General features: G+C 63.3%; 16 protein-coding genes across 26 annotated transcripts; 5 read left to right on the forward strand and 11 right to left on the reverse strand.

Moving 5' to 3' along the window:
• Positions 1–1,032: 1,032 nt before the first annotated feature.
• On the forward strand, positions 1,033–21,964 carry BAHCC1 (BAH domain and coiled-coil containing 1). 4 transcript variants are annotated; one of them, XM_050981379.1, is made up of 27 exons: positions 1,033–1,222; positions 7,829–8,008; positions 8,766–8,888; positions 9,168–9,742; positions 9,848–10,781; positions 10,859–10,964; positions 11,136–11,344; positions 11,427–11,585; positions 11,876–12,090; positions 12,319–12,676; positions 12,761–13,486; positions 13,983–14,167; positions 14,280–14,416; positions 14,530–14,631; positions 14,911–15,025; positions 15,129–15,300; positions 15,689–15,850; positions 16,017–16,342; positions 16,662–16,769; positions 16,847–17,100; positions 17,204–17,279; positions 17,371–17,479; positions 17,614–17,736; positions 17,817–17,984; positions 18,378–19,528; positions 20,195–20,431; positions 20,936–21,964. In XM_050981379.1, exons 1-27 carry the CDS (start codon positions 1,048–1,050, stop codon positions 21,140–21,142), a joined length of 7,392 nt encoding a protein of 2,463 aa, XP_050837336.1. In that variant the 5' UTR covers positions 1,033–1,047; the 3' UTR covers positions 21,143–21,964. The 4 variants fall into 4 exon arrangements, with proteins under 4 accessions (XP_050837336.1, XP_050837333.1, XP_050837335.1 ...); XM_050981376.1 differs by having other exon boundaries at positions 9,168–10,781; XM_050981378.1 differs by having other exon boundaries at positions 9,168–10,781; positions 11,876–12,078.
• A 1,931-nt stretch (positions 21,965–23,895) lies between these two features.
• On the reverse strand, positions 23,896–26,953 carry ACTG1 (actin gamma 1). The gene is made up of 6 exons (XM_050981253.1): positions 26,809–26,953; positions 26,270–26,400; positions 25,944–26,183; positions 25,203–25,641; positions 24,877–25,058; positions 23,896–24,790 (listed from the first exon to the last, which is right to left on the reverse strand). Exons 2-6 carry the CDS (start codon positions 26,390–26,392, stop codon positions 24,647–24,649), a joined length of 1,128 nt encoding a protein of 375 aa, XP_050837210.1. The 5' UTR covers positions 26,393–26,400; positions 26,809–26,953; the 3' UTR covers positions 23,896–24,646.
• A 3,694-nt stretch (positions 26,954–30,647) lies between these two features.
• FSCN2 (fascin actin-bundling protein 2, retinal) lies at positions 30,648–33,603 on the forward strand. The gene is made up of 5 exons (XM_009094550.4): positions 30,648–31,470; positions 32,705–32,861; positions 32,945–33,066; positions 33,134–33,301; positions 33,385–33,603. Exons 1-5 carry the CDS (start codon positions 30,648–30,650, stop codon positions 33,588–33,590), a joined length of 1,476 nt encoding a protein of 491 aa, XP_009092798.2. The 3' UTR covers positions 33,591–33,603.
• A 420-nt stretch (positions 33,604–34,023) lies between these two features.
• Positions 34,024–41,333, reverse strand: FAAP100 (FA core complex associated protein 100). 2 transcript variants are annotated; one of them, XM_050981546.1, is made up of 10 exons: positions 41,273–41,333; positions 40,476–40,649; positions 39,722–39,840; positions 38,552–39,519; positions 37,904–38,054; positions 36,292–37,046; positions 35,880–36,016; positions 35,208–35,324; positions 34,773–34,859; positions 34,024–34,699 (listed from the first exon to the last, which is right to left on the reverse strand). In XM_050981546.1, the coding sequence occupies exons 2-10, from the start codon at positions 40,638–40,640 to the stop codon at positions 34,565–34,567; spliced, it is 2,634 nt and encodes an 877-aa protein (XP_050837503.1). In that variant the 5' UTR covers positions 40,641–40,649; positions 41,273–41,333; the 3' UTR covers positions 34,024–34,564. The 2 variants fall into 2 exon arrangements, with proteins under 2 accessions (XP_050837503.1, XP_050837504.1); XM_050981547.1 differs by lacking the exons at positions 34,024–34,699; positions 34,773–34,859 and having other exon boundaries at positions 35,819–36,016.
• Positions 41,334–41,663: 330 nt separating this feature from the next.
• On the reverse strand, positions 41,664–43,113 carry LOC115484539 (uncharacterized). The gene is made up of 3 exons (XM_050981356.1): positions 42,529–43,113; positions 42,250–42,379; positions 41,664–42,183 (listed from the first exon to the last, which is right to left on the reverse strand). Exons 1-3 carry the CDS (start codon positions 43,052–43,054, stop codon positions 41,982–41,984), a joined length of 858 nt encoding a protein of 285 aa, XP_050837313.1. The 5' UTR covers positions 43,055–43,113; the 3' UTR covers positions 41,664–41,981.
• Positions 43,114–43,248: 135 nt separating this feature from the next.
• Positions 43,249–68,598, reverse strand: NPLOC4 (NPL4 homolog, ubiquitin recognition factor). The gene is made up of 17 exons (XM_050981355.1): positions 68,441–68,598; positions 67,382–67,462; positions 65,034–65,146; positions 64,209–64,388; positions 62,286–62,334; positions 61,250–61,344; positions 60,431–60,554; positions 59,695–59,874; positions 58,753–58,839; positions 57,211–57,282; positions 56,203–56,329; positions 53,929–54,089; positions 47,705–47,776; positions 46,545–46,640; positions 45,764–45,880; positions 44,850–44,952; positions 43,249–44,523 (listed from the first exon to the last, which is right to left on the reverse strand). The coding sequence occupies exons 1-17, from the start codon at positions 68,453–68,455 to the stop codon at positions 44,366–44,368; spliced, it is 1,830 nt and encodes a 609-aa protein (XP_050837312.1). The 5' UTR covers positions 68,456–68,598; the 3' UTR covers positions 43,249–44,365.
• A 382-nt stretch (positions 68,599–68,980) lies between these two features.
• Positions 68,981–70,703, forward strand: TSPAN10 (tetraspanin 10). The gene is made up of 3 exons (XM_050981375.1): positions 68,981–69,077; positions 69,348–69,925; positions 70,357–70,703. The coding sequence occupies exons 1-3, from the start codon at positions 69,015–69,017 to the stop codon at positions 70,661–70,663; spliced, it is 948 nt and encodes a 315-aa protein (XP_050837332.1). The 5' UTR covers positions 68,981–69,014; the 3' UTR covers positions 70,664–70,703.
• Positions 70,704–71,209: 506 nt separating this feature from the next.
• On the reverse strand, positions 71,210–72,693 carry PDE6G (phosphodiesterase 6G). 2 transcript variants are annotated; one of them, XM_050981508.1, is made up of 4 exons: positions 72,539–72,693; positions 71,528–71,760; positions 71,411–71,451; positions 71,210–71,324 (listed from the first exon to the last, which is right to left on the reverse strand). In XM_050981508.1, the coding sequence occupies exons 2-4, from the start codon at positions 71,671–71,673 to the stop codon at positions 71,248–71,250; spliced, it is 264 nt and encodes an 87-aa protein (XP_050837465.1). In that variant the 5' UTR covers positions 71,674–71,760; positions 72,539–72,693; the 3' UTR covers positions 71,210–71,247. The 2 variants fall into 2 exon arrangements, with proteins under 2 accessions (XP_050837465.1, XP_050837466.1); XM_050981509.1 differs by lacking the exon at positions 72,539–72,693 and having other exon boundaries at positions 71,528–72,280.
• Positions 72,694–73,013: 320 nt separating this feature from the next.
• On the reverse strand, positions 73,014–74,910 carry OXLD1 (oxidoreductase like domain containing 1). The gene is made up of 2 exons (XM_030230123.2): positions 74,854–74,910; positions 73,014–74,193 (listed from the first exon to the last, which is right to left on the reverse strand). Exons 1-2 carry the CDS (start codon positions 74,887–74,889, stop codon positions 73,828–73,830), a joined length of 402 nt encoding a protein of 133 aa, XP_030085983.2. The 5' UTR covers positions 74,890–74,910; the 3' UTR covers positions 73,014–73,827.
• Positions 74,911–75,016: 106 nt separating this feature from the next.
• Positions 75,017–77,053, forward strand: CCDC137 (coiled-coil domain containing 137). The gene is made up of 6 exons (XM_009094304.4): positions 75,017–75,316; positions 75,536–75,663; positions 75,839–76,049; positions 76,302–76,384; positions 76,502–76,581; positions 76,722–77,053. Exons 1-6 carry the CDS (start codon positions 75,066–75,068, stop codon positions 76,908–76,910), a joined length of 942 nt encoding a protein of 313 aa, XP_009092552.1. The 5' UTR covers positions 75,017–75,065; the 3' UTR covers positions 76,911–77,053.
• Positions 77,054–78,520: 1,467 nt separating this feature from the next.
• Positions 78,521–85,170, reverse strand: GPRC5C (G protein-coupled receptor class C group 5 member C). 5 transcript variants are annotated; one of them, XM_050981489.1, is made up of 5 exons: positions 84,815–85,170; positions 80,441–81,461; positions 79,765–79,862; positions 79,416–79,559; positions 78,521–79,255 (listed from the first exon to the last, which is right to left on the reverse strand). In XM_050981489.1, the coding sequence occupies exons 2-5, from the start codon at positions 81,450–81,452 to the stop codon at positions 79,223–79,225; spliced, it is 1,287 nt and encodes a 428-aa protein (XP_050837446.1). In that variant the 5' UTR covers positions 81,453–81,461; positions 84,815–85,170; the 3' UTR covers positions 78,521–79,222. The 5 variants fall into 5 exon arrangements, with proteins under 5 accessions (XP_050837446.1, XP_050837442.1, XP_050837444.1 ...); XM_050981485.1 differs by lacking the exon at positions 84,815–85,170 and adding an exon at positions 82,769–82,838; XM_050981487.1 differs by lacking the exon at positions 84,815–85,170 and adding an exon at positions 82,755–82,827.
• On the reverse strand, positions 85,170–91,058 carry GPR142 (G protein-coupled receptor 142). Of its 2 annotated transcripts, XM_018918861.3 has the most exons (3): positions 89,432–91,058; positions 87,659–87,808; positions 85,170–87,339 (listed from the first exon to the last, which is right to left on the reverse strand). In XM_018918861.3, exons 2-3 carry the CDS (start codon positions 87,789–87,791, stop codon positions 86,486–86,488), a joined length of 987 nt encoding a protein of 328 aa, XP_018774406.3. In that variant the 5' UTR covers positions 87,792–87,808; positions 89,432–91,058; the 3' UTR covers positions 85,170–86,485. The 2 variants fall into 2 exon arrangements, with proteins under 2 accessions (XP_018774406.3, XP_009092803.4); XM_009094555.4 differs by having other exon boundaries at positions 87,659–91,058.
• Positions 91,059–91,362: 304 nt separating this feature from the next.
• BTBD17 (BTB domain containing 17) lies at positions 91,363–94,427 on the forward strand. Its single transcript, XM_018918860.3, has 3 exons — positions 91,363–91,456; positions 92,476–92,752; positions 93,265–94,427. Exons 1-3 carry the CDS (start codon positions 91,363–91,365, stop codon positions 94,343–94,345), a joined length of 1,452 nt encoding a protein of 483 aa, XP_018774405.3. The 3' UTR covers positions 94,346–94,427.
• Positions 94,428–95,455: 1,028 nt separating this feature from the next.
• DNAI2 (dynein axonemal intermediate chain 2) lies at positions 95,456–100,855 on the reverse strand. The gene is made up of 12 exons (XM_050981340.1): positions 100,042–100,855; positions 99,420–99,581; positions 99,209–99,330; positions 98,586–98,728; positions 97,967–98,080; positions 97,355–97,494; positions 97,046–97,168; positions 96,624–96,850; positions 96,342–96,477; positions 96,118–96,264; positions 95,827–96,024; positions 95,456–95,744 (listed from the first exon to the last, which is right to left on the reverse strand). Exons 1-12 carry the CDS (start codon positions 100,222–100,224, stop codon positions 95,694–95,696), a joined length of 1,746 nt encoding a protein of 581 aa, XP_050837297.1. The 5' UTR covers positions 100,225–100,855; the 3' UTR covers positions 95,456–95,693.
• Positions 100,856–101,172: 317 nt separating this feature from the next.
• On the reverse strand, positions 101,173–108,035 carry TTYH2 (tweety family member 2). Its single transcript, XM_050981543.1, has 14 exons — positions 107,904–108,035; positions 107,208–107,380; positions 105,949–106,060; positions 105,149–105,369; positions 104,975–105,070; positions 104,820–104,892; positions 104,657–104,726; positions 104,480–104,535; positions 104,310–104,402; positions 104,143–104,235; positions 103,922–104,064; positions 103,643–103,828; positions 103,483–103,561; positions 101,173–102,247 (listed from the first exon to the last, which is right to left on the reverse strand). The coding sequence occupies exons 1-14, from the start codon at positions 108,030–108,032 to the stop codon at positions 102,170–102,172; spliced, it is 1,602 nt and encodes a 533-aa protein (XP_050837500.1). The 5' UTR covers positions 108,033–108,035; the 3' UTR covers positions 101,173–102,169.
• A 457-nt stretch (positions 108,036–108,492) lies between these two features.
• On the reverse strand, positions 108,493–110,195 carry RPL38 (ribosomal protein L38). Its single transcript, XM_050981311.1, has 5 exons — positions 110,067–110,195; positions 109,843–109,881; positions 109,542–109,602; positions 108,785–108,907; positions 108,493–108,590 (listed from the first exon to the last, which is right to left on the reverse strand). The coding sequence occupies exons 2-5, from the start codon at positions 109,843–109,845 to the stop codon at positions 108,565–108,567; spliced, it is 213 nt and encodes a 70-aa protein (XP_050837268.1). The 5' UTR covers positions 109,846–109,881; positions 110,067–110,195; the 3' UTR covers positions 108,493–108,564.
• Positions 110,196–129,411: the final 19,216 nt, after the last annotated feature.

The following is a 129,411-nucleotide window of genomic DNA, read 5'->3' on the forward strand; positions in this document are numbered from 1 at the left end:
CTTCCCCCCGGTCCCCGCGGTCCCGGCCGGGCCCCCCGCGCCCCCCGGCCGCGCTCGCCGCCCCGCGCCCCTTTGTTCGCCGCCGCCCGGCCCGTGCCCGGCTCCCCCCGCCGGATCGGGCCCCCCGGCCCCGGCGCTGCCAGAACAATGACCCGGCGGGCGGGAGCCGCGGCCGGGCACCGGCAGGGACCAGGAACGGCGGCCGGGAGACCGGGGAAATACCGGGAAACCGGGGCAGGGCGCCGGGGACGGACCGGGGAACCGGGGAGAGGAGGGTCGGGGCAGCGGGTATTATGGGGGAAGCGGGGCTAGGGGAACCGGGCTGGAGGGAAGACGGGGAAACACCGAGGAACCGGGGCTGGGGAAGGAAGGAAACCGGGGAACCGCGGCGAGGGAGGCGCCAAGCACCGGGGAGACAACGGGAAGCGGGGAAGCCGGGGGCGAGCGGGGCCGAGCCCCAGGGAGATACGGTCGGTGAACCGGGAGAGATGAAAGAACCGAGCTCCGGCAAACCGGAGCCTGAGCAGCGGCCAGAAAGGGTCGGAGCAGCGGGAACCGGGCCCGCGCTCCGGGCGACCGGGGTTGGGAACCGGGAGCACTGGATAGAGGGGGAGCTGCGTTCCGGGAGCACCGGGAACGTGGAGTGGGGGGGAAGCTGTGCGCTGATGAAACTGGGGATCATGAACCGGGAGTACAGGGAAAAGGGGAGCCGTGCTCCGGGGACGGCAGAGAGCGGGGACCGTGCGCCGGGGGTACCAGGGACCGCGGGGCCCTGCGAACCGCGGAGAAAGCGGGCAGCGTACCGGAGAAACGGGGAGCGGAGCGCCGGGGCGCGGGGGCTCTGGGGTGCAGTGATGGCCGTACCCCCACCCCGGCCGTGCTCTCACTCTCTCCTTTCTCTCCCCGTGCCAGGAGTGGAGGATGAGCCGACAGCCCCGGCGCGGAGAGCGGCACGACGCCCGCCGAGCCGGCCCGGCGCGGCGCTGAGCATCGCCCACGAGCCGCGTCGGGGTCCCGCCGAGCCCCCCGCGGGTGGGTGCCCCCGGCATGGACGGCCGTGACTTCGCGCCCCCGCCGCGGCTGCTGTCGGAGCGGGGCAGCCTGGGCCACCGGCACGGCACGGGGCGCGTGGCGGGGTCGGCGCACGGGGCCGTGCAGCCCCCCGGACACTTCCAGCCCACCAAGTACTTCCCGGCGCCCATCTCCATGGCCACGCACACAGGTCAGAGGGGTCGGGGCGCCCGCGGTGTGGGGGGGCCGGGAAGGGCTGGGTGGCTCGGCACGGCCCCGGGAGCTCGGCACGGCCCCGGGAGCTCGGCCTCCCTTTGTGCCGACCTCGCTGTCACCGCGCCCGGGGGTTTTGGGGTGAAGGCTCACGCACACGGGGGACATCCCCCCACCCAGCCGCTCCGCCGGCGCGGGAGGAGCGTGACCCCGGGCTGCGCCGGCGAGATCCCGGTGCCGGGACGAGGAGGCGCGTTCGGGGCGAACAAGGAGGCCGTTATGCGCGGGGCCGTGGGGCGGCGGTGGAAGGTCACCGAGCCCGGGCTCGATATTCGGCGCCGAAGTGTCAGGGAGCGAAGGGGTTCGCGGCGCGTGTTCGCCGCGGCAGCTGCCGGAGCTGGACAAAGCGCGGCACACTGGCCGAGCTCGGCACGGCCAGCCAGCACCGGCGCGGGGTCACCGGAGCCGGCGGCCGCGGCGAGCTGCCCGCGCGGCTTTGTCTGCGGCATGTGCTCGCCTGCGGCCGGGCAGGGCTGAACCGGGGTGCGCAGCGCCGGTACCGGGGTTCGCTGCAAGGGGGGCTTTGAGGGCGCAGCCTGCGGGGAGCCCCCTGCGCTGCCGAGCTCCGGGATGGAGCCGGAGCGGGAGCGGGGCCGGGGCGGGAGCCGTGTGCCGGCTCGGCGCGGCGCAGCGCCGGGCCCCCCGCTTCCCGCCGGCGCAGGCGGTTGTCTGGCCGCGGCACGGCGGCAGCGCCGGTTATTGTCGCCGCCTTGATGAGCTGTGAATACTAATAAAATTATATCTGCTTTAATGGGATTACAATTAGTGCGTGGATTAGGGCGGGGGGCACGGCCGGGCCGGCGCGGGGGGGGTGGCAGCCGTGGGGGTTCTTGGAAGGAGGTGGAAAGCGGGGGGCACCGGGGGGTACCGGGGAGGCGGCGCCGGATCGGGCCCGCGGCCGGGGCGGTTTCGCTTTGTGCCGGCGGCCCCGCTGCCGGGACCACCGCCGGGCTCGGGGGGCCACCCCGGCTTCCCCCAGCTTTGTTGGGCGAGGAGTGCGGATGGGGGCTTGGAGCCGGGCCTCGGGATGGGGGATAGGGGTTCGGCTGCTCTCCGGCTCGCGGTGACCGTGGGGGGGATCCCGGAGGGCCTCCAGCGCCGGGGTGCTGCCGGCTTCCCTCCGGCTTCCCGCCGCGGCCGCGTCCCCGTGCAGGACCCTCACACCCGCCGGGGCCTGGGCGACACATGGGAGCCCGAACGCACCGGAGGTTGTTAAAATAACATGGATCCGGCTAAAAATACCCCGGCAGAAACGCGCCGAAAAAAAACATTAAAAAAAAAAACAACCAGAAAAAAAAAAACAAAAAAAAAAACAGAGAAGCCAAACCCAACAACAGAACGAGCTAAAAATATTCCGGCTTTGGCAGGGCCGGCGCAGCCGGAGCGCTTCCCAGCGCGCTGCGCTCCGAGGCTCCGCGCGGCCGGAACGCTGCTGGGGCGGATAAACCGGATAATTTAGTGGCCGCACGGTGCCGGCAGCAGGGGGGTCCCCATCCCCTGCACCCCGTGTCCTCCCGGCACGGCCCGGCCGCGGTGCCGGCAGCCGTGCTAGCATGGCGCGGTAATTAAGGCCGATGATTGATAATTACCCCACCCTGCGCACGGAGCCAGCCCGCGGTTGGCCGTGGCGGGGCGATGCCGGTGCGGCACGCGGCATCCGGGGGACACGGCGGGGCTGGGGGGGCTCCGGCCGCGCTCCCCCAAATGGCTCCCGGCGTGGGGCCGGACTACACCTCCCAGGAGCCTTTGCCGGGTCCGGCGGCCGCCCTGGGAACGGGAGATAAAACTGTTTTCTTTGGTTTTATTAAAGCTGTAACTCGGGGCCGCGCGTTCGTGCAACCGAACGCTCCGGCTGGCGTCGGGTTTGGCACCGTCACCGCCCGGGGAGAGGGGGATGGAGACCCCCGGAGCCCATCCGGGCGGGGTGCAGCCCCTGCACCCCAGTTGTAGCGGTCCCACTGCCAGGGCACAGCCCGTGCTGAGCAGAGCCGGGGGTCCCAGTGCCTCCGCCACAAAAGGAGGGTGGGAAACTCTGGCAGAGGCCTGTCCGAGCCACGCTGGGGCCTGGCTGCAATTTTTGCTTTTCGGGTGTTTTTGTGGACTAGTGGAGAGTTATGACTGTGCTGGACTGTGTCACCGTGGCCGAGCACTTGGCCAGGAGCAGTGTGGCTGTGCTGGTGTGTGGCTTGACCCTGGGGGTGTGTGTGCATCCCGGTGTGAATCCTGGTATTCATCCCACTGTGAATCCCAATGTGAATCCCAGTGTTCATCCTGGTGTGCATCCCAGTATGAATCCCGGTGTGAGTCCCGGTGTGTGTCCCGGTGTCAATCCCGGTGTGAGTCCCGGTGTGTGTCCCAGTACTGCCCCGCAGCCTGGCAGTGGCAGTGTTGGTGTTCGTCCTGGCGCTGGCACACAGCCTGGCCATGACAGTGCAGGTCCCGATGCATCCAGGGTGCATCCCAGCAGTTGGATGTGCTCCCACACCTGTCCCTTCCCTGGATTGCGCCGCAGGCTGGGAGCTGGGTGGTTCCTGGCACGGCTCTGAGGGGGGATTTGGGTGCTGACGGTGGGACACAGGTGGGGATGGTGCCCCTGGCTGGGTGGTGACACAGGGCTGGGTGCCAGCGCTGCAGCCGCTCTGCATCGCTGCTTCCCTGGAGACAGGATCTGCCCAGGGGCTGGAGGCCACGGCGCAGCTCCAGCGCAGGGACTCCCTGCTCCCCCCAGCCCCCCATGCAGCGCGTTGCCAAAGTAAGTGTCAAAGTTAAACCAGATCTGGGGATTAACTGGGCTGCTTCTTGCTAGCCACGAGGCGCCGGGGCCGAGCGTGGCCGGTGGGAGCAGCGGGATGTGCAGAACCCTGGAATTACCCCGGCTCTCGCAGAGTCATCCCCGAGTGCTCCCACTGTTCCTTAGTCATGAGCTGGAGACAGGCACAGATGTTGCTGCGTGCCAGGCGCTGGGGGACGGGCAGCTGCCACCAGCCCCCAGTACTGCCCTGGGAACAATGGGGGCTGGATGGGCTCCGCGGGGAATTTTGGGGCCACTCTGGGTGCCCCAGGCTTCTTGGCTGCCCCACAGCATCACCCCAGGGCAGGCTCTGACCCTGCCTCCTGCTGGGGTCCCCCAGCCCTGGGGGAAGACAAGTCCTCCCCCCGCCAGGACCCACATGTGTGATGTTCACAGAAACTGCACAGGGTGCCCATGGACCCACATTTTGGAGGGTTCCTGGGAAGGGTCCATGTGCATGGCATCCATGTGACATCAGGAGTGTGGTGGGACATCAGGAGCCCCGGGACTGGACGCTCCCTGGCTTTCCTGTGCTCCAGCAGTGGTCTTCCAAGGCACATGTGTGTCAGGTTGTGCTCTGGGTGTGCAAATTGTGCTCTGGGTGTGAAGGTCATGCGTGCAAGGAGTGTGCACTGAGCACACGTGTGTGCCAGCTGTGCCAGTGGTGTGAGCCAGCAGTGCCAGGAGTGTCCACCACTCTCGTGAGCCCTTAGCACACGTGGCCCCAGTGAATGTGCAAGTGCTGAGTGCGCAGTGGCTGTGGCCAGCGCAGCTGCCAGTGGCATTCCAAAGGGGATAACCCCTCTCACAACACTGGGATCACCCTCCTGGCCCCTCGGGCACGTTCCGGCAGCATTTCACCATTGCAGCGTTCATTGAGTGCCATAACAATATGGATTCAGTTGGAATTACAGCACTGAGGGAGACAGACCCCGTTTATTCCCTGTTTGCCAAATTTTTAAAGGGGCCGTGTGGGTTGTGGAGCACATGGGGGGCTGCCCACCACCCCCTGCCTGGTTTGGGGAGGGCCGGGTTGCCCCTGCCAGGGTTGCTGCCAGCTCCTGGCCCTTGCCCACGGCCCCAGCTCCATTAGGAATGTTCCAGCCCCAAAATAGCCGAGGGAGAAACCCAACCCTGCGCACGTCCCCCCCCGACACCGCCGCCATCCTGGGTCTGTCACCGCCTTGGGGATCCCAGAGCAGCCGTGGGCTGAAACCCCCAGGACCAGGCCCCCCTCTACACGCTGGCCCTGAAACTTTCTGCCTTCCAACACATTCCCATCTGTGCTGCACTTGGAGTGGGGGCGAGGAGCAGCTGGAGGGAAGGGAGCACCTCTTGTTGTCCCCTCCTGAGTCTCCCCAATGCCCCCCACCCCTCTCAGCGCTGTCGGTGTGGCCGTGCTGAGACCTGGCACACTCGTCACATGTGTGACCCTCTGCGGATTTGGGGCCAAGGGAAATTTCGTGCCGGAGCCGGGAGCGATGCCGGCGGGGCTGAGTCACAGCACCGGCCTCGGGGAGCCCAGCCAGGGAGTTCCCAGGGTGACGCTGTCGGGGGGAGGCGGGGGGAAGGGCCGGGCTGGGACCCCGCAGCCATCTGTCCTGTGTTGGCAGCCTGCCCCACGGTTCTGTGCCCGTCCTGGCACTGCCAGCTCATCGGTGACACGAGTTGTGCCCGGTCCCAGGGACTGGCATCATGGGCTGCTCCAACACGGGTGGTTTATCAGTGACATGAGTTGTGTGCGTCCTCAGTGACCCATCCCTGTCCTGTGCTCGTCCCTGTCCTGTGCTCGCCATCACCGTGGCTGGAGAGGCAGAACCAGGGGGCTGCTCCCTGCCCCTGCTCAGTGCATGAGTGTGCAGGGGGTTGTGGCAAGTGGGAACGTGAGATCGGCAGTGCTGGCCACGGAGCCAATGGGAATGTGGGATCGGCAGCGCTGGCCACGGGGCCAATGGGAATGTGGGATCAACAGCGCTGGCCACGGGGCCAATGGGAACGTGGGATCGACAGCACTGGCCACGGGGCCAATGGGAATGTGGGATCAACAGCACTGGCCACGGGGCCAATGGGAACGTGGGATCGGCAGCGCTGGCCACGGGGCCAATGGGAACGTGGGATCGGCAGTGCTGGCCATGGGGCCAATGGGAACGTGGGATCGGCAGTGCTGGCCATGGGGCCATTGCATGCTGGGGGACCCGTGAGTCAGCGGGTGGGCGGTGGGGAGCGGCAGCCCCCACGGGACACCCCAGCCTCACCACCATCGGGGTGGGGTGAGGGGTTATTTTTTTCCAGCCAGTTTCACAGCTTCCAGAAAAGTCTCATTCTGGAAAGCTCGGCTTCCCGCCCGGCACAGCCGCTCTGCACGCTGCCGGCTCCACGCCCGCACGGGGTCCCCCGGCACAGCTGGGGCTGTGGCGCACAGGGTGGGTTTGTGCCGGCAGCTCCGGGCAGGGATCCCCGGGGATGCACTGGCACAGCGGGGTGTGCCCACCCGTCTCGGTGCGTGTCCGGTTCCCAGGGCTGTGGGTGGGATGCGGCTGTGCCCCCGGCCCACGCGGCCCTGCCCCGCTCGGCCTCGCCACGGAGGAAGGAGCGAAGCTGCCTGAAACCACATCCCGACACTCATCCCAGAGGCATCCCGGTGGGATTAGCCGGGGAGCGTGGGCCGGCTTAGAGAGCAAAGCATCGCTTCCTGCCCCGGCCGGGCGGGCAGCCAGCCCGCGCTCCGCGCCACGCCACGCGTGCCGAGCCGTGCTGAGTCGTGCCACGGCTGCTCTGGCACACACGGACATGGGGAGCGGGCCCACACAGTGAGGGGCAGCTGCTCCCCCATTCTGGCTCCCCCCATCCCGGCTCCCCCCGTTCCAGCTCCCCCGGCCCTGCCGCTGGCCACCGGCTCCGAAGTTTCCACCATGATCTCACGGCTTGGCCGGGATGGGAGCGGGATGGGGGGCGGGATGGGGAGCGCCGGCCATGGCCTCCCCAAGGGCGCTGGGGCCCCCCCGGCCTGCGGGGGAGGCAGCAGGGTCAGGGCCAGGGCTGTCCCCCCTCCTTGTGCTCACACACATGTGTGCACACACACGCAGCACACATGTGCACCCACATGGCCCGGCACAGCCCATGTCCCTGGAGCTTGGGATTGCCCCAGCACTGGGAGCAGCCCATGTCCCCTGGGGGGAGCAGCAGCATGGGAGCCAACATGTGTGCAGAGCCTCCCACGTGCTGGCACACCTGTGTGAGTGCTTAGGGCACACACAGGGCAGGGCTCTGGTGCCCCTTGCACAGCTCTGCTGTGCCTTGCACACTCTGGGGCACGTCTGAGCCCCGTGGGGCTGGGGGTGTCAGGGACACGGGTGCATCAGGGGTGTGACCGCACGGGACGTGGGGGCTCACAGGGGACATGTGCAGGCAGCGTGTGCTCAAGGGACAGGGTGACACGAGGGACGTGGTAACGTGAGGGCCGTGAGCATGAGGGATGTGTGTGCACGGGGGCTGGGTGTGCACAAGGGACACAGTCCCACGAGGGACACGTGTGGCATGAGGGCTGGGTGTGCCCAGGGAATGCACTGGTGCAGTGTGGGCTGCACAGCCCTGTGGCAGCCGTGCACACGCGCGTGTGCACAAGGGAGTGTGGTGTACTGGATTGTGTGAGCAGGGCCTGCACAGCCCCCCCTGACTGCCCTCAGCCCCCCCAGAATGTTCTCAGCACCCCTGACTGCCCTCAGCCCCCCTGACTGTGCCCTCTCCCCGCAGCCGGCAGCAGCCTGATGGGGAGTGCCCCCCCCTCCTCCTTCATGGGGGGCTTCCTGAGTGGCAGCCTGGGCTCGGGGGGACCCAGCCACCCTGCCGGCCCCACCGCCTCCCCCCCAGAACCGGCCTTCTGCGGGCCCCACTCCGGCACCTCCCAGATCTGGTTCTCCCATTCCCACGAAGGTGAGCGGGCACTGGGGTGGGATGGGCTGTGGGTTGGGGGTGGCTGGAGGCAGTCGTGGCTCTGCCCAGTGCCGGTGGTCATGTCCTACCAGTCCCCACATATATGGGATGCAGGGTCAGTGGCTTCTGGGTGATGAGGGTGGGTTTGGTCACCGCTGTGCCCCAAAATACCCTGGGCATTCACAGCAACTGGGCTTAGACCCCACAGTTCGGGTTTGGGGTGGCTGGAGAGGCTCGTGCTGAGCTGCAGAGCTCCAGCTGAGGCCGGGCCACCTCGTGTCACTGGTGATGATGAACCCGGACAGGGACGCCTGTGCTGGGTCAGGTGACAGCGTGGGGACCCCGGGGGCAGCCCTGGTTAAGCCGAGTCCCTGTGCCCCCCCACACTCTGGCGTGTCCGTCCTGCCGGAGGAGCGGGAGTGGGGCGGCGGTGCTGGCGCGGGGCCCTGGCAGCCTGCCCGGCTGGTAGTTTGACCGGCTGCCAGCTGGCTCCCGGCGTTCCAGGGGGGCACGGGGGGACGGGGACGGGCAGCGCACGCGGCTGACGGACAGCCTGCCCGAGCCGTGCTGAGCCGAGACAAGCACGGCCACTGCTGACACCCGGCTGGGGGGGGTCGTCTCAACTCCCCCCACAGTTCCCAGAGGGTGGGACGGGTCTCAGCTTGGAGGGGATCACGGGCTCTGCAGAGAGTTCCCTGCTGGAGCTGTGCAGCCGTCCAGGACTGCCACCCCAGTCCTGCTGACTCGATGTCCCCAGCCCCGGGGTACCCCCGCTTCTCCGGGAGCTTGGCCTCCACCTTCCTGCCCATGGGCCACCTGGACCACCACGGCAATAGCAACGTGCTCTATGGCCAGCACCGTTTCTACGAGAGCCAGAAAGGCAGGTACCGGGGCCACCAGGGACCCCCATGGGGGTGTATGTCCCCCGGCAGGGCAGGGGTGGGGGGCTCAGTGCTGGAGCAGGTGGTACTGGGGCAGCAGGTGGGGTGGTGGGTGCCAATCCCGGCCCTGCTCCTGCTTTTCACGGGGTTGTGGCGGGCATTAACGGGGCCATTGTTTGGGTGGGACACAGACCTATCGAGCCTGACCCTTCATCCCAGGCCGGCCGCAGGTTGGGTGGGGGGTGTGCGGGGGTCTCACCCATCGCCCTCCCCTCCAGATAACTTCTACCTGCGGAACCTTCCGGCGCAGCCCCCCCTGCTCCCCGCCAGCCACGGTTTCCCCAGCATCGCCCGCGCCGCCCCCGGGCCCCCCACCAGCTCCTGCAGCCGGGAGCGGGACGCCGGCCCCCTCCCCAAGACCCCCAAGGACTACGAGCGCTTCCTGGCGGGCAAGGACAAGGGGGGCAAGGGGGACCCCAAGGAGCGGCTGCCCGAGGAGGACCCCAAGGAGCGGCACAAGGCGGTGCTGCCGGTGCCACCCGAGGGGCACTGCAAGGAGGGGGTGCCACTGCGGGGGTCTGGCGACGGGCGCCCCAAACCCCTGGCCTCGTGCCTGCTGGGGGCCAAGGGGCTGGACGGGGATGGTGCCCGCGCCGCTCTGCCCAGCTGTGCTGGGAGCGCCCTGCCCCGTGCCACCCGCTGCGCCCCCAAGGAGCGGGAGCCAGGGGTCCCCGAGGCCCCCCAGCCCTATGGCGAGGCCGTTGAGCGGCGGCAGATGCTGCACCACGCCGTGTCCTACGCTGTGCCTGCCGCCGGCTCCTTCCCCTGCCTCCCACTCCACGCTGGCCCCGAGGTGCTGTGCCCGCTGCCCGAGCCCCCCGCCCGCGAGCTGAAGCTCAGCGGGGCTACCTTGGTGCCCTCGGTGGGGCCCCCGACGGACAAGAGCCGCTCCTTCCAGGCGGAATCCGGCGGGATGGAGCGCGGGGACATCAAGGAGCGGCACGCCGAGGCGGGCGCTGAGTCCTACGGTGCCCCCTTCCACCACCCGCTGAAGGCCGAGGGGCCGGCGGAGCGGCGGCTGGAGTGGGGGACTCCGAGCACCCGGCTGAAGGGGCTGGAGTACCTGGGGGGGGGCACGGCCGAAGGACCCCCCTTCTCCGGCCGGTGCCCCGCGCCCAAGGCGGGTCTGGAGAAGGGCTACTTTGAGGTGCCGCCCGCCCCCGACTGCTCCCGCGCCCCCCGGCCCGACCCTCTGGGCGTTCGCGTCGGCCCCTCCTGCTGCACTTTAGAGAAGGGTCCCCCCAAGGAGCCCCCGGCCCAGAAGGTGGCTCGGATCCGGCACCAGCAGCACCCCGAGGCAGAGGCGGCTGAGGGCAAGCGCAAGCCCCTGGAGTTGGGTGGCCTGGGCTACGGCGGGCACCCCCTGCCCCCCTGGGGAGTGCAGGGCCAGGGGCCACCCCTGGCTGTGGCGGAGGAGCGGAAGGGGGGGCCCTACCTGGACCCCTTTGGCGCGGGGCTGGTGCGGGCACAGGAGGTGCCCAACGCCCCCGACGAGGTGTCGGCCATGAAGAACCTGCTCAAGTACAGCAACGGGGCGCTGCTGGGGGGGCAGAAGGGACCCCCCTTCGTGGGGCTGGCCAGCACCAAGGGCAGCTGCGCCCACCAGGACGCCAAATTCCCGTCGGGAAAGGGTCAGCCGGAGCTGGAGCGGCCGGACTGCGCCCGCGGCCGGGAGCACGAGGCGCTGGGCCCCAGCGGCACTGAGGGCGAGGTGCGGCAGCCGCCCGTGGGCATCGCGGTGGCCGTGGCGCGGCAGAAGGACACGCTGGGCCGCCACGAGCCCTACGGCACCGGTGGCACCGGGCGGCAGCGGGCAGCGGCTGGAGTCAAAGGTAAGGGCTGGGGAAGGGGCCGGGGCAGAGGGGGCCGGCAGTGCCAGGCTGATGCCACCGCGGTGTCCCCGTGGCAGCAGGCACCGCGCGCCCCGTGCACCTGATGGAGCTGGAGGCGGAGGAGGAGCGGGGCCGGCTTTGCGAGGAGCGCCTGGGGCTGCCCGGCAGGGACATCCTGCTCCAGTGAGTGCTGGGGGAGCCTGGGTGTGAGGGCTGGAAAATGTGCTGTGTGTGTGTGTGCTTTTTTTGGGGCGCGGGGGTGGAAGATGGGGGTCCCCGGAGGTGCTGCTGGGGGTGCAGGGAAGGGTGATGCCAGTGCTGCCCCCACACTCTGTGTGTCCCCTCTTCTTGCAGGGACAACAAGGACCTGGTGGAGTTTGCCCGGATGCACCCATCGGGGGGGTGTCCCGGGGAGCTGACCCCCCACCTGATGATGACGGGGGGCTCGTCGCTGCCGGCGGGGCAGCTCGGGGGGGACCCCGCCGCCCATGCCCACCCTGCCCACACGCACTGGCTGCCCCGCACCCGCAGCCCCTCCATCTGGATGGGGGGACACTCCTACGGTCGGTGCCGGGTTTGGGGGAAGTTGGGTGGGTGCTGAAGTCCAGCAGTGGGGTGCTGACAGACTCCCCCCTGTCTCCACAGGCATTGGGCACCCTGCCCTGCACCAGAACCTGCCCCCTGCCTTCCCTCCCTCCATGCCCAGCGCCATGCAGCCCGTGTTCCCCCTCGCCCAGGACCCCCCTGCCCAGCTCGTCATCCTCCCCACGGAGCCCCCCACCCACGGCACCCCCCACACGCTGGGTGAGCCTGAGACCCCCACCTTGTGCTGGGGAGGGGGGTCCTGGAGGCTGGGGGGGATTGAGAGAGAGGAGAGGAGGTCCTTGGGGGTGCACGGTGGGAGAAGGGGGGTCACAGGGGGTACTTTTGGAGGTGCAAGGGTATGGGGTCCTTGCAAGTGTTTTTGGGGTTCAGGGGAGGGAGATGCAGGTCTCTGGGGGTGCTGCTAGGGTCACAGGACTGGGGTTGGGCACTGCTGGGGTTTGTGTGGTGACCCTGAACAGGGTCTCCAATTGCCCCCCTTCTGCTGGCAGCTGATGTGATGGACCAGGCGTCGTTGTGGCCCCCCATGTACCCGGGCCGGGGTCCCGGTGCCCACCTGCAGCACACGGGGCAACTCCCCGTGTACCCACGGTCGCAGTTCCTGCGGCAGCAGGAGCTCTATGCCCTGCAGCAGCAGCAGCAACAGCAACAGCAACAGCAACGGGCGGCCCAGGCACTCGAGATCCAGCGCCAGGTGCACGGCCAGGTGCCAGGGGGATAGCATGGCATGGGATGGCATGGGATGCGGGGCTGGCTGGAGGATGCAGGGTGGAGGGTGGGTTATGGGACTGACATGGCCGATGTGGGGAATGACTGAGGGACGGGCAGTGGGGCAGGGACTGGCCCATGGGGCTGGATGGGGATGTGGGATGCAGGGCTGAGACGTGGGGCAGGATCTGCCATCTGACACGTGTCGCCTCGTTGTACCCTGCAGCGGAAGCCAGAGGAGCAGCCCCTGGAGCTGGAGGAGAGAGGTCCCGAGAAGCCCCTCAAACCCTCCCACAAAGCAGTTGCCTTAAACCCCCCAGCCAAGGGCCTGACCTCGGCGGCCCCCGCGCCCCCCAAGCTGTCCCCGTGCTGCCACTCGCCGGCCCTGCGGCACCCGGCCAAGTGCCCCGTGACGCTGCCCACGGCCCCCTGCACTTTACCCGCCTGCCCCGCCGCCAGCCCTGCCGTGGCCCCCCGCTCGCCGGCCGCCAGCCCCCTGCCCGCCCCCAGCAAGGGCGGCGACGGCGAGGACGCGCGGGGCGAGGGGCAGCCCCCGCACCGCTACCCCAAACCCCTGGAGCCAGGTAGGACCGCGGGGACGGGGAACGGGAGGAGGGCGGCCGGGGAACACCGAGGCATCCCCGCTGATGGTGGCCCACTCCCCGCAGACCTGCCCCCCGGGTATGGCTACCCCGCCGCCGCCGTGGGCTACCCCGCGGCGCACTCGGTCGAGCCGGCCGACCCCGACCCCGTGCACGCCGGCTCCCCGCCCGCCGAGCCCGAGCAGTCCCGGACCTTCAGCCCCACGGCCGAGGCGCTGCGGGACCAGGCCCCCCCCCGGGACCCCCCGGCCGAGGGTCCCGCGGCGCTGCTGCACCGGCACCACCTGCTGCTCCCGCCGGGACCGGGAGCGCTCTGCGGGGAGCGGGGGGCAGCGCCGGCCGGGGGCGGCACCGAGGAGCCCTTCGGGGAGCACCGTGAGGTGGCTCAGGGAGCGCTGGAGCAGCCGGAGCAGCAGCACCCCGTGCCCCAGGAGGGGGGCTCCCCGCTGCCCCCCACTGTGGAGGAGGAGGAGGAAGAAGAGGAGGAGGAAGAGGAGGAGGAGGAAGGCGACAGCGATGGCTCAGAGCCAGAGGGCAGCTGTGATGAGGAGGAGGAGGAAGAGGAGGATGGTGACGTCCCCGGTGGGCACCAGGGCTGCACGGGTGGGCTGGAGGCGCTGATCGCCGCCGGCATCGACCTGGGGGAGCTGCCGGCGCTGGAGGAACCCGAGGACCGCCCCCCGGCCCCCCCCTCGCCTGCCCCCCACCCCTCAGGGATCCCGGGCATCGCCCTGCTCAGCGAACTCGCCGACCTGGAGCTGCGCCGGCGCCGCTGTGACCTGGCCAGGGAAGGTGGGTGACGGCCGGTGCCCCAAAGCATCCCCAGCATGCCCTGGTGACTCCAGTACCCTCCAGTGCCCTTTGTTCTGGGGGGCTGCGTGCTCTGCCATGCCATGCCATGCCGTGCCCCACCCGCAGCCAGGGCTCAGCTCCAGCTCTGGCTCCAGTCAGGCGCTGCCGGGATTCCCTCCCAGCTCGGCTTCCCCAGGGAATCCCAGAGGCCCCAGCGGGAATGGCCGCACAGACTGGCACATCCCCAGCCCTGCGGGCGGGAGGGAGGGAGGGACAAAGGGACGGACCCAGTGCTGGGTTTAGGTGGGGACAGCGTGGGGCGAGGGGGTGGCTGTGGGGTCCCACTCCCCATGGATGGGGTGGTAGGGTGGGCACAGGGCCAGATGGGGCAAATCATCATGGCACTCCCAGCTGAGGGTCTGCTCCTGTGCCCCCAACCCCCAGGGGCTGGGGCTCTGGTGTGTCACTCCTTGCTGACCTCCTGCCATCCCCACAGGTGAGGATGAGGAGCTGCTGGCCTTCAACCTGCAGAACCTGGCCACGGTGGCGGCCGCCTGGTCGCTGGTGGAGGCGGCAGGACGGGAGGGCAGCCCCCCCGCACTCAGCCCCCTGCCCGTGTCCCCCCCGCCCCGAGCCCGCATCCCCCGGCGCAAGTACACCTGGACCCCCAAAACCAAGGCCGTGAGTGTCCCCTGGAGGGGGTGGCAAGGGGGGTGAGCCTTGCCGAGCCTCAGCCTTGGCTTTGAGGCGGCTGGCACTACCAGCTGTGCCCAAACCCCCCCTGGCCCCCCAGGTGTGCCCGCTGAAGGCAGCCATGGAGCAGCTGAACACGCAGGAGGTGGAGGTGCGGATGCGCCTGGCCGAGCTCCAGCGCCGCTACAAGGAGAAGCAGCGGGAGCTGGTGAGGCTGCAGCGGCGCCATGACCACGAGTACGTCCTGTCCCCATCCCCGTCCTCATCCTGAGCCTGGGGGCAGCAGTGATCTGTGCAGTCCTCGCCCCGGTGGCAGGGAGGGCTCTGCTGACGGTGTCCCTGTTGTCCAGGCGTGACGAGAGCTCCCGCAGCCCAGCACGGCGCGGACCGGGGCGGCCGAGGAAGAGGAAACACTCCAGCGCCCTGGGCAGGGCCGAGAGCCGCAAGGTCAAGTGAGTGACTGGTGCCACGAGTCCCCCCTCGGCCCAGGGGACAGAATTAATCGGCAGGTTTTATGTCACCAAACGTTATTGAGAGAGGGGAGGGAGGGGGAGGAGGGAGACGGCAGCTGGGGCGTGCAGGAGCCAGCCAGGGTCGGGTCTGGATCCCTCTGGAGGATGCGGGGTGAGGCTGAGAGGTGCAGATTCCATCCAGGGGTGCAGGATCCCCCCAAGGGGTGCAGGGTCCCCTGGGGGTCCTGAGGGCACCGTGCCAACACCGTGCCCCCCCAGGGCAGTGAAGACCAGCCTGTCCCTGCTGTGTGCCGAGCTGAGGGGGGACCCCGAGCCCCAGAAGAAGAGGAGCAAACTGTCCGGGGGGACCTTCAGCAGCCTCCAGGGCTCCCCGGTGAGTTCCACAGGGTCTGGGGGGTGTGCTCTACCCCCAACTCCCCTGAGTCCCCCTAGTGTGGGGTCCTCTGCCCTGTGTGGTGACTCGTGGGGTGTCACAGCTGAAACAGAAGGTGAAGGGCAAGGGGCTGCCTCCCGGGCTCAGCCCCTTCTGCCGGAGGGACCCCAACCCCAGTGCCCGCATCCAGAAGAAGCTGAACCGGTCCAAGAGCTCCAAGAGCTCCAAGTACCAGGGGCAGGACCCCGGTCCCCGGCAGCCCCCCCACTTCAGAGGCAAGGAGGGTACAGGGATGGGGTGTGGGATTGGGGTGGGGGTGAGGGCTCTGGGGTGGGGGTGCTGGGTGAGGTCCAGAATGGGGTACAGGGGTGGGATGGGGATCTGCTTGTGAGGTGGTGTGGGATGGAGGATGGGGGTGTGGGATCAGGCATGGGGATGGGGATGTGAGGTCGGGGTTGGGGTTCTGGGGTCTGGCACAGGACTGGGGGTTCAGGGTCGAAGCTGGGGGTGCAGGGTCCAGCCATGGGTCTGGGGGGCAGGACAGATGCGGGGGTGGCTGATGCCAGGGGGTCACGCATGGCCTCAACTCACCCCATTGTTCACTGGGGTGGCAGGGGCCACCCCGTGTGCAGGAGTCCCTCACCCTGTCCTCTCCCCTTGCAGATGAGCCCGAGGGTGACACGGACAGTGAGGACGGGGACGAGGAACCGGGGCTGTCACTGCCCGCAGGGCCGGTGGCTGTGCTGGGGCCCTCCCCGTCCTCCGTGGTGAAGATGGAGGCCAACGAGAAGGCCAAGAAGAAGAAGGAAAGGCAGGGGCTGCTAGGTAATGGGATTCACCCAGGGAATGCCACTGGGCACAGGGGTAAAGGACCCCGGGGGGCACCTGCTGGGACTGGGTGGGCAATTGTGAGGTGCTGCAAGCCTGGACCTCCATGGGGTGTCCCGAGCCCTGTCACCCCATGGGGTGCCCTGACCCCTCTCCCCCCCAGGTCCCTGCCAGCTGGGCAGCCCCGAGGGGGAGGTGAAGATCAAGCAGCGGCCGGTGAAGCCGGGGGGAGCTGGGAAGCTGGAGAAGGTGCCGGGCCGGCGGAAGGCAGGGGGCTGCCCCGAGGGCAGCAAGAAGAAGCTGAAAGCCAAGGCCAAGGAGAGCCTGAGGCCCCCAGTCCCCGGTGGCCCCAGTCCCCCGGGACCCCCCAGCAGCCTCTTTGGGGGCAGCGACCCCCGGCTGCTGGGGCCCAGGGACGAGGGGGCTCGGCTGGGAGAGAGGGGCAAGAAGGGCACCCGCAAGAGCAAAGGGCTGCAGGCAGCCCTCAGGGTGAGTGGGGCTGGGCTGGGGGCACCCCTGGGCTTGGGGGGAGGGAGATGTGGCATCTGCATGGGCTGGGACCTCCAGTGGGGAGTAGGGCATGCAGGGCTGGGGTTATTGGGGGGTTCCAGTGAGATGTGGGTGCAGGTTTTTGGGAGTGGTTGTGGTGCACTGAGGGAGCCATGGGGTGCAGAGGGATGGGGGCAGGTTTTGCACAGATTGTGGGTGCTGGTGGAGCTGAGGGGGCACCCCTCAGGGTGGCGGGAGGCCCTGGGGAGGCTGGGGTCACACAGAGGGGTCAATGGTGGGCCCTGACCTCCCCATGCAGCGCAAGAACGGAGCACTCTCGCTGGCCCTCTCCCCCCGGAGCGCCAAGACCATCCTGAGCAAGGGCAAGAAACTGGCCAAGGTCAAGAGCAAAGTGGCCACCAAACAGGTGAGACCCGTGGGGGTGCCCCCCTACCCTGGCACGGCCCCCTTTGCCCCCCACCCACCCCAAGCCTCCTCCTGCAGTGCAAGGGCCGGGCCGTCAGCAAACTCCTGGAGAGCTTCACCGTGGAGGACGACTTCGACTTCGACGACAACAGCAGCTTCTCGGAGGAGGAGGAGGAGCTGGGAGGCTGCCTGGCAGGGGGGGCCCGCGGGGGGGTGCCCCACGCCTGCGCCATCCAGAAGGAGGATCTGCGGGATGGGCTGCACATCCTGATTCCCAAGGAGGACAGCCTGCTCTACGCCGGCAGCGTGCGCACCATCCAGCCCCCCGACATGTGAGTGCAGGCTCCTGGGGGTGCTGGACATTTGGGGGGGGTCCCAGCTGTTTGAGGGGGGCACCAAGGTGGGTGCTGAACCCTTTCTGTGCCCCCTCCTCAGCTACAGCATCATCATCGAGGGTGAACGGGGGAACCGGCAGCACATCTACTCACAGGAGCAGCTGCTTCAGGAGGCGGTGAGTGGGGGGCGGCTGGGGTGGGGGTCAGGATGAAGGGTCAGAGAGGGGGTTCCAGACCCCACAAACCCTCACACGCTGCCTCCTACAGGTCCTTGACATTCGGCCGCAGTCACGGCGGAGCCTTCCGCCCGGCACCCGCGTCTGTGCCTACTGGAGCCAGAAATCCCGGTGCCTCTATCCCGGGAATGTGGTGCGAGGTGAGGCTGCCTGGGGTCAGTCAGGGTGGGGTGGGCACTGCTGGGGGTCTCCTGCCCGTCCCTGGGGTCAGCCAGGGTAGGGTGGGTGCTGCTGGGGGTCTCCTGCCCACCCCCACAGCCCCCCTGTGCCGCAGGCTCCTCCAGTGACGAGGAGGAGGAGGACGCCGAGGCGGTGCTGGTGGAGTTCGATGACGGGGACACGGGACACATCGCTGTGTCCAACATCCGCCTGCTGCCCCCCGACTTCAAGATCCAATGTGAGGGCCGGGCTGGGATCAGGGGATGTAGGGGGCTCTGGGGGGAGCACGGGGCCACCCTGACCCCCCACTCCCCACAGGCACCGAGCCCTCCCCGGCCCTGCTGGTGTCCAGCTCCTGCCGGCGGGCCAAGCGGGCGTGTGGTGACGTGGGCACCCCTGGGGCGCTGCCCCCCACGCTCTGCCCCGACCACGGACCCCAGCCCCCCCGGAATTCTGGCAGGAAGGTGGCCAGCAAGGAGAAAAGTGGTATGGAGGGGAAGGAGCAGGATCCCCTGCCGGGCTGGGATGAGGGGAATGGTGTTGGCATGGGGGAGAGGCACTGGGCTGCCAGAAAGAGTTTCTGGGATGGGGGAGGGATACTGGAATGCAGAGAAGTGTGCTGGGGTGTGGGGAAGGCCTTTGGGATGCAGGGAAAGGTGCTGGGGTGTAGGCAGGGAAACAGATTCATGGGAGGATGCAGGGAGGTATGGAAGGGTGCTGGGATGCAAAGATGGGGTTAAGGGGGCTGGGAATATTGAGGTGCAGAGAAAGGTGAGGAGCTGGGGTTGGAGGAAGGGGTGGCACGACAGGGGTGGAGATCAGCCCCAGAGCACCCCTCCCTCCCTGCTCTTGTGGCCTCCTGACCCCTGTGTTCCACAGGCAAGGCCATGGAGGGGCTGTCGGGGGGCCGGGGGCCGGCGCTGGGGGACTCGGCGGCCGGGCGGCGTGGAGGGTCCCTGCTCAGCTGGGCCGCCGTGGCACAGACCAAGCGGAAGGCGGCGAACAAGGGCTCGGCCGTGCTCCAGAACCTCTTCCAGGTCAACGGCAGCACCAAGAAGCTGCGGGCCAAGGAGACCCTCTTCCCTCTGCACCACCACCACCACCACCTCGCCGCCCCCGTCTTCGGCAACGCCTTCGGTGCCGACTCCTTTGGCCGCATCGCCAGCTCCTATGGCTCCTTCGGCGCCGGTGCTGGGCTGGTGCTGCCGGCGGCCCAGAAGCTCCTGCGCTCCAAGAAAGCCGAGCGGCTGGAGGCTGAGGTGGGCAGGAGCGGGCGCAGGAAGGCGGCAGGTGGCGAGTTCCTGGTCAAGCTGGACCACGAAGGGGTGACATCCCCCAAGAACAAGACGTGCAAGGCGCTGCTGTTGGCCGAGAAGGACTTCGGGGCCAGGCTGGAGCGGCCGCTGGGCAGCCACGGCTACGGCCACACCGGGCTGGGCGGCCGGGAGCGCCGGGGCCGCGGGGCCACGCACCCGCTGCCCGTGGGGCTGGCGCTGCGCAAGTACTCGGGGCACGGGGACTTCGCCCTGAACTGTGACAGCGACTGCCACAGCTCCTACTCGGACATGGACGAGGACGAGGACGCGGGCGGGCTCGGCGCCGACGTCCCCTCGCGCTTCATGACGCGCCTTTCCATGTCCTCCTCTTCCTCGGGCTCCTCCACCTCGTCCAGCTCCGGCTCCATCTCCACGTCCAGCCTGTGTTCCTCCGACAATGAGGACTCCTCCTATAGCTCGGAGGACGAGGACTCGGCGCTGCTGCTGCAGACCTGCCTGTCGCACCCAGTGCCGGCGCTGCTGGCGCAGCCGGACGCCCTGCGGCCCAAGGGTGCCGCGCCCCAGCGCTGCTTCCTGTCCAAGGCGGCCGCCGCCGGCCCCAAGGCCAAGCTCAAGCGCAAGGATCCCCTCAGCTTCGCCAAAGCCAAAGAGTTCTCCCGGCGGCAGCGCCTGCCCTCGGTGGAAAACCGGCCAAAGATCTCCGCCTTCCTGCCCGCGCGCCAGCTCTGGAGGTGGTCGGGGAACCCCACGCAGGTGAGGAGCCCCACGGGCACTGCTGTGGCACAGCTGGTGCCCACCGTGGGCACCCACCTGGGCACGGCTTGGGAGGGAAGGAGCAGGCACAGCTCGGGGCAGGGGCACAGGTGGGAGTCAGTGTGCAAGGGACAAGGTGCACACTGGGGCACACGTCAGGTGACACGTACTGCAGGCAGAGCCCTGGCTGCTCAGGGTGCTGGGGACACTGGCTTTGACAGGTGACATGTGTGATGTGTGGGTGCCCAGTGCGGGGTGCTGGGATGGGGGAAGGGGGAAGGTGCTGGTGGCACATGGGCAGCCAGTGTAGGGAGCTGGTGACACCGACTGCGAATGCCAGCACAGGGAGGTGGTGACACTAGCTGTGTCCCTTGAGCTGGCAATGCTGGTGACACCAGCTGTGTCCCTTGAGCTGGCAGTGCTGGCGACACCGACTGCGAATGCCAGCACAGGGAGGTGACGACACCAACTGTGTCCCTTGAGCTGGCAGTGCTGGTGACACCAGCCGTGCCCCTTGAGCCGGCAGTGCTGGTGACACCAGCCGTGTCCCTCATTCTGTGAGCCCCCCGCCATGGCTCTGCTCTCCACGTCCCCTGCGGCATCCCCACAGCAGCAGGGCAGGTTTGGGGTCCCCGTGCCAGCGCTGAGCCCGTGTCCCCTCCCCAGCGGCGCGGCATGAAGGGCAAGGCGCGGAAGCTCTTCTACAAGGCCATCGTGCGGGGCAAGGAGACGCTGCGCGTGGGCGACTGCGCCGTGTTCCTGTCGGCCGGGCGGCCCAACCTGCCCTACATCGGCCGCATCGAGAGCATGTGGGAGTCCTGGGCCAGCAACATGGTGGTCAAGGTCAAGTGGTTCTACCACCCCGAGGAGACCAAGCTGGGCAAGCGCCAGAGCGACGGCAAGGTGAGGGCAGGGCAGGGAGCCACGTGCCAGCTCGGGTAGCCACGTGCCAAGTCAGGCAGCCATGTGTGTGTCTTGTGGCCGCACACCATGTCAGGTAGCCATGTGCCATGTCTGCTACACCTGTGTGGTGTCAGGGAGCCACATGCCATGCCAGGTAGTTGTGTCCCGTGTCACATGTCATGTAACCACGCATGGCCATGCACCACGTCAGGTAGCCATGTATGGTGTCAAGTAGCCACATATCTACATTGGGTTGCCATGCACCATGCCAGGTGGCCGTGTCGCAGACCAGGTGGCCCTGTCCCACACCAGGCAGCCATGTCCCACAGCAGGTAGCCACATCACCCAGCAGGTAGCCATATCCCTAGCCAGGTAGCCACATCCCCAGCCAGGTAGCCATATCCCCAGCCAGGTAGCCACATACCCAGCCAGGTAGCCATATCCCCAGCCAGGTAGCCACATGCCAGCCCAGGCAGCGGCAGTGACGGCGCCTTGTCCCCGCAGAACGCACTGTACCAGTCGTGCCACGAGGACGAGAACGACGTGCAGACCATCTCGCACAAGTGCCAGGTGGTGGGGCGGGAGCACTACGAGCAGCTGACGCGCGGCCGCCGCTGCCAGGACCGCCAGGACCTCTATTACCTGGCGGGCACCTACGACCCCACCACGGGGCGCCTGGTGACCGCCGACGGGGTGCCCATCCTGTGCTGACCCCCGGGGTGCCCACCCTGTGCTGACCCTCGGGGTGCCCACCCTGTGCTGACCCCGCCCGGCTCTTACTCAAAGGGTGACGTGAGGACATTGGGGGCACATCAGGGGACGTGTGGGGGGGGCTCCCCTACAAGCCATAACTTTCCCTAGTACCTCTGACTGTTTGCCAGCAGGTGAAGCAGATATCAGGTGTGTTGTTCTATTTATTTTGCCTGTAAATATTGTATTTCTTCCGGGAAGTTTTATGGAAAAGCGAGAAAGGAAAAAAAAAAAAAAAACACAAATCCAACAACAGAAAAAAAAAAAAAAGACCAAAAAAAGACAAAAAATGATGAAAAAATAAATGAGAAAAAAATAATAATAATCCTCGGGGAAGGGGGTGTGGGGGGGGTTGTTTCAGTGCACTGTGTCCCCCAGCCTGGGGGGACGGGGACAGCGGGGAGCGCTGTACAGAGGGGGCCAGGGCGGGGGGCTCGGCCCCGGGCGGGGGGCCCAGCGCCGCCGTCCCCAGTGCAATAGTGGGGTGACCGCGGGGGGGGACACCCCGGGGGGACCACGGGGACCCCGCGGGGCCGGCGGACGCTGGCCCGTCCCGCCGCCGCTGCCTGAAAAATATGTACAGGGGCTTTTCCAGTGTAAACACTAAAAAACAAAAAAAAATCCCACAAAACAGGATTAAAAAAAAAATTATAACCCAAAAGGACAAAAAAAAAGGAGCAAAGGGTTAAACAAAGGTTTTATGAGCCGCCATTCCTGTAAAGGCCTTTTACTATGGAACTTTTTTATGGATAACTTGGCTTATGAATAAATATATGAACCGTTGCTGGCGCCGGCTCCGCTCTCGGCTCTGCCTCCGTTCCCTCGTGCTGCCACCAGCCCTGGAAACCCCGCTATGGATCGGGGATGGAGCAGGGAGGGATCAGGGATGGATCAGGGATACAGGATCGAGGATGGCTCAGGGATACAGGGATGGATCAGGCATGGATCAGGGCTTCAGGGATGGATCAGGTGTCAGGGGAGAAATGCCAGCTTCAGGGATGGATTGGGGATATAGGGATGGATCAGGGAAGGATCGGGGGTGGATCGGGGATAACAGGGATGGATCAGGGATTGATCAGGGTTACAGGGGTAGATCTAGGATGGATCAGGGATGGATCACTGGTGGATGGATCAGTGATGGATCAGGGATTGGTCACTGATGGATGGGGATGGATCAGTGATGGATCAGGGATTGATCAGGGATTGGTCACTGATGGATGGGGATGTATCAGTGATTGATCAGGAATACAGGGATGGATCAGTGATTGATCAGGGATTGGTCACTGATGGATGGGGATGGATCAGTGATTGATCAGGAATACAGGGATGGATCAGTGATTGATCAGGGATTGGTCACTGATGGATGGGGATGGATCAGTGATGGATCAGTGATTGATCAGGAATACAGGGATGGATCAGTGATTGATCAGGGATTGGTCACTCCGGGCCTGTTCTCCCTTCCCCACGTGTGCTCAGACGGACGGGCAGTGCTCCCTCGCCATTGGTCGAGCATCCGCCAATCAGCGGGGCCGAGACGGCAGCCGGGCTCCCATTGGCTGTCGGGGCCCGCTTTTGTTCTCGGCTGCGGCGCGCGCCGTCCAAGCCCGCCCCGGGCCGCCAGGGGGCGCTGTGGGCGGGGCCGAGCCCGCGCGCGGGGCCGTGCTGCCCCCTGGCGGCCGCGTCGCGACAGAGCAGGGGGGACAGAGGGACATTCTGGGGGACAGAGGGACACAGGGGCGGAGTATTTGGGGGACAGGAAAGGGATGGACAGACAAGCTCAGCAGAGCGAAAGGACATATGGGCAAGTGGAGGGGCAGAGTTGTGTGCTGGACAGATGGACAGACGGACAAGGACATGGCTGGAGGGAGGCCAGACAGGTTGTCAAAGGGACGGAAGGGTGGCTGGACAGATGGACGGACATGGAAAGGGACAGACGGACAGGCAGATGGGCAGCGAGAGCGATGGACAGATGCATAAAGGAGGGATGGACAGCTGGACGGACTGTGGCAGAGAGGGATGGATGATGAGCCAGGCAAGTGCAAGTTGGGTGGACAGACAGATGGACACAGGAAGGAATGGACAGCTGGATGGACAGATGGATGTAAGGAGGCCTGACAGACGGACGCAGGGGACAGATAAGAGGATGGAGGGATGGCTGGACAGACAGGTGCAGGGTGGGACAGACAGAGGGACAGCTGCAGCTGAGTGTGGGTGTCACAGGCTGGAGGGGTCCCAGGACACCCCACACCCACCCAGCACAGCCGGGGGGCCCAGGGACCCCCACCCACACCGGGCCTGGCCCTGCCCAGGGGGACCCTGTACCCCACGCTGTCTCTGGCACAGAGGGGACAGTGCCACCACAGGGCCACCGAGGGACCCCACGGCCCAGAGATCCCTGGGCTACCCTGTCCCCCTCAGTCCACTGTCACCTGCAGGCCTGGGGCACCCCCAGAGGGGTTTGGGGCATCCCTGAGGGGAACCCCAACCAGTGCCCAGAGGTACCTCGGGTAATCCAGGATGGAGGAAGGGTGGGGACAGAAGAGCTGGAGCACCCAAGGCAGGGCAGGGCTGGTGGGCAGCACCCCGAGAGAAAACCCAGCCCATGGCCATAGCTCTGGCCCCAAAATAGCTATTTTTAGCCCCAAAACCCCACCCCAGCTTCCTGGGGAAGCTCCCACCCAATACCCCCCCTCACCACACAAACCCAGCTGGAGTTACTGCAGCTTTTTACCATTTTATTTTCCTTACACAATGAAGTGTTGTTGGGCGTTACAATTTCTCAACTTTTCGGATGATTTTTAAACAAATTTTGGTTCTTTTGTTTGTTTTTCCTACCGTCACGTGAGAACATTAAGGCAACGTACAAAAAAAAAAAAAAAAGAAAACTAAAGAAAAAAATTATCTGACATAAATTAAAACAATGCAGAAATTTACAGGTGTAAATGCAGAGTTTCAGCAATTCGGGGTTGAGGAACTCGAGCCCCGTGGTGGATCAGGGGGAGGAGGAGGAAGATGAGGAGGGGTGTAAGGCTCGGATGCGATATGTTTTGTATTTTTTTTTCCCAACCTTGCTAGAAACGGTGAAAAAAATTCTCGATGGACTCCTACCAGCCTCTACAGGAAACCTGGAATATTCCACACGGGATGTACGGACACGTCTGGCTCCAAATACCCTGTACAGAGCGGGCCCGGGGCCGCTGTCAGTGTGGGGGAACCCCGGGCTTGGGGAGCCCCGGGGAGCCGGTCCGTACAGGGTACGAGCTCAGGGCCCGGCTAACTCGGCTACAACAAGGTCAAATCAAGTGACAGCGTGCCCATCCACGTGTCTAACATCAAGTACAGACTTCCCAAGGGCAGGATTCTTTTGGAAGAAGGCTTATTCCAGTTGCAGGAGGCTGGCATGAGGTGTATGGATGCCTGGGCACACCTCCCGGGCGTGGGGCGGCTGCGGGGCCCGCAGTCCGTTTAGAAGCATTTTCGGTGGACGATGGAGGGGCCGGACTCGTCGTACTCCTGCTTGCTGATCCACATCTGCTGGAAGGTGGAGAGGGAGGCCAGGATGGAGCCGCCGATCCACACGGAGTACTTGCGCTCGGGCGGGGCGATGATCTGCACCAGGAGAGAGAGAGAGAGTGGGGTCAGAGCTGCTCCAGCCCCCTGTGCCCACCCTGCCCTCCCCACGGAGCCCTGCCCACCTTGATCTTCATGGTGCTGGGAGCCAGCGCCGTGATCTCCTTCTGCATACGGTCGGCGATGCCCGGGTACATGGTGGTGCCCCCAGACAGCACCGTGTTGGCGTACAGGTCCTTCCTGATGTCCACGTCACACTTCATGATGGAGTTGTAGGTGGTCTCGTGGATGCCAGCAGACTCCATGCCTGGAAGAGGAACACGGGTCCATCAGTGCCACATTAATCTAATTAATGCCACTCGGGACCCCTCAGTGCCACCCACCCCCTTGCCCGTGCCACCAGGACTCCCTAAGGGCCCTCCCTCCCTCTCCAGCCCCGCCCCACACGCACCCAGGAAGGAAGGCTGGAACAGCGCCTCCGGACACCGGAACCTCTCGTTGCCGATGGTGATGACCTGCCCGTCGGGCAGCTCGTAGCTCTTCTCCAGCGAGGAGGAGGAGGCGGCCGTGGCCATCTCCTGCTCGAAGTCCAGCGCCACGTAGCACAGCTTCTCCTTGATGTCGCGCACGATCTCGCGCTCGGCTGTGGTGGTGAAGCTGTAGCCCCTCTCGGTGAGGATCTTCATGAGGTAGTCGGTGAGGTCGCGGCCAGCCAGGTCCAGACGCAGGATGGCGTGGGGCAGGGCGTAGCCCTCGTAGATGGGCACGGTGTGGGTGACACCGTCCCCGGAGTCCATTACAATCCCGGTGGTACGGCCCGAGGCGTAGAGGGACAGCACGGCCTGGATAGCCACGTACATGGCCGGGGTGTTGAAGGTCTCAAACATGATCTGCAAGGAGAAGAGTCAGTGAGCAGCGAGCCCCCAGCTGGGTGTGTGCACTCGTGTTAGAACACACATGCTGCATGCAGAGCAACCCCGGTGTGTGAAGGAAAAGCCAAAGGATGCAGGCAGAAACACAAATGAAAGAACCTGAGGCGTCAGGGGAGAAATGCCAGGAGAACAGAACCCTGAAAATGTCGGGAGAAACAAAAGAAAAAAAAAAGAAAAAAAAATTCAGGTTTCAGATGTAACAAGGAAGATTCGTGAAGGAAATGAGTGAGGGGGGCCACTGGGCGGAGAGAACACGGTACCTGCGTCATCTTCTCTCTGTTGGCCTTGGGGTTCAGGGGAGCCTCTGTGAGCAGCACCGGGTGCTCCTCGGGGGCCACGCGCAGCTCGTTGTAAAAGGTGTGGTGCCAGATCTTCTCCATGTCATCCCAGTTGGTGACGATGCCGTGCTCGATCGGGTACTTGAGGGTCAGGATGCCTCTCTTGCTCTGCGCCTCGTCCCCCACGTAGCTGTCCTTCTGCCCCATGCCCACCATGACACCCTGCGAAAGCCAACGGGTGAGTCAGCGCCGCCCCCGCCGCGCCCCAGCCCAGCCCAGCCCCAGCCCGCATTCCCCGCCCGCCTCACCTGGTGCCGGGGGCGGCCGACGATCGAAGGGAACACGGCGCGGGGAGCGTCGTCCCCGGCGAACCCGGCCTTGCACATGCCGGAGCCATTGTCGATGACGAGGGCGGCGATTTCCTCTTCCATGGCGGAGGCTGCGGCGGGACGGAGGAAAGGAAGGGCCGGGTCAGCACCCGTCGCGGCCCCGGGAGGAGCCGCTGGCGCCGGGCCATGCCCGGCCCCCCCGCTACGGCGCCCCAGTGGTTTCTTCCACTTGAACAGCCCGTTTGAATCTCCCGCGCGCTGACGTCACCCGCCTCCTCCACCAATCGCGACACAGCCCCCCTCACACCCCCACCGGCCTGTCCCCACGGCCGACACCATCCCAAGGCGTCGCGGGGGGGAGGGGGGAAAGGGAGGACCAAGGGGGCAGGACACGCGCTACTCGGCCGCAGCCCACGGCGGGGCCGAGTGGAATCGATCATGGTAAAAACTGCCCACCCCGCACCCCGGGGAATGCGTGGAAAAGGGCGGCGGGGGCGCGGTCAGGAGCCGTGCGGTACCTGCTGCGCGGGGGTCGCTTCTGTGGGCGCTGCGGTGACGGTGCCGCCTGGTCCGCTGCCGCCGGCTGAGTGAGACCGCACGACTTCCAGCCCCGCGCTTTTATACCCGGGGGACGAGAGCCCCTCCTCCTCGGCCGAGAACATCGCCATATATGGAGATCTTTCAGAAACCGGCTCTCTCATTGGCTGGCGCGGCCCAGGCCACGTGGGGCGGCTGCCGGGCTGGCCCCGCCCCTCAGCACCCCGGAACCTGCATGGGGCGGGGGGGTGCGGGGGGGGGCGACCCCCGGCTCCGGCGGGACCCCCCGATCCCGGCGGGACCCCCGGGCCGCGCCGTGCCCCGGGCAGCTCCGGAACCCCTCCCGGCAGCGCCTCCGGGAGTGCCGGGCCCCGCGGGCCTGGCCGGGCCTGGCCCCGCACCCCGAAGTTGGGACCGCGCCCCCCACCCTGGGCAGCACCGGGAACACGTGCACCCCCCAACCGGGCAGCGGGACCCCCCCCACATGCACCCCGCAGCCGGGCACCGGGACCCCCCCCTTTCATGACACCTGCACCCCCACCTGGCCCTGGCACCCCCCTTTCCCACCTGCACCCCCACCCGTGGGTCCTGCACACCCCACCCGTGACACCCACCCGGGACCCCCAGCCATGGTCCCCCCACTCAGCACCGGGCTGGGGACCCCCGGGGCAGCCCTGCTCTGCCCTGCACCTCCAGGTGACACTGCGTATCCCAGAGGTGACAGCTCTCCCCTGGGCACGGCACCCCCAGCCCCAGCTGTGCTGCCCCCGCGCCCAGCGCACACCTGAGGTGACATCCCGGTGACCCCAGGGACACCCCACTGGAGCCACCCCAGCCCCAGTGCAGCCCCAAGCCAGCCTGGGGGCTCCCCATGCCCGAGCCCCTTTCCCTCGGGGGTGCCCCGGGCCCTGTGCCCCCCCTGCCATGGCTGCCACCTGTGTGCTGCCAGCCAGGTGTGTGCCCGGGGTCCTGAGTGGTCATGCGGTGGGAGCAGGTAGCCACGCCCCATGTCAGGTAGCCACGCGCTGTGTCAGGTGCCACATATCACATCAGGTAGCCTGGTGCCATCTCGGGTGGGCACACACTGTGTCAGGCAGCCAGGTACCATCTCAGGTGGGCACACCCCGTGCGAGGTAGCCACAGCCGCGCCAGGGGCCCAGGCACCACCCCAGGTAGCCGTATACCACCAGGCAGCCATGTACCATATACCCATTCAAACAGCCACACCCCGTGTCAGGTAGCCACACCCCGTGTCAGGTAGCCATGTCACGTCAGGTAGCCAATGTCCCATGTCACATTAGCCATGGACCATCCCGAGCAGCCACCTATCGTGCCAGATACCGTGCCAGGTAGCCACATGCTGTTCCAGAGGCCCAAGCACCGGCCACCCACGCCAGCTCCTGGTGCCACTCAGGCCCACGGCAGTGGCGGCCACTGGAGTCCCCGTCCCCACGTCCCACGGGATTCCCACCCCTGGCCAGCCTTTCCGAGCAGCTCCCGGTGCCACCGGGATGGGTGACACGGGGACTGTCGGGGTACAGAGACGGCAGCGACTCGGGATGGCCTCGGGGGGGTGACGGGGGTCCTGGAGGGTCCCGGCACAGCTCCAGGGGTCCCGTGTCCCGGAGCCGGGCCGTGGTGGGACATGGAGGGCTCCGGGGGGGGGTCTGGCTCGGGGGGGGGGCGCAGGTGACACCCGCATCCCGCGGGTCCCCGGGAGACGTCCCGGCCGCACCCCCCGCCCGGACACAGCCCCGGGGCCACCCCCACCCGTGACTCAGGGAGGGCAGGGCCGGGCAGGGAGGGGCAGGGGCGGGAGGACGAGGAGGAGGAGGAGGAAGAGGAGGAGGAAGAGGAGGAGGAGGAAGAGGAGGAAGAAGAAGGCACCACCCCCGTCACGCCCCGCCGCCCGGCGTCTGTCGGTCCGTCTGTCCGTCGCCACTGCCCGTGCGCAGGGGCGGAGTGATGGGATGGTGATGGGATGGTGATGGGCGGGTCCCACCTCGCAGGTCCCCGATTCCCCTCCTGATCCCCCACCGGACCCCCCGAGCCCGTGCCCTGACCCCCCCGGGGCTGCTGGGGCACGGTTGAGCCCCCCCCATCCCTCTGCCAGCCCCCTGCCAGGGACTGGGGCCCCCGGGCAGCGCAACAGCCCCTGACCCCTCCCTGGATGGAAACCAGGAGGGGCTCCCCCCCTCAGCATCCTGACCACGACCCCCACCCCAAGACCCTTCCTGACCCCCCACGGTCGTGTGGGGCACAGATGAACCCCCCCTTACCCTCTGCCAGCCCCCCACCAGTGCTGTGGGCTGGGGACCCCCTCTGGTAGCCATTTTCCTCCTGGCAAGGGTGTTGGATGGAAATCGGGGGGACAGGGACACCCACCCGGAGGGGTCACCCACCCGGAGGGGTCGCCCTCACTGAGGGGACACCCACCCAGCCCCCTGCGGTGCCCAGAGGGGTTGTCACGAGCACGTCCGGTCCCAGCAGCCCTCAGTGGGGAGGGGTCTGGCTGTCCCCAGGCCGGGGGGACGCAGGGACATGCTGTGCCTATGGGACAGCGCCCAGGGCCCCCCCGAGAGGAACCTGACCCGGCCGGGAGGGACGGGAGGGGGGCCGGGATGTATAAATGCCGCTCCCGGCTGCGCTGGCGGGCAGGTGCCGGCGGGCACCCACCGAGAGCCACGCGGGTCTCCACGCCCCCCCCGGGCCCCCCAGGACCCTGACCCATTTATTCCCCCCGCGCCGGGCCCGAAAGCCGAGCCGGCTCCGTTTCGGGGGTCAGTTACAGCGGCCGCGCGGCCGCGGCTCGGGTGTCGCGGCTCGGGGGGCCTCGGCACCCCCCGGCGCGGGCAGCGCCAGCGCGGCATGAAAAAGTCATGAGCAACCAAAGCTGGGGCTGTTTGCGGGAACAATAACCGGGCACCGGGCTGACACCGGAGCCGCAGGGCCGGGGGGACGGCGGCGGGAGCCGGTGCGGCATCGCCACTGCACGGCCAGACCCCGGCACGGGGGGTCGGCGCACTTCAGGGGGCCCGGGTGGTGACAGAGCCCGTCCCCGTCTGTCCCCCAGTGGAGCGTGGCCGAGGCCGGGGGTCCCAGCAGGGCTGGGGTTGGAGTGGGGACTGTCCCCTACTCCGCCGTCCCCTCCTGCCCCCCATGGCCTCATCTTCTCCTGTCCCCCCTCATCTCTGCCATGAGCTCCAGGCAGGCTCAGCCCCGAAGGAGCCCACGCCCCGGGGCCTGGCTCCGGGGGCTCGGGGGCGTCCGTGACCCCGATCCACATCTGCAGAAGGGATTTGGGGCCACAGGACAGATGGAGGCCAAGGGCCCCAAAGCGGGATAAAAGGTTTACACTAATCAAAATGCCTGGCTAATTGGAAAAGGCGCTTAGGGGCTGGCCGGGAGGCGGCGCGGCTGGAGGTGACCCGCTGCTGAATCAGAGGGGCCGGTAACCTTAACCCGCTGGGATCGGAACGGATACGCCGTCCCGGATCGGGTTCCCACCCAAGTTTTCCACCCGCGGTCCGCCACAGCAGGACGGGGCCGCGGCGAGGGACGGTGGCGTGGCCGGGGGCTGCCGCGGTGCCCCCTCGCCCGGGCGCCCCCGGTGCCCATCGCAACCGGGCCGGTCTCTAATCCCACCTGCGGGTAATCGAACGGGTCGCAGCCCCCCCGGGGCCCCGTCCCGCTCCGTGGGTCCGGGGCAGCGCAGCCGCCCCTGCCGCGGGCGCTCCGTCCGGCCCCGCCGCGACGCCCGGGCTCGGCAGCGCCGGGGAGCCCCCGCCGGCCCCCGGGGGCCGCCCCGCCTCGGCGGAAGATGCCAACGAATGGGATCCACCAGGTGCTGAAGATCCAGTTCGGGCTGATCAACTGCGAGAGCCGGTACCTGACGGCGGAGAGCTTCGGCTACAAGGTGAACGCCTCGGCGCCCAGCCTCAAGCGCAAGCAGATCTGGACGCTGGAGCAGGATGAAGCCGACAGCTCCATCGTCTTCCTCAAGAGCCACCTGGGCCGGTACCTGGGCGCCGACAAGGACGGGAAGGTGCACTGCGAGGCGGAGCAGCCTGGCCGGGACGAAGGCTTCAGCATCATTACGCAGTCGGACGGGCGCTGGGCGCTGCAGTCGGCCCCGCACCGGCGCTTCTTTGGCGGCCGCGAGGACCGGCTGTCCTGCTTCGCCCCCAGCGTGACCGAGGGGGAGCTCTGGACCGTGCACCTGGCCATGCACCCCCAGGCCAACCTGCTGAGCGTCAGCCGCCGCCGCTACGCCCACCTGAGCGCCCACGAGGACGAGATCGCCACCGACAGCAACCTGCCCTGGGGGGTGGACGCGCTCATCACCCTCTGCTTCCAGGACAAGAAGTACAGCCTGCGCACGGCCGACGAGCGCTACCTGCGCTGCGATGGCACCCTGGTGCCCGAGCCCGGCGCCGGCACCGGCTACACCCTCGAGTTCAAGGCCGGCAAGTTGGCGTTCAAGGACTGCGACGGGAAGTACCTGGCGCCCACCGGACCCACCGGCACCCTCAAATCCGGCCGCAGCTCCAAGCCGGGCAAAGATGAACTCTTTGACCTGGAGGAGAGTCACCCCCAGGTGGTGTTCACGGCGGCCAATGGTAGATATGTCTCCATCCGGCAGGGTAAGAGCTCCCCACACCCCGCGCCCACTCCCTGCCCACCCAGGGACCCCCACAGCTCCGTGGGAGCACCCCTGGGACCCCTACACTGGGGCAGACCCACACCACTGTGCCTGCCTGGGGGGATCCTACAGCCACATCCTGGGGACATGGGGGACCCCAGCCTGGCTGCTGGAGAGGGACATGGGGAATCCTGTCTGCCTGGGAGGGCTGAGGTCAGTGAGGATGGAGTGGGAGCAGCTGGGGGGAAGGCGTGGGTGTGTGTGTACACACGTGTGTGCATGTGCAGGGCTCTGTGGGCATGCACAGAGCTGTGTGTGTGAACACGTGCAGGGCCGTGGGTGTGCACAGGTGTGTACGTGCACACGCACACACACACAGGTGTGCCATGCTCTGTGCAGCATCCGTAGGCTCACACGTGTGCCTGTGCACGCCACACACAATGCCCTGTGTGCACACACGTGTGTAGAGCCAGCAGATGTGACCACAGGTGAGCAGAACCCTTTGTTCGAGACCCAAGGGACCCCACTCGCCCCCAGGTGCCCCCCAGGGACGGTGCCACCCCTGTGCCAAGCAGCTTAGTGCCGGGTGACGAGGGGGACCAGCTATAAATAGGGGTTTGTGACCAGATGGACATGGCGGTGACAAGCTGATTAACCAGCCCAATTAGCACAATTGTTGGCAGGAGGATTTGGGGGGAGGGGGAGGGTGGCCGTGGGGCAGCAGCGGTGATGGGTGGGGTGGGACAATGGCTGGAATGCGATTGGTCCTGCTGGCCAGAGCAGGATCGCTGCCAATGGCCACAGTGGGATCAGTGGGATCAGTGACCGTGGACAGAGGGGTTTTAGTGACAGGAGCCAACAGAGTGGAACCGATACCCATGGCTGGAATAGGATGGGTGCCAATGGCTGGAATGGGACAGTGACAATGGGCTGGGCAGGAATTGGTCCTGATGGCCTGAGTGGGATTGGTGCCTGTGGCTGGGTTGGGATTGGTGACAGTGGACACAGTGGAGTCACTGATGATGACTAGAGTAGGACCGGTGCAAATAGTGCCAAAGTGGGATTGGTGGCCATGGCCAGACTGAGGCTGCTGCCCAGGGCCAGGACAGGACCAGTGCTGGCAGTCAGAGAGGGACTGGTGCCAGTTGCTGGACCAGGAGTGGCGCTGATGGCTGGAGTGTGACCAGTGCTCATGTCCAGAGCAGGACCAGCACCAACATCCACTCTCCCCCCAGGTGTGAATGTCTCGGCAAACCAGGACGAGGAGCTGAACCACGAGACCTTCCAGCTGCAGATCGACCGTGACACCAACAAGTGCAGCCTCCACACCAATACCGGCAGCTACTGGACCCTGGTGGCCCACGGGGGCATCCAGGCCGTGGCCACCGAAATGTGAGTGAGCCTGCAGTGTGGGGTGGAGAGATGGATTGGGGGGACACAGGCACCCCCAACTGACGCCGTCCCTCTGTCACCAGCGCTGCCAACACCATGTTTGACATCGAGTGGCGCGGGCGGCGTGTGGCCCTGCGCGCCAGCAACGGCCGCTACGTCTGCACCAAGAGGAACGGGCAGCTGGCGGCCGTCAGCGACACCGTGGGTGAGTGCTGGGGGGCACGGGGGGGACGGGGGGTGCCCCAGGGTGCTGAGGGCTGGGTGCTGCGCAGGGGAGGACGAGGAGTTCACTCTGAAGCTGATCAACCGGCCGATGCTGGTGCTGCGGGGGGAGCACGGCTTCGTCTGCTACCACCGGGGCTCCAACCTGCTCGACTCCAACCGCTCCGTCTACGACGTCTTCCACATCAGCTTCAGCGACGGCGCCTACCAGATCCAAGGTGAGTAGAAGGTCTGTGGGGTGGGTGGTATGGCCCTGGGGGTCCATCCGGCCTGCACTGACACTCCCCGGGGCTCCCCGCAGGCCAGGGGGGCAAGTACTGGTACGTGGCGAGCAGCGGGTCGGTGTGCAGCGACGGGGACCTGTCCGAGGATTTCTTCTTCGAGTTCCGGGAGCGGGGCCGCATGGCCATCAAAGGGAAGAACGGGCGGTACCTGCGCGGGGACCCCGCGGGGACCCTGCGCGCCGACAGCGAGTCCGTGCTGCGGGCCACGCTCTGGGAGTACTGACCCCCAGAGCCCCCCCGCGGCCACCCCCGCCCACGGGCACCCGCCTGTCCCTGGCAAAGAGGGGTGGTGGCAGCGGTGGCACTGTCCGTGGCAGCTGTGTCCCCGCGCCCGCGACTCATGGCATTAAAGTCACCTGGATCACACCGAGGCACCACCGCGTCATCCTTCCCATGGAGATCCAGCCCTGTTTTCCTCCCATGAGCGCACAGACCCCATGGAAAGGGCTGATCAGGGGGCCAGTGGGATGCAGGGACCCTCGGGGTGCCACACGGGATGGGGAAGGGTCAGCAAAGCCAAGCCACTGCAGGCAGGAGCCCGAGGGGGTTGCTCCTCTGCCAGGCTGGGGGAGCAGGGGGTGGCAGTGGAAGACCCCCACCCCAAGAGCTGCCAGGACCCTCTGGGAGGACGGAAAGGAACAGAGCCAGGCACAGGGTGAGCAACAGGATCGTTTTCATGGCAGACGACAGAGTTACAGACAGTGGAGAGGTGCGGGAGGGGCCAGGGCCGGACCACGCCGCACCAGCATGGAGATACGAGATCATTTATAGAAACAACGGGGGAGCGGAGACCCCCTCCCCTGCCCAGCAGAAAATGGGGCTCCCCCGGGCACAGCACCCTGTTTGTCCTGATCCTGAAAGCGGCTCGGGGGGCTCAGCCCGCGGCCGGCCCGGCTCGGCACGGCCACTACACTACCACGGATCCACAAGACAGCGCGGCCCCAGGGGGCTGCCCCGGCCTGGCCGGGCTGGGGGGCAGCGGGGCAGGGCTGGGCCAGCCCAGGAGCCCCCGCTCCGCCACCGGAGCCCCGAGACCCCCCCGGTGCTGCCGACAACACGACCACGAAACACGCACAGACACACCCCCGCCCAGACTGCCGCCGGCCCCGCTCCTGCTCTGGTGGGGTGGGGTGGGGGGCTCTCCCGTGGGCCCCCACCCCGGCCGGCGGGGTTTGGGGCGGGCTGGCCGCCCCCCGCTCACAGCAGGACCAGGCTGGGGTTCCGCAGCTGCCGGTAGATGTTCAGGAGCTTCTCGGCCGTGGCAGAGCCCTCAGCCCCCTCCCCGCCCAGGGGCGGCTGGTCCCGGAGGGTCTGCGCCTCCTTCAGCAGCATCTGCGGGAGGGGGGCGCGGGTGAGGGACGGGCTGGTGGTGGGGTCCCCACGGGGAGGGGATCGGGGGGCTCACCTCGTGGTTGGCCTGGATCTGACGCAGGTACTGCATGCGGAGGTCAGGGGGGCCCGAGCCCTGCGCTGCCTGCTCCATCACCAGCGCCTGGGCGAGGCAGGGAGGGATGGAAGGGGCTGGGGACCTGGCAGCACCTAGCTCCAGGGACCCCACCCTTAGGGATCCCGGCCCCATGGATCCCCAGGGACCCCCAGCCCCAGGGACCCCCAGCTCTGGGAGCCCCAACCTTGGGAACTCCCAGTCTCAGAGAGTCTGAGCGCTGGGGAGCCCAAGTCTCAGGGCAGCCCAAACCCCACATGCGGGACCCCCGCGTCTGGGGACTCCCAGGTGCTGGTCTGTCACACCATGGTGCCACAGAAACATCCCCTACTGCACCCCAGGCTCCATTTCAGGGGATTTGGGGTCACTTGGGGTGCCCCTGCCCCAGGGGGGTACCTGTATGCGCCGGATGACGGCGTGGTGTGTCCTGCACATGTGGGCCAGGGACGGGCTCTCCATCAGGATCTCCACAGCCTGGATGGGACCTGCAGGGCTCAGGTCATTCATGGCCACCTGGACAGCGAGAGCAGTGTCACTGCCACCCTTGCTGGCAGTGGGGGGCCAGAACCCCGCCCCATGGGCACCAGGTTCCCCAGAAGGCTCCAAACACCCCCAAACCCTCCCACTCTCCCAGGAGCAGTTGACACAGCCCGGTGCTACCAGGTGAGCCCTGGCAGAATGAACACTGTCACTCATCACCTTGGGGACATCTGAGCTCTCAGGTGCAAATCCACCTGTGCCAGGTACCTGGGGGCCCCTCAGGTGGGGTCAGGCAGAAGTGCTGGGCAGAAATCCCTGTTTTCCCTGTGCCTTAGAGGGGAATTTTGCGTGGGGTGGATTTACAACCCAAATCCAAGTGCATTTTCTAGAACCAAAGAAATGGGAACATGTGGAGAAGGAGGGAAATGACCACAGCCTTTGGGAAGCCCAGGACTGGGAGAATGGACTGGGAGTGCTGCGGGTCCAGCTCAGAGAAGGGAGTCAGAATGGCACAGCCATGCACCCACTCATCTCCCTGGCTCCAGGAAGGAGCTGGATTCCTTGGCTCAGGGCTAACCCATTCCTTGCCTCTCGGACGAGCAGCTGGACGTGGCCACCGTCGGGTGCTGTGCCACACACCGATGCCACCTCCGTGCTGCTCAGCACCTCGGCCCCAGGGTTCTCAGCCAGCAGCCAGCGCAGGGTGGCACAGCAAAGTGGGACATCTGGGGACCAAAGGACAGAGCAGAGATGTGACACTACTGTCAGTGTGTGCCCGAGGCAGCCCCTGAAGGGGCAGGGGTAGCATGGGCTGGACCTCCCCACACTGGGACATGCAGAGCTCAGTCGTGCCACTGCCATGTGTGCCAAGGCTGTGTGGGGGCAGTGGGGTCACACAGCCCTCTGTGCCCAAGGGAGGGGCTGTGACAGTGCCACCCTGCCAGCTCCCCTGCCCCAGGAACCTCTGTGACTCCCGGGATGCTCCTCTCCAGGGACCCACCTGTTTCCGAAGTTTTGAGAGCATTTTTCAGCAGCTCCGAGGACACCCGGATGGACGCTGCCGAGGGGGGCAGGTTCTCCTCTGCCGGGGTTTTCCCCTCCTCGGGTTCAGTCTGTTCCCGGGACACTTTGAGGAAGGTCTCCACAGGGTCTGAGGGAGCAGGGGGGGCGTTGGGCCCAGGGGGGCTGCTCCCGAAACGGAGGCACTGGAGCATGTCAATGGTGCATTGGCTGAGGGGCAGGCAGATCCCTTCCCTGTCTGGGGACAGCAGGGGCGAGTCGTCAGGCAGGAAGTCATCCAGGTCCTCGGAGGAGTCGGAGCCACTGCCCAAAATATCCCTTAAACTGTAGTAGAGGGCACAGGAGATGGTCAGAGGCAGGTCCAGCTTGGTGTCCGCAGTGGGGCCGAGGGGCAGCGTCAGCTCCCGCTTGTTCCCGGGGAGCAGCTGGTCAATGGGGAAGGTGAAGGTGGTGGCCGAATCCATGGATTCCTCCTCTAAGGCACTGGGGCTGGCCAGAAGCTGGACACAGAGGGTCCAGCCCTCCTCCAGGCTGTACTCGCTGCAGTTTTCCAGCAAGCAGGAGATGGTGACGGTGTCCTGGAGCAGGAGGCAGCTCCAGTTGGCAGTGATGGTGCAGGCGATGGGCTTGTGGCCCTCCTGGCTGGAGAGCAGTGCCGCGCTCACGTTCATCACCTGGTTCAGGCTGGCCAGGGCTCGGTTCCTCTGGTCCACGGCCTTCTTCAGGAAGGACACTCTGCAAGGACAATGTGACAGGGATGAAAGAACGGGAGGGACACCAGGATGGCGCTGTGCTGCCAAGCTGAGCTGCTCCTGGTGTGATCCCACCACGGGAAACCCCCAGCTTCTCTGCCATGGCAACCACATGTTCCCATCAGAGCTGACCCTGTGGAGTGGCTCTGGACAGCCACACTTCAGGAATACCCCTGTGGATGGAGGGGGAGCTCACCCACAGCCGCTCCTCACACACAGCCAGCCACGGAGGATGGAGGCATGCGCCTGCCCTGCCTGTCACTGCCGGCTTGGCACGCGTGGCAGGCGCCTGGCACCCTGCCTGTGCCACCTTCTGCTGCCATGGCTGCCGCTGCCAGCCCGCCCACAGTGCTGGGCGTGGCTGTGCCATGGGAGGGGGCTGCCCTCAAACACTGGTTTTATATTATCAAGGCTGGGGGGGCTTCCCAGCCTGGAAAGGTAAATGCTGGAGCAGTTTTCCAAGAGAAAAGCTTGAGGAGAGATGGGGGTGTTCAGCCTGGAGAAAAAAAGGCTCCACAGAGACATTAGGGCCCCCTGCAGTGTCTAAAGGGGCTCTGAGAGAGCTGGAGAGTGACTTTGGACAAGGGCCTGGAGTGAAGGATAAAGAGGAATGGCTTCCCACTGCCAGAGGGCAGGGTTAGATGGGATATTGGGAAGGAATTGTTCTCTCTGCGGGTGGGCAGGCCCTGGCACAGGGTGCCCAGAGAAGCTGTAGCTGCCCCTGCCCATGGGGGTGGAATGGGATGAGCTTCAAGGTCTCTCTTACCCAAACCATTCTGTGATTCCGTAATTAATTACTGGCAATGACCTGCACAACCCCAAGCTTGGTGCCACCTTTACCTCTCTGAGGTGTCCCCTATGCCCGACAGCAGCTCCTTGATCCTCCGGCCGATCTCAGCAGGGGTCAGCTCCACGTCCGGCTCCTCGGGGCTGCACAGCCCACAGGACACGAGGCGGCCCTTGGCCGACAGGGCCAACAGCTCCGACTCCCCTGTGGGCACAGACGGGGTGGGTCAGGGGCCAGGAAGGGAGCAGGGCCTTCCTGGATGGCTGAGGTGGGGGGGGACAGGGAGCAGCATGGCACTGCCTCCCTAAGGAAGTGGGGTACAATGGAGGCAGACACGGATCACCACAGCACAACTCGCTCACACACAGAGCCCTGAGATGGGACACCATGCTGTGCCTGCCACTCCCCAGCCAAAGCCAACAGCACCCAGCTGTCACACAGGGGACCTGTTGGTGGCACAGGTTCTGTTGGTGGCCAGTCCAGAGGCACGCTGAACACCTCCTTTTTGGAGGGAGCCCACAGCTAAGCAGTTACTGCAATTCCAAGCTGAGGGACTGGGCAGCGAAGAGCAGGAATCACAACGGATAGGAACAACTTACAAAACCAAGGGGAAACAACAAGGATGAAGGATGGAGCCCCACCCAACCCACATGGAGCTGGAGAGAGTAGAGGTGAGATCCCACCCCGCTGCCCCCCAGTACCTTCCGAGGCCCGAGAGGACAGGGAAAGAGCCACCACGCTACAGATACTCAGGCTGGCCGGGGACAGCACGGGGGGCAGCACGCCGGCACCGCTCTCTGTGTCCTCGGGGTCCGAGGAGTCGCCCGCCCAGTCCAGGTCGATGGCGGAGATGTCCGAGTGGGTGCTGTAGTACATGCGGGAGCCGCTGCCGCAGGCCGCGCACAGGATGGGCCCGCGCAGGTAATACTCTCTGAGCTCCGGCACCGTGGCCTCCTCCCGCTGATCCGCCTTCACCGCCACCATCTTCCCGTAGTGGCCCACGGCCACCACGCAGTCACAGCCGGGGTCGCCCGCGGGCGGCTCAGTGTCGGTGTCGTCGGTGTCATCGTCGTCGGCCGCGCGCCGCTCGGTGCGCAGCGCCCCGATGAACACGATGGGCTCCTCCAGGTGGTGCAGGATCTTCACGGGCGGTGCCGGCGTGGACACGTCGCGGCAGCCGTCGGCGGTGGGCGAGGAGCTGAGGGCTTTGAGGGGCACGGAGCAGAGCTGCCCGTCCGGGAAGCCGCACAGGATCATGGGCGACTCCAGCATGGCCACGTCGATGCCGAAGAGGAGGCTGAAGAGGGGCTCCTCCAGCACGAAGCCCCCCGAGCACCAGAGCCCCTGGGTGCCGGGCGCGGCCGCGCAGCACAGCACGGGCAGGAAGCAGGAGGGTGGCGCGTCCGCCGCGTCCCCGGGAGGGCTCCCGGGGCAGAACTCCACCTGGCTGACCTGCCGGTACGGGGGCCCGTCCTGCTCCGGGCGCGGCAGCTCGTGCAGCCGCATCCACCACTTGCCCTCGTCCTGGGCCAGCGTGATGACGAAGGTGCTGAGCAGGGTGAACATGCTCAGGCTGGCGTCAGGGAAGATGCAGGCGTCCGCTTCCACCGGGAAGATGCCGGAAGGGCCGTTGCTTTCTTGGCCGTCACCGTCCGTCTGCTCCATTAACCTTTGGGAAAACAGGGAAGAGCTCTGAGCCAAGCCGTGGGGAGAAGCCAGCGTGTGCCTTGGCTGCCTCTTTGCCTGGCCCTGGGAAGTGAACTCCTGCAGGAGAGCTTTTAGCACCGGCAGAGATGGATCCAGAGCCTGACATTTCCCACGGCAGGCAGGGCAGCCCCGGGAGCCCAGGGAAGGGGGTCACCCCTGCTCACCTGCTCTGCTGCTCCAGGGACACACAGTAGATCCCACTGTGGGCACACAGGATGTAGAGCTGCCGGGGCTGGGGCAGCAGCTCCACGTGCCACACCTGGTCAGGGCAGCGGAACACAGCCTGGCAGGGGGGACACAAGCAAACGTCACCTCCCACGGCACCCACAGGGGCGGCAGGGACAAGGCGGCTCCCTGCAGAAGGGGGATCCAAAGCGGTTTCCAGGGACAAAGGGATCCCTGGGCAGCACCCAGCTGGGTGTTCCCGGGTGGGGGGGTGGGAGAGGGGCTGAGGCAGGCTGTCGTTCCCGCTCCCTGAGGGGAAGGAAAACAGGGAGCAGGGTACGTGCTCTACTTTGCCGAGCCGGGAGCGCAGTGTGGGAGGCAGATCCCGCTCGTACAGCGGTGGATTTCTTAGAAATGATAATCAGAACAAATTAACAAAGGCAGCAGCGTGTCAGTCAGGGCTCTGTGACAGCGGGGACAGCAGCCAGGCCTGGGGGGAGAGGGGAGAGAAGCCCTTGTGCTGGGGGGAATGAGCCTGAGGAGTCTGAGCCAATGTGTGTCCCACAGGACTGGGAGAGGGGCCAGCTGGCAGCACCCCCAAACCCCACCAAACCCCACAGCAAAGGGTGCTGCTTGTAGGGTTTGTTTGTTGGATGCTGACAGAGGGAATCCAGGGATAGGGACATGACTAGGGGGTGTCCCCACAGGATGGGGGGGGGGGACAGTGATCCCCCAGCCCGCCAAGCCCCTCACCTTGAGCACTTTGCCCTCCTGGTCATACACGTAGACGAACTCGGTGCCGTTGGAGAGGTAGATCTCGTTCTCATGGCACAGCACCCTCGGCTTGCCTGCCACCAGCCCCCCCACCGGGCAGCAGAATCCGGCCAGGTAATCCACCCTGTGCCCCACCTGCGCCATGGTGCCGGCCTGGGGGTGTGGGGAGGGGGCAGCAAGGGTGTGAAGGGCTGAGCCGGGACCCCCGAGCGGTGGGCAGTGTGTGGTGACACAGCCCTGCAGACCCCTGCGCCCCACAGCCCCGTCTCCTCCGAATGAGACCCTCAGCCCCAGCCCCACAAGCAGCCCCCTCGCCAGCATCAACCTCAGCCCCCCCATTCCCACCTCCACGACCCCCAGACCCCCCCCATATCACAGGCCTTGTACCTCAGACCCCCCAGACCCACCCCCGACCCCCCCACATCACAGTCCTTGTACCCCAGAACGCCCAGACCCATCCCCGACCCCCCCACATCACAGTCCTTGTACCCCAGAACCCCCAGACCCATCCCCGACCCCCCCACATCACAGTACTTGTACCCCAGATCCCCCAGACCCATCCCCGACCCCCCCACATCACAGTACTTGTACTCCAGACCCTGTCCCGCAGCCCCCCCCCATACTGAGACCCCGCCAGGCCCCCCCAAGCCCAGCTCCACTGACAGCTCCCCACCCAGCCCCACCCCCGCCCAGCCCACAGCCCCTCACCCAAACCCCCGCCCCTCTCCCCCCCATCCCGTCCCCCCCCAAATCCCTCCCGGAGGGGCCGCGGGTACCGGGCGGGGGGCGCGGGCGGCTCCGCTTTACGGCTGCGCGGCGGCCGCCGCAATGGGCGGGGGGGAGTTTACGACAGGCCGTAAAGCGCCGCGGGGCGGGGGGGGGCGGCTCCTGGGGGTCGGTACCGGGAGGGGAGGGACCCCCTCATCCCTGCACAGGGATCGGTACCGGGAGGGGAGGGATCCCCTGATCCCGGCACGGGGATCGGTACCGGGAGGGGAGGGACCCCCCTCATCCCGGCACGGGGATCGGTACCGGGAGGGGAGGAACACCCGCCCCATGAGTGACCCCCTCATCCCGGCACGGGAATCGGTACCGGGAGGGGAGGAACCCCCGCCCCATGAGTGACCTCCCCATCCCGGCACGGAGGAGAAAGGAGCGAGGCGATGCTGGCGGCAGCGGCTTTATTGATAGAGAGAAGGGCCGGGTGCGACCCCCGAGGGGGGCAGAGACCCCCCCCGAGCTGACCCTGACCCACAGAGTTGGACCCCCAAGAGCGGCTGAGTTCGCCAAGCGATGACCCTGAGCGCCCCGGCTTGAGAATCCCCCCCCCAAGCGATGACCCCAAGTCCCCCAGCCTGAGCCTCCCCAAGTGATGTCTCTGCCCCCCGTTTTTCCGAAACCCCCCCCAAAGTGATACCCCCAGTCTGAGCCCCCCAAGCCCTGTCCCCCCAGCGGGGCTGAGCCCCGGGGCCGGCAGGGGATCGCTCACTGCGGGGTCCCGGGGACCCTGCGGGGGCTCTGGGGGACCCCTCCCCGGCGCGGGGGGGCTGCAGCGCCCCGGGCCCGGCTCAGCTGCTCCACGGAGGCTTCGAGGTGGGCGAAGCGATCCGAGAGGCGGCCCAGCTGCTCCTTCAGGCCGCGGAAATCCCGGTACAGCTCGTCCAGGGCACCCGACAGCGCTGGGATCCTGCGGACGCAGCGTCGTGAGGGCAGGGACACCCAGAAATCCCCCCAGGGACCCCCGGCCCCTCACCGGCCGTAGTCGGGCAGCACGGTCTGGTGGTCGGACAGCAGCAGGTTCCTCAGCTGGGAGGTGATGGCGAATTTCCAGTTGTCCAGCACCAGCGTCAGGTTGGCGCAGCCCCTCGCCGGGGGTCTCTGGGCTGGAGGGGACGGGCTGGGACCACGAGCAGCCCCCAGGACCAGGAGCCTCACCCAGCCCTGAGCCCGGCCCCCACCCGGGCCATCTGCCCGGTCTGGCCGTTCCCCGTGCCCACCCCCGGTGGGAAGGGGCCCCGAGGGTGGGAATTACCGAGTGCTCCATCGTCCCCCGCCGCCGGCCGCCGGCCCGGCCTGGCCGCGCAGCCCAGAGCCGCGAGGAGCAGCAGGGGCAGCAGCCGGGCCATGTCCCCGTGTCCCCCGGGGCTGCTGTCCCGCCCCAGTCCCGCTGCCGCGGCCGCTCGCCGGGCTGCGCTCCCCGGCTCTGGCTCCCGCTGCTCCCGCTCCCCCTTTTCCAGGCTGGGGCTGGCGCCGGGCCCGGCCGCACGCGGCTCCGGGGCTGATTGCAAACAGACCGCGGACACCAGCCCGGACACAGCCCCGGCGGGAATGCGGAGCGTCCCGGCCCGGCGGTGATGGAGTGCAGGCGGCACGGCTCCGGTTCCCGCTGGGAATGAGGAGCGTCCCGGCAGGTGACAAAGCACGAGAGGCACGGTGCTGTGTCCCCCCGTTCCAGTGGGGAACACGGAGCATCCTGATCCCATCCTGGCACAGATGACACAGGAGAGATGGCACCGTGCAGGCACAGTGTCTCTCCATTCCCATCGGGAATAGAGCATCCCAGCCCCACCGGAGGTGACAGAGTGCACGAGACAGTGGTGGGACACAGGGTCCCCCAGCTTCCACTGGGAACACAGAGGATCTCAGCCCCATCCTCACCCAGGTGAGGGAGGCCACACATTGGGGTGCAGCATTCCCCCATTCCCATTGGGAATGCGGAGCACCCCGGGACAGGTGACAGAGTGCAGGAGGCTCTGGTTTGAGGTGCTTTTATTCCACATTACTTGCAGCCCCCGCGCCTGGGTCAGCCCAGCCCGGCCCGGGCGCTCCCAGCGCTGCACCCCCAAACCCCAGCACACCCAGGGGAAAAGCAACCGCAGCCCGGAGCCGGGCCTTGGGATGAAGCCTTTGGAAAGCCCCGATGAGGGGCAGGGAGTCCCTGCCGCACTGGGGTCTGGGCAGTGCTGTCCTGGAGCAGGACAGGCCCTCTGGACCCCTCCCATGAGGGGACATGGGGTAGTGCTGGAACTGCTGCTTCCAGGATTGAACCAGAGCCGGCAGAGCCAGGTCTGGGGAGCTCCAGGATGGGTGTGGGGGTCAGAGGCCCTGTGAGAGGAGGGCTGAGCCCCCTCCAGCATCCATCTGCCCCTCTCCCCTGCCCAGCAGTGCCCAGGACAGCTCCAGCTGGGGGCAAGACCCCTGAGCCCCAGCTCCGGCCAGGACACGCTCTGGAGGGATGGGAAGGCACCGACTGCAGGGCTGGCTCCCAGGGCACAATGGAAGCCAGGTGGGTGCCCGAGTTATGTGGCTGCCCCGCAGTCCTTCCCTGGGAGGCCGACCATGCACAGTGGGGGCACACGGCACCCAGAGGGGACACCCCCCACGGGGTGCCAAAGCTCACCAAGCAGTGCCAAGCCACCAGCTGGCACGTACCCACCCCATGCTCAGTGTCCAGGGGTGCCTGTCCTGCTCTGGGAACGTGACAGCCACCTGCCCATGCCACCGGGGACAGTCAGTGCCAGAGCCATCGGGATCCAGGCACTCAGGCGGGCAGGGAATGAGAGCAAAGCTGTGGGCAGGGAGATGCCAAAGCCTCCCTCTCCCCTTGGGTAGGAAGCGGGCATGGGCAGCTCCCTAAGCCCCCCAGCTCCCCCAGGGCAGGCTGGCAGCAGCTGAGGGCGGTGGGGGGCCAGCCCAGGCACGGGCTGAGGAAAGCGTTGGTTCTCTGGGCTGGGAGCCCCCCAAAGGGAGCGAGGAGTAACCGGGGGGCTGGAGCCACCCGTGCCTGGCTCCGCAGCCCGGGATGGAAGCTGCAGGGAGCAGAGGGAAGGGACAGGCGCCGCTCCGGATGGCTCCGGGCAGGAGCGGGGCTAGGAGCGGGGCAGGCTGCACATCTCGCAGTGGTCCGTGCCCGGCTGGTTCATGAAGGTGCAGTGCTGGCAGGGCCACATGGCCGCGGCCACGGCGTGCGAAGAGCCCCCCATGGCGCCGTACTCCTGCAGTCCCGGGAGCGGGACACCCACCGTGCCTGCGGGAGAGAGCCCGGGGCAGTGCTGGGATCCCGCTGCACACCCCACCCTGCAGCCCCCTCACCAGCCCTGCCCCAGCCCTGCAAGTGCTCCAGACCAGCTTGGATGGGGCTTGGAGCAACCTAGAAGATGGCAGGGGAGTGGGATGAGCCTCAAGATCCCTTCCAACCCAAACTATTCCATGATCCTGTGACCAAGGAACAGCTTTCTCCCCACAAGCTTCCTGTAGCCTCTGTGCTTGGGAGCAGCTCCCAAGACAGCTCAGCCAAGAGACAAGGGACCCCCCTCCCTGAGGGACCCCCAGCCCCAGGGACCCCCCTCTTACTGCAGAGCTGCTCGATGGTCGCCCACTGCTCCGATTTTTTCCAGGTCTGTGCAAGCTCCTCATTTTTGGTCCTCACGGCTTCCAGCAACAAGCTGATACTGTCCTGGAAGTCACAGGTGGGAAATGAGCACTGGGGACTCCTCCAGTGCAAGGCAGGACCCTGAATCTGAGCTGTTCCCCCTTCCCCAACATCCTTGGGGTGCCCCAGTTTATCCCTCTGCTCCCCAGCATTCAGACAGATCCCAACACCCCTGAAGCTCCTTCCCTCTCCTCCCAGGAGGTATTCCCTACCCTTGCAGGTCAGTGTCCTGGCACTGCGGGCCAGTCCCACCTTCCAGAGGTGCAATCCCTCCATGCTGGAGCACTCCAGCCCCCATCCCTGTTCCCATCCTGATCTCCAGCTGCCCACGGTCATCCCGGCTGCCTCACACATGCGCAGCCTCTGGCAAACACGGCCCAGCTGGATCTCCCCGGGAAGCTCCGGGGCAGCTGCCAGGCCCACGGTGCCCGGCCAAGGGCAGCAGAGCTGCACAGCCAGGACCTCGCTGGCCTTGAGCTCTGGGGGCTCTGATCTCCTTATTGTTCCCACCGAATTCCTGACTCTGAGATAATTTTTAAAACATTTCCAGCTCTGGGAGCTGCAGCCAAGTTGGCTCTGCGATCATGTGGACAACAACCCCCCTCAGTGCTCCCAGCAGCTCAGGGGCTTTGTGTTTAGAGTTTAAAAAAGGTTTTAAAACTCTTTAAACATTCTCCCAACAGCTTGGTTGGGAAGAGCTAGCACAAAGCCCTGTCCAGGGTCATGGGATGACAGGAATGGTCCCTCCACCCTCCTGAGGGACCCCTGGAAGGGCTGAGGGCTCTGGGATGGGGGGATGGAGTGGGGACAGGACCCTCCAAGCCCTGTTACGTACCCGCAGAGGCATGACCTCATTTGTGACCAGGAAGAGGAGCAGATGGAAATCGGAAATGATGTCTAGGAAAATGGAGGAAGTATTCTGGGACAGGTATGTGGCCAAACTGTGGAAGTCCTGGGGAGAGGGGACAGTAATGAAGAGAAGTCAATTCCTATTTGGATCCCCTAACAGATATTCCTGTCCCTCTGGCTATCGTCTGCAATGTGCAGGGACATTCCCAAAATCAGAACCTCGCCTAGCTGACTGAATCCCAGCTAACATCTTCCAGGAAAAATGATCTTTGGGCCCACAGAAACTCCTCTTGGCCAACCCCAGCACCTACAGAGCAGATCTCTGGTCCAAGAGGTGCTGAGGGGGAGCCAGGCAACTCCAGCCTCGTTCCTACAGAAAAGAGGGAGAAGAGGACATCCTATCCCATCCTCTGCCTTGACCTCTTGCAGGAACAGCTTTCTGTGCTTAAGGATTTCGATTCAGGAAGAGAAGGGAGCAGGAACAGAGCCCATTCTCAGCAGGTTTGTGCTGTCACCATGGGGCTGGAGCCCTCTGGCCCCTCTGGAGCTGCCTGGCAGGCACAGGGAGCCCTGATCCCATGGTGGATGTGGCAGGAGCTGAGCCGGCATTGGCATGCAGACACTGCTCCGTGCAGGAAGGACCTTGGCAGGCTGAGCCAGGAAGGGGTGACTTGAGGGCACAGCTGTCTCTCTGCAGATGTCAGTGAGCACGAGGGAGGCAGAGCCCATCCCTGGGGAACCCAGGTCCATCAGGAATCTCCCCTCACCTGAGTTTCTCCCAGCACATCGCGGTTCTCGATGGGGAATGGGTTTTGAGAAATAGAAAAAGTGTACACTGGATCCTTGGGGAAAGTTGTAGTAATCTAAAAAAAAAAAAAAAAAAAAAAGGAAAAATTCAAGGAGGGATGACCAGAGACCAGTGGGATATGGGAAGCAAGTCCAGATAGCTGAGAACAGCCATGGCTATGATCCCAGCTCAGCCAAACAGTGAGGCATCCTGCAGGGATCTGATGGCTTTTAATTTAATTTAAAGTGATATTCCATCACCACACCCCTTGGCTCCCTTTTTAAGGAAGCTGGAGGGACATAATGGGTTTGGTCTTGACAGATGCCATGGAGAGCATCCCTCTCTGCACAGGTTACTGGGATACAGCAATCCTGGCACAGCTGTGCCCTGTGCCAAGCAGCTGCTGCTGGAGGGAGGTACTGGGGAGATCCTAATGCACATTCCAACCCTCTGTTTTCATCCCAGTGACACCCCAGGTATCCCAGGAACAGGTGCCTTCACTCCTGCAGGAATTCCCGTGCTCTGGCACTGCCTGTGCCAGGGGCAGCTGGACCTGAGAGGCTGCTCCAGGTGGATCTAATGGTTGTTGGCACCACCTCCAACTCCAGCAGTATCATCTGGCATCCCAATTATTTGCTTTCCTGCCTTCCACACGGTAACTTTGTTTCCCAGCCCCAGGGCTGAGCTGTGCCGTGCCTGGCAGCAGCTCTGCTCTGGCCAAGCCCTGCCAGAGAGCAGAGAGTGACTTCCCTCCTCCAAGAAAAGGCATTTCTGGACAACCTGCTGAGTCACTCAAAGGAGATGGATCCCTAATTGCTGCTCTGGAGTTTCCTCATTAGGCAGTGCCCGGGACATGGGTCCATGGGGCTGCTGCTTCCCAGCCATGTGGCTCTGGGCCAGCTCAGAGCCCTGATAAGGCACCAGGCAGTGTTTTCCTGGAAAACAAATGGGTTCCTGGCACCACACCGACCCCACGGAGCAGGGCAGCCACCTCCCTGCTAGGAATGCCTGGCAGCAGCAGGCAGAGGAGGATAATGTGTCTCAGGAACCCCCTGCACTGGGAATTTCAGAGGTGGGTTAGGAGTTTGCTCCCCTGTGACCATCTCCTGTGGGAAGCAAACACGTGCAGGGAATACTCACGTCTATGATGAGGTACTCGACCGGGAGCGGGCGAGCCAGCTGGGTGATCTCATTCCCAAACTTGTCTATGTCCTGAAAGAAAAAGAGTTGGATTATTCCTGAGCACGGAAGTGGTGTGAAGCCCAAGGGATCCTGCCCTGGAGAATCGTGTGCTCTGGCAGATCACTGAGGATGTGGAAAAGAACTGGATGGGTGGTGTAGGGCTGCCCAATTCCCTGCTGCTTCCTGGGGCTGGAGATCTCTGTAATTCCAGCGTCTCTGGAATCAGGATCTCTGTCTCCTTGTGAGCCAAGAGACTGCAGAGTCACAAACCACCCTGGGCTTGTCTCCCACTAGAGAGTGGCTTGGAATTATCCACAGAGTGTAAAGGTGGGATTCTTGGGGTTGTTGGATTCCATGATCCTTGTGCATCCCTTCCAACTGCAGGTATCCCACGATTCCATGATTTAAATGCCATATAGGAGCAGCTCCACCTCAAAGAGAGGGACAAGTCACCTCTGTCTCCTCAGCCCAGGCAAACCTGCCTTTCTGCAAATCCAGGAGTGCCTCAACCAACTCTTCATCTGGGAATTGGGAATCCAGGCACTTCCTCACACCCAGACCCTTGGAACCAGCACATCCCATGGCGTAAACTTGTTTTGCTTTGCCAGACGAAGGGAACATAAAGTTTAATTAGGCAGACAAACGGCCGGCATATGTTCATTAATCATAACCTGACAATTAGACGTGATTGATGTCAAACACGCCGGGTTCAAACGCCGCTTCGGAAATAAATCCCGGAGAACTGACACTTTTCATTAAAGATTCCGTACGAGGGGGTTGTGTTTTCTCCCTAAATCATCACTTAACGTGGCATAAATCATTCATGGAGCCCCACATAAATCATACGCCCATAATTCCCAGTCAGGGACGTTGTACTGGACGATCCATGGGCTCTCGGTGGTGGAAGCTGGATCTGGAGCTGTCACCCCCCAAAGGTGACAAAGCCCCGCTCTTCCCGTGTGGGATGGGAGCAGCATTCCATGGGCTGAGCCAGAGAGCACCATGCAGGGCTCTGCTGCCCACGGCTGACTCCAGGACTCCCTCCCCTTTCTCCCAGCCGTGTTTTCTCCGGGAGAACACCACTCTCCCGCTCTCCCTGGTGTTTACACAGCACAGCTATGCGGAGCAGCAGCCAGCACCACCCCTCTCCCAGCCAGACCTCGCCCCAGCAGGCTCCAGCACGCTGCTCCCCTCCAGGCACAGCCCCCCTTCCCGACCCCCTCCCCGAGCACCCCTTGTCCCCAGGAACTCTTCCCTCTGGAAAAAAAAAAAAAAATCTCCCTTCCAGTCTTTGAAGCGCCTTTGAAAGGCAATCCTGATAAGGATCTTTGCTCCTCGCACATGACAGGTTGTGGCCTCAGATCTCTCTGGCTCAGACAGGAGCAGGAGGAGCTGTGGAGCCTTTTTTTGGGAGATCACAGGACCCCCAGAGCCAACCTGCTTCTAGATCTCAGTGATACCACAAGAGACAGGAATCAGATCCAATCAGCTTCCCAAACACAATCCTGCCCCTGCATGAAGGGACCTGCAACAACTCACGCATAATTAGCCCATCTGGAATTTATTTTCCAATCTAATTAAGTTCTAATATGCAGAAACATTTTTCCAGCACCTGTTGGCTTTAATCTCCCCCTCTGGGGATTTCCATGTTAAATGCCTGCTTTTTCATGGCATGCTGCTGAGGCCTCCAAGACATCCATAGACTGGAACCTCACTCCCCCCAAGAGGACATGTCCTGACCCTGACAGGACAGTCCTCCGAAATCCCAACATTTCTCTCCCACTACCACGATTATTGAATTATATTTAAAAGGCCTTAATGAACATCAAGTTGGGATTGTTGGGAGAAAGATCCTTCTCCTAAGCTTGGCATCACCACGACTGTCCCAACATCCTGTTATTGCTGCAGCCTGAGACCCCTAAAGTCCAGTGGCACCAGCTCCAAAGGGAGGCCAGGAAGGGGTTAATGGAGTGAGGAGCATTTGGCTTCAGGACAAAAATCCAGCAGCAAGGCCTGGAGGGTCTGGACAATGCATCACCCCAGTGATTTCATTGTCCAGATTGCATCAAGGCTGGGATTAGAGCCCTTCAACCCACTGTTGGAGCAGGAGCTGCACAGGGATGAGGGAGAACAGGGAAAAGGGTGGGAACACAGACACCTCGGCAGGAGGGAAAAACTTCTGGGTGGCCTCAGGACTATCCAGGGAGGGTGAGGGGAGCAGCCAGGGGAGCTGCCAGCCAGGAGGGAGGCTCAGCATCCTCGTCCCAGGACAGCCGTGAGCATCTCCCCTGTCACCACCCCACGCTGTCACCATCCCACGCTGTCACCGTCCCGTGCCGTGAGCATCCCGCATCCCACGCCGCTATTCCCGACCTGCTCCCTCTGCTGAAGGCACGGCGGAGCTCGGCAGCCATCTGTCCTTCCATGTGTGAGTAAATCCCAGCTTTGCTCTTCCCCCTGCTGACTCCAGGCGCCTTCCCGGGCAGTCCTGCCCCTCTCACGGGCAGCGCGGCTGAGGCGCGCAAACGAAGCGACTTCTCCAAGAGCAAGTGACAGGTCAGGGAGAGTTGAAACCCTTCCCAGGAGACTCCTGCTGAGCTAATCCAGCATCCTCCTCCCTGGAGCAGCTGGGACATTTGAGGCTAAGGCGGCTCATGAGCTGGTGGGAGGGCAGCCAGGGAAGTCCTTCCCCGTCAGTGAACACTCCCTGCAGCCTGGCTCTCCCTGGGAAGAGGATTTCCAATGCCATGGTAGGACAGCCTGCCTCAGAGGTCCTGCTGGGCTCTAATAACAGCAGGGCCCTGGCTTGGGCTGTCCCAGGGAGGGATGGGACACGTGTCACTGGTGCCAGGCCAGAGCTCAGACACGGCTCAGCCACAGGAGAGCTCAGAGCACATGTAGGACTCGAGGGCAAAGGGCTCTTGCACAACACTTGTAAAGGGCTTTTGTCTTACACCATCCCAAAGAAACTCTGGGGGACTGTTAAACCAGCCCAAAGAAATTCTGGAGGCACATTAAACCATCCTAAAGAAACTCTGGAGGGATGTTAAGGCAGCTGGAAAATGCAATTCACTGTGAGGATGACGTTGACATCGTGTTTGAGCTGAGCTGTCACAAAGACCTGTGATAAGAGACAAAGGCAGCCAGCCCCCAAATCCAATTATCCAGGGGTTTTTAAGCTCTGTAAAACATCAGGAATCTCTTCCCACAGTTGATGAAGTTAATGGTGGAGCAGTTCAGTGCTGCAGAGTTCCAGTGGACTGGGAGGAGGTGACAGCTGGGACAGGGTGCAGCAGCCCAGGGAGGGATCCCCCAGCTGCACTCTGAGCACTCCCTCAGCGTTGAATATCAACCCAAGGTACATTCTCAATGAAATCCAAATCAATCCAGCTGTTTTCTAAAAGCCGATGGACAGAGGAGGCTGCTCAAGGACAGAAGACAGGATGGAAAATCGTGTGGAATATTCAGCCGGGCTCACCCTCATCCAGCTCAGAACCTGGGCGAAGTGGCCGTTGCAGCACCATCATCTTCATTCACAGGGTCTTTATCCCAACCTGTGTCTGTGTCTGCACATCCTGGACTCCTTCCTGAGCTCTGTGTGCTGAGCTGGCCAAGCAGCATGTGCTGGTTATGCCCCGTTCCAGCTGGAACCAGTGCTGGTCCCTGATGCTTCCCAGACACCCCAGCAGAGATCCCTTTTTCCTCCTGGCTAATCTTACCTGGGGAGGCACCTCAGAGCAAAGGAACTTGCTCTCACAGTCCCCACACCCCCAGTTCCCCACTGGGGCAGAGCTCTCCCCTCCTGAGCCAGGACAGCAACGGCTGCATGTCCAAAGCCAATTCCATGGGGGGGGCTCCTCAGAACAGCAGGCCAGGTGCCAATATAGAGGGAATGGTAAAGAAATACAGAAACCACCCAGCTGCAGGCTCAGGAAAAGCACAGGACAATGCCAGTGCCATCAGCTTTCCCATTTCCATGGAAGAAAAGCAGCTCATTTTCCCATTCACAAGCTGGAGGTGAATCCACCGCGCTGCCCTCGGATGGATCCGAGTTCCACGGGTCCTGCCTCACATCTGGCTGCTCTATAAATACATCCACACTCCACAAACATCAGCCTCCTGGTCCTCATCCAATTATAATTAACTTGTAGAGCTCCTTTCATCCTAAAGGGCTTTTCAGATGAATACTTGGATATTGTATGGGAACGCACATGGACTTTCCTCTGCACAGTCCCAGAGGAAACAACAACCACTCCAAAGTGCAGCATTCTCCCAAAAACTTGCTGGGGGGGGGCAGCACAGAGGGGAACCCCACATCACAGACTGGGGACAAAGGGAGAGCAAGGTACTGGACCCCAAAGATTCCATCCTGTGCCACCAGATTCCTGCTCCTCCCGGAGCTCACCAGGGCTCGGATGCAGCTGTTGTCACCATCCCAGGATGAGGTAGTGTCTCTGATCTCAAGCCTTGCACATTTAATGGGACCCCAAAGGTTTCCCAAGCCAGGAGTGACTAAGCTTTCCACAGATTTAAGAACATTCAAAAATAATTGAGGGATCCTAGAGCCAAATCCGTTGGAGGCTGAGGGAGAATCCCACCCGGCGGGGCCATCCTCGAGCTCTCCATGGAAAGGGCAATCAGGGAGAGAAGCTCTGAAACATGAAATGTTTCAGAGCTGCAGCCCGACCCAGTGAATCAGTGGATGATGGAAATTTCCATGGAAGGCTGGAGCCATCCGTTCCCATTTTGTTTATCTCCCTGCTTCAGATTAGAGATGGGATTGAAGCCCTTCTGGGAACACCCACTGGCTTCCTGCTGCTCCCAGCACCCCGGGTGGGCCACATGTGGGCCACAGACCTGCAGGACCTCCTGCGAGGCTGCCCGAGTGTGGCACGGCCTGGGCTGCTCCAGAGTGGGGTGGGGGCATGCCAGGAGATGATCTCACCCTCCTCACGTTCAGGGCCAACCTTTGCACACCCAGCTCTGCTGGGTTGTGATCAGCCCTGGCTTATCAGCCCCTAGGAGGAAGCTGCCTGCTCCAGAGAGAGCAGGATTCCATCTGCTCTCCCTCTCTAGCACTGGACTCAGCCCAGAGGTGTTCCCTGTTTCCAGGTGGGGTCAAGGCAAGCCAGCAGTCTGGCACATGGAGACTCAAAGGGAAACCAGCACTTCCCAGTCCCACATTCAGGGCATGCAGGAACACTCTGATCAGCTCTATTCCCATTGCTGGAGGACAGTCCCTTCATTCCACTCCTCCCAAACAAAGGCAGCTTTCCTTGTCCTGTGCTCCTTAAAGGACAGCTTTACCACAGGCAGCAGGAGCAGACAGGACAGGAAGGAGATAACACACAGGGTGATGGATGGCTAATTAGCCAGCCAGCAGTGCCATTAATTAACTCCTCTGTCCCTGCTCATGGGGCACCAGGAGCCCTGGGCTGGAGCGGCAGCGCTATCGGCATCTGCAGGGAGCCTGATCCAGGGCTCCCAACTCGGCCGTGCAGGCACAGGAGGGGCTGAAGGGCTCCAGGAACAACTGGCAAGGGAATAATGACATTCCATCCATCACCAACAACCCCCAAGTGCAGCAGGCAGGAACAGCAGTGACACCTCATGTCCTTCCAAGACCCCTCCTGCAGAGCTGCCTCCAGCTCTGGGCTCCTCAGCACTGGAAGGATGTGGAGGTGCTGGAGTCCAGAGGAGGGAGTATTCACCTGGAGATATTTGCTTAGAGAAGTCTCCAGGGAGACCTGAGAGTCCCTTCCAGTGCCTAAAGGGGCTCCAAGAAATCTGGAGAGGGACTTTGGACAAGGGGGGGAGTGACAGGACAGGGGCAATGGCTTCCCACTGCCAGAGGGCAGGGTTAGATGGGATATTGGGAAGGAATTCTTCCCTGTGAAGGGAACGAGGCCATGGCAGTTTACCCCGAGAAGCTGTGGCTTCCCCAGCCCTATAAGTGTCCAAGGCCAAGGCTGGATGAGGCTTGAAGTAGCCTGGGATAGTGGAAGGTGGCAGGAGTGGAGTGGGACGAGCTTTAAGGTCCGTCCCAACCCAAACCATTCCATGACTCTACGACACCGAGTATTGTGGACCCGCTCTGGATGCACATTTTCCCTGCTGCTCCTCAGGATCAGTGCTTGGATCCAGGGGCACGTCCCAGAGCTGGCCAGGCCCTCAGCCCTCACCTTGTAGAAGACATCAGGCACGTACTGCTCGCTGCTGGACTCCTTGGCGTAGCCCAGCTCGGGCGCGTCCCGGCAGGGCAGCAGGCACTCGTCCCGCACCAGGGCCATGCACTGGTTGGACACCTGGTAGCCCTCAAAGTGCACCTGGTTGTCAGGACCACCTGGAGGAGGAGAGCATGGTTAAAGACCCCAGGATCACTGAGGTTGGAAAACAGCTCCAAGATCGATCTGTGACTGATCCACACATTGTCACCCAGGCCAACATCCCTGGGCACCTCCAGGGTCAGGGCTCCATCTCACAACCCTTCCCGTGAAGAAATTCTTCCTGAAAATCCTGCACAGGGTGATTTCCCTGGTGTAACTCCAACAGAAACAACTGGAAGAGTGGCACTAAGGTTGGACTTCATGATTTTGGAGCTCTTTTCCAACTTTAAGAATTCCAAGAGTCCGTGATTAAACACAAAGCTAAGAGTGATGAACACCAAGATGAAGCTGCTGGTGCTGCTGCATGGCAATAATTTTAAGCAAGAATTCCCTCTAAACTCCACATTTTTATAGCCATACACATTTCCACAACTATCCCAAGAGCACAGAGCCCAGGGAACAGCAGGAATGCTCTGCCAGGAGCTCCAAGGAGGAGGAGCTGCCCTTTTGGGGGCTCTGACAGCATCACCCTCCACTACCCTGCAGGTTTCTCCTCCTTTCCCAAACTAAACTCAGGCATGCAGCTCCTCTGGCCCTGTTTCCCTCCCAAGGCTCCCTGAGCTGCAGATCACCTGGCCATGCCAGGCCTGAACAGTGTTTTCTCAGCCTGTACTGGATGGTTTGGTGGAAATCTGACATGGAAAGTGGGAATTAGGAGCCTGGCTCACAGAAGGATCACATGTTTGGCACTTTCCTTTGGATAATGTAAGCAACATCAGGTCATGTGTCACTGGAATACAACTGGAAAGAGAGGAGGGAGGCAGATGGTAGGAAAACGTTACTATTTCCAAAGCCAGGAATTCAGGAGGGAATAGGATTTAATCCATGTGGAGGATTTAAAGGCAAAGTTGAGGCAAACTATCCAAATACATTTCTGCAGCACAAAAAGAGGGACTCAAGTGTTTAAATAGAACCTGCTGGGCTGATTGAACAGAGGAGAATGAAATTAGCTGGAACAGCAAAGAGGAAATATTCCTTTTTTACCCTTTGATCTGTAACCTCAATCACTCACTGCTCCAGAACAAACACTCCTAGAAATTAAACACAGACCAGGACAGGGGAAGGCCTGAACGCAGTGTGTTTGCTCAGTAAAGCACCCTGTTTAATAAAAAAATTTTAAAAATAAATAAATGTACAAAAGAAAGATACAGATCTGTATTTAATGAGAGATGGATGTGTTGAGCAGTCTGGAACATACAGGCACGGGCCTGTTAACTAAAAAAAGAGCTTTTTCACTGAAAAAAAGGCCCTGGGAACCCTTACAAAGCCAGGCTCAGGGCAGGCAATGTCCCATCCCACTTTCACTTTTCACTCTGGATGTTATTTGGAAGTCATGAGGGTTTTTTCATTGTGTTAAACAGAGCCAGAACCAGCGATTCTGCTCCAGGGAAGGTTTAAATGAAGACATGTGTCATCCCATGGAGAAGAACAGAGTGAACTGGGAGCACTCCAGCCCTCCCAGCACATGCCAGTGTCCCCCCTCCCAGCCCAGCCCATCTACAGTGCCTCTGGAGACTCCCTGAAAATGGCTAAAACCAGAGGCTTTAACCATAAGCACTTTGCAGGAGCTTCTGTTTTACTCAGCCAAAAAAACGTTTCCAAACATTTTTTTTTCCCCTGACAGATTTTTTTCCTAGTCAGGTTTCCCTGACAGCAACATGAGGGAGGTAAAGATCCCTCCTGAAAGAGGAACTAATCCATAACTCAGGAGTGTTGTGGTTCTGCACTGCTGCTTCCAGGCAACAGAATTTGGAGCTTAAGGATTTGAAATAAAAAGTGAGCAACAGTTGTTGCCCTGGCTGCAGACAGAGAGTGATTTCTGGATCAGAGAGGTGGGGCTGAGCCTCAAGTAAGCCTCTTTTAACAGTTGTAGAGTGAAGACCAGGCAAATAAATAATGAGTGAGTATTGCAGAGAGGATAAAACAAAGAACGAGGAAGTATTTCAGTTGATAGAGCAAACCCCTTGTTAAATAGAACAGATGGGGAGCAGGATGTGTGATTTTTGGCATGTTCTTCTACTAACAAGAGGTAATTCAGGTGAAGCCCGGAGGGCTGAGGCCAGTTTGTACCTGTAGCCACAACTGTGACAAACTTGGATCCAAAGTGCCCATCGGGAGAGAGGCGACAGATGTTGGGCTGCTGGTTCTGGAAGTTGCCAGCTGTGATGCACTCCTCTGCACTCAGGAAATACGTGTCCTGAGGGGAGAGCACGGACTCCAATCAGCCAAAGGACAAGGTGACGTAGCCCAGACCTATTTCCCTGAGCTGCAGCCAAGGAAAACGACCAACACCCCAGGAAAACACGCTTTCGTGGAAAGCTGCTGAGGAGCCTGGGACAAGAATGTGACCTGTCAGCTCCCCAGCTCTGGGCGGCCTCAGGACTGCCCCAGTTGAGTCCCACCCACCTCTACACACCTTATTTTTTTCAAAAATCAAGTTTCACTTTCCAAATATGGATATCACTGGGTTTACAAGGACAGGAAGCTGTGGAGGTCAAAGTTTGAGCCAGGTATGTGTCACAAAGCCCAGCCCATGGGAACATCCTCTGAGTCACTCTGCCTCACTGGGTTTGTCCCTCACAACCCACTCCACTCCTTGGAGTTTTCTTAGCCCTAAAAAGGGCAGGAATAGATGAGATTGCAGGGAGAAATTCTTCCCATTGAGCAGGGTGAGGCCCTGGCACAGAGTGCCCAGAGAAACTGTGGCTGCCCCTGGATCCCTGGAAATGTCCAAGGCCAGGTTGGACAGGGCTTGGAGCACCCTGGAACAGTGAAGTTATCCCTGTCTACGGTGGCACTGCATGGGCTTTAAAGTCTCTTCCCACCAGAACTATTCCATGATTTCATGAGCCCCATTTCCTCAAAGGAGGGATGTGAAGGGCTCCAGCATCTCTGCCTGCTTCCCAAACAGCTCAATCCCTAACATTTCCAAGGGTTCCAGCTCCTTTTCCTTCAGAAGTGCCTGGAAAACCCCATCTCCCAAGAACTCCAGTGCCACCTGCAGCCCTGGCTCAGCTCTCTGCCTGGCTCAGGAGCTGGAATTCATTGGGAATCTGCTGGGTCACACCTGGATCTCACCTTGTTCCTGCTGTATCGAACGGTGCCTTTCCGTGTGTCTTCTGAGACCAGGTCAGTAAATATCCAGCCAACCTACAAAGGGGGATGGAGAACATTGCTTTAAGGAAAAAAAGGACAAAAAAAGAAGGAAAGAGGAAACCAGAAGAGCTCAGACATTTTCTGCTCACAGGACACGATGTTCTTGGCTCCTCTCAGCCCTGTGCACACTGCTGCAGGGAATGGCTCTCCCAGCTGTGCCTTGCTCCTTGGAATCCCATTTCCAGGAGCAGCAGCATGCCAGCTGGCCAGCCAGGGCACCTGCAGCATTAGGTTTCACTATGGAATATTTTTTCATGGAAAGATCTGGAGGCTGCAAGAGGCCTCTGTGCCACCACCCTCTCCCACCCCCAGCATTTCCTACGGAGAGTTTGGAGCGGGATCCAGCGCCCGGGGGTGACAGAGCAGCTCAGGTGGCCCCAGCCTGACCCTCTCACACAATCCCAGTTTGAACCTTGCATGCACTGGTTAAGAGAAAGCTCATACTGGAGTGTGACTCATTCCAAACTGCAGTCAGCACTGACCCCAGCAAGCACATTCCTGCTTTTTGTGGTACAAACACACCTCGGAGTGAATCCTCTCACACACGTGTGAGAAACACCTTGGCATCAATCCTTCCAGAGCTGTGACATGGACACACACCTTGGCATGATCCCTCTCCACCCAGGTGCCAACCCCAGCTCCCACAGCATTAACCCTTCCAAGGCAGAACTGATCCCAACTCCCCCAGAGCCCAGACAGACCAAACCCTGCAGCCAGCACTTGGTGACGTGTTAAGTCCCATGGATTAAAAATATCTGATGGGAGAACATGGAAATAAATAACGCTCTGAGAAGTTTTGCTCCAGCCTCTGGCGAGGGGTGGGATCTTATCTGAGAGAACAAAGCTCTCCCCAGATGTTTACAGTCTGCACTGAGCCTTCTGCCAGGCGGGTTTTCTCCAGCAAGTCAAATCTTGTTTGTGTACATCCCATTCCTGGCATTCCCACCATACCAACGCTGCTCCCAAACCGGAAAACATCAGTGCAGGTTGGAGGGCTGTCAGGAAATCAGGGAGTCCTGATGGGATCACTGCAGCCTGGAACTGAGGGGGACCTGCAGCCCTAACCCCACACAACACTGACTCCCTGCAGCACCAAGGAGGGGAACACAAGCCAAGGGCAGCCCCTGCTCCTGGAAATAGAGCACAGAGGCAACTCCAGCTCCATCTGGGCCAAATTAGCACTTGCCAGGGAGATGCTCCCTGGAATAGCTCCTGTTGGAGGGAAAGGAATGGGAAGATGGAGTTTGTGCTGCTTTGCCCCCGCTATGCAGCCACACAGCCCTGTGAAAGGGCGTGTGCTCAGGAAAACCCTCTGGATTTGGGTTTCAGACACAAATATGTACCTGCTGCTGACATTTTAGCAAGATTTAGGTAGCCTAGAGGGTGCTGGATAACCCCATGGAGCTGGAGAGAATTGCTGACCACTTCCCTGCCACACAGACACAAGATCCTACACATCCTGACCTTTCTCAGGCCGAGCTTTGCCGCGATCTCATCCACAACCTCGGCTTTGGGATCCTCCAGGATCTCCAGGCTGTTCTGGGTGCCAATCTGCAGCAAAGAGACACTGGTTAGTGACACAGAACTGGGGAAAAACCAGTGCAGCCACTGTGGGCAGTGAGGCAGAGACTGGGAGCAGAGATCTGGGCTTCCCCTCAGGCATCACCACACACTGGTGTCACCCCAGAGACCTCCCTGTGCCACTCTGCTCTCAAGCCACGCTCCCAAGGATCCATTTGTTCCTCTTCCACTGACAATCTGTTGGATTTTACTTGGCAGCCGTGCAGAAACCATGAAGAGGAAGGAAATACGTGAGGAGCACTCGGCTGAGGAGTGGTGCCGTGCCCCACCTAGTGGGGATTCCAGCTGCTCCAGCCAAACCCATCCTCAGCCTCTCCATTATTTCTCTTCAAATCATTTAGACTTCATTCTATCTAATTAAGCTGCTTCAATTTTCCCAGAGAGCTGGTAAGGAACTGAAGCAAGGGCTGCAACTGTTTTTTCCTAGCACAGAATCTGCTGGAAAACTGGGAATCAAGGAAAGATTAAAAGTGAAATCTGCAGTTACAGAGACCCTGGATTTAAATCATCTGAGGGTAAAAAACAACAAATAGAGGGTTTAAAATTCTCTCTGTGGCTGCAATGGACGGTGATGGTCAGGACACAAATCATGTCCTCTTTTCCTCAGGACAGTATTCCTTCGGGAGCTGCAGCTGGAAACACCAAACTAAAAAGGTGTTTGTGTGTTCCCTGATCCCGAGTCGGCACTGAGGGCCCGGGCTCTCACCTTTGCTCAGGACAGTTTTCCTTGTGGACCTGCAGCTGGGAATACTGTGGGAGGTTTTCCAAACTAAAAAGGTGTGTTCCCCAATTCTGAGTGGCCCCTGAGGGGGCCCTGGCTCTCACCTGGGGGGGTTCATAGATGGCTGCCACCTCGGCCCGGATTCCCAGCGGGATGTCTTTGTGCTCCGTGTACCGGCCGTACAGATATCCCAGATGTTGGTTCCCTGTCTTCCTCCAGAAGTCTAGGAAGCGATCTGCAATTGTGTGGTTCTCAAACATGATGTTGTCAACATGCCTGTATTTCTGTTTGACAAAGTTCGAGTGTCAGGCCGTCCTCCGCTGGCTCCGGTCCCTTCCCAGGACACACACCACCCTCCGGAGCTGGATCCTGCACAGCAGGGCTGGGGAGGGCTGGGGGGGCTGGGGGCTCCCTCCCTCCTCCCTCTGCTCAGCTCCCACCCCTCAGCACTGCTCCCTGCTCAGGCTGGGGTGTGGGATGTGCTCAGCACCCCCCCAGCACCTCAGGGGCTTCTCTGGGACCTTCACCCCAAGAGGGTGAAGGAAAAGGACACTGAAATTTAGGAGAAAACCAGCAGAACCTGAGTGGCTTTTTGGATAATCCCATGAGGAAAAACAGTGGGATTAATCAGCAGGATTCATCACCATGCTGCTAGCTCAGTCCTCACGCTGGGAGGAAATTCTGACCCAGGACATTTTGGAGCCCATTTGGCAAGGCCTGAAGACCTGGACAGGATTGCCCTGACACCTGGAGGCTTTGTGCTCCTGGTTGGCTTTTTTGGAAGTCACCTTTTCCAAAGCAAAAGCCAGGTCCCCTGGCAGGTGCCCGAGCTCCTCTCACCTGTCTGTTGAGGGTGATGGCACTGGGCTGGCACTTGGTGCAGATCCCCTCGGGCCAGGGAGGGTGTCCCTCACACCCCGACTTGATCTTACAGCTGATGTTCTCCAGGGCTACAAACTTCCCTCTGGGACAGGAGGGAGGGGAAAGGGGGAAGAGGAACAGGGAACAGGAAGAAAGAAAGGTGGGAGAAGAGGGACAAGGGGGAAAAGGGGGAGAAAAGAAGGAAGGGGGAAGAAAAGGAAAAAAAGGCTGCTGTTAGCACAGTAAATGCTTTTGGAGCAATCATTTATGGAGTCTGTGGGAAGTAAGAGATTGTAGCACCACAGCAAATCCTCCTTTCATATGCACAAGGCTTCCTGGAAAGGGAAATTCCCTTCAAATGGAAGTCCCGTGGACTTGAGCTGCATCACCCAAAGAGATTTTAAAAGTCTCAAAGGTATTGAGGAATAGCAGGGAGAAGATTACACCCCTGTGTAACTTATGTCCACCAAGTCTGAGAAACAGGCTTGGAGCTTGGTATAATTAGGGAACTTTTTTCTTTCCATCTGGCCTTCCCTCCCATCAGGAGTGTTTCCTGGAAGGAATCATATTGCCACAGGAAAAGAAAAAATAGAAATAAAATGGGGACATAAAATAAAAAGACAGACTTAATTTTTCCCTCCTGCCTCTTCCTTTTAACCTCAACTTTTTAATGTGTTTTTTCCTCCTTCGTTTGCCATTCAATCCTCATGTCCAACACTGAGATCTGTCTGTACTTTCATTCGTGTTAGAAAAACCAAAGCTCCAACCAGATTCCCTTAAACCCAGAGATTTCCTTACTTGTCTGCCCCTCCGGTCAGCTTCCTGATGTAGGCATGGAATGACATGTGCTTCACAGGAGGCTCCAGATGGTTCAAATAATCCTCATCGAAGGGCTGCCAAAAACACGGCACAGAGCAGAGCCAGGTCACACACCTGTCTGATAACACCCTGATCCCTCAGCAAATGCATGTTCCACACTCAACCCCGCCAATGTGGAAGCAATCAAGGAAATTCAGGCTCATTTGCAAGGCAGCTACTACTGGGATACAAACAGTTGAGCTTTACAACAGGGAGTTTTATGGTGGCCTCCTGCTCCGGGAACAGATTGGCCCCACAAATCAGAATCTCAACGGCAAAAGGCTTTTTCCTTTCAATATCTAACAACAAACAAGGGGCCCAGCTGCTCCAACACGGCCAAGGACTCCCAGAGCACTTCCAGCAGAGGGGAAGAGCCATCCTGGAACAGCAGGATCCCCTCTGGGGGGGTGGCTGCTGCTTCATGCCGTAAATTACATGGCCCTGCACGTCTGGAGGTGTCACTAAAGCTGCTCCAACCTGGATAACCATGGAATGGTTTGGGCTGGGAGGGGCCTTAAAGCTTATCTCATTTCACCCCCTGCCATGGCAGGAACACCTCCACTGTCCCAGGGTGCTCCAAGCCCATCCAGCCGGGCCTTGGGCACTGCCAGGGATCCAGGGGCAGCCACAGCTGCTCTGGGCCCCCTGTGCCAGGTGGTTAAACTGGGAAGTGCTGGGATCCAGCAGAGAGGGGACAAAACAAGAAAATCCAGGGAAAAGTGAGGACTGAGGGAGAAAGGAGCTTTTCTGAAATACTTTCTGTTAAACTCACTGCTGCAGAAAACCAGCTTTAACCAGGATCAACCCAGGGCCACAGAGGCCTCGAGCTTTAGTGATCCCAGAACCAGCAGCTCTGGCAGTGCAGGGCAGGATTCCAGCCTGGAGCTGCCACCTCTTGGCAGGCACCATTCCTAGGAAAAGTGTTCCTGCTGGGAGGAACTGGGCTGAGTCTGCAGCACCTTCCTGGGGCTCTTACCTCCAGTGGGACACAGTGCACACATTTGCCCAAGGGGCCGTGGCGACACCTGGGCAGAGAGAGAGAGAACTGGGGTTAGATCTCATTTCACCTGGAAACTGAAGGAGGAATAAATCTTATTTAAGCATGGAAAAATCAGCCTGTAAAAGTTTCTCTGGAGTAAGTTTGGTGTGGAAGATCTACAGGAGCTCTGAGCAATTCTCCATCCCCCACGTGGCAGGGTGATTTGAACAAAAAGCCACCCAAAATGTTCATCCTTTATCAGGCAGGGCAGGAACAACCAGGGAAGTGTGTGTTTATCAGGCAGATAAAGTCCTGCTGGGTAGAGTTACAGAGGGGAAAACATCTCCTTTTGTGGGGATTGCCTTAAAAAAAACACTAAACTAACAGCAGGTCAGTGCTGGTTTCCAAAGGAAGGGCCCAGGAGAGGAGCAGTGAGGTTGGGCTGTGGAAACAATGGATGGGATCCAGTTGCAAGAGGCTTTTAAAGGATGTTTTGTGGCAGATAATGCACAGAAAGGAGAGTTAAATGCTGCTAAAGCACTCAGCATCCTTTACTGGAGATTGATCCACACTCCCCAAGGCAGGAACCAGCCCAGACAACTCCTTTTATCCTCAACACTCTCCCCTGGGCCCCGGCTCCCTGCTGGGAACAACTCCATCAGTTCCTCTGGAAAATGTGGGTGAGTTCAAGGCAACATTTCTGCCACAGAGTGGTGGGGTTGCTTTTATTGCTCCAGTGATGTGACATCCCATCACTTATGGTAGCTGGGAAGGCCAGGAAGGATTCTCCACAAACTTCCTCATTGCTGCAGCACTGAGGATAAACCACGTGGGGAACAACCCCAAGGGGAAGGGCAAACCATTCTGCTTTAGCAGGAATTCCTGCCTTTAAAATTTTCCCTCCTACCTTTTGAGGAGTCTTATTCCAGAAGGTTCCAGCCCCAAGGCCACAACCAGTGCAGACATCAGGCCAGGACCCAGCTGGGTCAATAACACTGAGCAATTAAAAGCCCCCTCCCAGCAGAGGATGTTTTAGCAGCACCAGAGCAGGTTTTGGGTGGGTTTAACTTGTTGTTGTGTTATTTTTGCACAAAGAGAAGCTGCTTTGTTTCTCTAAGCCTCTTGCAAGGAAGAGCTTTGGGAAGTTGGACTTTGGTGCATTTTTGTGAGCAAAAGGGACTTCCTGGTTTCATGGAGAGGTCAGGCAGACATGTGATGAAGGGAAGCCAGAGCAGGCAGAGACCCAAGTTCCACTTCCAAACCTCTGCCACTGGATACTTCCACTCCTTCTCTTCACTTCCATGTTTCCTTTATGAGGAGTGGATGAGTCTGAAAGCACAGAGTGCTCCTGCTTGGGACAGCAAATCCTGGAATGCTTTGGGTTGGAGGGACCTTAAAGCTCATCCCATTCCACCCCTGCCACGGCAGGGACACCCCCACTGTCCCAGGGTGTTCCCACCCCCATCCAACCTGGCCTTGGACACTGTTAGGGATCCAGGGGCAGCCACAGCTGCTCTGGGCACCCTGTGCCAGGGCCTGCCCACCCTCCCAGGAAGAATTCCTTCCCAATATCTCACCTAACTCTGCCCAGGAAGAGTGCAGAATGTCCATTCTAATCTGGAGAACTCCAGTGCTTTAGGAGCACAAAACCCAGGAGCACAAGCACCAGGGTCTCCTCCATCTGAACAATGGCTGCTCTGAGTGGGTCCTTCCTGCCCAAAACCCTGGGATTTGGGCATCTGCTTCCTCCCTGGGCTCACCAGGGGCTGTTTTCCCTTGAGAATGTCCCCAGGGCATTCAGGCTGGAGCCAGGGACAGCTCCCCCAGGAATTTCCTGACTGCTGGGCTGGGCCATGGCATTCCAGGCTCTGGTGAGCCCCAGCTCGAGGGGCTGGACCAGGACCCACCCCCACCACTTACAGCTGCTGGTCTCGGTTCCGGTAAATCTTCCCATCCTGCTTGATCAGGTACTGGTCAATCTCATCTTCCACCACCTGGGGAGCCCCCCCAGGCCGGGAATTTTGGGAGACAGAGGTGTCCATGGTCTCTGAGGAGGAGCCAGCTGGGCTGGAGGGATACAGGAACAGCATATCCCCGTGCCTGCAGGGTGGGAAAGAGCACAGGGCTAGTGGGAGCTGTGGGAGACAACAGCCAGGAGGCTGGAGGTGCTTCCCAGTAGGCAGCCAGCTTCCATGGAAGGGCACGGAATGTGGCACACATTGTAACCAGGCCAGCACAGGTGGCACTTGGAAGCTGCTCTGTGAGCCACCTCTTCCCGCTTTTATTTGCAATAAATGCAAATCCTTCCAGCAGGAGACAGAGCTAAGGGGAAAATATGGAGGAGGGAGTGGGGATGAAGGAGTGAAAACAAGGAGAGAAAGCTGGGATGAGGGAAAGGAGAGTGAGGGAGGGAAAGCAGGCATGAAAGGGTGAAAACAGGAATACAGGAAGGTGATGGGGGGACAGGGCAGGGAAAGCTGGGGATGAGAGAGGCAAAGTGGGGATGAGGCAGGGAAAGCTGGGACAAGAGGTGAAAGCAGGGATGAGGGAGAGAAAACTGGGATGAAGCTTCCCCACAGCAAACACACCCAAGGAACTGCCACCACCTGTCCTGTGTCACTGTGACCCCCCTTCCAGCACAGCCACCAATCCCAGGAGTGACACTGGAAGCTGGGCACTCCTGGGATGTGACTTTCCCACTCTGGAAGCTCCAGGCAGAGCCCCTCCCTCCAGGTGAAGACTCACTTGATCTTGAGCAGGTTGAGGGATTTGTTCTGCGCCGCCGTGATCTCGCCGGTCCGGTTGCGGTTGGTGTACACGGAGAAGCCATTATTCCTGAAGCCAAACTCCTTGGCCACCTGCAACACAGGCAGCAGGGACAAGGTGTGAGGTGTGAGCCTCCTGAAAGGGGCTCAGAGCCACAGCTGACCCCAGAGAACTTCTCCTGCAGAAACTCAGCCCAATTCCCCCCCCATTCCTGAGCTCGGCATAACAAGAGATGGAAACACCTGGAAAAGACGAGCAATGGATTAAAGCAGGAGCTGAAACAACTCCACAGAACTGTCTCTGCCTCACACAACACAGAGTTCCAGCCACAGCCAGGCAAGCACTGCATGACTGCAGAGCGAAACTTCTCCACTACCCCAGTTTCCTTGCTCCAGCTGCACCAGCACACACCACCAAGTCATTCCCATCCTCCTGCCACCAGAATTCCACAATCCACACCACCACCTCTGTGGATCTTCTGCCCTCGGCTCCATTCCCTCCTCCCAGCAGTTCTACTCAACCTCTTCCTGCTGTTCTGGCTGTCTTTCCCCCCTTTTCTCCCCTCTCCCATGGAATTCACTCCACAACAGCCACCCCTGGGTCCCCAGGCAGGTTCTCCCAGCTCAGATTAAGTCTGGTTCACTTGGAATCACTCCAACACCTCTTCCCAGCCAAAATAATTTGCACATTTGGCCCCTTGAGAACTTCATCAGTTTACAAGTGGTGTTTAAAGTTTGTCTATCTGCCAGGTTTTGCCCTAAACTCTGAAGTGAAAGGCCTTTATTTTTATTAATAAAAACAATCCCCATGGCTTAGGCTGGAGTCAGGGACGGGATCCTGCCCACAGGACAAATCTGATGAGCCACAAAGAGCTGTCACATGAGCACAGCCATGAAAAGCAGTTTTTTTCCTGTCAGCTCAGCTGTGATTTGCAGCACTGAGTGATCCCTTTGAATGGGATCCTTTCACAGGGATCAGCTCCTGCTCCTCAGGCCACAGAATTCCATTTTTAGGGGCAGACAAATCCCACAACACATTAACAGCAGGTTTGAGCTGATTCCTGATCCTGAGCACACCCAGAGTGACTTTTTGGGTGCATTTCCCCAGGATGTGCCACAGGAGACAGGGCAGATTCTCCAGCCCTTTATTCCTTGAGCACACCTGGAGCAGCTCCAGGTTCATTCCTGGTATGGAAGCAGCAATCTGACACCTCTCTAATTACAGTTGCCCCCCTAAACACCAAACCCAGCCCCTGGGTGAACATTCCAGCATTAAAATCCACAGCACAGGTAGGTCTGTGTTTTATTCAGATAAAACACAGACCTCAGGTGGGAAAATCTGCCACTTTCCTCTTCCAAGCAAACCCTGCAGCAGGAAATAAACCCAAACACGTCCCTGCTGCAGCTCAGCCAGAGCACAGAGCCTTCCCCAGATGAACAGGCAATTCCAGGTGCTTTTGTCCTGGCAGGAAGTGTTTTCCAGCCCGAGTAACCCGAGCCCTGGAAAGCAGCAGCTCGCTCTGCACAGGCTCCAGAGCTCCTGGAAGCTCCTCTTGCCTTGGCAGGGGCTGCAGGGAGCGTCCCTGAGGCAGCCCTGAAAAACACCAGGATTGTCCTGGCCAGGTGGGAACGCTGGCAGGGAATGCTGGCCTGTCTGGGCCACAGCTCCAGCCCAGGCTGTGACTCACAAAGGGAAGGTTCCCACTGCTGCCATTCCCTTCCCTTCAGGAACACACTCATGGAGCAAAGAACGCCCAGGCCGAGGGCTCCAGAGGAATTCCAGGAGGGGAGCAAAGGGAGAACTGCTCCCTCCTGAAGAACAAAGAGCAGCTGCATCACAGCAGGGCCAGCCCCATCCCCAGAGCATGCTCCCCTCCCCAGGGGCTCCTGGGATCTCACTCCATCCCTGCCCTGCTCTCTCCAAATCCATCCTGGAGAACCAGGAGCACACACAGCACACCCAGACAACGTTCCAAACCCAAATCCTGCAGCTGAGCCAGGCTGGAACCCACCTGGAGCAGCAGGTTTGGCCATCCCACAGTTCCCCTTCTGCTTCCCAGCTGCCACTTCTTTGGGAGAACCCCAAAAAATCCTTGCCAGGAAAATTCCCACCCCAGGAAGTCCCAACAGAGAAGCTCAGGGAGTTTTTTCTTTAAATTTGTTGTTTTCCCTCTGGAACAACAGAAGCTGCACCAATCCAAATGTGGTTTTCCACATGGAATGCTGCTCCTCGCTGCTGCCAGGGGGGTTAAACACGGATCTCCCACAGGACAGAGCCAGGGGAGCCCTGGCCCATCCCATGGGGAGGCACTGTGCACCCTGGGGTACCTTTTTGAGGAACGTCCCCACCGTTTCTCTCTTGGTGGCCGTGATTCTCTTCACTCCCTCCGGCGACTGCACACGGATAATCTGGGAATGAGGGAGCAGCGGGTCAGGGAGGGGGGACAGAGCCCACCCTGAGCCCCCAAACTGATGTCCCCTGCTCCTCCCTCCTCTTCCCCCTTCCACAGGGCCTGGAAACAGCCAGGGGAGCAGTTCTGGGGCAGCACGGGGTGATGTCTGTGAGCATGGGGGGAATCATTCCAATGCTCCGGGCTCTTGGCACCAGCTGGCTCCAAGGAAAACACCTTTGGCCAAAGCTCTGACCTCAGAGATGGAATTACACCTTCAGAAGGCCACATCAGACCTTCCAAGGGGAGTTATTCACACAGGCACCGGCCCAACTGGTGTTACCGGGCACTGCACTGGTGTGGCTGAGCCCCGGGAACGAGGGAGGGGGGAGAGACTCCAGCGGCTCCCGGGAAACCGGAGCTCCTGGCGGGGGGAACAGGGAGAGCAACCCTCGGGGACAGGGACAAATGTAAATCTATGTGTCCCCGGAGAGCTCAGGGGCAGCGCTGGGACTCGAGCGGGTCTAAAGAGGACGCTCAACCGCGGCTGTGTGACACGGGGACACGACACGGGGACACGGGGACACGGGCACGGTGTGAGCAGGGAGTGGACACGGGCAAGGGGCCGGCACGGGAGGGAGCACGGCGAACTGCCTGTGTCCCGCCGTCACCCCGCAGGAGCCCTTTTCCACTCTCCCGACTTCCCTCCGGGGCACAGCCCGCCGGGACGGCGCCGGGAGCCGTTCACCGGAGCGAGCAGCCCCCGAGCCCCCCGCTCCGAGCCCCCCGCCCGCGGCTGAGCGGCACCGCGGGGTCACGGCCCCGACCGCCGCGGGGAAAACCACGGGGGACCCGCCCGCGGCGCCGCTAGGGGGGCTGCCCGGCCCGGACACCGCCGGCCCCGGCGCCGGCCCCGGCGCCGGCCCCCCGTCCCGGTGCCCTGTCCCGGCCCCACAGGAATCTGCTGCCTCATCGCCCCTCCCCCGGCCGCACTCACAATCGTCTCGGCCATGGCGCTGCCCGCGGGCCCGGGGCTCGCCGCGCCGCACAGACACGGCCCGGTGCGGCCCGTCCCGCTCCGCTTGTCCCGGCCCTGCCCGGCCCGGCCCGGCCCTGCCCGGCTCCTCCCGGCCCGGCCCGCCGCCTCCCGGGACCGGCCCGCCCTCGCGCCCGCCCCCCCGGGCCCCGCGCCCGGCGCCCGCGTTCCGCCGCACCAAGGTTCCTATCCCGGCGTCACCACCAGTCGTCCCCCCGTGCTGCCTCGGTGTCACCTCATTAATGGTCCCCCATGCTGCCTGGGTGTACAGAAATAAGTGTTCCCTCTCGCCGCCGCCTCTCTCTTTAGTTCCGCACGCAACCAGCGCCCTCGGTGGTCTCGGAGGGGCCCCGCGGTGTTGGAGGGAGGGATCGGGCCCGGCTGTGGAGCAGGGGGGGATCGGGGCCAGCTGTGGGCGTGGGGGGGGGGGGTCGGTCGTGCCCAACTGTGGGGCGGCACACACAGCCCCATTTAAGCCCGCCCGCAGCCCCTCACATGATGGGAGTGTGACGGGTCCGGGCACGAGGTAGCGGCGATGGCGCTGAGCAGAGTCCGCCTGTTCCAGCCCCACGGGGAGGGCACTCGGCTGCTGCCCCAGGTAACCCTGGACCCCTTACCCGAGCACCCAATGTCCCCCCACCCCTGCGTAGCAGCGTGCTGCATCCCTGGGGGTCTCCATAGGGGTGGATCTGGGGGTCCCTTAGGGTCAGAGTCTTTGGGGTGCTCCCCTGCAGACCCCCGTGATGAGCAGGGGTGGGTTTGGGGCTAAGCAGGGCTGTGTAGGGTGGCTCCAGGAGCCCGGCTCCATCCGGCTGTGGGATGGAGGAACAATTTTGGGGGACTGTGAGTGGCTCCTCTGTCCGTGCAGGCATCCAGGCTGGTGGAGCTGCCCTACTCCTCCTTTGATGATGATGATGATGACGATGACACGGCTGAGCAGGACCCCGGGGTGTGGTACCCCGACCCCCCCAAACCCAGCCCCTTCAGCCGCTGCGTGCGCTACCTGGCCTTCCTCTGGAACCTCCTCTTCCTCCTGCTGGGGCTGCTGACCCTTGCTGTGGGGGTCTGGGGGCTGCTGACCAAGAGCCCCCTGTCTGGGGGGGAGCGTGGGGCGCCCCTGGGCTCGGACCCTATGCTGCTCTTCGTGCTGGTGGGGCTGGGGGCCAGCGCCGTGTCCCTGGCCGGCTGCCTGGGCGCCCTGCGAGCCAACCCCTGCCTGCTGCGCTTCTTCCTGGGCGCCCTGCTGGCTTTCGGGGGGCTGGAGCTGCTAGGGGGGCTCCTGCTGCTGCTGCTGCGGCGGCGGCTGCGGGACGCGCTGCGGGACCTGCTGCTGCTCTGCCTCCTGCGCTACCGGGAGGATCCCGACCTGCAGTTCCTGGTGGATGAGGTGCAGCGGAGCCTGCAGTGCTGCGGCCTCGAGTCCTACCGCGACTGGGAGAGCAACCCGTGAGTCGGGATTTGGGGGGACCCCATGGCCACCCTGGGGCTGCGACCCTCCTTTGTGGGGCCCCATGGCCACCCTGGGGCTGAAACCCTCCTTTGTGGGGCCCCATGGCCACCCTGGGGCTGAAACCCTCCTTTGTGGGGCCCCATGGCCACCCTGGGGTAGAAACCCTCCTTTGTGGGGTCCCATGCCCACCCTGGGGCTGAGACCCTCCTTTGTGGGACCCCATCCCCACCGCAAGGCTGAACCCCCCCTTCCTTGTGGGGTCTGTGCTGTGGACTCATGTTTGGGTGGTGGGATCCCCAGAACCACCAAGAAAAGAGAGGGCAGAGCTGGATCCCACGCTTGGTGTCCTGCTCTGTGCCTGGGTGTGTGGGACACCCCATCCCCACCCCAAACCCGTGTGACCCCAATCTCCATCTCGACCCCACAGGTACTTCAACTGCAGCTCCCCGGGCGTGCAGGCCTGCGGCGTGCCGGCCTCCTGCTGCCAGGAGCCGCTGCAGGACGGCTCGGTGCCCAACGCCCAGTGTGGGTTTGGGGCGCTGGCGCTGGGCCCCGCGGCGGCCGCGGCCCTGCTGCACACGGGGGGCTGTGAGGCCGCGCTGGCCGCGGGGCTGCGGGGCCAGGCCGGGGCCATCGCCACCGGGGCTGTCACCCTGCTGCTGCTGGAGGCTGTGGGAGCGCTCATGGCCCTGAGGGTGCTCGGGGATATCACAGCCTGGAGGGTGTGGCAGTGAGGGTTGCCTGGTTTAGTCCTAAATAAACTTTGTCAAAAATCCTGAACCCTTCTATGTCTGGTCTGTGCCACCATTGGTGCTGCAGCTGAGGGTGTGCAGCTTTGGGCATGTCTAGGGTGCTGGTCCAGCCCCAAATAAATCTCTTCAGAATCCTGAATGTATCTGTGTCCTGCTGCCCTGCTGCTCCTGGTGCCATGGGAGCGCTCAGGGATATCATGGCTGGGAGGGTGTGGCAGTGAGGGTACTGTGGGGATGGCCTGGTTTGGTCCTAAATAAACCTTGTCAAAAATCCTGACCCCGTCTGTGTATTGCCACTGGTGTGCAGGCACACTGGGGATTTGGGGATGGCTGGGCTGCTGGTCCAGCCCCAAATAAACCTTGTCAGAATCCTGACCCCATCTGTGTCCTGCCCATCCCACGCCAGGCCCTGGGAGCCGCTCTCCCTCCTCCCCAGCCCACAACACTGACTCCTGTACTCGTTAGGGTTTAATGAGCATTTTTCCAAGCTAAGCCCCCCCTCCCCAGCATGGGCAGAGGGTCCGTGACCTACACAGCACTACAGGGCTGGTGAGCCTGCCCAAATCCTAAATGATTCCGTACTGAGCCAGCTCGTGTAGCTCCAGGTGGCTGAAGGCTTCCCAGGGACAGATGACAGTGATGTCTGAGGAGAGAGAGGACAGAGCTTGTGGCAGTGTGACCCCCCCCCAGGCCCTGCCCCCCCCTGCCAAAAGGGTGGCATTCCCATACCTGTTCCCAACCCCTCCATGCCTGGGATGTCATCACCAAACCTGCAAGGAAAGAGGAATTGTCTGGCCTGACCCCAGATTAGTTCCACCCCCCATCCCAGGGCTGGTCCCCACTCACCCCTGCACCCCCTTTTTGGGGGGTTTGCTCTTGAACTGCCTTGTCTGCCTCTGCTTGAACTTGGGGGGTCCCTTGCGGGGGGTGGCAGGACCCCCGCTCACCCTCGTGGCCGATTTGACCTCCAGCTTGGGGGGCTCCAGGCTCATGGCTGGTAGCCCCGGGGCTTGCAGCGTTCCCTGGAACTCACGGTGCTCCCTGGGGCTTGCAGTGCTCCCCTGGGCTCACGGTGCTCCCTGGAACTCAAGGTGTTTCCCAGAGCTCACAGTGCTGCCCACGGCTCACGGCGTTCCCTGGAGCTCACAGTGTTCCCCGGAGCTCACGGTGCTCCCTGGAACTCACGGTGTTCCCTGGAACTCACAGTGTTCCCCGGAGCTCACGGTGCTCCCTGAGGCTCACGGTGCTCCCCGAGGCTCACGGTGCTCCCTGGAACTCACGGTGCTCCCCGGAGCTCACTGCCCTCCCCAAGGCTCACGGTGCTCCCTGGAACTCACTGCCCTCCCCGGGGCTCACGGTGCTCCCCGCAGTTCAGCGCTGGCACAGAACAGCTCCTTGCACCCGCTGGAGGGAAATGGAGCCACCAGCTTCTCCTCCCACCCAGCCCCTGCCGGGCTTTGCAGAGCCCCCTCCCCACAAGGATGCTCAGCCCAGCTCAGCGTTAGCCCCAAAGGCAGGGAGAGGCACCCTGAGGGCCACCAGGGCTGCCGCTGCTCCCCCCTCCCCTGTCCCCCACCCCAGTGTGGATGTGACACCTGGGGACCCCTTGGGACCCTCCATGGCTTGCCCAGGTCTGTGTGGGGGTGTGGTGTACCCCAGGCTGGGAAGGGGGAGCAGGGGATGGCCCACGGCACCTGGAGTGGGAATTCCGTGGCACAAGCCCCGCTCTGGGCTTGGTGTGAGGGATTTGGCCCTGCTGCAGAGCTGGACACAGCTCTGGGAACAAGGAGATGTTCCTGGACCTTCCTGGATGCAGTAAGAGCAGCAAACACCCCCATGTCCCCTCCCCTGACTCACAGAGTGCAGTGATCCCCGGCTCCAGAGCTGCTCCCTCCGCCCAGCCCGGCTCCCTCCGGCCTGGAGATGCTCTGGGGGGCTTTTCGGGGAGGGAGATTTATCCTACCCCGGTGTAATAGGATTATTTACCTCCCTGCTTCCCCCAGGGTAATCTGGTGTCCTTCCCCTGCTCTGGGGGGAGGAGGTGTCAGGATTAGCCCTGCCCGTGCTGGGAGGAGGTGTCAGGATTAGCCCTGCCCATGCTGGTGGGCAGTGGATCCCACGTGGGGGGATCCTGCCTCCTTCCAGGGGGATCCCGTTCCCAGAGATCCCCCAGTGTCCCCTGATCCTACAGGGAGCAATGGGACCCCCATTCCAGGCTCCAGCCCAGCCTGGGTGGGGGTCCTCGTCCCAAAGAGGGTGCAGCAGCCCCTGCCCATGGTTGGTGTTGTTCCAAAGCTTCCCTAATCCAGCACTAAAGCAATTAAAAACGGACTAATCTCGGCACACTTTAATTGAACTTCAGCCCCTGCCACTAATTGCAATTAGTTGGGCTCCAACAAATAGGATTAAAGAAATCAAGGAGTATTTTCTATGGAGAAGCACCTACTTCCCCGGCTGTTAATTGGGGTTCATTAGTGAGTGACACTCGAGGGCTGGGTGACTTCTTGGGGACCTTGTCCTGGGATGATGTGGGTGGGTCTCAACAGCTGCCCCAGGATGGAGGTGGGGGGGATTTGGGACAAGTTTCTGGGGATTTAAGATGGAGGCAGAAAAGGCACCTTGCAGAGCAGCCCAGCAGGATGTGACAGCAGGGACAGTGTCCTTGACAGGAGGCTGCAGCTTCCCACGTGCTCAGTGCCACACACTGCCCCCCCAAGCCCCCACGGAGAGGCCCCTAAGAGGCTTTGTGGTGTCACTGGGGAGGGGTCAGGCACAGTCCTCCCAGCCCTCCCCATCACCAGGGCATGGCCAAGGTGCTGAAAATCCCCCCAAGGTGCTTAAATTCCAAGCTGAGAGCACAGGAGGAGGAGGAGGAGGGCTGGGGGGCTGCCCAGCCTGCCCTTGGCAGGGATTTGCCATGCTGGGGAGGGCACAGCATCCAGATCCTGGGAAATCCGGGGCTCAGGACAGCCCTGAGTCACCACCTGTCCCCAAGGACAGCTCCCCCTGAGACAGGAGGTGACCCAACCTCGCGTGACACCCCCGGGATGCCGCGCTCAGCACACAAGAATCCCTCCAAACCACCCAGGCCCGGATCCTGTCCCCTCAGGGGTGTCCCCCACCCGTCTGGGGAGCCCTGGAGAGGCTCAGTCCTTCCTGGCACGCAGCCTGATCTCCATCCTGAGGATCATTTTGATGTTCTCATCCTCCACGTGCTGCTCTACGGCTGCCAAGGCCTGGGCTCCGCCGTCCCGGTGCCGCTCCAGCAGCTCCTCCACGTACCCCACCCAGACACAGTTGGGGCAGCCGGTGCCGCAGCAGTGGGTGGGCGGGGGGGGCACCGGGGGGGCTGCAGGAGGGTCCCCCCCGTTGCCGTTGGGGGTGGCTGTCCTGCTGTCCCTTCCCGGGGTGTCCGAGGTGCCCCCAGGCTCTGTCGCGGTGTCCGAACGCTCCCGGGAGCTGCAGGAGGTGGCGGGGTGGGGGCGTGGGGTCCCCCTGGGGCTCTTTGGGAGCTGCGGGGAACCGAGACCCCCGTGATGGGGCCAGTCTGGGGGGGCACGGTGGGGCTGCTGCACCCCCAGCTCAGCCACAGGAACCCCCTGCTCCCAGTGCACCCCCACTGTCAGCACCTCCATATCCCCCCTCCCAACACCCCCATTCCTGCCCCCCACCCCATTCCCTGCTCCCAGTGCACCCCCACTGTCAGCACCTCCATATCCCCCTCCCAACACCCCAATTCCTGCCCCCCACCCCATTCCCTGCTCCCAGTGCACCCCCACTGTCAGCACCTCCATATCCCCCTCCCAACACCCCCATTCCTGCCCCCCACCCCATTCCTTGCACCCCCTTCAGCCCCATGCCCATCCCCTCCTTGTTCCCCCCACTGCCCTCAATCCCCACACCCTCGTCTACTCCTCTCCCCACATCCCCAAAGCCCCCCTTGTCCCCTCATCTCCCCCAAGCCCCCCCTTGTCCCCTCATCTCCCCCAAGCCCCCCCTTGTCCCTCGCCATCCCCAGTACCCCTCATGTCCCCCCGTCCTCGCTCACATCTCACGCCCAGCACCTCTTGGCCCCTCCCGAGGACTCTCCCGTGTCTCCCCACGCCCCGCCCCCCGGTGTCCCCGCGCTGTCCCGCCGGTGTCCCCCCGGGGTCCCCTCTGTCCCCGCTCACCCCCCGGCGGGACCCCGCCAGCCCCCGCAGCAACATCCGGCCTCAGCCCCTGGCCCCGCCCCCGCCCCGAGTGACAGCTCCCACAGCCAATGGCAGCCCGGTGCGCTCAGCAGGGCAGGAGTGGCGGGGAAGGTACTACCAATAAGCAGCAGGGGGCGGGGCCAGAAAGCCGGAAGTGGCGGCGCAACAGGCACGTGAGGAGTGGCGGAACCATGGCCCGGGGACCGGGACCGGGACGGGGACAGGGACAGAAACCGGCCCGGGGACCGCGACAGAAACTGGGACCGGGACCGAAACAGGGACAGAGACCGGGATCGGGACCGAAACAGGGCCGGGGACCGGGATTGGGACCGGGAAAGAGACAGAAAGCGGGACCGGGACAGGGACAGGGACGGAAAGCGGGGCCAGGACAGAAAGCGGGACCGAGATCGGAGCATGGACCGGCCGTGCCGCTGCGCAGCAGGTCAGTGCCCGCGGGATCCAGTCGGGATTGCTCCCGGTTTGGGATCGGGACCCTCGCGGGGTCTCGGGTGGGCCCTGGCGGGGGTCCCGTTCTCGGGGTCTGCGTCCTGATCTCTACCCGTGACCGGGGCCCCATGTCTGCCTGTGCCGAGGTCCCGGTGTCCCAGCCTCCAGCCCCGGTGTTTCCCTGGAGCCCTCTCCCTGTGCTCATTTTCCCCAGGAAGGACAAGAAGGACAACATGAAGCCCAAACACCCTGACGAGCAGGAGATCCCGTTCCGCCTGCGGGAGCTCATGCGGAGCCGCGAGGCCCTGAAGCGCCCGGGCCCCGGGAAGAGGCAGGTGGCAGGTGGGACACGCAGGTGGCCCCAGCAGGTGGCCCAGGGCCTGGCCCAGGAGCCCACGGCATGGCTGGATCCTGCCGTGGCACATCCTCCTCCCTCTGGTGACGTCCCACCCGCGCTGTGCCAGCCGGAGGGAACCCGTGGTGTCACCGCTGCAGAAATGTCACCCGTGTCTCCTAGAGAAGAAGCAGCAGCAGAAGTGCCAGGGCCCCAAGGCCCCGGGGGACGTCCCTGTGCCCAGGTTCCGGAGGGGCAGGGGGGAGTCAGAGCGCTCCTACATTTGCCGCATGGAGCAGGAGGTGCAGCACATGCTCTTCCTCGCGGAGAACCAGCCTCAGAGGGAGCCTGAGAAGGAGGCCACGGCTCCAGAGAAGTCCAAAAGGAAAAGAGAGTGAGAGCAAGGCCGTGGGAGCCAGATGGGGCCAGCCCATGCCTGTGGCATGTCCCCTTGCCCAGGCCTGGGGGTGCAGGTGGGGGGCAGCGGGTGACCTTTCCATGGGGATGTGTCTCTGGGAATAGGGCCACAAGGCTGCTTCACCCTCCTGAGGGGAATGCTGTGGGATTTGGGGGACTCCCCTGGGGTGGGGACTCACTGCTCGCTCCCTGTCCACCCCTGAGCCCCAGCTATAATGTGGCTCTTCAGGTTTCAGAAAAGGAAGCTGGAAAAAGCTCGGAAGAAAAAGGAGGAGAAGAAGGAGGCCCTGCTGGAGAAGAGCCTGATGCAAGGTGGGAATGGAGTGGGGGGGCTGAAGTGACCCCAGCCCCGGGTGGCAACATGTGAGGGGTGGGGGGAGCTGGGCTGGGCATCCCGAGGGTCTCCCACTGACTCCCCTTCCCTTGCAGACACAGTGCCCTTCGGAGAGGTGGTGACACAGCCCCCCACCATCACCTCACGGCCCAGGGGACACGGTCCTGCCGAGCAGGTGAGCTCTGGGGACAGTGCCACCCCCCCCTTGGGTACCTGGGAGGGCAGCGGTGGCCTCAGTGAGCCGGTGATGGCTCCTCGGAGCGCAGTCCCGGTGTCTCATCCTTCACCCCTGAGCTGAGCCATCTCTGCCTGCAGGCTGGACGGAAGCAGCTGCTCCTGACACCTCGCCTGGGCCAGAGCCAGGCGTCCCCGGTGTCCCCGGTGGTGTCGATGGCTCGTCGGCGCATCCTGGAGGAGGAGCGGGCCCGCGTCATCCGCGCCTACCGGGACATCCAGAGGCGCAAACAGCTGGAGCGGGAGCACGCCCGGGCCGGGCCAGGCTGAGGCCTTGGGACTCGAGGGGGACATTGTCCTGGTGCCCCTGTGTCACTGCTGAGCCACTCAGCTCCTCACTGCCCGGCTCAGCACTGCCCTGGGTCCCTGCTGGGCCGTGGACCTGCTTGGAGTAAAAGGTGCCGGTGGTGTGAGTGTGTCTGTGCTCCCTGTTCCTGAGGGGCTCCTGAGGGACACTGCTCTGCTGGCAGAGGGCACTGCCAGGCATGTCACTGTCACCACGGGCTGGCGCTGTCAGGGCTCTGGTGGGGCAGGAGCCTCGTTCCTCAGCCGTGAGGAGACCCCCGTGCCTGGCTCAGCACATGGTGGGAGGAAAGTGAGGCAGCACTGGGGATGTGGAGCGTGCCGCAGGACTGCCATGCATGGTGTCACTTGCCTTTATTGTCACTATTGGTGACCCTGCTCGAGCCCCAGGGCTGCAGCCACACACAGCCCTGCCCTTGGGCATCCCTGCCCGTGTCCCTGCCTGGCCCTGGTCACGGTGACCCCGGTGCCAGGTGTGCTGTCACGTCCCCGGTGCCACCTGCCACCATCCTGCCATCACCCCCGGGCAGCCCCCGGCTCCGAGGAGGCTCCGGGGCTGCTCCCGGCGCGGCGCAGCCGTGTCTGCCTCACCTGGCCGGACAAAGGCTCCGCTGTTCCGCGGCCCAGGCGGCACAAAGCGTTCCCTGTTGGAGCGGGGCCGCCCCGCGCTGCGGCCGGCGCTGGCGGGGCCGGTGGGATCCCGCGCTTCCGGAGGGGCTGGGCACAGCCGCGGGGCCGCTCCGCTGTCCCCTGCCACCCCTCAGCGCGGCAGTCCTTGCGCCTCGTTTGTCGGGTGGCTTTGCCGTCCCCAGGAAGGTGGAGGTGCCCTTGGGGGGGTGACGCGCTGTGCCATGCGGTGCCCGCGGGCGGTAGGAGGGAGGGCGTGCTGTGGTGACCGTGGCCCTGGTGACACCGAGTGCCTGGTGCTGCTGGGCAGTGTCCCCGCTGCCGCTCGGCACCAGGTAAACACAGGTGCCAGGTAAACACGGCTGACGCAGCACAGCCCGGGGGGCACGGCCACGTCCCGCTGCCAACACCCGGCTCCCGCGGCCGTGTCCCCGGAGCCGGGAGCATGGGCTTGTGCCAGCTAAAGGCACAGCCGGGACGTGGCGAGTGCCACCCTCCCGCTGCGTGTCCCTTGTGCGGACACCGTGCAGGGCACGCGTGCCCACCGGCAGCCCCGGCGCCGCCATCCCGGCTCCGGCTCAAGGAGACCCGGTCATCCGCTGCCCCCACCGAGTCCTTCCAGCCCTGAATAATTCATGGCACTGCTGGCCGCAGGCTTCCTGCCCGGAGGAGGAGGAATGGCTCTGGAGGGGAAGGCAATCCGAGCGGGAAAACCACCACGACCTTGGCACGTCCTCCGTGCCGTGCCACCTCCTGCCCGGCAGCCCATCTGCCCACGGCATCTCGGCCCAGCGGCCCCGCCTAAGGTGGGGGTGCCGAGGACCCCGCCCGGAGCCCCCCCGTGCTCCCTGTCCCTCCCCTGAACGGGGGCATGGGGCTGAGCCCGTGGGAGCAGCCCCTGGAAGAGGGAACACCTGGGACCCCCACCACAGCATCCTGTGACTGCAACATAGGAAAAACCACCTTTATTGGGGCGACCTGAAAAAAATGAAAAGGAAACTTGCCAGAGAAAGCCACAAGGAGGGCGAGGGGCCCAGCTCCCTCCCCACTCCTTGCAGGGGTCCCCGAGCCCCCAGGGGGAGAAAGGCACCGAGAAGGCGGCCAGAGCTGTGGGGGGGCTGGTCCCCAGCCCCAGCAAGGCACTGATCCCCCTCCCCCAGCGACGGGGAAACAGAGGCACGGAAGGAGGCAGAGCTGGGCACAGCTTGGTGTCCCCTTGTGCCCTGTGGTGGGATGGGGCCAGCTCAGCTCGGGGTCCCCAGGCTGGGGGGGTCAGTGCGGGGCCAGGGGCTCGGTGCTGGGGGTGCCCTGAGTGGGGTCCCACGAGCTCCCCAGCTTTGGAGGGTCCATGGCCTGGGAAAGGCAGGAGGTTTGTGCATCACGAAGGTGACAACCGGGGGTGTCCTCACGGGAGCCAGTCCTTGAGGCAGGGATGAGGGGGCCATGGCCAGGTGGGACGGGCAGGTGGGAGCGCTGGCTCTGGGGCCGTGTCCAGGCGTCCCACGGGCAGGAGGCAGCTCTGGCTGCCAGCCGGGGTGGCATTCACACGTCACGGGGTGGCATTCACACGTCAGTCAGGGTGGGATGGGGCTGGGCGAGCCCTGGCAGCGGCACCGAGGGGCCGCGGCTGTGCCGGCGCTGCGGGAGCTGCGTCACCAGCGGTTCCTGCTGTACGGGGACGGCACCTGTGGGCACAGCGGGGTGGCACCGAGGTGGCACCAGGACAGAGTGGCACCAGGACCACGGACGTGTACCCTGCCCCACTGGGGAGGGCTTCGGGTGCCGGGAAGCCTGTCACCGTGGCAGGGCCGGACTTTGCCCCCGCTGCAGCCACAGTTCACCCACCTGGCAGCCGCGGGTGTCCCTCGGGATGCTGGAGTGTCGCGCCTGCGCCGCGAAGGCGTCCTCGGCTCGGAGCGTGGAGCTGGCGCTGCCGGGCATAGGGCTGGTGGAGGCGCGGGGCAGGATCACGTCGTAGGGACCTTCGCTCTGAGGGACAGACACGGGGGTGCAAGGTCACAGAGCTGGGAACACTCCAGGCCCACGGGGGTCCTGGGTGTGGAAGGCTTGGAAGGTCCCCACCCTGTTAGAGCAGCCATTGGGACACAGGGGTCACAGGGACACCACACCCATACCCTGTCCCCCATGCCTGTCGCTCCTGGCAGGACATGGCCACCCCTGGTGTCAAACTCACCATCCCCTTATGCATCAGAGCCATCTCGGTGGGCTGGTAGACGCTGGTCAGCAGCTGCCCGTTGTAGCCACTGTACGGGGACACCGGCTTCTTGGCTGCTGAGACACGGGGACAGTCACCATGGAGCCACTGCCACCCCACTGGGGCTCCCCGTACCTCATTAGCTGGCTTAACGAGCTGACTCAGCAGCTGTGTGCCTTTTCCTCGGGACACTCCTGTCCCCAGGGATGGCATCACCCTGGAATAACCCCCATGGCTTGTTATTGTAGGGTCTCTCGGGTGCAGGTGCTTCTCAGGGGGACCCTCCCTCCCCCATGGGGAGCAGACACCTGGCGTGCCTGCCCACAATCCCCACTGGGACTGTCACCACCCCGTGTTATTGCAGGGTCTTGTGTGCCCAGGGCGGAGGGGCAGGAGCCGCGGGCACTCCACGCCGAGGAGGGAGGGAAGGAGCTCCCTGTGGCTGCTGGGCTCAGCCCAAACTGGTACACCCAGCCCGGCCAGTTCTGGGGAGCCACAACAGCAGCAGGCGCCAGTGCCGGGCAGGTCACTGCCAGACGTCTCTTCACCCACCCCCAGCTCTCATCCCCGGTGGGGACATCCCCCAGGGTCCCCAGGAGGATGGTGCCCGCCCTGCCACGGGGTGAGAAGGTCCCTGGCAAGCCCTGGCGCCTACCGAAGGATGGCTCATCCATGGAGAAGGCCTTGTTCTCCACGAACATGCTCTGCGACTTCTGCTCCTTGAGGATGGTCTCGTAGCCCACCCCCCGCGTGGGGTAGCCATCGTCCTCGAAGGCCTGCTCGGGGCTGCGCCGCGTCACGTGCGTCACCTCGGGGATGGCGTAGAGCAGGAGGAAGGCGGCGGCGTTACAGACCAGCGCAATGGCCAGCGTGGGGTCATCCCAGCCGGGCTTGTGGCCGGCACGCTGGTTCCCGTACAGGTACATGATGGTCCACGCCAGCCAGATGGCCGCCGACAGGCCGGTGGTGGCCAGGATGAAGGCGCTGTGCTTGCGCCAGTGGCCGTAGCGGCCGCAGAGCGTGGGCCAGGCGGCGCCAAAGGTGGCCACCAGCAGGGCCATGACGTAGATGAGGGCCATGACGAAGTCGGCGCCCTCCAGCTGGCAGGGGTCCACGGGGCCGCCCTCGCGCCGCGCCACCGTGATGACGAGCCACTCGGCGTTGATGATGACCTCGACCGAGGCGAGGGACAGGGCCACCGCCAGCGTCACCCAGCCCCGCGGGGCCCGGTTGCGCCGCGCCAGGAAGTTGAGGGCCACGGCGTGGGCCAGCAGGCAGGAGAAGCAGATGGCGAAGAGGACGCCGAAGAGGAAGCGGCGGGAGGTGCAGGTGGAGAAATCCGGCCCCACGATGAAGTCGAAGGTCAGGCAGAAGAGCCCGAAGGTGCCCAGAAGGAAGAAGACCTGCGTGGCCACCAGGCTCTTCTTCTGGTGGTCCTGCACGAAGGGCAGGCTGGCCACCAGGACGATGGTGAGCACGAAGGTGGTCACCACGCCGAGGCTGGCCACCGCTTCCACCCCGATGCCCCAGCCCGCCGAGAGGTCACAGAGGTTGTAGTAGAGGGAGGAGAGGTGGTGGCCGCAGCCCGGGGGTGGCGTAGGCTGCGCAGTGGCCGTGGGGAGCAGGGCCAGCAGCACGGCCGTGGTGCCCATCCTGCACCGTGGCATCCAGGGACCCTGTGGGACACAGCGGGGTCAGGGCACAGGCACTGGGGATGGGGATCAACTCCCAGCTCAGAGCATCCCTGCCCGTGGTCTCCACTGTATGTCCCATGGTCAGCAGCGGGGTCCTGGGGAGCTCTGCCCTGCTGGCACAGCTGAGCTCACCCAACACGGCCAAGGAGCTCCAGATGGGACCAGGCAGCCACATTGGCTCCTTGCCTGGAGGTTGGTGGCAGCTGAGGGGGGGCTCAGCCCCTCTGTGCCCTGTATGATCCCTCCCAACATGGGAATTCTCTGGGAATTCTCCTGATCCCTCCCTCCAGTGTCAGGAGCAGCACCATACCTGACAGTGTCCCAGGAACACCAAACGTGAGCCCAAACCAGATGGCAGAGGGGATACTGGGGGACAGGACTGTCCCCTTGCCTTGTCCCTGTGTGCACCACGTTCCCTTTTCCACTTCTCCTGTCCCACTTCCCTCTGGCTTTGGGCACCTGCCCAGTGCAGGTCGCATGTCCAGCCTGCTGGCACGTAGGCAGCCGCAGCCTGGCACAGCATGGCACAGCATGGCACGGCACAGCACAGGGTCCCAGTCCCTGTCCCCACCGTTGCCACCCCATTCCTGCCACCTCATGGTGGGCACGGGGAAGAGGTGGCAGCGAGGAAGCCGCAGCCTCACTGCTGGGGGAGGAAACCGGGAGGAGACCCCAGCAAGGACATGCCGGGGCCAGGACCCCCGGTGCCCGGAGGGGCAACACGAACCGGGCACCCCCGGGCCCGGGAGGGGGACAGGGACCCCCAGCACCCCGCTGGGACGGAGTCACTGTGCCCGCGGGTTCCGGGAGCTCTGCCGCCTCCGGTTCCCAGCGTGTCCCATAGCCCCGTTTCCCGCCCACCTCCAGCCCGGTACCCCCGCACCATTCGCCCGGTTTCCCCCGCGCCCCCGGCGGCTGCACCCGTGTCCCGAGTTCTGCTTCTCCTGCAACCCCGCCCGGTCCCTCGCATCGCCCGTTGGCTTCCCCCGCTCCCCCGGCCCGGTGCCGCCGCCGCCGCCGCACTCCCGTCCCGCTTCCACTGCCCCTCCGCCGGTCCCCCCCGCCCCGTCCTCCCGCACCCCCATCCCGCACCGTCCCGGTGCTTCCCGGTGCTTCCCGGTGCTCCCGCCAGGTCCTGGCCCCGAAACTCCGCCAGAGCCGCCCCCAAATCTCCGGCCGGAGGAGCTGCGGGGGCGGGCGGCTCTCGGTCCCGGTCCCGGTCTCTTCCCGTCGGCGTTGCCGGTGTCCCCCAGTCCCGCAGGGCTCGCCCCGTACCCCGTCCCGCTCACCGGCCGCAGCCCCCGGTGCCCGACGCTCCGCTCCCCCCGTGCCGAGCCCAGCCAGCCCCGGTGCCGCCGCACCGTGCGCCTGCCCGGCTCGGCCCGGCCCCTCCCCGAGGTGCGGCTCAGCCCCGGGTGCGCGATTGGGGCCGGCCGGGACCTGCCCCGCCGCACCGGGCGGGGACACCGGGGTCCCGCACCGGCGGGGGTGCCGCACCGGGGCACGGAGGGGGCTGGGGGGTGAAAGAGCCCGCGCTGGGAGGGTGGAATGGGGGGGAGCCCACCTGGTCATCGGTGTAATGAGCCTGGGGGGCTCAGCCTGGCTCTGCCGAGCGCTGCTGCCCGGGAACGACACTCAGGGGACAAGGGACGGAGCGCGGGGGCTGCCCCGGGGTACGGACGGGGCTGAGGGGGCAGAGCCTGGGCTGGGGGTGAAGCAGGGGTGAGCCCACCTGGCCATCAGTGTGATGGGTCTGGGGGTCTCAGCCTGGCCCTGCTGAGCGCTGCACGTCAGGAAAGATCCTTAGGGGACAAGGGACGGAGCAGCGGGGTCTGTGTCACCCAGCCGGGATCTCCCAGCTCCGGTGGGCTCAGGGTGGGGAGCCGAGAGTGGCGCTCCACAGGCGGCCACAGCGTGTAAGGATTCTCCGGCCTGGAGGGGCCTCCCGGAGGAATGTCAGCTGATGGATAAAACCAGAGCCCTTGGCAGGGCAGCAGGACCCAGAAAAGCCCAGAAACGCCCTTTCTGCAGAGGGTTGGGGACCAGGGCAGCCCCAGGCCGGGGCACTGGCAGGGTTGGGTGGTCCCTGTCCCGACGGGGGTGGCCATGACCCTGGAGTTGGGATTGGCACCCCACAATCACCTCATTTATCCCTGGGGATGGGGAAAAGCCCTGGGAGATTTGGGGCACCCCGGGGCCCCGCCAGCCCTGGGAGAGGTTTCCAGGCAGGAGCTGCTATTTCGGGAGGGTGAAGCAAGAGGGTGAAGGATGCAGAGGAAAGTTCAATGTGCCTCCGGCGGGGCCTGCCCCGATCCAGGCCGGGATGAAAACAATCCGGGGAGAAAGGGCAGCAGAGCCTCCAGCGGCAGGACCGGCTCCCACCGGAACCGGCGGCACCCGTGGCACAAGGACCGGCGCCCGCCGGAGCCCCCGGGGACAGGACGGCGTGTCCGGGCTCAGGGCTGCGGCACCGCCACCCTCTCGCCCTCCTCCTAAGGATCCTTCGGCTCCGGGATGGTGTTTGGGATTGGATCATCCCTGCCCTCGCACGGGGCAGGGCAGGGCAGGCGGGGGGCTCTGCAGCTGCCCTCGTGCCTCAGTTTCCCCAGGGGTAGGGCCCCAGCATTGGGCAGCCCTCGCTCTCCGGGATAGGCTCAGCTTTGGATAAGCGGTGCCGGCAGCGGAGGCCGCTTGTCCTGCCGCCCCCACACCGCAGCCCGGCCTCTCCACCGGCTGCTTCCTTCCGCCGGAGGCTTTCCCGGCTGCTGACTCAGCGCAAGACCCCCGTGACCCCCGGTGGGGCCACCGGCAGGCGCCCGTCCCGCAGAGGCTGCCCCGGGGCCGCACGGCGTTTGCTGTTGTGTCCCCGTCCTTGGCGGGCGATTTCCTCACCCCCTTCCCACGGGAACCCCCCATCTCCCCACGGCGGGTGATTCCGGCCCCCTCCCCACGGAGACCCTCGTGTTCCACCCCTTGTGGGCGTTTTCAGCTCCCCCTTCCCATCGGGACCCTGCCCGCGCTTCCAGCCCTATTGCCTGCTCCCGGCAGGTCCTACAGAAAGACCCCAGCAGGCTGTGGGGTCACTGGGGGGTGATGCCACCCTCGGTTTCCTCTCGGGATTCCCGGCCCTGACCCCCCGGCAGGGGCAGAGCCCGATCCTGGCTGCCGGTGCTCTGGGTGGGCTGGGAGCCGCGATCCCAGTGCTGGAACTGGGCAGAACTGGTCCTTCCAGCACTGAGGCCACACTGGGGGGCTGCGGTGTCGCTCAGCACCGGCACCTGGACCCCGGCCAGGCTCTGTCCGAAAACATCAGCACGCATTTTTTCCAGGCTTACCTTTCCTCGGGAGCCACAGGGACGGGCGGCTGGCACGGCGGGCACGGTGGCACGGCTGGCTGAGCCCCGGCTCCGCGGCGGCTCCCCTCGGGAGGGCGAGAGCGGACCCGGAGCCGGGGGTCCCCGCTGCCCTCCCAGAGCCTCCCGCCGCTCCTGCCGGGGCTCGGAGCCGTTCCCAGTGGAGCCCCTCGCTCCGGCGGACGCCGTCAGCACATTTCCACCTCCTTTGCCAAGTAAATACGCACCGGTTGGCACTGGGGGGGCGGCGGCGATCGGGGGGCGGGTGGCAATCCCGGAGCTCCCGCCGAGGGTTCCTGAGGCAGCCGAGCCCCCCGGCCCGCGGCCCCTCAGCCCCTGCCCGCGGTCGGGTTAATAACTAATCCCTTCCCGGTTCTGCTCTCCTCACGTGCCAGAATTAATGGAGCGAGAACCTCCCAGGTACCCCCCGCGCCACCGGGTCGGGCTTTAACCCCGTCCCCCAGCAGGGATCCGGCCTGGGATGAGGTGGCATCCCCGGAGGGGTCTGTCCACGCCGGAGAATGACCCGGGGGCAGGGTGGGTCCGTGGGCGGGTCAGCCCCACACCCTGGGGGGCAAAGGCTGTGCCCCATCCCACCCCAGTGCGGGCACAGCCGGGCTCGGGGGTGGGCAGGGGGTCTGGTGGGGTTTGGGGGTGTCTCTGTGTCCTGTCAGGAGCCAGCTGAGGTCCTGATCCCCCCCGGGCACCCCCTGGGTCTATCCTGCCTGTCTCGGGAATCCCAGTGGAATGCTGGACGGTTTTGGGGGATTACGTTAAGGACCTTACAGGGAATTAGGGCGGCGGCAGGGCTGGTTTGGGGAGCTGGGGGTGCCAGCTCCCTGCCCCGTCAGTGCCAGCTCCGCAGTGTCCCATCCCTGCCCTCTGCTGGCAGCTGGGGACAGGCTGGCACAGCACGGCCGCTCCTCCAGCGTCACACCAGTTTGGCACTGGTGTAACTGGGAGGGCAGCACTGGGTGCACCCGATGCAGGGGGGCATTACCCGGGGGCTGCAGCCTGGCTGCTGCCAGGGGGATTAATGGCTGGGGGCCGGGAGCTGTGACCTTACCATGTGTGCAGACCCCACCACAGGGGGCAGCCAGCAGACCCTGTGGGTGCTCCCCCCAGCACTCCCGGGCAGCTGGGCAGGGGCAGGGGAGTGGGCAGGGCAGAAGGACCCTGTGCCAGAGATGCTGGTGCAGGGTGCCTCCGCTCCAGCTGCCCCCAGGGAGCTGGACCCAGGCAGAGCTTTGGTCTCAGCGCGGCAGTTTATGGAGTGGCACCCAGCTGGCACCATGTCCTTGTCAGGGCTCGCAGGAGCTCACTCGTGCCCTCCACCCCTCACCACGGGCAGCCCTGGGCTCCCCAGGACCCTCGGTGCCGCTGAGCTGGGGCGTGTCCTGGATAAGTTTCCTGGGTGAGTTCCAGTGTTGCGTGAGGAGCTGAGCATGGGCAGGGCTGAGCTGCCCACCCTGGGGTGCTGCTGCCAGGCAGGCACCAAGACAGCCCCAAATGAGTGTCTGGGCACAACCCCCTCCTCCTGCCACCCCCAGCACCAGCGACCCTGGCTCCGTGGAGGGTGGGGGTCTCCCTGGTCCCAGTGCAATGCATGGGGCTGTGTGGGCACCGGGGCTGCCAGCTGGTCACTGCCCTGGCTCAGAGCGCGGTGCTGCCCAGCACCTTCAGCGGTTCCAGGGCCGGGGGTGGGAAGCGACCGCTGCCACGGCGGGGGGCTGCCCGGGGCTGACCCCGCAGCACCTCGCCCACCGTGCGGCGGAAGGTCTGGCTGACGAAGCAGTAGAGGAAGAAGTTGAGGGAGGTGTTGAGCATGGCCACCATGTTGGCGATGTCCAAGGCCAGGTGCACGCGCCAGTCCCTCCTGACCGAGGCCACGTAGAGGTGGCACATGGTGACGACGGTGCGGGGAGCCCAGAGCACGACGAAGACGGCGGTGACAGCCAGCAGCAGAGCCGTGGTCTTGCCACCCCCCGCCCGCCTCCGCCGCTGCAGCTTGCAGACGATGACGGAGTTGGCGGCCAGGAAGACGCTGCAGGGCAGGAAGAAAATGGTGACACAGTGCAGCCACTTGAGCGCCGTGTCCAGCACCGTGGGGGCGTCGGCGTCGCGCCACATGTCCAGCCACCAGTAGAAGGGGACGCCGGTGGCCAGCGCCGCGGCGAAGACGGCCGCGATGATCCTGCGGGTGCGGCGCGGGTAGGACACGGCGCGGTAGCGCAGCGGGTGGCACAGGGCCACGTAGCGGTCCACGGTCAGCAGCACGGTCACCCAGGTGGACGCGTGGTTGGCCGTGAACTCCAGCACGTTGACGATGTGGATGAAGGCGCTGGGCACTGCCCGTGCCAGGATGGCCGTCTGCAGGATGAAGCCCACGAAGATGATGAAGACCTGGCTGAGGATGTCGGAGGTGGTCAGGGCCAGCAGGTACCAGTAGGATGATTTCTTGGTCCTGGTGGCCAGGCGGGACAGAGCCACGGCAGTCAGGATGTTCACTGCAGGGAGGGGAGCGTTGGGTGACCTGAGAGCTGGGGGTTCACAGCCCCCCCCCCTGCAGCACCCAGACCCCAGGGCTGCCCAGGCTGCAGCTGAGGGGAGCTATAAATATCCCTGTGCCGTGGGGATTTGCTGGGCTGATTAATCTCTTCCGTGTGCCAGCCCAAGCAATGCAAATACCATCTGTCCCTGTGGTGGTGGCACCTGCCCTGGGCCGGGCAGCACAGCCAGGCACTGGGGCCAGGTCTGAGGCTGGGGGGAGCAGGTAAAGTCCCTCCATCCTGAGCACTTCTCTTTCCAGCCCCCCAGCCCCCTCACCTGGCAGCCCCAGCCCCAGCAGGATGCTGTAGTACACGATGGGCACGATGCCGACCAGGCAAGGTGACCGCTCCAGCTCTGGCTCTGGCAGTGCCCACGACATCGTCGTGCTGTTGGGAACTGGCACCGTCATCTTCCACCACAAACCAGCTGTGAGGAGACACAGGAGCATGAGGGTCCTGATGGCACCCGGGGGGGAGGTCAACCGTGACATGGCACAGGGGACTTGGGGACAGGGGCCATCGCCTGGGTGTCCCTGCTGTGGCTGGATCCCAGCTCCCTTGTCCTGTAGCATCCATGGGCAGCGGGCAGCTCCCAAATGTGCCGCCGCAGGCAGACCTGGGGTTGCTGCACCCATGGGAGACAATGCACCCCAAGCCCCCTGTGCCATGTCCCAGCAGAGCCCCTGCTGCCAGAGCTGCTCCTTCTTTATCCCTCAGCCCTGTTTTTGCAGAAAACCGGATTAAAACATCATGTTCTGGGGCAGCTGCCAGCAGAGGGAGCCTCTGGCCCCCGGCCCGGGCTGGGTGCCACCAGACGGCTCCCAGTGGTGGCAGAGAGGACCCAAAGGTGCTGATGGGGGGTCCTAGTGGTGCCAAGTGTGGAGTGGCCATCTCCAAGCTGCCAGCTGGGTCCTTTTCCAGCTCCTCAGGCTGAGGCAGCGAAGCTGGAGGAGCCTGGCAGCGGCCCTGCCCACGGCCCTGCACGCATCTCCACCGTATCCGGATCCTGATCCGTATCCGCATCCCTATCTGTGCCCATCCCTGCCCTATCTGTGCCCAGGTCCCTGCCCAGGTCCCTGCCCAGGTCCCTGCCCAGGTCCCTCTGCCCACTCCCCGCGCCCGGATCGCGCCCGCTCTGCCCTCGCTCATTCATAAACCAGGCCGGCTCCACCCCCTCCCGAGATCTGCGCTTCTATTGGCTCAGGGGAGCCCGGCCCCAACCAATCAGAGAGGGGTTCCCCGGGAGTGGTGAGGCTAGAGCTGAGCGCTGCGTTCTGATTGGTCAGAATCTCCCCAAAATTTGCATCCCATGGGGACCGCCACCCCCTTTCCCAGTGAGGGATGATGGGAGGTCCTGGGATCGGGGCTTGGGGGGTGCAGGGGGCCCAGGGGTTGGGGGTGCTCTTTGGTAGGGGGGGTGTCTTGATTGAGGGGTGCAAAGGGGGGTCCTGAGCTCAGGGAGGGGGTACGCGGCACCACATTGCTCCCAGTCCCTAGGGCACCCCAAATTTCCCTTGTCCCAGACACTCGATGGCTTCAGTGGGGGGGTTGGAGGGGCGGCCAGGTCTCTCTCCTGTTCCCTGTTCCGGGACCCTCGGTGATGGATCTGCTCCCCCAGAAGTGCCCGAGGTGTGTGTGGAATTCCGGGGGTCCCACCTCCCCGACCCTGCAACTCCCGGCCGGAACCTCAGCAAGATCCTGAGCGCAGCCCGAGGGAGAAGAAGGGGGGGATGCGGGGAGCAGAGGGGTGCCAATTAACTGCAAATTAGCTCCGGTTCATCAGCAGGAGGTCCCGTCCATCCACGTCCCCCGCGGAACTGAGGCATCGATCGGCTGCAGCTGCGCCGAGAGCGCCTTAACCCTTTCCCAGCCCGATCCCCTTTGTGCTGCTGGGGGGGGTGGGTTCGCTCTAGGCCCCCTTTGCTCCCCCTGCCCGGGGTCCCGCTCCCCAAAGCCTGCGGGACAGGGACTGTCCCCTGGGTGGCCCCAGTGCCACCCGCCGGGCGTGCAGTGCCACCTTCCTTGGGCTCGGTGTTTCCCAGGGACCTACCGCTGTCCGTGTGTCCCGGTCAGTGTCCGTGTGCCGCTGGTGTCCCTGTCCTCTGCGGGCTCCGTGTCCCTGCCAGTGTCGCTGTCCCCGCGGGCTCCCGCAGCATGGCACAGCCTCCCGGGCCGCGGGAGACGGGGCGGAGGGAGAGCGCCGTGGGCAGACCCGCGGGCTGGGCACGTCACCGGCCCTTGGCTCCCGCGGAGGCCGGGAAGGGTCACCTGGGCGGCTCCGGGTGACCGTGACAGAGCTCGTCCCTGCCCCAAAGCAGTAGGGATGGTGGTCCGGGGGCAGCTGGGCCGGCGGCCACCTCTGGGGAGCAGGAGGAGCGGGTGTGCGCAGCGTGTGGCGTGTGTGCACACGAGCGTGAATCCGCGTGCGCTGCCTGCGTGTCCCGGCTGGGCTCTGCCCTGGCTGCTCCCAAGTGCCCACTGCCAGGACACCGTGCCTCAGTTTCCCCAGCAGCACAGGGAGGGGCCTGCTGTGCCCTGCCGGTCCCTGGGACCAGCTCCGTCTCCCCGGTGCCCCCCAGCCCGCGGGGCGATGCCCTGGCACTGCTGCCTGGCACAGGTCGCTATGGTGAGCCAGCCCTCAGCCGCAATCTCCGGGCCAGCACAGCTGCTCCCTCACCTCACTCCAGACTGGGAGGTGTCACCCTGTCCCCTGGCGACCTCCAAAACCAGCCCCACGGCCCCCCGTGTCCCCCCACGGTCACCTCACGGCCGTGAGCAGCATGGGGGTCCCCGGGCCGTGGCTGCCGCCCGGGCTGGCACGGTGCCGGCGGCGCGCCGGGCACACGCTCCCGCAGGCTGTTGTTTATCAGGCGGCGGTGAAATGAGGCGTCGGAGGACGCGCTGAGCCGTGAACCGGCTGTACCGTGGCTGGGGGGCCCTGTCCCCCGCGGCCCCACGGTGCAAGAACACCCCCCCGGGCCAGGCGCCCTGCTGGCACCGCGGTGTTGAGGGTGCCCTGCCCAGCCCGGGCACAGGGCTTGAGCATCGCCCACCTGCCCGTCCCTGCAAGGGGCCACGGAGCCCCAGCAGCGCGGCCTGGGGCCGGTCGGTGTCTTGTCCTGAGTCTCCGCGCCCAAGGGTCAGGGACAGATGGTGATCCCACCCCCTCGGCAGCTGCTGCAACATCTGCCCACGCCCAACATCTGGGAAGCGTGTCTAAGCCCGTGTTCAAACGGCTGTGCAGGGGATGGGGCTCCTGGGCATTGGGTAAGGGGCTGCTGTGCTCTTGGGAGCTGTGCTCCTCCTCTGTGGGATGTGTCCCTCTGCCGGGGGTCCTGCTCCGTGGGTCCCCACCCCACGGCGCCACAGGGGCCACAGCCCAAGCGGCGTCGGCACCACTAGGCCGACACCCGCTGCCCCTACCCTGCTCACCCAGCCCCGCCCCAGCCTGCTCCCGTGGCACTGGGGCTTTGGGGGCCCCAGCCCGCTGGTGAAGCCCCCCAAGAGGTGTCGGGGCGGGCGGGGGGCCAGGGCGGCCGCACAGGGCGCACGGGCGGCCTCTTGGCTGCAAAGGCTGGGAAAAGGGCAGGCAGTTCCTGCCGGCAGCGCGGATGCCATGGTGATGGGCTGCTGCCGGCATGAATACCCATGAGCCGGGGGGAGCGGGAGGCCACCGAGCTGTGCCCTGAATGCAAAGACCCCGGCACAAAGGGCCGCGGCCACGCGAGGGGCTCCGGCGCGGCTGTGCCGGCGGCAGCGGGTGCCGCACGGCGACGTCCCCGCTCCGGAGCACCCCGGGGTGTGGGGCCGGGGGTCCCGGTGGGATGCAGGGGGGCTGGAAGCCGTTCCCGTGGCAACGGCCGGTCCCAGTTTCCACCAATCGATGCGGCGGCGCGGGTGCGCGGGCCGGGAGGGCGCGTGGCCTACATAAGCCCCGGGCGCGCAGCGTGCGCCGCACCCGGCAGATGCGCCTGCGACGCCATGGCCAGGCTGACGGGCACCCGGCCCGCGGCCACCCGCCGCTGGGGCTCTGCCGCCGCCTTCCTCCTCCTCCTCCTCTTCACCGTGCAAGCTGGTAAGGGTGGCCGTGGAGGGGGGAAGGCGCGGAGGGTCCCCGAGCCGCGGGTACCGCTGCCCTCGCCGGGTGCCGGGGTGCGGCTCGGCGGCTGATGGAGAGCTGAGCGCGGCTCTCCGGCTGCCGTCGGGGTGCCCGGAGGGGATGGAAGTGGCTCCTGGATGTGCTGCGCTCTCGGAGCCGGGTTGTGCTCGCTGATGGGTGCCCGTGGAAGGGCTCGGTGCCTTGGGCAGACAAGTCCAGCACCGCGGGGTACAGGGCGCCTGCTCCCCTTCCACATCCCCGCTCCCCTTCCTCATCCCCCGGCCTTAAGCCGGCGCTGGGAAGGGTAATCCGTCGGCAAGACGGGATTTGAGAAGGAAGATGGATTTGAGAAAGACGGGGCCAAATTCCTTCTGGGGGAAGGATGCTCCGAGGAGCGGGTGGGACTGGTGTTAGGAGGGAGAAGAGGAGAGGAAGGAAGGATCCCAGTGCCCACAGGAGCATGGAGACACCTGTTCCACATTCCCAGATCCCTCTCCAGTCCCTGTTGGGATCCCAGCACGGATGTGAAGTGACACCAGTGCAGCCGATGTCCCCAGGTTGCTCGGGACCCCATTCCTGGCTGCGGGGCAGAGCGTGCCTGGCTCCCCACACCCAGGGGCTCTCTGTCCCCCCACGTATCCATCAGGGATGCGAGGGATCAGGGCAATGCCCGGGGCTCCCTCTGCCCACAGCGGGGACGGGATCAGGACAGGCAGACCGGGCTGAGAGCCAGTGCCGCCGGCACCCGGCCATTTCCCAGCACGCCCCAGCCTGGGACATGGTGGTCTCAGCCCTTCTGCTGCAGAAAGGCAGTTTTTTGGCTCTCAGGGACACAAATGTCCCCACGTCCTTTGTTCCCCCACGCTCCCTTGGCGCCAGCGGCCCTTTGGCACCAGGGGAGCAGAGGCAGGCGGTGCACAGCCCCCTGGTAACCCCACCCCACCTCAGTGCCTGGCACTGGGGTGCAGCTCTGGGACGCTCCCATCTCCCTGCAGCCCAAAAAGCCGACTTTAGCGGGGACTCCACGGCGGCCACCATCAACCACTCACTGACGCTGCTGCAGCGGCTGCAGGAGCTGCTGCAGAACGGCAACGGCAGCGACTCGGTGCTGCGGGTCCGCTCGGCCGCCTCCGACGAGCCCAAGGTGTTCCACACGCACCAGCTGCTGCTGAGCCTGCAGAGCGAGGTCTTCGAGAGCCTCCTGCGCAACCAGAGCGTCGTGACCCTGTACGAGCCGCCCGAGACCGCCGCGCTCTTCGACAAGTTCATCAGGTGCCTGGGGACCCCGTGGGATGGGGAGGAGAGGAGGGTGCAGCTCTCCTGGGAACCACGGGAACTCCACGGGATGGGGATGCCCAGAGGGATGCAGCCAAGGATGGGGCATGTTCCCTTGGGACTCACAGGGAGCACATGGGATGTGCATTTTGGAAGGGATGTGCATTTTGGGAGGGTTGTACAATTTGGAAGGGATGCAGCCCAGGAGGGAGGATTGTCCCATGGTGACCATGGAGATCCTGTGGGATAGGTGTACCTGGAGGGATGCAGCCAAAGAAGGTGGATGCTCCACTTCATGGGATGCAGCCAGGGAAGGAGGATGCTCCCCTGGGGACTATGGAGGTCACGTTGAATGGGAGGGAAGCATCCAAGGAGGGAGGGTGCTTCCCTGGGAACCCTGGGGACCCTGTGGGGTGGGAATACACAGTGGAAAGCAGAGGCTGCTCCCCTGGGAACTGAGCTGCTGTGGATGGATGTCCCCAATGTCACCACGCCCTGCTCTGCCCCAGGTACCTGTACTGCGGGGGGATCTCCATCCTGCTGCACCAGGCCATCCCCATGCACCAGCTGGCCAGCAAATACCGGGTCTGGGGGCTGCAGCGTGGCGTGGCCGAATACATGAGGACCCACCTGGCCAGCGAGTCCAGTCAGGGCCACGTGGTGGGCTGGTACCACTACGCCGTGCGCGTCGGGGACGCGGCGCTGCAGGAGAGCTGCCTCCAGTTCCTGGCCTGGAACCTGTCTGCGGTGCTGGGCAGCGCCGAGTGGGGCTCGGTGAGCGTGGAGCTGCTGCTGCTGCTGCTGGAGCGCTCCGACCTGGTGCTGCACAGCGAGCTGGAGCTCTACACCGCCGTGGAGGGCTGGCTGAGCCGCCGGCAGCCCGAGGCGCCCGTGGCCGAGCGGGTGCTGCGCGCCATCCGCTACCCCATGATCGCGCCCAGCCAGCTGTTCCGGCTGCAGGCGCAGTCGGCGGTGCTGGCGCGGCACCGCGCCGCCGTGCAGGACTTGCTCTTCCAGGCTTTCCAGTTCCACGCCGCCTCCCCGCTCCACTTCGCCAAGTACTTTGACGTCAACTGCAGCATGTTCCTGCCCCGCAACTACCTCGCGCCCAGCTGGGGCTCCCAGTGGGTCATCACCAACCCGGCGCGGGACGACCGCAGCACCAGCTTCCAGACGCAGCTGGGGCCCAGCAGCCACGACGCCGGCAAGAGGGTGACGTGGAACGCGCTGTTCTCGCCGCGCTGGCTGCCCGTCAGCCTGCGCCCCGTCTACTCGGACTCGGTGGCGGGCGCCATCCAGCCCGTGCGTATCGAGGACGGGCGCCCACGCCTCGTTATCACCCCGGCCATGAGCAGCCCCGACTTTGCCGGTGTCAGCTTCCAGAAGACCGTGCTGGTGGGCGTGAGGCAGCAGGGCCGCGTGCTGGTCAAACACGCCTACAGCTTCCACCAGAGCTCGGACGAGGCCGCCGATTTCCTGGCGCATGCTGACCTGCAGAAACGCACCTCCGAGTACCTCATCGACAACTCCCTGCACCTGCACATCATCATCAAGCCTGTCTACCACTCCCTCATCAAGGTGAAGAAGTAACGAGGCGCAGCTGGGTGCTGCCGTGCTGGCCCCAGCACTGTGGGGGGAACGCTTGGTCCTGTAGGTAGATGGGGGTCCCCTCGCTGTGGGGCTCCAGGACTGAGCTCTGCACTGCCCACCCCTCCCCGAGTGTTCCCCTGCCGTGTCCCGTCCCCATCGCTGTCCCTGGGGATGGAGGATGCTGGGAGGGCCCCAAACCCATGTAGGGGGTGCAGGAGGTGAAATGTGCAGCCCATGGGCACATCACAGACCCCAACGGGTGTGGGGAATGGGACAGGGACAGCTCATCCTTCCCGTGAGGCAGCCCCGGGGTCCCTCTGTGTGGGCAGCTGGGCCCAGCTCAGGAGCAAACAGAACTGCCCTGTCTGATGGTGAGGGGCCCGTCAGCCTCCCCCAGTGGAGGAGGGGTGGGGGGCACCGTCCCCACTGGCGGTGGCAGCTGCCTCATCCTTGTCCAGGTACCCCCACCCCTTTCCTAATAAAGCAGAAAATGAGTGTGGGACGTGTGGGGCATCTTTGGGGTGACGCTGCTCCCCAACTCAGTTCCTGCTAATGGAACTCCTGGGAAGGAGAGCACCCACCCAGACATGGATGCATTTCCCTGCTTGGCTTGGGTTTGGGGGGGTGATGGCTCCTGAACCCTGTCCTGGCATCGCTCACCCACGGGTGGGTTCAGCCCCTGAGCAGAGCCTGGGGAAGAGTCCTGCTGGAGGGCCCCCCCTCAGCCCACAGAGAGCCATGTGTGTGATGTCCCCATTACTGTGACAGTGCTGCTGGCAGCTCGTTAATGATTAATTAAGGGGGGTGAGGAGTCGAGGTGGCTGCTGGTTCTACCAGCAGGGCAGTGTTTACCCAACACTGATAACCCAGCCCTGGGTGGGGGCTGCTCCTGTGGGGACACAGAGCCCAGAGGGGACTGGGGCCTCCTGCTGCCACCAGCCACCCTGCTGTGCCCTGCTGCATGGCCTGGGGACACTGAGGGACATCCTGTGCTGCTGTGGGTGCTTGGCTGTGCTCAGCCACTGGCTTTGAGTGTCCTGAGTCAAGGAAAGGACAGGAGGAGCAGGAGGACGTGACTTTCCCACCCCCTGCTCGACCCTGCTGTGACAAGAGAGGAAACGTGACGTGGAAAGCACAGGTTTATTCACACCAAAGAAAATAAGGGTGCAAAGGCCAGGGAGCAGCTGAGGGGTCAGGGGGCTGTGCAGGGTCCCCCACTTGCCACCCCAGGAGGGCAGAGAGCCCAGGACAACTGCCTGGCTTGGGGACAGTGGCCTCGTCCCTGCAGCAGCTCTGGCATGGAGAGGAAAGGAAGGTGCAGCTGGAGCACACTGACCTTGGCATCCTCCTACTCTTCCTCCTGGCTTTGCTCCTCGGCAGCTGCCTCCCCCTCTTCATCCTGAAAGACAGAGGTTCACCCTGTCCCCTGTCCCCTTGCTGGGGTCCCTGCCCTGGTGGCCAGGCTGTCCCATCCCCGTTACCTCTTCAGGCACTTCCAGACCCCTCCTCCGCTTCTCCGCCTTGATGCTGGAGAGGAAATTTGCTTGGGCCTGCTTGAAGGTCTCCAGGGCGTCCTCCTGCTCCTCTGGCTGGGCCCGCAGGCGCTCCTGCTCCCGCAGCAGCCGCTCCCGGTACTTGTCCTGCAGCACCTTCTCCCGCCTCGCCTCCCGCTCGAACATCTGGGGGCACATGTGGGGGCACGGGGGACCCTGCGACCTGTCTGGGGACAGCGCAGGGCTGCAGGCAGAGCGTGGGGCTCGGGTGGCACATACTGTGGAGGTCAGGGTCTTCTCGTTCTTCCGGATGGTGCAGAGCCCTGGGGAGATCTCCAGGAGGGAGACATTGCCCTGCTTGGTGCCGCAGCCGAGGATGCGCCCGTTGTCCTGCGAGCACAGGCTGAGCAGGGGATCGTTGGACACCTGGGGACAGGGCACAGGTCGGGGGTGACACTGGGCCCTGGGGTGATGGGAGGCTCCCAGAGGTGCTGGGGACCCACCTTGAGGCTGAGGGAAGGTTCCTTCTGGTGGAAGAGGAAGTCCCAGATGTCCAGGACCCCGTCCGACCTGGCGGTGAAGAACACGGCCGGCTTCACGGGGCTCCAGCACACGTCCAGCAGGTAGGAGCTGTGGTACCTTCCAGCAGAGCCAGCCCTCAGCCACGCTGGCACTGCCCTGCCTCGGTCACCAGCCCAGAGCTGACCAGACCCCACTGCCACCTGCCCTGGGCATGATTTCTGACCGACTAAAGACCCTCTAGTACTTCTCTAAAGGAGACTTACTTGGTCTCCATAATTGAGGATGAATCCATGAGCTCCTCCGTCCAGATCTGGGCAGTCCAGTCACCGACTGACACGAAGACTTTGGGGAAGAAGGGGTTCCTGGTCACCCTGTAGACAGCCCCGATGTGGCTTCTGAAGATGTTGGCGATTTTCTCGGGCGGTGTCTTGGAGTCACGATTGCAGGAGATGATGATGCCCTGCTCTGTGCCCACCAGGAACTTGGTGGGCTGGGGGTGGGAGCAGGAGGGTGCAGCTGTCAGCAGGATGGAGACCCCACGGTGTGGGGGACTGTGGGGGGGATCCTGCTGCAGCCAGAACTCTGGGACCCACCACCACGGGGGGGTTTAAGGACTGAAACCTCTGGGCTGGGCTCCCCCTCCTGCCCAGGTCGGGGTGTGGGTGGTGGGCACAGGGGCACTCACCAGGATGGGTGCAAAGTCCAGGGAGATGGCACCCAGAGCGTTCTTCAGCTGATCTTGCCTGGTGATGTCCAGGACCAGCCTCTCGCTGGGCTGTGACATCTTGCGGATGTCCCACCACAGGACCTGCGGGGACAAGGTGTGTCAGGGGCTGTGGGGGCTGCTCCCAGCACGGCCAGAGGTGCTGGCAGTCCTGCAGCTGCCCCGTGCCAGCCTGGGAGACAGGGATCTTGTGCTGCTGAGGGGCAGAGCAGGCACAGGAAGCTCTTCCAGGAGCCCTGAGGAGCCCCTGGCCCTGCTGCAGCCCCTCACCTGCCCGTCGGTGGAGCCCGAGAAGCACTCGGTGCCCGTTCGGGAGGGCAGCCAGTACGCTCCGTACACGGGGTCCCTGTGGCTGAACTCCACTGGGGTCATCTCCATGGGCAGCCCCCCTTTCCTGGTGTCCCAATACACTGGGAAGGAAAAGAAAAGCCCGTGCCCAGCTCCTTTCCTTGTCACATTTCCCCCACTGTCCAAACTGGAACAGGGAGCAAACCTCACCCAGTGCTTCCCAGAGATCATCCACGGTGGTGGGAGAGGTGGGAGCACAGTACCCATCCTACTCATCCCCTGGATCCATCCATCCATCCATGCATCCATCCATCCATCCATCCATCCATCCATCCATCCATCCATCCATCCATGCATCCATCCATCCATCCATCCATCCATCCATCCATCCATCCATCCATCCATCATCCATCCATCCATCTGCTGTGTAGCGCTCCCTGGCAGGGTGCCCTCCCCACCCTGGGTGCCCGCTCAGGTGGGCACACACCTGCCCACAGGTAAATCCCAGGGCTTCTCCTGCTCTCCCAGTGGCAGCACAGGTCCTGGCTGTGCAGCAGGGCTGGAGCCAGGCCGGAGCAGAATTCACCCCCTCACCTATCTGCCCGTTGTAGCAGCCTCCCAGCACGTGATGCCAGTCCTTGGAATTGTACTCCAGGGTCACCACAGGGGACGAGGGCTTCAGGGTGAGCTCTGGGGCGTAGGGTTTTTCTGCCAAGGAGGGATGAGTGAAGAGTAAAGGGTGAAGGCAGCCCCCCAAAAGCAGCCCCCAGCCCACCCTGCAGCCCCCACCCCGTTCTCTGATGCAGCTGTGCAGGAGGAGGTGTCTGTGTCACTGGGAGCTGGCCTGGGGACAGACCCCCAGTACACAAATCTGCATTCCCACACTTCTTTTTGTCCTTTTCACTCCAAAACACATCAGGAGTGAGGCAGGCTTGCACAAGTCTCACCCTGGGATCCTGCTGCCTGTTTCTTACTTCATTACCAGCTGCACCTCATCACCACCAGACCCCCACGTGAGGCTCTGCAGCCTGGCAGGCTGGGGAGCCATGGAGGGCGATTTCAGTGCTTATTTCCCCCCTCCCAACTCCCATTTCTCCTGGTTCTGCACTGAGGCTCCCCCAGCCACCCTCCCCGGGGTGCTGCAAGCCTCATCCTCCTCTCTGAGACACAAAGTGTTTCCCCTGTCACCTGGTGGGATTGGCCTGGCCCTTACCCAGATCCCAGACGTAGGAATCAGAGTTCAGCTCCTTCCTGCTGTCCTGGAAGTCCAGGCTGCAATAAGCCACGGCCACGGCCCGGTTGCCGTCGGGGTGCCAGGAGAGGTGTGTGGCCATCCTCCTGGGCGTGTTGGGGTCCCTTTGGGGGGGACACATCAGCCAAAACGGGTCAGTTTGCAAATCCTCGGGATGAACATCTCCCACAGGGAATGTGGGAACCACAAGGAAACCAATCTGAAGCCCTCAGGCCTTGAGTGCAGGAAATGATTCTCCTGAGGGGTCGGGCAGGGGGAGAAGAGTTGATGATTTCATCCTCTTTCCAGTCATACCTTTCTAAAAATCCAATCATCTTACTGGATCTGACCCCTAAACACCCCCGATGTGGAAATTAACCTTTGAGGCACCAAGAACAAGGAGGAAAATCCAAAAGAACCCTCAGGAGATGCTCAGAGCTGGCTCTCACCCTGGTTCCCACCCCCAAATCCCCTGGGCAGGGATGGAGGGGTGGGGCAGGGAGGGCTCAGCTGGGCTCTGCCCCCACAAACTGCACCAGGATCATCCCAAACTCACAGGAATTTGAGCCCGCTGATGCTCTGGTGAGCCCCCCCAGCTGTGCTACCTGATGACATTGATGGTTTTGGCTGAGGGATGCTCCTCCTCCTCCTCTTCCTCCTCTTCCTCCTCAAAATATTCCTCGTAGATGTCGATGGTGTTGTTCTGCCTGATGAAGTGCTCCACCACCTGCAGGGACAGCAGGGCCGTGGCTCTGGGGGGCTCTGGGGGGCTCTGGGGGCCCGGGGGGTCTGGGGGGGAGCAGGGCAGGCTCTTACAAAGCCGAGGCGCTGCACAGTCTTGGTGTAGACCTCCTCCCTCTCCACCTCCTCCCGGTAGCGGGTGGTCAGCTCCGGGTTCTTGGGGTCCACGTGCTTGGGCCAGCCGCCCTCCACGTGGTTCACACCCTGGATGGACACCGCTGCCCGCTCTGTGTTCACCTGGACATGGAGGGGACATGGAGGTCACAGAGGCCCTGAGCCCAAATGGTGCCTGTCACACCATCCATCCATCCATCCATCCATCCATCCATCCATCCATCCATCCATCCATCCATCCATCCATCCATCCATCCATCCATCCATCCATCCATCCATCCCTCCATCCATCCATCCCTCCATCCATCCATCCATCCATCCATCCATCCATCCATCCATCCATCCATCCATCCATCCATCCATCCATCCATCCATCCATCCATCCATCCATCCATCCATCCATCCATCCATCCCTCCATCCATCCATCCATCCATCCATCCATCCATCCATCCATCCATCCATCCATCCATCCATCCATCCATCCATCCATCCATCCATCCATCCATCCCCCATGGCCAGCTGCCCTCTGTGTGGCTGCCACCCCGGGATGTCCCCTCTGCCTGCGAGGGGGTGTCCCTGTACCTCGTGCACGGCCAGCATAGGACCCTCCTGCACCCCAAAGTCCACGGGGTCCTGGGGGATGAAGTCATCGGCCAGGGTGGGGTCGGGCGGGATGTCCACGGTGACCTCGGCCAGCAGGTCTGAGAAGCTGCAGGGCCGGCCGAACTCGCTGCGCTTCCGCGAGTACTCGTACTTGATCTCCATGCTGGGAGGGGATGGAAAGGGCTGCGGGGCCAGGGAGGGAGGGGGGATCCTCCAAGGGAGCCCCAAAAAGGAGGGGGGACCTCAGGGATGGAGAGCTCCAGAAGGATGGAGGGCCTTGGGGAAGCCTAAAGGGAAACAGGGGCCTCGGGGAGGAAGAGAGAGTTCCAAAGGAGAGTGGGAGGTGCTGAGAGGATCCCAAAAGGGAGTGGGGTTCTCAGGGATGGAGAGTGGGATCTCAGGGAGCTCCAAAGAGGAGAGAGGGTTTCAGGGATGAAGGAAAAGGAAAAAAGGAATAGAAGGGTCAAGGAGACCCAAATGTGATCAGAGACCCTGGAGAGAGAGGATGCTGAGAATAGATAAAATAGACTGAGAACCCCAGGGAACCCCAAAAGGAAATGGGGTCTCGGGTGGAGGACCCCAAATGGGAGTGGGGACCCTCCAGAGCCCCAGAAGACTGTGTGGGCCGTGGGAATGTCCCAAAAGGGAACAAGAAGCTCAGAGACTCCCAGACGATCCCAAAGGGAATCGGAACCTCAGCAAAGCCCAAACGTGAGCAGGGATCCTGAGCAGGGAGGACCTTGAGAGGGCCCCAAAAGGCAGCGGGAGCCTCAGGGAGCCCCAGAGCAGAGCTGAGCCACAGGGACGGAGTGATGAAGCACCCAGGGTGACCACGGACCCCGCGGAGGCCCCGGGACCCCGGTGGGGCCTGGTCCCGTCCCGCTCCCGGTGAGGCCTGACCGGGAACGCGTCGCTGTTGCCAGGCAACGGCTTGTCCCGGATCACGTGACACCGGCGCTGCATCACATGACTTCACCCTCACAGTAATGGCGGCGGCGCGCAGTGTCACGTGACCGCCGCCATGTTTGGAAGGTCAACTCCAAAGCGCCTCAAACGCTGAATTATCCCCCCAAAAAAGGACTATCCCCCAAAAAACCCGCACGGCAGAGATTAATTTAGTCCAAGTATTTATTATCTTAACTCCCAAAAGGGCACAAACAAATCCAGCCGGACTCCAGCTCCCAGCCGGAGCCCTTCGGTTAGTTCACATGCGGTTACAACAGCTCTTCTACAGTACCGTTACATGGAAACGTTAAAAGCCAAAGAAATAAAAAAATCCCTCGGGATATTCCCCAAGGGCAGGGATGCTAGTCACGGGGAATATGGAGAGGGGGAGTCAGGGGGATGTCCTGGCCCTGGTGGGTCCCTGTCCGCGGCCTTTGGGGTCTGGGTGGACGGGGCAGGGGGTCCATCCCTGCTCCAGGGGGAAGGGGCCTTTCCCTGGGATCTGTGTGCCAAAGGGCAGCCCCAAAGGGCCGGGTTCAGCTCGTACTGCTCTCCCAGCTCCTCACCCCGGAGCCCTGGAAACGCTGGCTGAGCCTCCAGGGTGGCAGGACCACGTTGTCCCTTCCCAGGGACGCCCCAGCAGCTCCTGTCCCTCTCCCAGGGGATTTGTGACCGCTCCAGGGAGGTGCAGGAGGAGGGGAGCCTGCCCCAGCCCACACCTGCCCTGGGGAGACAAAAAGAGCCTAAACCCACCCCAAAACCCACCCCAAACCCCACTGCAGGGACCCCTCTCTGAACAGAGCCAGCACCTCCCAAACCCCGGGGGCAAAGCGAAGGAAAACCAGCAGGGCCAAAACATCCCAAATCCCTCATCCTGGGAATGCCGGGGGGGGGCTGGGAAGGGCTGGGGATCACTAGTGGTTGGTGCTGCATTGCTAGGGGAGCCCCAGGGCAGCGTGGCGCGGGCTTTGTGCTCCAGAACGTTCCGCAGGGACAGGAGGAGCCCCCGCAGCCCCCTCTGCGCTCCCGGGAGCCCCTAAGGCGGCAGGGTGTGGGGCTGCCCGGGGCAGGGGGTGCTGGGGGGCTCCGGGCTCGTCCCCCAGCCCCGCCTTGGCTCCTACCCCGAGCTCTGCTCTCCCTCCGGGCTCTTTGGTGACCCCTCCTAGGCCGGGAAGTCGCCGCGGTGCCGGACGTGCTCATCGGTGACCGCCAGGTACGTGGCTCTCATGCTCGGGGAGTACTGGGGGGGAAGGCGGGGGTCAGCACCCCAAAGCTGCCCCCGGGGCTGTTCCCATGGGGGTTAATCCCAAATTCATCTGCCAGGGGGGCACGGAAGGGGTCAGACCCTGCTGTCTGCCCCTCTGAGGGCAGAAACTTTCCAGCCCATCCAGGTTAGCGTCGTCCCTTCCCAGGTGCATCCTCCACCTTCCCAAATTCATCCCAAATCTGCCCGTGGGGTTGTATCCGTGGGATGCCAGGAGCCCAGGGCTCCAGCCCCGCCAGGATCACATTCCTCCAGGATTTCCCAGCCGGGAGGATCACCCCGGGCAGGCATTAAGGAAGATTATTTCGAGTTTGTTATTCTGGACTCGGAAAGTCTTTCCTCAGGGGTCTGAATCCTGGGTGAATTAAGAGTATTCAGGGCTGGGAGAAGAGCTCCAATTAATCCCCCCACTCGTGTCCTCCCCCCGGGAGGAGGCTCTCGCCAGCTGCCAAATCTGTAAGATGGGATCCAAGCTTCCACCATGGAAAAAATCCTCCCTGGAGGAGAGTGACAGTATTCCTGCCACGGCAGCATTCCCGGAGCCATATCCTGGCTGGGAGGGGTTGCACTGCTGCAGGGATGGAGACAGGGACCAGCATCCCAAGATGTGGGAGCTGAAAATCCTCCTGGCCCTTTGCCCCCCCTCCCTGAGCTCTCTGCACCCCAAATGCCGAGCAGGAAAAGGGGATGGAGGGAGGTGTGGAAGGGTGAGGAGGAGGAGGGGAGAACCTGGCTGCTGCCCCGGGATAAGGAGGGAGAAGGAAGTGGCTGAACTTACTCTTGATGGGCAACTTAGCTCCAAAATAATGGATGCAAAAAAATTAAAAAGAAATCACAAAAAAAAAAAAAAAAAAAAAAAGAAAAAGGAAGAAAAAAAGAAAGAAAGAAAGAAAAAAGACAAGGAATAAAAAATGAAGCAGCAATACCAGACAGGGCAGGATTAACGAGCAGGGAAATGGGAATGTGAGGGGAGAGACTGCGAGGAGCATCCTCTGAGAGCCAGGATGGAGAGGAAGCACAGGGAAGGCAGGGAGGGGACGCTTATTTGGTGTCCCCCAGCACGTGGCCGTGCCCCCTCCCCGTGGGCGGCCGGGATTTGGGTCAGAGCCGGGCAGGAGGCACCAGGATCTCCCATCCCTGTCCCACCCAGCAGATCCAGAGTCACCCTCCCGGGGGTGTCACAAGGCTTTGGCCTCGGCCCCCCATCGTACCGTGGGGGGAGGAGATCCCCTCCCGATGAGGGGCACGTTCTCATAGCGGGGGTTCCCTCCGAAGAGCACGGCCTGGTTCCTGGGGGGCACAGCGAGACCCCCGTCACCCCCGGCCCAGCACGGCTCCCTGGCCAGGCGGCGGGGGCTCGGGGGGGCTCACATGTACTCGGAGACGGGGGCGTTGGACACGGTCTGCGCCGGGGGCTGCAGGCTGCTCTGGCTGCCCAGGCTGCTGCTGTAGCTGCAGAAGCTGCGCAGCTGCCCCCGCGGCGGGCGGTGCGCGGCCATGCGCCGCGCCGCGGGGTTGAACGGGTCCTCCTCGTCCATGTCGTCGTAGTCCCGCTCCCTGCGGGGACAGAGCGCTGGCAGTCACGCCCCGGGTGGCAAAGAGGGGCTCTCTGTGCCCGGAGGGAGGGCGGGGGGCCGGGGGCACACGCACCGCCCGGCCAGCTGCTGCCAGGCGCGCGGGGCCGCGCAGATCACCGTGGAGAAGGCGGCGGCCGCCAGCAGGGAGAAGAGCCCCAGGTAGAGCAGCCCCTCCACGCCGTCGTAGCAGATCCCGATGAGGCCATCCAGGTAATCCTGGAGGGACACAGGCAGGGCAGCGCTGGTGGCACCCGGAGGGACCCCGGAGCTGGTCCCCAGTCAGCCCCCGCTCACCTTGTGCAGCCCCCGGCAGTCCAGCAGGGCCGTCAGCTGGTGCAGGCTGGTCTCCGAGGAGTTGAGCAGCTGCTGGACCCCCAGCAGGTCTTTCTGTGGGAAAAGGGGGTCAGGCAGCTCTGGGGAGCAGAGGGAGGAATGGGGATCCCTGTTCCCCCTTCCTGTACCTCAGCTGTGGGGAAGAGGGGCAGTGCATACTGGATGAGCCCCTGGATCTGGATCTGCATGGTGGTCAGCGAGCGCTGGAACACGGTGAGGGCCTGCAGGAGGGAGTGGGCACAGTCACAGACCCCCCCAGCCCCAGGCAGCACCAAAGGGGGTGCCCACCCCCCCATACCTGCTGGAAAGGGCTGCTCAGGCTCTGGTCACAGTACAGGTAATAATGAACCACCTCTGCAGAGAGAACGGGAACATCAGCAGGAGCATCCCAGAGGCGTGGGGGGACAGTGGCAGTCCCCCAGGTGGTTTTTGGGGTGCTGCCCGTGCTCGTCTCCACCTCACAGCCAGCCCTGACCTGCGCTGATCTCATCATCTGTCTGGTTCATGATGAACTTGTCCGGGGCCACGCAGAAGTCACTGGTGCCCTGTGGGGACAGAGGGATGTCACCAATGCCCGCAGTGCTCAGCACAGCCCCGGGCAGCCCTTCTCTCCCTCCCTCCCCTCCTGCCCCACTCACCACCGCAGCCGCTGTGTCCACGGCCATGGAGGCCCAGCTGAGGACCAGCATGAGCAGCCCACAGCAGAGCATCCTGCAGGGAGAGCGGGGAGCAGAGTGGGGAGCATGGCTGGGGGTCCCCGTGAGCCCCCCGAGGCTGTCCCCAGGGTACTCACAGGAGCAGGAGGCAGCGGGAGTGCTTGGCCAGCCCCAGGCAGGCCAGCAGGCAGACGGTGAGGACGAGGATGAAGAAGAGCAGGTAAGCCAACCACCTGGGTGCAGAGGAAGGCTGTGTCACACACGGGCACCTCCCCAGCCCTGCTGGGACATCTCAGGACGTGGGAGCTCACCTGTAATACTCGACATAGGCCACCTGTCCCGACAGCTCGGTGAGCTCAGCGCTGACGCCCTGCCAGGCTGGCAGCCCCTGGAGCTGCAGGACAATGCTGCCAGCCAGCTGCTGGGTGAACTTGAGGGTCTGCACGTAATCCCCCCGCGAGGCCAGCAGCTCGTTCAGCCGTGCCAGGTGCTGCTCCAGCGCTCCCTGCATCTGCAGCGTGGTGCTGGCAACCTGCGGCCACCGGGATGGTCAGTACCCCAGGATGGTCATTCCCCCAGGATGGTCAGTGCCCCAGGATGGTCAGTGCCCCAGGTTGGTCATTCCCTAGGATGGTCAGTGCCCAGGATGGTCATTCCCCCAGGATGGTCAGTGCCCAGGATGGTCATTCCCCAGGATGGTCAGTGCCCTGCAATGGTCAGTGCCCTGGGATGGCCAATCCCTGAGATGGTCAATGCCTCAGGATGGTCATTCCCTGGGATGGTCATTCCCTTTAGGATGGTCATTGCCTTTAGGATGGTCACTCCCTGGGACGGTCAGCACCCACCAGCCTAGCCCTGCCACGTGCCCCATCCCTGGAATGCTTTTTCCAGGAGAGCAGCTCCCCCCCCCACCCCGCAGTGCCTTCAGAACAGCCCTGCCATGGCCCTGGCCCGGCCCTGGCGGGCCACAAAGGTCCCATTCTGTGGGGTGACGTCACCCTCCCGCGCTCGGCCAGCACAGCCACGCCGGGGGCTCGGCCGGACGTCCCTCCCTGGTGCTCCAGCCAAACCCACAGCAGGACACTGAGGCACCCTGGGGCCGTGGCCCTACCACGGAGTCGATGCCAGTGAGGGTCTGGTTGGCGTGGTCCAGGGCATAGAGCAGCTGGAAAACGCCGTCGTTGGTCTCGCTGTTCCCGTAGAAGCCGACGCCGACGGCGGCACTGTGGGCAGAGAGGGGACCCAGGTGACAGGGGAGGGACACGCTCACCCTGCCACACCTGCCAGACAGGGGACACTCCCCTGCTTTTGGGGGACAGCCCACCAACGGCAGGGCAGAGACAAAGAGTGGGGCAGGAACAGCACCATGATGGGAACATGCTCCTGCTGGTGACAGGGGGTTGGGGACAGCCAGAGCTGCACGGTGCCTTGGAAGCTCCTCCTGCCAACCCCCGAGAGATTGAGGGCGGAGGGGCTGGGCCAAGCAGATTAGGGGAATCCGCCGTGGCTCCGATTAAACCTTCAGCTCCAGGCCCTGTGGCGAGCTTCCTGCAGCTGCTGCAGAGCTCCCCACGGAGCTGGGATGGAGCTCGGAGCTGGCTCTGAGGACAGAGGTGCCCACAGCCGTGTCCTGGCCGGGCACGTGCCCACACGTGGCCGGTGCACACAGTGATGCCAAACCCCGGTACAACCAACCACAGGCTGCTGGGGGGGTTCAAAGCCCCCGGGAGCTGCAGAGTGCCCCCTGCCCTGCTGGGAGGGCTGGGGGAGCTCGCTGAGCTCACTGGTGCCGTTTCCCTGACTCCCTGTCTCCCTGCTCCGTGCGAGGCTCGCAGGCAGCCATCTCGCTCCGCCCCGGCACAGCTCCCTTTGTCTGGAGCCAGGGTCGTGGCCAGGCAGCCAAAGGGGCCCGTGGCCCATCCTGCTCCCCCCCAGGCCACCAGTGCCTGGGGGGACACTCGGGATGGCTGCCCTGGGGGTCCTCCCAGCCACCCCGAACCGAGGTGGGCTTGGAAAGCCCCCAGAGCTGGGTGAAGAAGAGTTCCCTTGTCTAATTGTTGTGGTTGCAATTAAGGTCGGGCACAAGGGAGCTGCCAGCTGGGTCACGCTGCCGCCCGCCATCTGCTCCGGGCTGGGATTAGCGACCGGCCAGGCTCCCGCCCGGGATTAGCCGGGAAGGCGGCACAGCCCTGACGGGGCCGGGGCCGGGGCCGGCCCGCAGCTGCTCCCTGGGGCTGCTCCGGCAGCTGCACGGCAGGAGGCAGGGATGGAGCACGTTTATTGCAGATCTAATTAAAGCCACTCGTGGCTGGAGAGCAGAGCCCCCTCGGTGACAGGGGGACAGCACCAGGTCCCTGTCCCCGTCCTCACCAGCAGATGAGCCCGGCGGTGACGGCCATCCAGGTGACACAACATGAGTGGGGCCGCTTGCTCTCGGGGTCCTGGTCCCTCTTGCAGCAGCACAGGCAGATCAGGTACACGGTGAGGAAGAGGAGGTTGAGGCCGAGGCACACAGCGGCCACCAAGCCCAGGACGAGCAGCGACTGGAAGGAGAGAGGGGACAGTCAGACGCCGTGCCCGTGACCCGCTCGCGTGGCCGGGATGCGGCGGCGCTCCGCGCCCCACGGGACTGTCACGTGGGGAAGAGGAAGAAGTGTCCCCGTCCCCGTCCCCGTCCCCAGCCCTGTCCCCATTCTCACGCAGGGCCCCGAGCCGCGGTGGCCGAACCGGGGGCGCAGCCGCCCCTCGCTGGGCTGTCGGGGCACTGGGACGGCGGCGCTGTCCCCCTCCCCATGCGGGGGTCACGGCGGGCCGTGCCCCGGGATGCCGCGGCGGCTCCGGGAGCGCGGGGCGGGGGCTCGGGAGGAGCAGAGGAAGCGGCGAGGCCGGGCGGGGAGCGGCGGGGCCGGGGGTGCCGGTGCCGGCCGGCCCGGGCGATGAAAGGCGCTTTGTGCGCCGTGAGATCAGAGCTGGCGCCGGGCGCCGCCGGGAGCGGCGCGGGGGGCGCGGGGCGAGCGGGACCCGGCGCGGGGAGGCGCGGGGGGCGCGGGGGTCCCGGGCCGGTACCTGCTGGTAGTCGGGGTCCTGCGGGCGGAAGGTGCTGGGCACGGGCTGCAGGCGCGGGCCGCGGTGCGGGAGCCCGTGCAGCCAGGCCGCCCACCAGGGCGCCAGGTAACCGGCGCGGGCGGGCCCCATGGCGGGCCGGGGTCGCCGCGCTGCCGGGCGGGGGGCGGCGGTGCCGCCACGCCGCGGGCTCTGCCCGCCCGCCCCGGACACGCCCCGGGAGCCACCCACCGGTACCGCCCCCGGTGCCGCCCCGCGCCCCGCCCCGGCAGGGACAGCGCACGGCGCCCCGCACCTCGGCTGGAGAGGCACCGACAGCACCGGTCCGCCCCTGCTGTGCAGGACACCAGGCACAGGACACGCTGGTGGCCCTGTGTGCCAGCCCCAGGTCCCGCAGGGCCCGTCCCCAGCTGTCACCCCCGAGCAAAGGGGCAGCGCCAGGGCCGGTGAGTCCCCGGTGCCCACCGGTACCAGAACCGGACCCTGCACCCCTCTGCCGGGAGCAGCACCAGCCCCAGGACCCCCAGAGTGGCTCCAAGGACCCCCAGAGTGGCTCCAGGGCCAGGAACAGCGAGTTATGAAACAGCAAACGTAACACCAGGAACAGTATTTTATTTATTTTAACAAACACAGAGAATCCAACAGGTACCCAGCTGATCCCGGCTCACTTCAGCTCCTTCACGGCCAGACCTGGGGAGGAGAGAGAGGGGACATGGACTGGGGGGGCTCAGGCATGGACGGGGTGCCTGGAGCCCTCCAGCTCCACGAGACACCAAGCACTGACCCCAGCAAGGCACTGGTGGTGACACCAGCTCAGGGACCCTTCCAGAGGGCTCTCACAGCCCCCCTCAATCCCACCCATCCACAGGAGATTCCCAGGATACCTGGGGGCAGGGACTGCTTCAGCTTCTCTGCCTTCTCCTTGTCGGTGATGACCAGGGTGTAGAGGTACCGGCTGCAGCGCACCTTGAACTTCACATTGTCCTTGTTCTTCTTGATCTTGACGGCTGTGGGGTGGAGGGGACAGCAGGGACACCCCAGGGTCACCTCTGGGAAACCCAATGCATTCCCTGCCCCGTGCAGAAACCTCCAGCTCCATCCAGAGCGAGGACAGGGAGGAAAAAGCTCTCTCAGTGCCCCACTCTCCCTTGTCACAGGATTCCCGAGGGATCCTGCCACAGCCAGATCCACGTGAATGGGAGAAGAGGGAAAAAACTCTTCCCGTGTTGTTGAACAGTGAGACAAGGCAGCACTTTGTCTCAATTATCCTCGTTTTGTGGTGGCAACAAAAACCTCCGGTTGAGGATGAGGAATGAATCACCTGGGGTGGCAGAACTCCAGCGTTCCACATCATCATCCCTCAGAGCAGGGGGATGTTTGGGAATTGCCTCCAGACAGCTGCAGCATCCCTCAGAGCAGGGGGATGTTTGGGAATTGCCTCCGGGGGTTTGGCCGAACCCCCCAGGGCATGCACAGCTGGGAGAAGGCTCCCAGGGACATCCCCACAGGAGGGAGCTGTCACCGAGCCACAGCCACACCAGGCCAGCCCCGACCCCTCGGCATTCCCAAGGCAAGGAGCTCCCCAGTGCCCACCGGGAACGAGCTGGAGCCTCCCCCGTCCTGCCCGAGACCCCCACTCACACTTGGCGTCCTTCCGCCGCGCCGTCAGCAGGAAGTCCTTGATCTCCTCAATCTTGCGAGGCTAAACACAAACTCATGGAATGAAAACCTGGAATGTTCCGCTTGGAAAGGACCCCACAGCTCATCCGTGCCATGGGCAGGGACAGCTCCAGGCCTGGGGCTCTCCTGGGATGTGCTCTGCGCCCAGAGCTCATTCCCCGGCCACAGAACCCTCCAGGGCCCCGCTCACCCACCCCAGAGACCCCCCCAGGCCACCCTCCCTCACTGCAGCACCCTCCCCTCGCAGCCCCCGGCCCCTCACCATGGTTCCGGCTCGGCTTCGGCAGCTCCAACCTGCGGACTAAACGGGCCAAGATGGTGTCAGTAGCCCCTCGCCATCGCGTCCCCCTTGCCCCGCCCGCCATCGGCTGGCCCCGGGCTCCCTCGTCCCGCCCGGCCAGCCCCGGGGCCGCCCGGTGCCGCGAGGCCGCGGATGGCGGCGGATCCCCCCGGGCCCCCCGGCTCCCCCCAGCCGCCATCGCTCACCCGTAACCGCTGAGAGCAAACCGGAAATGAGCGCGGCACTTCCTCATCCGGAGCTTTATTTCCTACGGCGCGGGCGGAGGACAAAAAGCATCGGATGGCGGTGGCGGTGGCGGGAGCTGCGATGAGCGAGCGGGGGCTCAGCCCCGGTGCGGGCGGGACCGGCGGCGGCTGCGGAGGGAATTTCGGGCACCTCCAGCCTCCCGGAGCCGGGCACGGCCGGGAGCTGCCGGGCACGGGGGGCAGGCCGGGCTGCTGGCAGTTTCCCGAGCCGCAGAACCCCTCCGGGGATGATCCGTCCGAGGTTCTGTCCCGGGGAGCCCCGGGCGATGCTGGCGCTCCGTAACCCGGGCAGGGCTGCAATGGACCGGTTCTGCCACAAGAGAGAGCTTCGATCCCGCTGAAAACCCCAAAGCCGTGCAAACCACCCCAAAACGCCGCGCAGAATCTTTGGGGATGGGTGGCGAGGAGAAGGAACCCCATCCTGCCACTGTCCCCATCCCCATCCTGTCACTGTCCCCATCCCGTCACTGTCCCCATCCCCATCCTGTCACTGTCCCCATCCTGTCACTGTCCCCATCCCCATCCTGTCACTGTCCCCATCCCGTCATTGTCCCGATCCTGCCACTGTCCCCATCCCCATCCTGCCACTGTCCCCATCCCCATCCCGTCACTGTCCCCATCCCATCACTGTCCCCATCCCGTCACTGTCCCCATTCCCTCCCCGGTCCTGCCGAGCCCTGCCTGGGGCTGGCCCTGTTTTTGGGGTGCTGCCATGCTCCCAAGGGGTTCCGGATGGGGTCACACCCCCCAGCAGCTCCCAGTATCACCCCAAGCCCAGTTACTGGGTGGCACCCGCGGCTGCCAGCCCAGGGCTCGCCCCAGGAGGGGATTTTGGGGTGGCACCCTTCCCCCTCGGCACCCGAGGAGCTTTTTAATTGTTTGATTTACTGATCTCCTCTCCGACGGGCTGCTCTACTCCGCTGCCTTTTAATTGCTCCCCGAGCCGAGCGCTTTTTGGCGTTTTCAGAAACGCTGAATGGTGTAATTAAAGCCCTGGCAGAGTAAATCAGCGGCGCGGGAGCGCGACAGCCCCGAATTACAGCTTTTGGCAGGGCAATAAAACCCCCGCGCCACGAAAAGCGCCCGCTGTGCCACCAGCGCGGGGGGCTGAGGCCGAGGGAGCAGAGGCACCCCCAAAATCCCGGGTTTTGGGGGATCGTGGAGTGATTCGGGATGGGAGGGACCTCAGGGCTGTCCGTCTGTCCCTGGCGGTGTCCCGGGGTTGGATGCTGGGGGCAGCCGGCGATGGAGGGAGATGGGATGAGTCTGGGCTCTCGTCCCACCCAAACCCAAACCACGCCGGTTTGGTGCCAGCAGTGAAGGTGTGGAGGAACCCTGGCCCCAGCTCGGACCCTGGCCGGTCCCTGATGGCCACTGTCCCTCAGCTGGGAGGGGACATTCCCGGCAGCTCCTTCTCCCTCCCCAAGGCCCCCGCTCGTGTCCCAAAACAGCCTGGCCCCACCCTGGGGGAGTGAATCCAGGCCCCATCCCCACCCTGTCCACAGCTCTGAGTGCCACCTCCAGCCCTTCCTTGGGCACTCCAAACCTCCCCGGGAGCCCCTTCCAGGAGGGAATTCCCCGTGGATTTTTCCCATCGCACACGGAGCAGCGTGTCCCCACAGCGCTCCCAGGGCGGTGGCACCGTGCTGGCCCCTCTGTCACTGTCACCGCGGTCTGTTCCTCCAGCCCCGCGTCCCTCGGATCCGGGAGGTGGAGATGGGAGCTGGCAGAGGGAGCAGGGACACGGCAGGACACGTTCCCTGCAGAGCCGGGGCACAAACCGCAGCAGGAGTTGATTTCTCCCCGAGTTTAGCAGGATTCCTCCCCCCAGCACAGAGGATTGCCCTCTCTGCCGAGTGCTGGGAGCATTTATCACCAGCAGGGACACGAATCTCTCCCTGTTTCCCTCTTGTTTCCCCTTCCTCGCTCATTTTCCTGCACGCAGGGCTCGTGGCGCAGCTCCTGACCCATCCATCAGCCCAGCCCCGAGAGCTTCAGGGGCGATTTGGGGCCCAAACCGCCCCTTTGGAGGCTCCCTGGGGTTTTCCTGCCTCTTCCCCCTTTTGTTCCGTGTCCGTGGAGGACAAAGGCTGAGGGGGGAGCAGGCAGAGCTGAATCCCGGGAAACAAAGCGCCTGTTTTCATGGAAATGCCCCGGAAATGAGGCAGCAAATTTGGGGAAGGGGGAGCACGGGGCTGGGAAAGGGTCTGGGGGGGGAGGTGAGCTCGGTGCTGGCACCGTGGCCAGAGAAGGGAGGAGAAGGAGACTGGGCTGGAAGTTTCCTGCAGGCATGGGGCACGGTGGGAAGCGCTGGAATACAGATATTTTTTATCATCAGGGATGGGCTGGGCTGGATCCTGCCCGGGCAGAGCACCCGGGGGAGCCAGCGGCAGAGTCCTCCAGGGGAGCGGCTCCTGCCCTGCCCCCGACTGTTCTGGGGGCTCCGAGAAGCTGAAACAGGGAGGTGACACCCCAATGTCCCCCCCTGTCCTCTCAGAGGGGCTCTGCCCAGGCTGGGGGCACAGGCCAGCTGTGCCGCGTCCCTGTGTGTCCCTCACATGTCCCCACGATGTCCCCAAACCCCAAAGTGACCCAGGGGTGACACCTGACACCTCCAGGACCTGATGGGATGGGTGGGCAGTGCCAGGCCAGGCCACCCGGTGGGTGTTGGCACCAGGGCACACAGCGTGCGACACGGACGGGTGACACCCGTGGTGGCACTGCTGGCTGGGGACAGAGCAGCTCCCTGTCACCCCTCTCGGCTCCAGCCGGGTTCGGTCTCATCCTGCAGAGGAAGATTATGGAAATTTTCCTCCCCCCTTCCGCATAATTTTCCGACCGGGCTGCGGCGGCGGCGGGCGAGGCTGGGTGATGGGAATGTCATCTGCGATTCCATTATCTCCTCCTGCCTCCCCGCTCCGCGTTCCTTGTGAAGCCTTCATCCAGATCTGCCGGTCTAATTAGGACAATTACAGCGCGAGGACAGCTGGGACCCGCCCGGAGCCGCGGGGCGAGAGGGGCTCCGGGGTTTGGGGGATTTTTGGGATGACTTTGGCTCCGCGGGAGGATGGGTGGGACTGGGGGGGTCCCAGCCCCTTGTGCTGCTTCCCGGCGTTGGTTTTGGGGTGCACATCCCCGAGGATGACCTCATGGCTGTGTCCTGCACGTGCTGGTGTCACCCCTGTGTCCCACCTCGCTGGCTGTCACTACCTGCAGGGTCTCAGCACCTCTCTGGGGACAGCTGCCAGCCCTGTCCGTGGCACACACTGTCCCCCACCCCCGGGGGTGCCGCAGCTCCCGGATCCTCATTGGCATTCCGCGGGCGCGCCGTGGCAGCTGGCGGGATGGCAGCGGAGTGACAGCGGTGACAGGTAACGCCAGCCACGGCGACAGCGGCTTGGCAGCCGGGCCACAGCCCCGCCGGGCTCCGGATCCGCCTCTCCAGGCCGGGATGTGCCGGGGGAGGACTGGGAGGGCCCCGGGGGGATGCTCCGGGTGGGGGGAGCTGCTCCGGGGTGCTGGGGGTGCTCCAGCAGCCACGGGCAGAGTGGGGACAGAGCTCTGCTGGCATCAGCTCCGTGTGCCCACGCTGGAACAAGGCACAGGAGGATGGGGGGAGCCCCGGCATCCACCCCCCTGAGCTCCGCCGTGGGCGCAGCGGTGTCACCCTGGGGATGCTCCACCAGCCACGGGGACGGCGGCAGCGAGGGCACGGCCCCACCGGGACCCAGATCCGTGTCCCCGCGCTGGGATGTGGCACCGGAGGACAGCCACGGCCCCCCGGGGGTGCGCCAGGCCCCGGAGCTCGCTGTGGGCGCAGCGATGCCCAGCCCGGGGATGCTCCGAGCAGGGAATTGGGGAGCAGCCCCCGTGCCACATCGAGACGGGGACAAAAATCCAGGCGGGGACATTCAGGGACCCCGCACCCATCCCGGGGGGGGCGGGGGGGAGGGACACGGCGGGCAGAGCCGGCTGCACGGGCAATTAAGGGAAGTGCCAATTGTCAGCGCCGGTGATTAACGCTGCTCCAAATCCGCATGAATATTAACGGCCGACACGGCCCGGGCTCCCGCGCCATGAATTCTGGATGAATCTTAAGATAAATCGTTTGGATAACTTAGCGGCAGCTGTACTCCCTCGCCACCCACTGCCTCCCAAAATCAGCTCACGTCAGGCGAGAGGAGCCAGCACGGAGAGGGAATGGCAGCTCGAGGCCGGGTGTCGGGAGCCCGGGGCAGAGCGGGGTGCCCGGGGCTCCCCAGAGGACGAGGCAAAGCCTGCGCGGCTCTGGCGCCTGCCCAGGAGCTGGTGACAAATCCTGTCACTCGCCACGCTGGTGGTGTCTTTGCAGGGAGATGTTTGCTCTGCCTCGGGGGCTCCTTCCCGGAGGGATGGCATTTGTCACCGCGTTACGGATGCGACGCGTCCCCTCTCCTGACACCACGTGCCCATTGGCAGGAGCGCATCCCGCTCCCGCAGCCCTGCCTGGAGCATCCTCAGGCACAGGTGCAGAGATCCATCTTCGCTCCCGCCGGGGACCTGCCCCGGGCCCGGGCCCCATTGGCATTCCGCCGCCGCCGCCGTCCGTTCTAGCGTCCTCGGGGGCCGGGGCCTTGATTGCATCCTTGGGCTGCCATAAATCAGCCCGGGAGCCTGGCGGAGCGAGGGGGGAATGGGAGTGGCAATGGCACCGGCAGGGGACGAGCACTGCCGTGCCACTGGGGGGGGGACACAGAGAGCACTCTGTCACTGGGGGGGGACACAAGGACCAACACCACCCTGTCACTGGGTGGGACAGGATGCAGGGATCACCCTCTCACTGGGATGGGGTGCAGGGATCACTCTGTCACTGGGGTGGGACACAAGGACCAGGATCACTCTGTCACTGGGGTGGGACACAAGGACCAGGATCACTCTGTCACTGGGTCGGGATTCACGGTGGCACGCCAGGAGCTTTCCCAGTAGGAGAACATCTCCCACCAGCACCCCCAGCCTGAAGCACCTTTGTGTCCAGGGATGGTGCTGGAACTGGGACCTCTCCCAATGCCCTCTGGATCTCCAGGAGCTGGGACCTCTCCCAATGCCCTCTGGATCTCCAGGTCTGGGCAGCCTCAAGAGGTTTCCCTTGGGAGGGATCTGCTGCCTCCTCCTCCTCCTCCTCCTCCTCCCGCTCCCATGCACGGCTCTGCAGGATCCTGTCACAGCCCCTGTGTGACCTGCCGTGGCACCGTGCCCGTGGAAAGCTGCAAACCCGACTCTCAGCTGCCAAAACAGCGTCAGAAAAATCAGGAAATCAGGTGCAAATGGCAAGGGGAGATTAACGGGAGTGGAGCGGTGGAATCAGGGGCCATTAACAGATTAAATCATTACACGGAGTCAGATCAGCGCACAAATAACATGAATAATAAACGTGGCTCGGGGGCAGCAGCTCCTGCTTCCCGTTTGTCTCAGCCAGAAGGCGAGGGCTGGTGACTGCCACCCCCCACGGGCTGCGGGGACAGAGGACACTCAGAAGAGCTCCGGGGGTGGGGACAGTGACACCAGATGTGCCACTGTGACCCTGCTCCTTTCTGCGAGTCCCTTTTGGGACCCACCGGCATCCTGCTCACCCCAATGAGGTCTTGCAGCCCCCACAGCCCTGCAGGGACCACCCTGAGCCCCTCTCCCCATCCACCCTTCCCTTCTCCTCCCAATCTCCTTCCCAGCTGGGTTTCCTTCCCTGCCCGGGCTCCCCTCTGGAGAAGGGGAGCAGCCACGTCCCTGCTCTGCTCCAAAAGACTCAAAGGCAGCACAGAAACGTCAATAAAAGGCTCCAAACAATGGGAAAATGTCTTTTTTCCCCAACTTAATTTCATTCCAGCCACCACAAACCCCGAGGAGCTGGGAAGAAAGCCTGAGCAGGCTGTGCATGGGCACGGGGAGGGGGCCGAGCCCTCCCTCGGCTGACACAGGGTTAACTCACATCTCAGCACCGTCACCTTGATTCTGCTGGAGAAGCCTTTCTTCCCTAAATTCCTGCGTGCCCAGGAAGGCTGGGGAAAGTCTGAGCTGCTGCAACAGCACCTGGGAACAAGAATTATTATGTGGTGTGACAGGGTTTGATGAATTCCTGTGTGCCTGGGGGAAGGGACTAAGTGGGTGAATGAAGTGCGAATATTCTCGGTGCCAATCGATAGCCTGGATTGAGCCGTTGGCAGATGTGACATTTGGGTTTCACTGCCCTGGACAGACTCCCTGGATTGATGTCCTGGCAGCAGCAGGGAGCGAGGGCTGCGAGGGGCTGGCACGGCCTGGGCACAGGGCTGGGCTGGGGCGATGGCCTGGGGTCATGGAGATGGGTGGTGGGTTTGGGGTGGTGGGTTTGGGGTCATGGAGATGGGTGGTGGGTTTGGGGTGGTGGGTTTGGGGTCATGGAGATGGGTGGTGGGTTTGGGGTGGTGGATTTGGGGTCATTGGCTGGAGTCATGGAGATGGATGGTGGGTTTGAGATGGTGGGTTTGGGGTGGTGAGTTTGGGGTGGTGGCTTTGGGATGGTGGGTTTGGCATGGTGGGTTTGGGGTGGTGGATTTGGGATGGTGGGTTTGGGGTCATGGAGATGGGTGGTGGGTTTGGGGTGGTGGGTTTGGGGTCATGGAGATGGGTGGTGGGTTTGGGGTCATGGGTGGTGGGTTTGGGGTGGTGGGTTTGGGGTCATGGAGATGGGTGGTGGATTTGGGATGGTGGGTTTGGGGTCATGGAGATGGGTGGTGGGTTTGGCGTGGTGGATTTGGGGTCATTGGCTGGAGTCATGGAGATGGGTGGTGGGTTTGAGATGGTGGGTTTGAGGTGGTGGATTTGGGGTGGTGGCCTTGGGGTCATTGGTTGGGGTTATGGAGATGGGTGGTGGGTTTGGGGTGGTGGGTTTGGGGTGGTGGGTTTGGGGTGGTGGGTTTGGGATGGTGGGTTTGGCATGGTGGGTTTGGGGTGGTGGGTTTGGGATGGTGGGTTTGGGCTGATGGATTTGGGGTGGTGGCCTTGGGGTCATTGGTTGGGGTTATGGAGATGGGTGATGGGTTTGGGATGGTGGATTTGGGATGATGGATTTTGGACGATGGGCTTGGGGTGGTGAGTTTGGGGTGGTGGATTTGGGGTGGTGGATTTGGGATGATGGGTTGGGATGAATGAATGGTTTGGGGTCATGGATTGGGGTTATGGAGCTGGGATGATGGGTTGGGATGAGTGATTGGGGTCATGGGCTGAGGTTATAGGGTTGGGATCATGGGTTGGAATGAGTGATTGTGGGGTCATGGGTTGGGGTTATGAGCTTGGGGTGACGGATCTGGGGTGACGTGATCACCCCAGATCTGGGGATCTGGGGATTTGGGGGCGATGGGTTGCTGTAATGGTTTGGGGTGCTGGAGCTGCTTCCACAGCCCTGGCAGGGAGCTCTTTTCCAGGGTGAGGGGAGTGCCTGGGCCACGCTGTGGAATTGCTGAAAGGGAAAGAGGAAGCAGGAACGGGGGCACACCACGACCCCAGCCTGCAGTGCTGGGAGCCATTTGCCACCAGATCCGACCCTACCACCCCCAAGGATCCCCCTGGGAGCCCTGGCTGCCATTCCCTCAGTGCCAGCCCCCCATCCCCCGTGGATTCCCGTCACATCCCGCAGCCCGAGCTGCTGCTCATGCCCGGCACGGCCATTTGTTTGTGCTGCTTTCAGGCAGACTGATGGTTTTAATGGCACATAATCATTTTTCAGGAGTCATTTGATGCCACTAATCATGGCTGTGATCCGGCACGCCGGGACGTGTAATGACAACGTTGAACAGGAAAAATGGCACTCGGATCCTGCGCTCTTCCCGCTCTAATCTATATTTTACCACATCTTTCTACCTAATGATACTGAGAACTGTTCATAAATGACTACTTAGGCACTTCCTTTTTTTTTTTTCTAATTTTTTTCTTTTTTTTTTTTTTTTTTGGCGGCAGTGGGCGACAAAATAATTCTGGAATAAAATATCAGAATGGGAAAAGGAAGTGGAGGGTCAAGTGTTTGCCTGGTGGTTGGGAGGAGTTCACGTGGTGGGAAGTTCGGAGAGGCTTTCACTGCTCAGAAGTTTACAGCCTCTGGGTTAAAATAACCACTGTTAAAAAAAGAAAAAAGAAAAAAAATGTAAATTAAACCAATTTTAAATGAAATTTCCTCACTGCAGGAAGAGGATCCTCCTGGCACAGTGCCCAACATCTTCAGGATGAATTATCGTGCCATTCCTCGCACTCCAACTCATTACATGGCAAAATTAAAGAGAATCTGGCAATTTTAAAAAAATTACAATTTTCTTAACGTGTTGTCTTCCCTGAGCTGCTAAAAGTCAGGGATCACAGCCAGGGAATGAACTCAAATGGAGCACTGAGAGTTCCCTTCCCTTCCCTTCCCTTCCCTTCCCTTCCCTTCCCTTCCCTTCCCTTCCCTTCCCTTCCCTTCCCTTCCCTTCCCTCCCCTTCCCTCCCTTCCCTTCCCTTCCTCCTTCCCTTCTTCCCTCCCCTTCCCTTCCCTTCCCTTCTCCTTCCCTTCCCTTCCCTTCCCTTCCCTTCCCTTCCCTTCCCTTCCCTCCCTTCCTTCCTTCCCGTTCCCTTCCCTTCCCTTCCCTTCCGTCCCTTCCCTTCCCTTCCTTCCCTTCCCTTCCCTTCCCTTCCCTTCCTCCCTTCCCTTCCCTTCCCTTCCCTTCCCTTCCCTTCCCTTCCCTTCCCTTCCCTTCCCTTCCCTTCCCTTCCCTTCCCTTTCCCTTCCCTTCCCTTCCCTTCCCTCTTCCCTTCCCTTCCTTCCCTTCCCGTCCCTTCCCTTCCCTTCCCTTCCCTCCCCTCTCCCGTCCTTCCCTTCCCCCCTTCCCTTCCCTCCCTTCCCTTCCCTTCCCTTCCCTTCCCTTCCCCTGTGTCCTTTGGGGACATGTCACTGTCCCCAGTGCTGGCAGCATCGGGGCTCTGCTGGAAAATTCATTTTAATTATTTTAAAAGCAGGCACAGAATATTTTCAGCTCTTTACTGCAGGATTTTTGTTGTTATTTTTAAAAAACTCTGTTTGTGGCAGGTTTTCCTCCCCTGGGAAGGTGGCAGGAGGTGTCCCCATCAGGGGGATGGGGACAGGGACACGTGGGACCCCCCAGTGAGCAGAGGCAGGGAGGCTGGAGGGTGACAGTGACCCCAGCCCTAATAAATCACGGTGACACCATTACACGGGGCCATGTCACAACTCAGCAGCCACCTAATTAAAAACTGCAATGAAGCAGGGCAAGAAAATAACTTAATTTGGGTGTCTCTGCATCGCTCATCTGGGGACAGGTCTCTGTGGGGGAGGGGGGGTTGTTTGATCCTAATTAGGTTCCAGACTGGAGCAGGGATGGGGACAGGTCCCTGTCCTGGTGACCTGGGACACTGTGACCCCACAGAGGTGCTGCTGGTCCCAGGGATATTTTTTTCCACTCATTTTTTATTTTTAATCCAACCCTCAAACTGGAGCCAAGGCAGTTGTTTATAGCCCTGCCAGGACCTTGGGCTGTCCCCAGCAGGTTTTGGGGAGTGGGATGCTCACAGCTCCGGATGAGCTGGGTGGAGCTGGCACAGGGCTTGGGGACACTGAGCGACAGGGTTTGGGAATGTTGTGGCTTTGGGGACATCATAACACAGAACTTGGGGACATTGTGGCACAGGGACTGACACTGGCACAGGGATTGGGGACATCATGACACAGAACCTGGGGACATTGTGGCACTGGGACAGACACTGGCACAGGCCTTGGGGACATCATGACACAGAACTTGGGGACATTGTGGCACAGGGACTGACACTGTGGCACAGGGATTGGGGACATTGAGTGACAGAACTTGGGGACATTGTGGCACAGGGACTGACACTGGCACACGGCTTGGGGACATTGAGTGACAGAAGTTGGGGACATTGTGGCACAGGGACTGACACTGTGGCACAGAGATTGGGGACACCATGACACAGAACCTGGGGACATTGTGGCACAGGGACTGACACTGGCACAGGGCTTGGGGACATCATGACACAGAACCTGGGGACATTGTGGCACAGAGACAGACACTGTGGCACAGTGCTTGGGGACATCATGAGACAGAAGTTGGGGACATTGTGGCACAGAGACTGACACTGTGGCACAGTGCTTGGGGACATCATGACACAGAAGTTGGGGACATTGTGGCACTGGGACAGACACTGTGGCACAGAGATTGGGGACATCATGACACAGAAGTTGGGGACATTGTGGCACAGAGACTGACCCTGGGACAGGGCTTGGAGCACCTTGGAGCTGATCTTGGGGACATTGTGGCACAGGGCTTGGGGACTTCACAGGACAGGGCTCAGGGACATCAGGGCTCGGGACTTGGATTAAAACACCAATTCCTGCCTGGCTTTGCTGGTTCTCATCCCAACTCGTTCTACAATCTCCCAGTGAGAGGAGAAATTTCCATAATGGTCCCTGGGGAACGGCTGGAACAGGAGCCCAGCCATCCCTGATCAGCCCCTCCTGCCACAGTTCTCTGCTGCTTCACTTCTCCCAGGGAAATTTAACCCATCCCTGGGATCAGGGAGCTCCAGAGCCTTCCTCCTCTCCGCATCTCCCCGTGCCACCCCTGTAATTTTTCCTAATTGCCCGGGAAGGGGAGGGTAAAGGCACCCGGCCCCTCGAGGGGAGTGTGGGCTCTGTCTCTGGAGGAGCAGGAAGGGAGAAGGGAAGTGCCAGCCTCTCTCCAGAGAGGAGAGCACAAACCCTTTCATGTGGCTCTGTGCAAAGGGAATGAAAGCCTCCTGGATTATTCCAGGGAGACAATCCAGCCCTGCCCTCCTGATCCTTTTTTGTGATGAAAGCTTTGGAGAGGAGAATTCCAGGGATGTGGGCACAGCCACCCGCTGCTGGCTGCTGCTCCTGCCCATGGATGGGGAATTCCTGGCATGTCCCTGGCTGTCCCAGCCTCTCCTGGCATGACACAGCAATTCCCAGTTTCTCTGGGCACTCCTGGCACATCCCAGGTTCTCTGGGCCTCTCATGTCCCAGCATGTCCCAGATTTTCCCAGCATGTCCCAGGGGTCCCAGAGCTGTCCCACACCCCAGTGCTCCCCCAGTCCTCCCTTTCCAGTGGTTTCGTTTGGGGGTGCAGGGAATGTGGCACCCTTCTGGGATGGCACTGCTGGCATTCCGAGCACTCGGTGCCATCCTCAGCCCCCGTGGCCACGGCTGCTGATCCCACCCAGCAGCTGTGGAAAATCTCCAGGGATTGTCCTCAGAGCTGGGTGATTTTCTGCTGGTTTGGAGCAGAGCCACGAGCCTGGGATGGGAGGCTCTGGAGGGAGTGATTTTCCGTGCAGATCATTCCCTAATTAAAGCCCATCCCGAGAGGCTGCGTGCGAGCTCTGGGATGTGGGATGTGCCCCCACCAGCCCCCGTGGGCCCTGCAGAGCCTGGAGCTGCTCCAGTCTCACTGATGGAAAGCTGGAATGCAGCTGCCATGAGAGGAAGAGGCAGGGATGGAGCAAAACCAGCTGGAAAAATCCCCTCGAGTTCCCATCTTTGCCACAAACCCCAGTCCCTTCCTGCAGGAGCATCCAGGGCTGCTCCAGGAGATGTGGATCCACCCTGGGAACGGGTGGGTGTTCAGGAAGAGGGATGAGTCCACCCAAGCCCCTGGAGGGTGGAGGAGCTTCCTTAGCCCTGCTCCTTCCTGGGAGCTGAAGATGTGGCTGCCAGCCCCAGGTGTCCCCATCCCTGTCCCCCCCAAAGCCCTGGGAATCTCCCCCAGGAGTCTCCCACTCCCAGCCACCCCTTCCCAGGAGTGCAGGGGTGTTGCCACATTTCTCTTCACGGAGAGGAGCAAGGCACAATCCATCCCAAGGATATTTCTGGGACTCACATTCTCTGAACCTCAGAGAAGGGGAAAACACAGTTCTCATCGCTTGCTGGGCCACACTGGGATGCAACACGGAGATTGTTTATCCAAAGTGGGGATGATTTGTTTCCTTGGCCTGTCAGGGGGTGTGTGTGTGTCGGGATTGTCGTGACAGTCACGAGATTCAGGGCAGTGTGAGCAGGTGAGTGCTTGGCAGATCCAGTTTAGATGAAATGCATATATTGTACAGTATAATAAATTAATTAATTAGCCTTCTGATGTCCATGGAGTCCTCCTCACCATTCTCTCCCCTTCGCCAGAGTCACCCTGATTTGCAGTACAGGGACATGGCCCTGCTGGAGATGCCACCACAGCCCTCCATGTGATGTCCCCAGGGGTGGGGACGGGGGTCAGGTGAGGGACACGGCGTCCCTGGGCTCCCGGAGCACCATGGCAGCCTCTGGCTCGCAGGGAAGGGGCTGCAGTACAGGGGAGGAATATTTTTAGCTTTCTCATTAACCGAGTCCTTTCAAATTAGCCTTCCATTAACCTCAAAGCGCAATGAAAGCGCTGCAAAGCGAGCGTGGGATTTTTTTCCCCTTCCCTTTCAGGGCTTAAGGCTCCTGCAGAATATCAAGGTTTTCCTGATTAGAGTCGCATCTGCCTTGAAGCTCTAATGAAGGGAAGTTGTGTCAGGGGTGGATTTTGGGCAGAGCTGGGCTGGTGGAAGTGGGGTTGAGGCAAACCTAACCCTGCCCAGCCCTTCCAGTGAGGATCCATCGGGATTCTCCAGGAATGGGCACCTCTATTCCCACCCTTGAGGTGCCTGAGGTCAGGGAGATCCATCAAACAAGAAGAATCACCCCAAAAAGGCTCAGAGCTGCCCAGTGCTTCCCTGTTGGCTCTCCCCACCCCCACTGGGATTTTCCCTGGGTTTTGGGGTGCCTGGGGCTGGTTTGGGGCTGGACATTCATCCAGAGGCTGGGAGAGCTGGTTTGAAACCCCTCTGGCTCCAGGTTTGGCGTCCTCCAGTGCATTCTTGGGTGGGATGGGATGGAGGTGAGGGCAGGGAGATGGAGGTGGAGGGATGGGGAGGGGATGAGGAGATGGAGACATGGAGATGTGGGTGGAGGAAGGAAGGAAGGAGGAAGAGGAGGGATGGAGCAGAGCCCAGGACAGGATTTGCTCCAGGTGCAACAGCTCCTGCTCCTGCTCCCAGCCGTGTGTGAGGCTGCTCCGAGCTCAGGGGACCCTCCCCAGCTCCGAGCCCACCCAGGGAGCCAGACCAGGAGCCCACAGCGCTGGGATGCTCCTGCCCAGCTCCTCGGGGTCCCCCAGATCCCCCCAGTCCCCGGCCACTCCGGGACCCATCCCGAGCCGCCCCCACGGCCGCGTGTGCAGCTCACACACCCAGGGCTGATTTCCATTAAGTGGAAAGCAGAAATAAGGGGAACATCAAAGGGAAATTGGAAAGACAGGAGAAAATAAAAAAGAAAAAGAAAAGGAGAAAAAAAAAACAACCGGGGCGGAGGAACGGGAGACGGAGGAGAAGAAAGGGAAGGAGCTGCTCCGCGCCGGCGCCCGTCCTGCAAATTGGAAGAGCTGCTCGGAGGTGTCCACAGGCGACCCTGCCAAATCAATTGATTTCATCTCTGGGCACAGAGGCCTTTTTTTATTTCACACCAATTTTCACGGGCAGCGTCGGATAAAAATGGCAGAGACGGCGAGGAGGGGGAGTGACAGGCGGGGGGAGAGAAGTGAGGGGGACAGGAGGGACCGGCTGGTGACAAAAAGAGGCTGAGGGGAGGGAAATTCTGCTGCCAGGGCCCGCCCGGGGATGGTCCCCTGCTGTCCCCCGCTGTCCCCACGTGTCCGGTCCTCCCCCACCTCCCCCTGGGGAGCCAGAGCTGGGCATTCACCTCCCCTGCCCACCTGGGGCACGGGGATGAGGGCAAAGCCCCGGATCTCCCGGTTCTCCCGGTGTGGTGGGAGCATCCCTGCTCCTCTCTCTCCCGCACGCAGCCGGAGACTCAGGCAGAGAAAAATACCCGCTGACATCAAGGTTATGTAGTCCTGGGCTGACAAGATGGATTATCTCCCGCAATCCATCATTTCCCTGGCTCCTATTGCAGTTTTCCTTTCGCTCTTTCTCTTCCCCCTTTTTTTCTTTCCTCTCCCTTTATTTTTTTTATGAGCAGAAAACGTTTTCAGCAGCCGTAATAGCCACGGCTGGAGGCAGGGACGGGAATCCATCATTTATTTGGTGGGGTTGGATAATAAGTAAGCTCGGGCCTAAATCCTATGACCTTGAGAATTAAATAATAACAATAATAACACTAATGAAATCCCACGGAACTTCCCACTCGCAGCAGCCCCTCTCCCTCCTCGGCAGGTGGAAAAGGGCTGGGGGTTATTTTGCCAGTAATGAGGGTTGTGAAGCTCCCATGGAAACGCTGGGGATGAAGGGATGGGGGCTTTGTCCTCCCTCCCTCCCTCCCCTGCCCTTCCCCGTCCCCCTCGGGTGGCACTGCCAGCAGCAGGGAGGCTCCACGCACGGGGGCACTGAGACATTTCACTCTGGAAGTGTTCTGCTCTGACATTTCCCAAAGAAAATTCCCCGGCTCCTGGTCGCACGCTGGCATTTTGCTTTGAAATCCAGGATCTCCAACCTGTGACTGGGAACTGGGAATCAAAACATTTTCCCTGCCTTGGTGCCGCTCCCTTCCAGCGCAGCTTCACCCCCAGCCCCCTTTTCCTCCCCCGTCCCCAGGGATTGGGGGCTCGGGGCCATGCAGGGGCAGACCCCAGGACCCCATGGATCCCTTCCCTCTGGAGCTGCTCCTGGCTGCTGTCTGCAGCCTCAGGGCTCCTTCAGGGAGCAGCGAGGCCAGAGCCAGACCAGCAGCGTGGAAAATGGAGAGGGAAAGCCACCACTGCCTAAAGATGGGAATGATTCCCTCAGTGCAGCTCTGGGGGAGCGCAGGAGCGGCGGGGATCGGTGGCACGGGACGCCCCAGCGGTGGCAGGGGTGGCACATCCCCCCGGAGCGTGCCGGTGCCCCCAGGGCAGGGCGATGGGAAGATGAGGGTGATTCCCATCCTTCCCGCACTGCCCAGACCCAGCCCGGAGCAGGAACACTCCGGAGGGCTGTGGTGGGGACAGGAGGGTGGGTGGCACGAGGGTGGCGTGGTGGCAGTGTCAGGGTGTGATCTCTGGGACGTGGTGGCAGCACGGGGGTGGCACTGTCAGGGTGTGATCTCTGGGACCCCTGGTGAGACCCAGCTGAGCTCCGGGGAACTTTGGCGGAGGAAAATGTAAATTTCGGGAATGCGGGAGTTTCCCCGCTGCAGCGGGGGCAGTGGTGGAGCACAGCCGCTGCCAGGGTGGGGGGGGTTATTCCAGCTGGTCCCCTCAGGGTGACCAGGGTGTCACATCAGCCCTGTGCCCCCCCAGGCTTGCCAGGGACCCTCGGCATTCCGGGGATCCGCAGCTGCTGCCGGGGGTGGCTGGACCCGCCCGGTCCCGCTGCTGGAGGCATCAAAAATCCCCCAAATGTGCAAAATTACCCCGGGCCCTTGCAGGAGGCTCTGCCGGAGCCCCGAGATGGATGCGCAGCCCCCGAGGCTGTGGGGAGGAGGTGCACCCCCGCTTTGGGGCTGGGTATCCCCAGTTTGGGGCTCAGCACCCATCCTGACTTGGAGAGCGACCCAGAGCCCTGGAGCGGTGCTGGGGTGCCCCGGGAGAGCCCCCAGAGGGTTCCTTACACCCAGAGGCTCCTCTGCCTGCAGCGGGGTTCTGGCACTCGTGGCAGCGTGGGGGGCGTGGGGGTGACTCGCTGTGGGGTTTGGGGGTGCCGGGTGGCAGCTGGCCCCAATGGCACCACGGCTCTGTCCCCCCCGGGCCCACAGAGCTCCCCATCGATAACTCCCAGCTCCGGAGCGCTGTCACCCGGCCGGGGGTGACAATTACAGCGACCCCCGGGGCTGGAGGCACCGCAGAGCCCCGGAGTGAGCCGGGCTCACGGAGCAGGGCCAGGAGCACACGCACCCGGCCTCTGCGGGGACCCGGGCTTAATTAATCTTCTGTCGAGCAGAGAAGTGGGAATGGTCCCGGAGGAAGCCGGGGAGATGATTGTGCTGGAGTGAGACAAAAGAGAACAGTTAGACTGTGACAGCTGATATTAAAATGACTACAACTCACTTCACCCCCCAGTCAATGCATTATATTCCTTATAAATAATGGGATACTCCAGGTTAACTGTCTGTTGCTGCATTCCAATTGTTGATATTTAATTAGCTCTAAAATTAAAGTGTTCTTTTATTGCCCTGTCGTTAAGGCTGCCTTATTTCTAATTGATTGATATTAAAGTGCCTCCTCTCCCTCCCTGTGGGGGCGCGGCGCTGGGGGCAGGTGTGGTGACACCGTGTGACACCGGGAGGTGTGACAGGAGCAGAGCTCTGGGACACGTCCCCGGGGCCTGGGGGACCTGGGCTGGGCCCTGTCCCCAGGGAGGGAGGGGGACGCTCTTTCCCCCAGCCCCTTCCCCACTGCATCCGGGGGGACCTGGGGACATTCCCAGGGCTGGCTCCTGCCCCTGCAGATCCCAATTCCCCCAGGACCATCCCAAATTCATGAGCATCCCCTTTCCCTGGTGTAAATCCCTGCTGACAGAGGGCTCAGGGTCCTCCACACCTCACCCTCACTGCCTTCATTGAAAATCACCCCAAAAACGAATCCTGAAGAGCTCCAAGGAGGAATGAGGCACCAGAGCTGCAGCCTGCTCTGCTGGGCACTGCAATGCCCAGCTGCCAGGGCAGGAGCTGCTTCCTGCATCTCAAAACCAGGAGGAATCAGGAGTCCTCGCATCACCCTGGGATGAAACTTCAGAGGCCGAGCTGGGCGCCAGGAGCTGCCACAAAACCCCACCGGCTCCCTCCGAGCTCAAACAGCTCTTTAAAACCCTGCTGCATGATTTAACTGGGGCGATTTCACGCAGGAACGTGGGAAATCCTCACCTCCATGCTGCGGGAGAACATTCCCTGCTGCCCAGAGCCCCAAATTCCCCTCTGGAGCAGGGACCTCTTGCTGCTCCATCCATCCGTCCATCCCTGCGGGAAGTGGGTTTTTCGGCAGGCCCGAGCTCCAAAGGCGAGGAAAAGCCAGTGGAATGTTGGCTGCGGGTGCTCCTGGTCCCGCTCCCGCCTCGTCCCGGCGCGGGCAGGGCGGGATGCGGAATTTCGCGGTGCCTCTTTCATGTCAGAGCAGCGCCGGAGCGCTTGGGAGAGTTAATAATAGAATAGCGGCGGATTAAACAATGAATAATGGAGGAGGGTAATAGAGGGAATAAATAATATATTTACAGACTTGCAGTCCTGCTCCCCGCCCTGGGGCTGCCAGGGATGTCCCCGTGGCACAGCAGGTGCCCGGTGCAGCTCGGCAAAGCCAAACTTTGCCGGAGGGTGCCAGTCCCTGCTCTGGGTGACACGGGCGCGTCACAGGGCAGCGGCTCCCAGAGCGATGCTCCCGACCAGGGCTTGCAGGCAGAAATCCTCTCGCTGAGCCGTCTTTTCATGCTCCCTGGCTCCTGACGAACTCGATCTTGCTTGGCTGTAATCCCCAAACGCTTTCATGGGGGTTTGTTTTCCTAGCAATGCGCGCGGTGACAAGGACGGCTGGCACGGGCTCGGTGCCGGGGGACAGCAGGGTGACACCGGGGGTCCCCCGGCTGGCAGCGGGCTGGCGGCAGCGCGGGGCAGCTGCGGGGTGCTGGAGGATGGCGATTCCCGGGATCTGCTCCCGGGCACGCTCCCCAGCTGCTGCCGTGCGCCGGCCACCAGCTGCTGCGGGATGTCGCCGGTGGCCGTGGCTCTGGCCGCGGCACGGGGCTGGCCTGGGGGCCCTAATGAGCAGCCCGGGCTGTGCCGGGGGCTGGCGCTGCCGGGGTCCCCCGGAGCATCCCCGGTGAGGGTGGCGGGGCGCAGGTGGCAGGCGGCGGCGGGACGGTGATGATGGATGGGGCTCGGCCGGTGGCAGCGCCGGTGACACCGAGGGCTCCGGCTGATTGATGGCTGCCCCAGATGGGCCTGCAGGCTGCGAGGCTGGATGGGAGCCAGAGGGAGGGAGAGGCTTCCTTGGGAGAGGGTGTGACACCGGGGAGCCGCTTGTGCTCACTGGGCACCCCAAAATATCCGGGGGGCCTCAGGGAGGGGCTCCTCGTGCCCAGAGCTGAGTCTGGGGTCTGGCAAAGGGCTTTGCCCCCTCCAATGCCCCCGGGATAGGCTCTGCCCGCCCTGAGCAGACCCCTGCCTGTGTGTCCCCACGTGTCCCTGCCTGGCTCTGTGTCATTAATTCACCTGTCACAGGCGAGCGTGGAGCCGAGATAATATTGATATGGCCATTAGAGCGCGGGGACAGCAAGGCACAGCGCCCGTGCCACCCGCGACGGGATCATCCCCACCTCTCCTGCCGCGCCACAGGCGTGTCCTCCCCTCTGTCACCTCCCGGGACAGGTGTCCCCACCTCCCACCCCCCCTGCCGCGGGTCCCGGTACCTGGGAGAGGAGGGAAGAATGCTGGGAGCCCTTAAAATAACACCCAAGTGTTTAAGGATGTGAGATCCGTGCTAAATCTCAGGGAAAAGGAGCAATTATCCTGTCAGAGAAGGTGATATAATTTTGGAGAGCTGGTTCCGCAGCTGTAATTTTTTCCCAACCATTTCTCCCCCAGAGGGATTTAGTGGCCAATTATCCACCAGGGAATGGGAAGGTGCTGGCTGCCAGCTCCGGGTGCCATGTGCCATGTCCTGTGTGCCATGTCCTGTGTGCTCTGGAGAGGCTGCCCAGTGCCAGGATGCAGCGTGCTGGCACTGCTGTGGGTGCTACCTCTGTTTTGGGGACTGGTCCTGGTCTGGGCACTGGCACTGGTGTGGGTACTGTTTTGGGCACTTAGACCAGTTCTGGCAGTGCTGTGGGTACCAGTTTGGGCACTTAGACCGGTTCTGGCAGTGCTGTGGGTACCAGTTTGGGCACTGGCACCGGTTCTGGCAGTGCTGTGGGTACCAGTTTGGGCACTGGCACTGGTTCTGGCACTGCTGGGTAGCGGCACTGGCACGGGCAGGGTCAGGAGTCCGAGCGCTCCCACCCGTTGGGCTGCCGGGGAACGTAATTAAGTGCGAAGTTGTCATTTTTTTAATGAAGTGCCAGCGCTGGAGTTTATAATTGCTAATGAGCCCGAATAATAATTAGCTGGGTTTTAATGAGGGCGATGATCACTGGGAGGGAGAGAGCGGCGCTTTGGCCTCGTTCCCTGCCGTGTCCAGCAGCCGGGGTCACCCATCCCCGGTGCTGCCTGTGGCCCTGCCACCTCTGTGCCATCCCTCAGAGCAGTCATGGTGCCACGCTG

Source organism: Serinus canaria, chromosome 18 (assembly GCF_022539315.1).
Source record: "Serinus canaria isolate serCan28SL12 chromosome 18, serCan2020, whole genome shotgun sequence".
NCBI lineage: Eukaryota > Metazoa > Chordata > Aves > Passeriformes > Fringillidae > Serinus > Serinus canaria.

Bases quoted from the DNA above. Each gene is read 5' to 3' on its own strand.
- BAHCC1 (XM_050981376.1), top strand. From the start codon at position 1,048: ATGGACGGCCGTGACTTCGCGCCCCCGCCGCGGCTGCTGTCGGAGCGG. The intron at 12,091-12,318 runs GTGCCAGGGGGA...TGTACCCTGCAG, and splicing joins AGCGCCAGGTGCACGGCCAG to CGGAAGCCAGAGGAGCAGCC. The intron at 17,480-17,613 runs GTGAGGCTGCCT...CCTGTGCCGCAG, and splicing joins TCCCGGGAATGTGGTGCGAG to GCTCCTCCAGTGACGAGGAG.
- ACTG1 (XM_050981253.1), bottom strand. From the start codon at position 26,392: ATGGAAGAGGAAATCGCCGCCCTCGTCATCGACAATGGCTCCGGCATG. The intron at 25,059-25,202 runs GTGCGTGTGGGG...TTCCTCTTCCAG, and splicing joins GTTCCAGCCTTCCTTCCTGG to GCATGGAGTCTGCTGGCATC. The intron at 24,791-24,876 runs GTGGGCAGGGCT...CTCCTGGTGCAG, and splicing joins CCAGCACCATGAAGATCAAG to ATCATCGCCCCGCCCGAGCG.
- FSCN2 (XM_009094550.4), top strand. From the start codon at position 30,648: ATGCCAACGAATGGGATCCACCAGGTGCTGAAGATCCAGTTCGGGCTG. The intron at 31,471-32,704 runs GTAAGAGCTCCC...CTCTCCCCCCAG, and splicing joins ATATGTCTCCATCCGGCAGG to GTGTGAATGTCTCGGCAAAC. The intron at 33,302-33,384 runs GTGAGTAGAAGG...GGCTCCCCGCAG, and splicing joins CGGCGCCTACCAGATCCAAG to GCCAGGGGGGCAAGTACTGG.
- FAAP100 (XM_050981546.1), bottom strand. From the start codon at position 40,640: ATGGCGCAGGTGGGGCACAGGGTGGATTACCTGGCCGGATTCTGCTGC. The intron at 38,055-38,551 runs GTACTGGGGGGC...CTGTGCCCACAG, and splicing joins GTCCTCTCGGGCCTCGGAAG to GGGAGTCGGAGCTGTTGGCC. The intron at 36,017-36,291 runs GTGGGTCCCTGG...TTTGGTCCCCAG, and splicing joins TCTCAAAACTTCGGAAACAG to ATGTCCCACTTTGCTGTGCC.
- LOC115484539 (XM_050981356.1), bottom strand. From the start codon at position 43,054: ATGCTCTATTCCCGATGGGAATGGAGAGACACTGTGCCTGCACGGTGC. The intron at 42,380-42,528 runs GTAATTCCCACC...CGTCCCCTCCAG, and splicing joins GGGGGACGATGGAGCACTCG to CCCAGAGACCCCCGGCGAGG. The intron at 42,184-42,249 runs GTGAGGGGCCGG...CTGCGTCCGCAG, and splicing joins GTGCTGCCCGACTACGGCCG to GATCCCAGCGCTGTCGGGTG.
- NPLOC4 (XM_050981355.1), bottom strand. The intron at 44,953-45,763 runs GTACGTAACAGG...TGTGACTTCCAG, and splicing joins ATGAGGTCATGCCTCTGCGG to GACAGTATCAGCTTGTTGCT. The intron at 44,524-44,849 runs GTAAGAGGGGGG...TCTCTCCCGCAG, and splicing joins GACCATCGAGCAGCTCTGCA to GCACGGTGGGTGTCCCGCTC.
- TSPAN10 (XM_050981375.1), top strand. From the start codon at position 69,015: ATGGCGCTGAGCAGAGTCCGCCTGTTCCAGCCCCACGGGGAGGGCACT. The intron at 69,078-69,347 runs GTAACCCTGGAC...CTGTCCGTGCAG, and splicing joins GCACTCGGCTGCTGCCCCAG to GCATCCAGGCTGGTGGAGCT. The intron at 69,926-70,356 runs GTGAGTCGGGAT...TCGACCCCACAG, and splicing joins CGCGACTGGGAGAGCAACCC to GTACTTCAACTGCAGCTCCC.
- PDE6G (XM_050981508.1), bottom strand. From the start codon at position 71,673: ATGAGCCTGGAGCCCCCCAAGCTGGAGGTCAAATCGGCCACGAGGGTG. The intron at 71,452-71,527 runs GTGAGTGGGGAC...CTTTCCTTGCAG, and splicing joins CCCAAAAAGGGGGTGCAGGG to GTTTGGTGATGACATCCCAG. The intron at 71,325-71,410 runs GTATGGGAATGC...CTCTCTCCTCAG, and splicing joins CATGGAGGGGTTGGGAACAG to ACATCACTGTCATCTGTCCC.
- OXLD1 (XM_030230123.2), bottom strand. From the start codon at position 74,889: ATGTTGCTGCGGGGGCTGGCGGGGTCCCGCCGGGGG. The intron at 74,194-74,853 runs GTGAGCGGGGAC...GGTTCCCCGCAG, and splicing joins TGGCGGGGTCCCGCCGGGGG to CTCCCAAAGAGCCCCAGGGG.
- CCDC137 (XM_009094304.4), top strand. From the start codon at position 75,066: ATGGCCCGGGGACCGGGACCGGGACGGGGACAGGGACAGAAACCGGCC. The intron at 75,664-75,838 runs GTGGGACACGCA...CGTGTCTCCTAG, and splicing joins CGGGAAGAGGCAGGTGGCAG to AGAAGAAGCAGCAGCAGAAG. The intron at 76,582-76,721 runs GTGAGCTCTGGG...CTCTGCCTGCAG, and splicing joins GACACGGTCCTGCCGAGCAG to GCTGGACGGAAGCAGCTGCT.
- GPRC5C (XM_050981489.1), bottom strand. From the start codon at position 81,452: ATGCCACGGTGCAGGATGGGCACCACGGCCGTGCTGCTGGCCCTGCTC. The intron at 79,863-80,440 runs GTAGGCGCCAGG...CCCGTGTCTCAG, and splicing joins CATGGATGAGCCATCCTTCG to CAGCCAAGAAGCCGGTGTCC. The intron at 79,256-79,415 runs GTGGGTGAACTG...CTGTGCCCACAG, and splicing joins GGGACACCCGCGGCTGCCAG to GTGCCGTCCCCGTACAGCAG.
- GPR142 (XM_009094555.4), bottom strand. From the start codon at position 88,049: ATGGCACAGGGGGCTTGGGGTGCATTGTCTCCCATGGGTGCAGCAACC. The intron at 87,340-87,658 runs GTGAGGGGGCTG...CCCTCCCTGCAG, and splicing joins GCTGGGGCTGGGGCTGCCAG to TGAACATCCTGACTGCCGTG.
- BTBD17 (XM_018918860.3), top strand. From the start codon at position 91,363: ATGGCCAGGCTGACGGGCACCCGGCCCGCGGCCACCCGCCGCTGGGGC. The intron at 91,457-92,475 runs GTAAGGGTGGCC...ATCTCCCTGCAG, and splicing joins CCTCTTCACCGTGCAAGCTG to CCCAAAAAGCCGACTTTAGC. The intron at 92,753-93,264 runs GTGCCTGGGGAC...GCTCTGCCCCAG, and splicing joins CTCTTCGACAAGTTCATCAG to GTACCTGTACTGCGGGGGGA.
- DNAI2 (XM_050981340.1), bottom strand. From the start codon at position 100,224: ATGGAGATCAAGTACGAGTACTCGCGGAAGCGCAGCGAGTTCGGCCGG. The intron at 98,081-98,585 runs GTAAGGGCCAGG...CCTCCTTGGCAG, and splicing joins TTCCTACGTCTGGGATCTGG to AAAAACCCTACGCCCCAGAG. The intron at 97,495-97,966 runs GTGAGGGGGTGA...TTTCCTTCCCAG, and splicing joins CTGCTACAACGGGCAGATAG to TGTATTGGGACACCAGGAAA.
- TTYH2 (XM_050981543.1), bottom strand. From the start codon at position 108,032: ATGGGGCCCGCCCGCGCCGGTTACCTGGCGCCCTGGTGGGCGGCCTGG. The intron at 105,071-105,148 runs GTGAGCTCCCAC...CTCTGCACCCAG, and splicing joins GCCTATGTCGAGTATTACAG to GTGGTTGGCTTACCTGCTCT. The intron at 104,727-104,819 runs GTGAGTGGGGCA...CTGTCCCCACAG, and splicing joins TGGACACAGCGGCTGCGGTG to GGCACCAGTGACTTCTGCGT.
- RPL38 (XM_050981311.1), bottom strand. The intron at 108,908-109,541 runs GTGAGTGGGGGT...TCCACCCCACAG, and splicing joins GCGGCGGAAGGACGCCAAGT to CCGTCAAGATCAAGAAGAAC. The intron at 108,591-108,784 runs GTATCCTGGGAA...TCTCCTCCCCAG, and splicing joins GAAGCAGTCCCTGCCCCCAG to GTCTGGCCGTGAAGGAGCTG.